General features: G+C 44.9%; 4 protein-coding genes, 1 long non-coding RNA gene and 2 pseudogenes across 19 annotated transcripts; 4 read left to right on the forward strand and 3 right to left on the reverse strand.

Moving 5' to 3' along the window:
* Positions 1 to 6,483: 6,483 nt before the first annotated feature.
* On the forward strand, positions 6,484 to 10,757 carry IER3IP1 (immediate early response 3 interacting protein 1). Its single transcript, XM_064439227.1, has 3 exons — positions 6,484 to 6,643; positions 8,267 to 8,368; positions 9,261 to 10,757. Exons 1-3 carry the CDS (start codon positions 6,553 to 6,555, stop codon positions 9,314 to 9,316), a joined length of 249 nt encoding a protein of 82 aa, XP_064295297.1. The 5' UTR covers positions 6,484 to 6,552; the 3' UTR covers positions 9,317 to 10,757.
* Positions 10,758 to 13,400: 2,643 nt separating this feature from the next.
* HDHD2 (haloacid dehalogenase like hydrolase domain containing 2) lies at positions 13,401 to 27,394 on the forward strand. 6 transcript variants are annotated; one of them, XM_064439223.1, is made up of 8 exons: positions 13,869 to 14,117; positions 15,034 to 15,120; positions 15,940 to 16,045; positions 18,677 to 18,885; positions 21,375 to 21,459; positions 24,629 to 24,845; positions 25,243 to 25,306; positions 26,167 to 27,394. In XM_064439223.1, exons 3-8 carry the CDS (start codon positions 15,945 to 15,947, stop codon positions 26,268 to 26,270), a joined length of 780 nt encoding a protein of 259 aa, XP_064295293.1. In that variant the 5' UTR covers positions 13,869 to 14,117; positions 15,034 to 15,120; positions 15,940 to 15,944; the 3' UTR covers positions 26,271 to 27,394. The 6 variants fall into 6 exon arrangements, with proteins under 6 accessions (XP_064295295.1, XP_064295294.1, XP_064295293.1 ...); XM_064439221.1 differs by having other exon boundaries at positions 15,944 to 16,045; XM_064439225.1 differs by lacking the exons at positions 13,869 to 14,117; positions 15,034 to 15,120 and adding an exon at positions 13,401 to 13,577 and having other exon boundaries at positions 15,944 to 16,045.
* A 132-nt stretch (positions 27,395 to 27,526) lies between these two features.
* Positions 27,527 to 71,804, reverse strand: KATNAL2 (katanin catalytic subunit A1 like 2). Of its 5 annotated transcripts, none has more exons than XM_064439219.1 (17): positions 71,646 to 71,803; positions 56,630 to 56,794; positions 56,312 to 56,382; positions 55,760 to 55,926; positions 52,923 to 52,965; positions 52,378 to 52,501; positions 51,228 to 51,338; positions 50,630 to 50,728; positions 49,765 to 49,842; positions 46,445 to 46,543; positions 45,849 to 45,912; positions 44,446 to 44,564; positions 42,070 to 42,161; positions 40,096 to 40,206; positions 30,462 to 30,624; positions 29,364 to 29,466; positions 27,527 to 29,024 (listed from the first exon to the last, which is right to left on the reverse strand). In XM_064439219.1, exons 3-17 carry the CDS (start codon positions 56,374 to 56,376, stop codon positions 28,885 to 28,887), a joined length of 1,578 nt encoding a protein of 525 aa, XP_064295289.1. In that variant the 5' UTR covers positions 56,377 to 56,382; positions 56,630 to 56,794; positions 71,646 to 71,803; the 3' UTR covers positions 27,527 to 28,884. The 5 variants fall into 5 exon arrangements, with proteins under 5 accessions (XP_064295289.1, XP_064295288.1, XP_064295285.1 ...); XM_064439218.1 differs by lacking the exon at positions 71,646 to 71,803 and adding an exon at positions 59,816 to 61,129 and having other exon boundaries at positions 56,630 to 59,559; XM_064439215.1 differs by lacking the exon at positions 56,630 to 56,794 and having other exon boundaries at positions 52,923 to 52,962; positions 71,646 to 71,804.
* On the forward strand, positions 64,514 to 71,717 carry LOC135310641 (uncharacterized). The gene is made up of 3 exons (XR_010370721.1): positions 64,514 to 65,165; positions 66,353 to 66,624; positions 67,342 to 71,717. It is a non-coding gene; the product is annotated as an uncharacterized LOC135310641 (long non-coding RNA).
* A 7,355-nt stretch (positions 71,805 to 79,159) lies between the features above and the next one.
* Positions 79,160 to 116,904, forward strand: PIAS2 (protein inhibitor of activated STAT 2). 6 transcript variants are annotated; one of them, XR_010370740.1, is made up of 15 exons: positions 79,160 to 79,299; positions 88,335 to 88,806; positions 95,028 to 95,112; positions 95,747 to 95,797; positions 95,919 to 96,009; positions 102,685 to 102,819; positions 105,742 to 105,847; positions 106,472 to 106,545; positions 107,447 to 107,607; positions 108,229 to 108,362; positions 108,801 to 108,972; positions 111,198 to 111,337; positions 111,821 to 111,879; positions 113,146 to 113,183; positions 114,879 to 114,976. XR_010370740.1 is itself a non-coding variant. In XM_064439374.1 (14 exons), exons 1-14 carry the CDS (start codon positions 79,276 to 79,278, stop codon positions 115,027 to 115,029), a joined length of 1,863 nt encoding a protein of 620 aa, XP_064295444.1. In that variant the 5' UTR covers positions 79,160 to 79,275; the 3' UTR covers positions 115,030 to 116,904. The 6 variants fall into 6 exon arrangements, 3 of the variants coding, with proteins under 3 accessions (XP_064295444.1, XP_064295445.1, XP_064295447.1); XR_010370739.1 differs by having other exon boundaries at positions 114,850 to 114,949; XR_010370738.1 differs by having other exon boundaries at positions 114,853 to 114,946.
* Positions 116,905 to 125,189: 8,285 nt separating this feature from the next.
* On the reverse strand, positions 125,190 to 130,571 carry LOC104052624 (elongation factor 2-like; annotated as a pseudogene).
* Positions 130,572 to 132,681: 2,110 nt separating this feature from the next.
* LOC104046757 (elongation factor 2-like) overlaps positions 132,682 to 141,956 on the reverse strand; it is a 9,759-nt pseudogene continuing 484 nt past the window's right edge.

Consider the following 141,956-nt stretch of genomic DNA (forward strand, 5'->3'; position numbering starts at 1 on the left):
GACAGTTAGAGAGGACAGGTTAGTCTGAGACCTGGCACGGAGAGGGATGGGTGTGCTCCCTGGGTCTGGCCAGCCTAGTCCAACTTCATGCCCTTTGCTCACTGCTGCTAGGAACCCAGCAAGAGCTGTGGGGTATATAATTTTCCATTACCAACTTTCTTGGGCTACCTCTTGCATGTTTCCCATACAAGTAGATGGAAAGCTGAAGAAAGCAGGAGAAAAGCCCTTTGACCAATGGTTGTTCCTCCAGAAGGGGTCTGGCATGATCCATTCCTCCTTTGTTCTCACATGTCACAGAGCACTGAAAGTTATCTGCAGGATCATTCGGGCACTTCAGAGTTGCCAACAGGTTGGAAGGGCAGTCGACATCAATGACTGTGCCTTAGCCAGCCTTAGGACAAGAGGAAACGGCCTCAAGCTGCATCAGGGGAGGTTTAGGTTGGGTGTGAGGGGAAACGTCTTCCCTGCCAGAGGGGTCAGGCCCTGGCACAGGCTGCCCAGAGAGGTGGGGGAGTCACCGTCCCTGGGGGGGTTCAAAGGACACGTAGACGTGGCCCTGGGGCCATGGTTTAGGAGGCCTGGGGGTGTTGGGTTGGGGGTTGGACTTGATGATCCCAGAGGGCTTTTCCAACCTTAATGAGTCTATTATTATATAGTGGAAGTGATGCTCTCAGGGCTCATATTTTCGACCAGGAGACCTAAGGGCCACCAAATGTATGAACAGGGAGGCTACAGCCTGTGAATTTCCTCCTTTTCCAGGCTTGGATGAGGCCAGCTGTTCCCTGGGGAAGCTGTTTATGGACAGTCTGGCTCCAGCAGGACATGCTGTGACACCAACATGCTCATGTAAGCTCCCGTATGTGACGCTTATCAAAACTGGCTTAGGGCAGGCACAGAAAGATGAGGCTCTCCCGCACAGATCCATGCAGGCGTTAGGCATTTGAGAGACTTGAGTGAAAATCCATGTGCTGTGCTACAAAGGCAGTCAGACTTCGGTTATCATTACAGCACCTCTGTCCCAAAAGGGGAGTCTGAGTAACTTTTCTATTAGCAGAGATGGAAACCAGACCTGATTCTGAAGCTGCGGGGAGACACTGGCCATCCCTGGCGGAGGCTTGTCTGCAGCAGGGTGCTTTCTCCTCTGACATTAGCCATATTCCCATTCAAAACATTGCTACTGATGCCATTTTCCATGGTCCAATGGAAACACATGCTTGCGTGTCCGTGGTGGCAAACACCAACCCCTTGCCCGTAACAGCTTGTTCCGTGTCAGTCTCCCTCTTTCCGTACCTCTACTCAGTGAGCTGCTCCTGCCTGTCCACAGCCCGTAATACCCGCCTCAGGCTCTCCTTCTCCTTGCTCTCTGTAATACCCCTGCTCTTTTCTTCATGCTGCTCACCGCACAGAGACAAAATCCACCCCCCCTTGTCAAAATTCATGGCGCTGTTTCCTCATCCCCCTGTAAATCCGTCCTTAAGACCCGCTGCTGCCTCAACGCCTGCAAATCCTGCCTGCCTGTCAGCGGTAAGGCAGGGCTAAGCACAGACTTCCAGTTCTCCGACAAAGTCTATTTGTTTTCTTGCTGCCCTGTTCCCTGTGTTGGCCTGCTTTTGATATCTGCTGTTTTCCAGCTGAGGCATGGACTAGAAAATCCCTCCACCTTCATCTCTGAAAAATACTGATATGGTACTGAGCGTAACGGGCTTTGGTTCTGGACTGGTGTATTCCAGCACAAACGCAACGCAAACGGTGACTGGGTGAAGATGCCGACAATCACGGTACAATATAATGTAACATAACATAATACTGTACTGTTGATAATGATGAGATGAACAGCAGCGCACATGTGCATGCACGCAGTGAACAAATTATATTTAAAGGCTGTTACAGCTACGGAGCCAAGCACGATAAACTTAGGAAACGGCATCAATAAATTTTGGTGTAAATTCAGAATTCTGTTACTTGTTTTTCCTTTGTTCTTCAGTCGCCTTTTGTGTATGGAGCCATATTAATGTCCTCTCAAGGTACAATTCTTAGGAAAGCTGGCAGGCGATGTTCTTGAAGGGGATGGCTATGCACTTTCCAAATAACCAAGGGCAGAGATGATACTGCACTGCACGTTTGGAGTCATGGATAAGACAAAGATCTTTTCTGTATGTAGCTGCTGAAGGGTAAGAACTAGATACTAATTCTCTCAAAAGTACAAAACCGTATTGCATTCCCAGCTTTGGTGTTAAAACAAACTGGAAATTAAATCAGTTAAATATTTGATTTGTGCTTACCAGGGATGTGTTACACCTGTAGGATGCGTCGTTAACCTTTGCAGCAGTTTGACAGTGCAATAGGTGTGATGGCTAAAGGATGACAAAGGCTTTAGTTTAACTGTGGAATGTAGCTATGGGATTTATTTGCAGCACATAACTGAGCCACAGAACGTAGATTTTTCACATACGCAGAATTTTCCAGTTACTGGGGTTACTCATGGCAGAGGCGGGCATGTGGTAGGCAGGTGTAAGGACTCAGCTCCTTGATTCAATACCCCATTCCGCATAGCGCGACAGTTTGCGTCCGTTCAGAGCCCCATTAAGGTAAAACCATGATGTAGCAAGCTTCCTTCTGGACTCTGACGGGGTCTATTTAAAGTTTGCTCATCTTCAGCTCACAAGGTATTACCAGGGCCACGGGGAAATATCTAAAGGAGGAAATTGTCAAAGCTATGCCAGGAAATAAACTCAGAGGATGGTGGCAAGTGAGGCAAAGGATGTAGGGACTGAAGTCGTGAGAAGCCTTCCTTTGACCTGGTATTTGCTCACCAGGAATAAACTACTGTAATTCTGCAAACTTGGCACAACAAGCTGCAGTCTTGTTAACCACAGAGGATAGTTAGACCCAAGGAGCAATGCTCTGTCTGACATTGACCAATAAACCGAGAGAATAAAAAATACCAAGGTCTTCACAATACTTCACCAGCCTGAAGTTTAATCCTTCGACATCTGTAAGGTGGTTTAAAACTCTCCTTTATGGTGATTGACTGCGCTCTCAGATGACACCACAGGAATTTACTGCACTGAAACATAACACCTTAATGAAGACAAGAAAAAATGCTTTCCTTCTAATGCAAGCAACTTTGCCTGGTTTTCCCTTCAACCACGTAACACGATGATTCAGAGACAAGACTCATGTGGTTGTTAAGTTGCCATGATGGATTTTACGAAGGGGAAAATAACGTCAAGTTTATGTATGCGTGGTAGCAGCTGCTCTTTGGAAATACATCTTAATTATGGGTAAAAATACTAAGCCATAACTTGTATACTTATTTTAAAAACCTCACTTTTTTTTTCAGTGCCATAATTCTTAACATTAGCACTGAACTGAGGTTAGTATTTATTTATAGGCTGGATACCGTAAGGAGGTAGCCCAGGAAATGCTACCTGATGATGGTGGTTATTAGACATGCCTATTTGTGACCCCTCATATTTATCTGTATTTAATTATAGAACGATGGCCATAATGCCCTAAGTTATGTCTGAGAACAAAAGTCAATTCCATTTGTGAGACCATTATATGCCAGCACTCGCAACTTCTTAAAAAATAGTAATGACCTTTGGGATTAAATCTTTTCGGCCCCATATTGACTTTCTCTGTGTGTGTGTAGTTTAGTAAAAATCATGATCAGCCTTTTTTATTATTTATAGACATGCAGAACAAGATGGTTTGAATGATTTAAAAAAGCTTTTTTATAAACATTGGGGGTCCCTGGGTAACTAGAAATGGCTCCATTTTAAAATGTTAAACTGCTAGTTTTTAGGAGGCTTGTAGTTATAGCGAATTAAAAAATCTAGATGAGAAATAAAGAAGTTATGTTGGAATTCCTGAGCTTGCAAGTGTTTGTTGGCATGTGCCAGTACCCTCGAGTACTACCACTAACTGCTGACATACAGGAAGTTAATCGTACACGTTTGCAGAATCAGAGCCGACATTTGGAAATACTTTGAGCTTTCAGAAATAATATATACTATTAATTAATCAAATTAATTAATAATGAAAAATGATATAATAAAACACTTCAGTATATTCTTAAATAATACTGATCTCACTGGAATTCCAATAGAAGGTTCACTCACTTCCCAGAATTGAGACTGTATTTCTTTTTGAGACTGGAATGAAAAATACTTTTGATCAGATGACAAAACTGTGATAAATGTGTTTGATTTTTGTTCTCTGTTCTACCTCCTTTATGTAAGATTTGTAATTTTGGGGATTGGTTAGTAACAAAATATGCTATGGCTGTAATGATGGAGTGCTTTCCCATACTTCCAGCTGTTAAAACGTAATTTAATTTAGATGCATAATACCATGTCATCGACTGTACTGAAGCAAGTGTTTGGGAAAGGAAAGCCAAAGACGAGAAGGAGCTGAGGTGTGGGTTTCTTCGTGGCTAATTAGTGTGGTGCCTGAGCGTCTGCCCATCAGCCAGTCCCGATGCTCGATTCGCTGCTGAAGTACCAGATCATCTCAGGCTTGCTGGTGAGTGGATCTTAACCCTGAGCTGAAATGTGGAGATCTAATATCAATAAACTGTGAATAATTTGCCCAGATCGTATCAGAAGTCCATGGCAGGGCAAGGAATCGGGGTGGGGTCTTGCCAGCCCACTGCATTAAGCACAGAGTTATCATTTCTATCACAGCGAATGTGTCTAATAACACTCAAAGCACAGTGATTATGCAAATCGTTGTACCCTCATTGAGTAATAAAAGCTATCGACCATACAGAGTTAAGGGGGTTGCGTATTGTACGACTGCTGAAAAATAAAATCAGAGCGATTATGCAAATCACTCCCTTCAGCCAATCGGACCGCAAGTGAAGGGGAAAAAAATATATATTTATGCATCGATAACTGTGTAGTATCCCTGAGCTCCAGTTATTATTATTTTTGTTATTTGAGTGAAGAAGTACCCATAAGCCCCGATCAATCCAATATAATTGTTTTCTTTTAGACTCTGCTAAGAATCTTGACTTGTGCAGTCATTATGTTTTGGATAAACAACAATTGGGCTCTGAGCTCATTTCCTGCTAGAAAGAAAACATAAATCAACATGTACTGAAAAAATACAGGGGGCAAGGGGAAAAACCCAGATATTGTCCATAAAATTAAACATAAAAGATTGTATATTTGCATAGATTTGAATCATAGACTCATAGAATCATTAAGGTTGGAAAAGACGTCTAGGACCATCAAGACTAACCCCCAACCCAACACCCCCAGGCCCCCTAAACCATGGCCCCAAGGGTCACGGCTGCACGTCCTTTGAACCCCCCCAGGGACGGGGACTCCCCCACCTCTCTGGGCAGCCTGTGCCAGGGCCTGACCACTCTGGCAGGGAAGGCATTTCCCCTCAGCTCCAACCTAAACCTCCCCTGACGCAGCCTGAGGCCGTTTCCTCTCATCCTGTCCCTGGTGACTTGGGAGCAGAGACCAGCCCCCCCCTCACTCCAGCCCCTCTCAGGCAGCTGCAGAGAGCGAGAAGGGCTCCCCTCAGCCCCCTCTTCTCCAGGCTAAACCCCCCCAGCCCCCTCAGCCGCCCCCCAGCACACTTGTGCTCCAGACCCTGCCCCAGCCCCGCTGCCCTTCTCTGGACACGCTCCAGCCCCTCCAGGCCCTTCTTGTCCCGAGGGGCCCAAACCTGAGCCCAGCACTCGAGGTGGGGCCTCCCCAGGGCCCAGCACAGGGGCCCCATCCCTGCCCAGCTCCTGCTGGCCACCCCAGTGCTGACACAAGCCCGGGGGCTGGTGGCCTCCTTGGCCACCCGGGCACTGCTGGCTCATGCCCAGCCGGCTGTCAGCCAGCACCCCCAGGGCCTTCTCCGCCGGGCACTTCCCAGCCCCTCTGCCCCAGGCCTGGGGCGTTGCCTGGGGTTGGTGTGACCCAAGGGCAGGACCTGGCACTTGGCCTTGCTAAACCTCATAGAGTTGGCCTCGGCCCATCGATCCAGCCTGTCCAGGTCCCTCTGCAGAGCCTTCCTGCCCTCGAGCAGATCACAGTACTGCCCAACTTGGTGTCTCCTACAAACTCCCTGAGGGCGCACTCGATCCCCTCATCCAGATCATTGATAAAGATATTAAACAGGACTGGTCCCAACACTGAGCCCTGGGGAGCCCCACTTGTGACCAGCCTCCGACTGGATTTGGCTCCGTTCACCACAACTCTCGGGGCTCGGCCATCCAGCCAGACTTTACCCAGCAAAGAGTCCACCTGTCTAAGCCATGAGCCGCCAGCTGCTCTGGGAGGGGGCTGTGGGAGACAGTGTCACAGGCTTTGCTATCGTCCCGGTAGATGCCAAGCGGCGCGCAAGGCTGCCCACGGGCGAGGGCGGGCTCTGCGCATGCCTGGGGTTGCGCGCCCTCAGCGGGGACCCGGCGACCGTGGCGGTAAAAGAAGAGGCAGAGGCCTCGCCCCCGTCCCGCCCTCCCCCCGCCCAGACCACGCCTCCGGTCCCGCCCCGCCACGTCCCTCTCCGGCGGCGGGTCCCGCCCCAGCGGCGTACCGCGCCATGGCCTTCAGTCTCTACTCGCTGCTGCAGGCCGTCCTCCTCATCGTCAACGCCGTGGCTGTGCTGCATGAGGAGCGCTTCCTCCGCCACGGTGAGCCAACACCGAGAGACGGGGAGTGGGGGGGAGCGGGCCCGCCGGCCCGGCCCGGCCCGGCCGAGGGAGGAGGAAGAGGAGGAGGAATGGAGGCCTGGCAAAGGGAGGAAGTTCCCTCCTGACCCGCCGGGCCTCCGGGGGCCCGGCGCTGCAGCCCTCCCGCCGCCTCGCCCCGAACATCCCCTGCCGGGAGCCGCCTCGGGGTTCTGGGGCCTGAGGTGCGGCTGATGTCCCTCCTGCCATTGCTTTGTCCCTTTTTTTTTCCATAATTCCCTCTTTTTGTCCCTTTCCACTGGTTCATCCCCGTTTGCGCCGCCTGTCAGGGTGTGGCGATGGCGTGAGGTGGTGTCTTTCATCTTGTGCCTTTTTTCGACGAGAGAGCGCTTCCTTCCCAGCCTTTGCAGGCTTCGGCGGTGCTGAAGGAAGGTCCCCGAGGTTGGGCGTCCTCCTCCTTTAAAAGAAAGCAAAACACAGAAAAGCCACCACAAAAACCAAAATCCACCGACGCAAAGATCTACAAAGCCCCAGAAAAATAATCGACATCCAAGGTTTCCCAATTTCCTGATCCAGAAAGTCCCACCTTCTCCAAGCCAGACTGAGCCTGGAATTTTGGCAGGGGTGTGGATAGTTATCCCTTCCTCCTGGTCTCTGGGAGGATTCACTGCGAGGGACCTGCTTGGTTTGGGTTTGGGGTTTTCTTTTGCTTTCCTGACGAGCAGCAGCTCGAGGAAAAGGGAGGTCTGAGGGCTAACAGGGTGGGTCAAGCCACTTGTTGGCCCCAGGAGGCTTGGGAGTAACTCCAGGCTCACCGGACTGGGAGAGGAGTCACCAACCTCCCCCAGCCCGGTGCCAGCAGAGCGAGGGTGACAAAAAAGAGGCAAAAAATCCCTCGGAAGTTGTTCCTGGAGAAAAGGAACTCGCAGGTTGCACAGTGCGGCTTCCCGTACTTCCAGCTGCTCCCTTCTCCACTCTGCTTGTCCCCCAGGGGGTCAGGACTCGAAAATTCCTGCTCCTGTCGCTGGGACCATGCTCTTTGCCGCCCCGCAGTGGGCAGGGAAGGGGTTTTCTCCCTTGAAGGGCTCTGTAAACCCGCAGTACTTCTGTGGCCCTCCAAAGTTTCCAAATCCCTTTTTTTTTTCAGTAGTGGTTAAAAAAAAATCATCCGGATTTGGAATCTGCACTGAGAGCTTCCTATCCTGCAGCTGGTTTCTCAGTGCTGAAGCATCGCTTCATACCCAACACTTACTTGCTTTTTTATCTCCTGGTAAAGGGCAGTGAACAGATCTAGTTTGTTTGGTTTTATTCCTGCGGGTGGTGCTTTTTTTTGAAGTCCACATAAACTGATTTGTTCCCCTGGCACGCAGGGGATAGTAGCATGTTATAAAGGTCCAGGTTTCCTTTGCAGAAACGTTGATCTGTCATTATGGATGCATTCATTAAAAGTTGAATAGTTTCTTTATCCTGTTTTAAAATCTGATCTTGAAATAAAGCGGATTGGTCTGTAGTTTGTAGGTGGTGATGAACGTAAAGATATTCGAGGCTGGTCGCTCGGTAATATCGCTGATAGCGTTTGTCGCGTGGTTGTGGGTGTCTTTCCTGACATGTTTTTATATGACGCAGTTGGCTGGGGAAGTGATCAAGGGATTGGAGGATTTGGAGAGGAACCAGGAATTAAGGCACAGCTAACGAACCTTATCCGATCTGTACGGACCGTTATGAGAGGTAAGGTGATGATCTTTTGTTTAAACGTTCTTGTCCGTAAAGTTTTGCTTCTCTGCTTTAAGAAAATAATCGCGGCGCTTTGACTTTTTTACCAGAGAGCTGCTATTTCTGCTCGTCATTTCCAACCCGCCCTTCCCTCACGTGCGGACTCTGCATAGGAGGGTTTGATAAAGCGTGAAACATTCCCTGACTCTGGCTTGTGGCACCGCTGCTGCTGCATCTTGTCTTTCCTTGGAGTTTGGGAGCTGGGGGGAAGCTCGGTGATCAATCAGAGCGTGCAGTTAGCTTCACCTTGGCTAAATTCAATTTTATGTGAAGTACCTGGTGAGGGAAATGTAATTCCTGTGATTCTTAAAGGCAAGCCAGGTTTACGCACCACAAAGGATGGGAGAAAAAAAAAAAAGTCTTTTTTTTAAGTTAGTAGTAATTTTTCGCTATAAAGCACACCAAAAGTCCCTTTCATAGGTGATGATAAAGAGGAGGTAACAAATCTTACCTGTCTTGCCCACGCCAGAGTAAAAACTGATACAGTTTCTTCTAAATCGTGGCAAAGCTGAGTGTGAAAACTGACTTTGAGGTGGTTTTGTTTCATTTGGAGAAAGGATTGTTTGAGTCAAAGTTATAATGGGCCATATAAAAATATTTATGCTGTTGCTTCCTGATTTTTAGTGTCCTAGGCTTTGATCCTGTCTCCTTCTACTAATCCTGATCTTCGCATAAGAAAACTCAATGTGGTTTTAAAAATTTTTTAGTTTTTAAAAATGTTTTAAAAAAGATTTTGATAGATTTTCCTCCTTAAAAAGTAGCCTCCCAAGATAACAGGAAGTTCTGTCACTCTGTGGTGTGCAGAAGAAAATTTTCAAAGTTGCTCTTCTGTTTTTCTCTCCTACAGTGCCATTAATAGCAGTGAACTCCGTTACAATCATTCTCCTCCTGTTGTTCGGTTGAAGATACCCGTTGCGAAATCTTTTGGACATCCAAAGAAGCAGGTTGCTAACCACCTCTGCTCTGAGTTTTCTGGGATCCAGCACGGTTTAGCTGTCAATTTGACATTCAGCTTAAAATAATAAAGACACTATTTCTATTTATGCTATTTCCTAACATTCACTTGCAGTTTAATTAAACAAGATATTGGGATCAATGCAACAATGCTGCAAATCTATGGGACTGTGACAAGTTCTGTTGCTGCCTGTTAGTAGCGTTGACTGTTAGAGTACGCGTCGCGACATATTGCAATGATTGTCGGTAGGATGCAGTTTTTAAATGTCTCGTTACTCAGGGATGAATTTCCTCCAGTATGCTTCCCAATTTATTTTTAAGTTAAGAAAGGCAACAGTTCTTTTTTTGCAGTTGCTACCACAGTCCTGTTGAAGAGAACACAAGTTAGGCTCTGCAAAAGTGTTACAAATTATTGAAGTACAGTTGTGTTATTGAGGGAGACAAAACTAGCTGGGTAAAGCCCTGACCCAGTTCATGCTGGAAGTCAAATGTTCCCGGTTTGATTGAGAACAGGATTTTTCTCTTGGTAGTCTTTTAAAATCAATAACATTCTGTGCTGATGGGGATTAAGTTGAAAATAGGTGCAATTGCTATGGAAAAATCTAAAAAGCTGTACCTAAAGCTGGGCAACTCTGTATTAATTTAGACTAGCGGATGATGTTAGTGATTAGTATTTGTTACTGTTCTGTCAAGGATTATTATACTCCTTAAAATGCACGTTAAACTTTGCGTGGTGATTGGTGTGTTGAAAATGGGGAACCGCTTGTGCTCCGAGCTTCTTGGGAAACGTGGGAGGGGAATACTACGCTCTTTTCAAATGCAATTCTTTGTTTAAAAAATAATGAATTTGCAGCCTCTTCTATTACCTCTGCTTTTTTCCCCGCCCACTGTCTTCCTTTGTTAATTTAGCAGCTTACTGAGGTTGGAGCTGTGGGTGTGATCTCGCAGCTCTGTCGCAGAGAATATTGCAAATTGCTCTGATCTTGTCTCAGTTAAGGCTGCTGGGTTGGTCCAGTGTCACACAGCAAGTCTGAATTGCAGAGGGCTGGTTCTCATGTACTTTTAGGAAAGTTAGAAGCCTCGCATCTGTTCCTTTACTAAAGTGCTTTAGTTTTTCTTTTTTTCTTTTTTTTTTTTTAAAGTGGGGAAGGCCAAAGGAAGGCTGGCACTTTCATTGTTTAAAACAGCTTAGTTTATCCTCTCTCTGTCTCGATGACTAAAGCATATGCTGTTGTATACAAAGATAAAGCTGTAATATGTGTAAATGAATTTAACAATCTTCAGTTGCAGTGTTTTGCAGAGTAGAGTATATCCAGGAGAGTTTTATGTTGTTTCCTTTTTTTTTTTTGTAAGTGAAAACTTGTAAATAAATTCTGAATCTCTAAATTAAGCCCTCTCTTTCATAACTTGCTTTTTGTCTGCGTTCAGTGGCAGTATCTCAAACCTCAGTTTCACCCTGTTCCAGATAACAGAATTACATGAAATACCTTTTTCTCCTTCCCGTGGCACTTGGGAGTATCATCTCTCTGCTGTGAAGCTGTAGTTGGTTTAGTAGCAAACCTAATGAGCCGTGGTAACGCTGGCCTGAGGCAGAGCAGGGTCATGCTAGTCCTTAAAGCAGGTAGATCTATTTATAAAGTATTCCTTATGATAATCTTTGTGTAATTCAGAGGTGACATGGGTACGGTCTGGATCAGTTATTTTCCTATCTCTGTTTTTCATGGAAACTGGACAGTATGTACGTGGAACAGATGAAACCGGGAAGGTATGCAGGCCTTTCTGTATTTCTGTAAAATTTTTGTTAAAAACCCATGGTAGGTGTTTCCATTGCTGAGACATTGGATTGCAGTACAGAATGAGCACAGCTTGAGTATAATTTCCTTTTTTGTATCTGTTGGCTGTTAAAACACTAGTTCTTCCTAAAATAAAAGCCAGGACTAGAGATTACAAGCAGCAGCTTCAAAAATGGGTAAAAAGTGATTTACCCTATCTTCCTGTCCTTTCAAAAAGGCTGAAGTTTCAACGCATGGCTTACAGCATGCGGGCAGATGATTTAAAAATCAATTAGGAGTATGCAGTAAAAGTGAGCAGCAGTTCTGTGCAGCAGGAATCTTGCATTTGAGGCAAAACTGGGACATGTTTTACCTGGCAAGATGCAAAATAACAAAGCAAAGCGGGGCAGCTGCTGAAGATCAGGTCTCCCGGGTAATGAGCAGGGATGAGGGCAAAAGGGTGGACAGCAAACAGGCAGAGAATGAAGGAGTGTACAGAGAAACAGCCAGGGAGGAATTACGCTGCTGCCATCTCCTCCTGCGGGTCTGAGCGCTTCTGGAATGTGCCTGCTGTGACTAGGTTCACACGAGGTGAAGCACCTTCAGGCTCAGGTGCTTCAGGAGCAGGCAAAAAAGCTTCCACCTGGCAAAGAGCTCGATATACAAAGCAGCCTGCAATCCAGCAGTCACTTCACCACAAAGAGCGTTATCACTCCTACCTGGCACAGAAATTACAATAGCCAGAACATGTTACAGATCAGGGTGATGGCTAAGGCTTTCCAGTGTAGATTAATTGCTCATTTCTAGTAAGGATTTGTGAACCGGAGGTGCTTTCACAGCAATAGATTGTGGGGCTGACTCTGTGGTGAAAATAAAGCCTGTGGGACACTTCACATAGTCTTCAGTGCAAATACGGACAGGAAAAAGGTATCAGTTCTGTATACCTGTACTGTTAGAGGTTTTGTTTTGAACAGCGTAGGAACAGGCAAAGGGAAGAGGAGGAAGGTAAGGGGTTTGTACACAAATACAGAAATCTCAAACTCACTTTACTTATCCTTGACATGTCACATTAGGTTGCAAGGTTATGAATTTTGAATTGTATTACCTCATATACCTTTGATTTTCTAATATACTATCACAATACAAAACTGAGTGTATAGAATAATTAATTGATTAATTAATATTAATATTAATATATTAATGATTAAATGATTAATTAATTTCTTATGAAGTCCTAGAATCACAGAAATCATAGAATCATTAAGGTTGGAAAAGACGTCTAGGACCATCAAGACTAACCCCCAACCAAACACCCCCAGGCCCCCTAAACCATGGCCCCAGGGCCACATCTGCACGTCCTTTGAACCCCCCCAGGGACGGTGACTCCCCCACCTCTCTGGGCAGCCTGTGCCAGGGCCTGACCCCTCTGGCAGGGAAGACATTTCCCCTCATCTCCAACCTAAACCTCCCCTGACGCAGCTGGAGGCCGTTTCCTCTCATCTTGTCCCTGGTGACTTGGGAGCAGAGACCAGCCCCCCCCTCACCCCAGCCCCTCTCAGGCAGCTGCGGAGAGCGAGAAGGGCTCCCCTCAGCCCCCTCTTCTCCAGGCTAAACCCCCCCAGCCCCCTCAGCCGCCCCCCAGCACACTTGTGCTCCAGACCCTGCCCCAGCCCCGCTGCCCTTCTCTGGACACGCTCCAGCCCCTCAAGGCCCTTCTTGTCCCGAGGGGCCCAAACCTGAGCCCAGCATTCGAGGTGGGGCCTCCCCAGGGCCCAGCACAGGGGCCCCATCCCTGCCCGGCTCCTGCTGGCCACACCAGGGCTGACACAAGCCCGGGGGCTGGTGGCCTCCTTGGCCACCCGGGCACTGCTGGCTCATGCCCAGCCGGCTGTCAGCCAGCACCCCCAGGGCCTTCTCCGCCGGGCACTTCCCAGCCCCTCTGCCCCAGGCCTGGGGCGTTGCCTGGGGTTGGTGCGACCCAAGGGCAGGACCCAGCCCTTGGCCTTGTTAAACCTCATAGAGTTGGCCTCGGCCCATCGATCCAGCCTGTCCCGGTTCCCCTGCAGAGCCTTCCTGCCCTCGAGCAGATCAACCCCCCCGCCCCAGTCGGTGCCTGCTGCACCCCCACTGCAATGGCAGCTGACGGCCGTTCCCGCCTCCCCGCTGAGGCGGAGCCGCGCTCTCTTTGTCCCTCAGGCCCGCCGCGGGCTGCCCGCCGCACTGCCCGCCGACGACTGCCGGGCCCCGCCAGGGACACCGGTCCTTGCGGGTGCCCCTGAGCATTGCCGCGGTTCCGCGCCTGGCCGCGGCTCCGGCTGCTGTGCCTGTACCGGGCGGGCACCGGCGCTAGGCCGGGCAGCCCCGGCTCGGCGAGGGCCCCGCCTGGCGGGGGGTTGGCGGGTGGCTCGCGGGGGAGGCGGCGGGGCGGCTGAAGCCAGGTTAGTCCCGGGGAGGCGAACTGCCGCCAGGGCTGCTCTCCCCTCTACTCCGAGTGGTACCGCCCGCCGCCTTCGAGCGCGAACGGGCGGGCGGAACCATCCGCGTCACGGGAAAGGGGAGTCCGCCGAGCTCGGATACTTCCCCCTCCAGCGAATGGACCAGCCCACCTGCCCAGTGTAAACCGGCGGAAAGCGGCGGTACCATCTCCTTGGGGGGGTGTGTGTTTGTGTGTGTGTGTGTGTGGTGTTGGGGGCTGGTTGTTCTCTCACGCCCTTTTCGGGATGGTGGGGGAAGGGGAGGGCGTCCGTCCCCGACGGCGCTGTGGGGCGGGGGAGCGGCCCTGGCCCCAGCGCCCTTCTGCCATTACGAGCCGCTTCCACGTCGGTTACGGGCACCTTGTCGCGTCCCTGTCGGGGACACGGGCGCTTGGGCTGCCAGAGGCCGCGTGGGAGCAGAACTGGACGGTCCCTCATGTCCTGACCAGCCCCAGTTACCGTGCGGCTGCATCCCCTTGCTGAGGCTCTAATGCCGGCGCGAAGGTGAGGTTCCCCCGATGTGTTGGGCTGCGATTAAGAAAACCGAGGCGCTGATGTTGTTTCAGGACTTCCTTGCTAGGCCGCGAGCTCTACACTTAAAATGAGCTGTGCTGAAGGCTGGCTCTGCAGATAACTTCGGTACCACCTGAATACGCTGTGAGTAGGAGAACCAGCGGAGATCTAGGGTAAAAGAGGCATAAATTAAAAAAAAAATCCCATTTCTGCTAATGCAGGATTTTCTGTCCCCGTCCTTAGCTGTGCAGTCGCTCTGCGGCCATGCATCCTCGGCTAGAGAATTCTCATAATAGCACCTTCTTCAGTCCCCTTTTTTTAATCTTTTAGCACTCAAAATTCCCTGTGCTAGAGTTGAAGTGCCTGAGGGAAGAGTGTTTTGTTTTTTCTCGTGGAGATAACGTGAAGTTATGCAAATTCCATTCTGTTCAGGCTCTTTGCACTATTTTACTCAGAGAGTATGCCTTAGAAACCTGGTGCCCTCCTTCCCCATGCAGTTGATGACACTCCCTTAGGAGTCCTGTTATCAGTTCTTTATCATAGACTTTTAACCTTGGCCTGTGTAGCAACGGACATACTATCAAATAACCATTATGCAGTTTTATCTTATTGCAGGGAACCAGCAGGAGTAATGAAAGAGGAATCTCAAAGCTTCCTGCCTGAGTGTCTTGTACCTGAGACATCAAGTTTATGTGATCTTGGTCACTGATAAAACTGTCTGCAAAGATAAAACTGTCCTAATAGAAAATTAAATTTATGGCAGATTCTAATCACGGTGTTGACCACCCTGCATGTTTTTTAAAACTACATACATGTTACATATTCTGTCCGTAACCAGAAGGGCTCAGCGTAGAACCGCGATGACTTGCTGGTGATGACGGATCTGGTAGTCGTTACTCTCTCACAGCAGGAGAAAAGGTTCCATATTGGACATTCGTTAAGAAATAGCTCAGCAAACTGGCTTGTGGAGCAAAATACAGCACTTGCAGCACATGTAAGGAGAATTACTGCTTTCTGAAGACAGCTTTTTAAGCCAGATGACTCGCACATGACCTCACCATTTTCCTCCCCGGTGCCTTCACCCTTTGAATGGTGACTTCTGTTTTGGGCAGTCTCCTTTTGTGTGACACAGAACCTTGCTATAGAAAAAACGCTTGACCACTTTGCAAGAGGACAGAAGTAACCCTTCGGGCTGCTGAATATCCTTGACCCCCGAGAGCTTCCAGGCTAAATCCATGCTGGCACACAGGCAGCTGACCCCAAATAACCTAAGAGTTAGGCCACCTGAACTGTGTGGGCTGGATCACTGTAGATCTCGCTTACAAAAATAAAATTAGCAATATCCACTTTTGCAGAGCTTTTTGAGCTTTATAGTCGGAGCACTGTATCATCACTTAGTAGTATTGTGTTTATTTTAACTTGAACGGGGCCATTGGTGTCGGTGGGACTTGCTGAAATGTGCTTGCTGAGGCCTTGAACCAGCAATACCAGACCTAATGATCCTCTTCCCACCAGTCTTAGTTGTTTAGAGAATTTTTTGACACACACAAATAAAGGCACTTAAGAAACAAATAGCACCTGATTTCCATATATAGAGTCTTTGGGAAAATACCACCCCATCAATTATGTATTTTTTTAAACACTGCCTTTTATTTCTCTGTCTAAAGGGGCCCATTTAATACTGCGAGTAATGTTCTGAGTAATACCGGGCTTGGCACAAATGAGGCGCTTAACTGAGTTCCTTATTTTTATTATCCATTGTCTGCTAACCAGTTTTTTGTTGTTTCATTTATTTGCCTTTTCCCTGGGGAAGGAAGGATGGCAGCTCGGCGTGCGCTGAAAGCTGTCTTGGTGGATCTCAGCGGCACACTTCACGTTGAAGACTCAGCTGTGCCCGGCGCGCAGGAAGCTCTTAAAAGGCAAGCTACCTTTTTTGATTTCCTCTGACAGGTTATGTCGGCGCTGTTTGCACAAAGACGCTTCTCTAAGTAAAAGGGCCAGAAGCTTCTGCCGTTTTATGCTGTCCTGGATAAGCAAATACGCGGCCAAATTCTGCTTTTGTTTAAACTTGTATTAATACCAAGAGAAACCAGCAAAGAGCCTGGATGTTGAAAAGTTGCCATGTATCACTTGAGCCCCTGCAGCTTTACTAAGTTACCCTCTGGATCTTTTCTGAGTCTTTTCTAGATAGAAAAAGACAATATTCAGAGTGTTTCTGCTAATTCATATGGGACTACAGCCTTAGGCAAAGTACAGAGTAGTTAAGCCAACCCGAATTACCCCATGTACACCAAAGTCACTTCAGCTGAGTGGTTCCTTGGTGCTTTGTTTAACTGCAGGAACCTGATTGTTTGTCATAGCCCTTAGGTCTGTGGAGAGCTAAAGTGGAATAACAGAGAGAATCACTTGGCCTAGTGCGCAACGCATCATTTGCAGAGTTCTCGTTCCTTTTGGTCTTTCAGCTGAGGCTTTGCTTTACTATTTTTAAGGTTTTTTTTCTTCTAGGTAAACAACGTCAGTTGTCTTTTAGTTTGAGAAACATAATACAACCCATGTTTTGTAGGAATTCCAACACTTTCATAAACGGGATGGTTAAATACCTCTTTCTATTCTAATTAAAAGGTGCCTAAAGAAACTGAGGCATAGTAAAATGACTTAATCTGGCTGAGTCAGCAGCAAGATAGCATACGCAACCCCAGGGATCTTTGTACTGTGTTATGAAACTGTTTTCCTGGAGAGGACATCTTGCAATGGATGAAGAAAACCATGAAGTGTTATAGGATATCATGATGAGTGAGGGAGGGCACCTTAAGATGCTGGGGCAGTAAGAATTAATCAGGAGAGAGGAATAGGGTTGAATTAAGGGTGAGACATTTTTACTGGAGTTGCATTGGCTGCTTAGATTTTTATAAAGCTGGACTGTCTCTCAGAGGAAAACTTCACAGAGGGATTAGGAAACTCTGAATTTCTTTTCATAAATAATTCTGTGGAAATAATTAACTCCTAAAGATGTAAAATTGCAAGGAAGTAAAAACTGCTAAAGCATTGGGTGCTCATTCATTACCCATTCATTCACTGGACATTGTTTGCCTGGGATTTCATGCTGCAGGGAGAACTTGCGCCAGGTGAGAGCCAGCATTCTTGAACATCCACACGTAGATATATATATATACACACACACACATAAAAGCAGTGAAATTGTCAAGAATGGCTCAGTTCCTGCCCTGTCTGGTGCTCGCCTTTGAACCTCCAGGCAGTAGACTGGACAGAAGAAATGGCCTCTGCAGAATCAGAAGACAATCTGTTCTATAAAGGCACTGATTCTCCTTTGTCCTCTGCTTGATTCCTGCTGAGCGTGCTCATGCAGGCCCCGGACTGGCTTTGGCGAGGGAGGGCGTTAGGGATGGGGTGAGGCTCAGGGGGAGTCTGGTGCTGTTTGTCAGCTTCAGCCTGCTGTCACAGCAGGTGTCATTTCACGGCCAAGAACAGACCGGTCTTTTTGCTTAGAGCTTTGAAAAAAATATATTCTCGTGCTCTTTTCTGCTAATCCATGTCATTGTCCTTCCTAAAGAGACACTGAAATGCTTGGCATGCAGCTTGCTTAGGGAACAAATGGATAGATTCTGTTTTTACTTTTCAGTATTGAGGTCCACAGGAAAAAAAACCCTAATTTTTATTTTATTAGCCACCAGGGGACTTTTTTACAAGTTAATTCTTGTGAAGGGTCAGCGTATCCAACAAACAAGAGAAAGAAGCAGCAGCAGGTGCAAGCAAGTCTCCAGCGTTGACCAACTTCACTGTGATGTTCTCCATGCAGTCGTGATGCCAGTGTTTGTTTCTATAGCAACAAGCAGAGAAAGTGATGGTGGGGGAATAATTAAAGGGAACACTGTTAAAATTGTCACTTAAAATTATTTGACTGTTTGGTAGCATGTACTGTCGGTGTAGGGCGATAGTGTGGTTTTTTGTGATATCGGTGTTCCTCAGTAAAGGGAGAAATGGCTGCAAAAGCTGGCACAAAGTCGCCGTGCAGGTAACAGAGGCTCCTGGAGCATCCTGCATCTCTGAATGAGCCACTGCTGCTGTGAAATTCACCCGGCATGTGGAGTTCAATATATTATTTTAGCAACAAGGTTCTTTTGTTTATTTATTTTGGTTCAGGATGCTGTTGATCCAGAATACAGAACTGGTTTATTTATTATCTAGTTTGAATTAAAAGGCTTTTCAAACTTGTTTTTGATGATAGATGTGTTTTCTACTACTGTGAAGATGGAGTTCAGAATCACCATTTTCCTCCAGACTTCTCCTGGTAGAAGCAAAGCAGGGGACACTTGGTCTTGTTCCGGTAGCTGTAATTCTTGCCATCTGTTTCACCTTGCCCTCCAGTCCACACAAGTTAACCTCCTGGTTCTTCCGTGGCACCAGTACAATACTGGGACATATACAGTCTTTTAATGTACAGCCTTTAGACAAATGGTCCTTTTTCAGTCCCAAAAAGACATAAACAGAAGGATGCTGTGGCCAGTTTGCATTTTCTCTTCATCCATCAGGCTGCGCAGTGCTCCAGTTACCATTCGATTTGTGACGAACACAACGAAGGAGTGCAAGAGAGACTTGCTGGAGAGGCTGACAAAACTGGGATTTGACATTGTGGAAAATGAGATCTTCACGTCTCTGACAGCAGCCAGAAATCTTCTGGAGCAAAAGCAGGTGCGGCCTCTCCTCCTGGTGGACGATAAGGCCCTGCCTGATTTCACAGGTGAGGTGGTCAGAGAACAGCATGGAAGTTACTGAATGGCTAAAGAAACACAGTGCTCTCCCTTTTGTAGAATGACAGTCGTATTTGTACCACTAGCCGTGATGAAGGCTGAAATGTGGAACTTTCCAGAATCATAAAGGTCCTTTCTTCTTTTTAAATTAACATTAAACAGCCTGAAGTCGTAGCTTGTTGAGGAAATGGCAGCCAAAGCCTTCAAATAGTCAGGAATTGGGGCAAAACTCGATACTTTTTATTAATTTCCAGTGTCAAGAAAAGGAATACTTATCACTAGATCACTGGAGATTTATTGCACCTACCAGTGTTGATTTGTTTATAGTAAGGATGTGTTGATTTGTTGGCAATCAGGTTTCCCTCAGCTGTTGTACAGCTATTTTCAGTTTGTTATGAGCAAAATCATAAAGAGCAGAAAAGCCAGCATGTAGGCACACGTGGGAGGCTGTTTCTCTCTTAATACATTATTATTAAATATAAAATCTCCAGGTAGTTATTGTTACTTACCTTGTATTGAACACTTAGATCTCACTCCATGTACTTTGATACCTTAATTGGTGACAGAAGGTTCATAGCCCTGTCTTCTCGAGATTGTAATCTCTAAAGACCTGGTTAAAACTTGTTTTACTTTCAGATGTTCCCATTTCCCTCCCTCATCACTAAGGGGAGTAGAAGATGATATATTATAAATTGGATATGTCTGGCAGGTGCCTGAAGCTAGGGCAGTTAGTCCTTGACTTAACCACATTGTTGTTTCAAGAGTAGTGAAGATACCTACAGTTTTAATGTACTCAGAATTGAAAACTGTATATAGTATATTCAGTCTTTCATCTAAAGTCAAGGCAGCAAAAACATGGACGGCTTATCACTGCTCCCTGCCCCTCGCCTTATGAACTGAAATTCTTATGCCTGTGTAATTTAAGTAGGTTCTAATCTTGCTAGGAGCTAGACTAGATTTCCTGTTTATTTCCTGTTAAATTTTAGTGCCCTAGTCTAGTCAGTAATCTTCAGAAAGATAAGTGTTCAGGAGAAAAGCCTCTGTGGGCTCTGAGAGCAATGAAACCTGATAATCTGTTCCACCTAACATCGTACCCAGAGAAATACGCCCCCAGCAATATTCTGTGTTTGCATTCTCAGGAAGGCTTTCTTGGGTCAGAAGCAGCAGAGGCAGCAGCTATTTCATCAAAGGTGGTTAAATCAGTTTAATCTCCATGTATTTGGGATCTTTCCATCAGTTTTACAGTAGCTGATGCTAATTTTGTAAAAGATGGCAAAGCTAGAGGTATCAGCAGAGTACCTTGGTGGCATTTTCTGTGTTGCTTGGATCTGGAATGGATTGTTTCTTTTTGCTACAGGTGGTTTTGCTCATATTCTCTCAGTGCTGCTCTTGAAACATTAAAGTACAATGGAGAATGTTTTAAATTCCTGTTAGTGGCTGCTATTGAACTATTCTTGGCTAATCTCTCTATAAAGTTTGTCACAGATGGATGAATGTAATCTGTTCCTGGTTAAGGGACCCAGATGCTTTTGGATGGTGCCACAAATCCACGTGGCATCTCCTAGCGTACATTTTGCCATCTGAGCTAACTGAAGGACACTCGGCAGGAGACATCAGCCAGCAAGCTGCAATGACACTCGCTGGAGACCCAGGAGCTCTAGTTATCCCAGGAAAGGTGTAGGGAATATGCTGTGTGAAGGCGGAATAAAACCCCCAGCAAGTGCAGGATGCAGCTGATATTTAACCTGTCCTAAATAAAACTCTCTGGTACTCCTGTTTCTCCTGTAGATGCCACTCTTCAATTGCCGGTTCTGTTCAGAGGTGGCGCTGCCATGTAAAAACAGCCATGCTCCTCCAGAGCAGCGCAGGGCAAAGGAGGTGCAAGCTGTTCTTGAGGGGACTAATCCCCATTAAAAACCAGACCTTCCAGAAGAGTAAAAACTAATCTAGTGTAACAACTTCTAGGTCATGCTGCAGTACCGTCTTTGCCATCAAAACCAGACTGATATGCAGAAAAACAGTCAGGCTTTTTCCCTTAAGTGAGGTTTTCTGTGACTAGAGGGAATAGTAAAACTGGATGGAATTCACTAGCCTTCCTGCTTTACTGTCTTACAAAGCAGATGAATATATGTAGAAAGAGATACTTAGATAACAAAAAGCCATTCAGTTAAAAAAGTGGTTCATGCAGTCCGCTGCATTTCAGTGAAGGCAGTGAGAGAATCACTGTTCAACAGTTGCTGTTCAGACTGTCCTGCTGCAGAGTTGTGTCCATTGTGAAGGATGGCAGAGCCTGGATAGATCAACACCTTTTCCACAGATGCTTTCCTCATTTCTAAAAGACATCAAGCTATCCTGTGTGAAGTGTTTGTGTCAGAAAATGCTCATTTTTGCTGCAAGGTGATTAATTGCACTTGTTGACTGTGTACTGTTAAGTATCAATCAAATTCTGTTCGCTCAGAGTCATGTTTTGATTTTCCAGGGATAGACACCAATGACCCCAATGCTGTGGTGGTTGGACTGGCTCCGGAGCACTTCCACTATCAGATGATGAACAGAGCATTTCAGTAAGTCAGTCCTTCCTTGTGGCTTTTTGAATGGTGGCTCTATTGTACTGGGCTCTGGACCTCTACACAGGCAAGGAAGTCCTTCTCCTATCGGAAGAAGAGGGCGTTACTTAGTGTGATTACAGTGTCTTCCTCCATGTCAGAGAGAGAGCCACTAGCCTTGGTGGATTTGGGACCTTAACCCTGAACTTCAGGCAGTCCACTAGCCCAAACCTGAGCCCAGCACTCGAGGTGGGGCCTCCCCAGGGCCCAGCACAGGGGCCCCATCCCTGCCCGGCTCCTGCTGGCCACACCAGGGCTGACACAAGCCCAGGGGCTGGTGGCCTCCTTGGCCACCCAGGCACTGCTGGCTCATGCCCAGCCGGCTGTCAGCCAGCACCCCCAGGGCCTTCTCCGCCGGGCACTTCCCAGCCCCTCTGCCCCAGCCTGGAGCGTTGCCTGGGGTTGGTGCGACCCCAGGGCAGGACCTGGCACTTGGCCTTGTTAAACCTCACACAACTGGCCTCAGCCCATCGATCCAGCCTGTCCAGGTCCCTCTGCAGAGCCTTCCTGCCCTCGAGCAGATCAACACTCCTGCCCAACTTGGTGTCTTCTACAAACTCACTGAGGGTGCACTCGATCCCCTCATCCAGATCATATGCTGGGCTGGATGAATTATGGATCTGATCCAGCCTGTCTTATTTCTAAATTTCTTCTTTCTGTGTGTTGGCGAAGGGGTAAATCAGATAGATCTTATCTGTGGTCATACAGGAGTCAAGGTGCAGTAGTTTGTGCAGAGATGCATAGCTGTGCATCCTCTCCAGTTCTAGATCAGCACAGCACTCTTGATTTTAACTTGAAAAAACACCTTTAGCTTCGAAGACTTGAATATGGGCCTGTTGCTGAGTTTACCCCTGGTGATGTGCCTTTTGTCTGTTGTGAAATACACAGAGAAAGTCCTCTGAGTGTCCCACCTCCCCTGTGCCCAACCAGAGCCTGCTGCACCTCCGTTTCATTTCACTGGGAGCTCTCTGAACCCACTGTCCCTTTGCAGTGGTTTAGGCCAAGCTGATAAGCCTGGCCTAACCTGTGCAGGTGGAAGGAACACCCACCTGCACAGCCCGTCCCAGCTGCGTGAGTGCTAACCCCACAGGCAGCCGGTAACCAGCTCTAGTGCCATCTCAGAGCTGAAGAGGACATTTTGTAACACCCCAGATAACTCCCTCCTGTGCTACGATACATGCAATGAGTCCTTCCTACTCTTTGCTCACAGGATGATTGCCACCACACAATTTTTCACCTTGGGATTTGAAAAAAACGTGATCTCAAGCACCTTAATCTGCCTTTATAACCACTAAATCCAAAGAGGGAGTATCAATTACTGCTCACCAGTATCCTAGGGAAGCTCCTTGGAGTCGGAAGGCAGTGCTGTTGTTATCTGCATGCCAGTTCTATGTCATAAGGACATGTGTTGACCCAAACTGGTTCTCAGGCAGCCTCATTAGTGCGTGTTGCCAATGGCATTGATCGTGGAGTTTTACAGCGCGCTTAGGAGTGCACTCTGATTTCACAACTGCCTGAACATAAACCCATCATGTATTCCAGTGCTTGCCTAGTTTTATTTATTGATATTTCTGTCATGAATATTCCTGTGAGCATCCTGTGTCCAGGGATGTCTGGGTGGTGAGGCCAGGATGCTCACATAACATGGACTCGATGCTACCCCCTTGAATACATGTCCCTCTTGGGAAGCGAGGCCATGCCATGCCCACTGCAGGGGTCTGAAGAAATTCCTCTGTGAATCTCCTGGATTTGCCTGGTGTTTTTCTGGTGCTGTGTTTCAGGCTGGGCAGAGGCCCTAGGATGGGCTCTGCCTCATCCTTAACACCTCACTGACTTGTTCTGGGTTATTCCCCCAGTCGTCTCTTAAGGGTAAACTTTTTGCTGGTGTCAGTTTTGTTTGGTCTAATGGAAATATTAACTACTGGCCGCGTTCCCTTCTTCTTGAGCCCTATGCCATGTCCCTTACTTTATTCCTTGTCCTTTACTGCTCAGGTAATTTCGATTTGCATTGCTTGTAGCAAAACTTTAAGGTGAATCTGATGAAATGCAGATACCTACAGTGCTGATGCCTGTATCTGAGCTGGTGACCTGGGCTCCTGAGGGAGAGGGGAGGTGCTTGTAAGGCATCTTTCATTTTTCCCTTAGTGGGGCTAAAATAGGACAGTTGAACTGTGCCCGAGAAGTGCTTTTTCCTCTCCACTGACTATGAAGAGCCCAGGCTCACTCATTACCTGATAGGCAACTACTCGGTTGATATCCAACATTTTATTAGGTAAATTTAACCCAATACAAGTCCCAAAATGAGAACGAGTAAGGCCATTCTCTAGGCACCATTTGAAATGACTAAGACTAAATTTCTCTTTTTGTGTATGTGGGATTTTGATGCCACATTTGAAAGAATTCTCTCAGGTGAGATCTTTCTTGCAAACTGCTGAATATAAGTGGTTGTGGTGCTCTGTCAAATTAAATTTTTCTGTATCCTAGAGGCATCCTCCTATTGTGAACATACCTGGCTGCTCACAGATACACGTGCCAGCTCTCTTCCTGTTGAGCTTGCTTTGGAATGCATTGATTCAGTAGAAGTGTTTTGCAATAATTAAGTGAAATGAAATATTGCCATTTATGTGCTGCTCGGAGTACCCAGGCTGCTCTGCAGGTGAGCAGACGTCCTCCACAGGGCGTACAACTCGCCTAAGCCAGCCTCTTTGAGCAGAGCTCCAGAAAGGCAGTGAAGGGGCAAAGCAAGACGTTGATTGTTTTCTTAAAGGCCTTTTTTTTTTTTTTTTTTTTTGTAAATCAGGTGGGGTTAATGGAAAGAAAAATCCTCCTTTCTCACCAAAAAGTGAGGCTGCTTAGAGTAACGGGCCTAATTGCATGAGAAATGTAGACAGGCTTTTAAAAGTTACCTGTTAAAATCCTCAAGATAATAAATTCATTATTTGGGGGATTTGTTTTATTAGCAAATTCTGGGGAAAAGAAAGAAAAGAACTTTATTTAGCTCTCCAAATGAATGCCAGCTTGCACTGTCATTTGGGTCTTTGTGAAAGCCAGTTCAGGCCTTCAGTGGTAAAAATTTTTTTTTTTTTTTAATAAAATTTTTGTATTTCCTTCTTCATTCATTCTTTAGGTTGATTTTGGATGGGGCTCCTCTTATAGCTATACATAAAGCCAGATATTTCAAGAAAAAAGATGGCTTGGCTCTGGGACCTGGACCTTTCGTAGCTGGGCTGGAATACGCGACGGACACCAAAGCGACCGTGGTGGGGAAGCCGGAGAAAACCTTCTTCCTTGAGGCTTTGCGGGGGACTGGCTGTGCCCCAGAGGAGGCCATCATGATTGGTGATGTACGTGGGGACCAAATACCTTCTCACCTGCCTGTTAACCCGGCGTGTCGTGCCTCCTAGTTGCCATGAACTGATCTTTCTAAAAGCACTGGCATTAAACAAGCGGTGAAAATTGAACCATTGAAACTTGCAGGATTTAACGTCTAGTCCATGGGATTAGTACTCTTACTTCAGTCAGTATTTAATCAGGCAAAAAGCACGTAGTAAAGCATTCCTGTGACAGTTTGTCTAACAGTTTCTAAATCTATAATAGAACAGATCCTAAATCTAAAAGATTTGACTCTGTGTAGCTGCTTTTAAGCATCTTACTAGTGATCTGCTTTGCAGATCACGTCATGAAAAACTTAACAAATAGTGTCTGTGACCACTAACCAGCTGATCTCCTGTTCTGTCCCAGGACTGCAGGGATGATGTTGGTGGTGCCCAGAACGCGGGCATGCGTGGGATTTTGGTACGAACCGGTAAGTGCTCGATGGATCGGTCACTTTGGGGTGAATGCAGCAGATGGGTTTCCTCAGCTGCAGCACGGCAGCCTGTCAAGCAGTAAATTGCGTTTTAGTCAGGCCATTATATTTAACATTTCAACAACAGGGCTAGAGCACAGACCCCAAACCAATCGCAGGATGATATAAAGTAATAAATGGGGGTGGCTGGTCTTGCAGGTGTGAAATTTTTCCAATGACTAAAATCCCAAGCACTAGTCAAAAAACAGAGAGAACTGTTACTATGACATCTCTAGATTGCCAAAATTGGTCAGAGTAATGCTGCCTCTCATCATTCAGGAACTCTGGTGATGTTCCCTAGTAATTACACTGGTAATTATAAAAGTAATTTTGCTCCAGACAGAAGCAGAACCTTAAGGGACTGACAGGTATTACCAGTGTTATTGATGGTACTGTGGACTGGGCAAGGTCTTTCTGAGGCAGCAGCTGCTCATGCCACACAGTCCATTGTGCTGAAAATGAAAGCAAGTAATCCTACTCTTCCTCATAAAACCCAGAAGGGAAGGTGATAACATTTCAGGAACCCGCAACACGAATATCTGAATAGCCAGAGAAAGAACAGCACCAGTAGAGTGGAGTGAAACCAGTGCATAAGTAATGCTGATTTTTGAGCCAGAGCCGCCCCTGGAGGAATCTTCAGCAAGGCTCAGTATTTGTTTAGGGAAGACTTGTGGGATGTTTGTTGCAGGAGGACCCCAGACGGGCATTCCTCCTACTGTGTCTAGTTGTTACTGATCCAGAGAGGCTGTAATTTTCAGGGGGAAAAAAGGATACTCAGAGGACCTCGGTAAATGCCTCATTTTGTCCATCTGTTACAGGTAAATATCGACCAGCAGATGAAAACAAAATTAATCCGGCGCCTTACTTAACCTGTGAGAATTTCCCAGAGGCAGTGGAATATATCCTGGAGCATCTGGTATAAGAAAGGGAATAGTTAGTTTGAAGAGACATCTGTTTCACATCATTTCCTTTACTCTTGCTTGAAAAATTAAGGTCACAGGATCAATGCATGCATTACATCAGAAACGCGGCCGTGAGCTCCTTCCAGTTGAGCTGTGAAAGGGCAGAGGATAGGTGTGGGCCCTGCCCGGGCACAGCAGAGCCCCTTTGCTGTAGTAGTTCCATGAGGATGTAGTGAGGGACTGCGGATACCCAGCAGGTGAGGCAGAAAGGCTACAACTGACACAGCTGCTTTCCTGAATGACATAGGGAGCGCAGCAGAGAGTTCAGTGTAGTGTCAGTTTTTGAGAAATAACTGATGAAAAGCCCTGCCTGGAAAAGTATCACATTCTTGTGCTGAATAAGCTAAACTGAATAAAACCCACACTGGAAATACTCAAGTAAATAAACCTCAAATACTAAAAGAGCCTTAGTCAGCCTGTGGTGATGTCAGTGAGTATGCCTGTGCTCTGCTCTGATTCAAAGGTAGAGATTAGGCATGTTTAGAAGTGACTTCTGAATTAAAATATCACCATTGTTTAATAATAACTACCGTTGAAATCTTTCCTCTCTTTAGAACAGAGCCTGGGTTTTGTTTTTCAAATTTTCCATAAAATTAAAACTGTCAGCATTTTACAGATGTTTTAATTAGATGCTGTTATTAAAAAGAATGGTATGGAAACAAAAATCTGGTATGAAATGCCTTAGAGACTGAATTTTTGAAATTAGACTTCAACGGGGTCCTATTAATGCTACAGTTGCAAAATTTCACTATTGTTGGGCGCTTTTTTTGTTTCTTTTTAATGTTACGGGAAAAATCCTTCGCAAGCCATGGGGACAGATTCCAGTTCTTACCCAGTTGGTTAGTAGAGCTGTAAAATGAAATTTAATTCTGTAGCAGGCAGTGCTTTTCCTATGCACTAAATCCACTGATATGAACCAACTTTGTAATGACAGCAAATAGTTTTTCTGGTCCATTTGCGAACTGTAGTCATCAAAGTCCTTTACAGTTGTTTTACAGTGCTCCGGAGTGTTAAATTATTAGATTGTAATTATACATTACTGGAGTATTAACCTTATTGAAAATATAGTTTCGTGTTAACGAGCCATGCTTGTTCTTGTTAAGAAAAAAATCATCGTGATGAATGAATGGGAAGCTCTTCTCACATGAAAGACCTGTCTGTCTGCAGTCTCACTTGGTGGGTGGTTACTTGTGTTGAGATTTCATCTCTGCCTGACACAGAATGTATGGGTGGAGGAGACTCGGCCGTGGACATACAGGAAGCAATAACTGCCCCCCGCCGGGAACAAAGGCCATCTTTAGATACTGTTTGCACGCCCTCAGAAGTTGTAACCTATGCTTTTGAATAAATCCACACACCTCTTTTCCACACCAACAATTCTGAACCTGTGTTGGTTCCTGCTTGGAGTATGTCAGGGAGCTCTTTGGCCCACAGTCAGTCAGGTTCAGGAGGCGAGAGATCTATAAGCAAAAAACCTGTGAAGACATTCCCCATAAAGACTTCTGACAACGTGAGTGATGCTAGAACAGTAAAGAGACTGTCGGTGCTTTAGAGGTCCCGGAGCGTACTGGAAAGCATGCAAGCCTGTGGTATGTCTTACAAGAGCAGCTGTACAGAAGCTGATGCAAGAACACTGGGAGAACGGCAGAGAGGGTAACTCTCTTGCCAGGCAAGAGGGTGGCAGCCATGAGACCCGAGAGCCTGAAAACATGACTGATTAGAATTCCTAATGAAAAGGTGAAGGGAGGTGTGGCAGTCCTGACTGGTTACCTGGCTGCGTTTATAAGCAGAAAAGCCTCCAACTTGGCTAGTATTTACTGCTGCGCTGCAAAGTCTCGCTCTTAGCGTTTTATGGCTGGCTGGGAACCAGTGGGTAATCACCAATCCAGTTTCTAGTTAGATAAGCCTAAATGTGCTGATTTTCTACAGTGTCTCCAAGTTCCTCTAATTCATTGCCTTTCCCACCTTGGAAATACCCAGAACCAACAGGCAAGTTAATACAGGTGGCACATCAAGATGTTGATGTCAGCCAAAAACAATGTCTTGGTCTATGAAGCACAGCAAAGCTTCTGAATGTCATTCAAAGCAGTCACTTATGTTTCATTAAAAAGGGTGCGGGTCTCTGATGGTAAAGCTATGCTGATTGTGATGCTTTAGTGAGTCTCAGAAAGGGGGAATTACACTGATCTGTTTTTTAACAAGCTTTCTGCTTCAGATCTTCCACCCCAAACCTGTAAATAATGGTCATGAAAAAGGACTGAGAAGCAAGCAGTCTTTTAAGTCTCTATACATAAAATTAAGGCTGGAGTCTTCATTACATAGTATCTGCGATTACATTATTTCCATAAAGTATGTTTTTTGAGTGGTCATTGAAAATGGCTAATAAAAATAACCAAAAAACACACACACACACACACACCCCCGCCACACACCCATTACATTTTGAAAGTGAAGATCTCCCCTGGAAACAACAGCGCTTCCTTCCCCATCACCACTCAATTCTTTGGAAGCAAGGTGATGCCATTCTGGAAAGCAAAAATCTTGGAAGTTTTCAGTCTTTCAGGGTTTTCGATTTCAAACTGACTCAAATTCTCTCTGCCAAGCTGTGTACTTCTGGCTTAGGTTCTTTGCTGATGGCTTGGTGTGGGCAATCACATCCAGGAAATCTGCTGTGGTGATCGTGTCCAAGCGGATCACGGGTAAGTTACTGTTACCTAAGGAGAAGATAATTGATTAAATGCTGTTATTATTACTGAAAGACATTATTTTATGTCCCTGCCTAATGCAACGCTGAATATATGAAAACAACAGAATAAACATAGTGAGATGAAGAAAAAAATGTATTTGTGCACAGAGCACAGACACCGACAGCTTTAAAAAAAGGCCTGATTTTCAGAAATGTTTACCTTAGGTAGTTGTTTTAGAAAGGTACTATTTAAAACTTCTAAGCAGATAACAGAGCTCCACCTGCTGGGGTTGACATTAGAATTTCTGGAGTTACAGCAGTAGATCAGCATTTCCCAGATCACATTCCCTACTCAGAGCTGTGGTACCTGGCTGATGATTTTCAAGAGCATCGAAAATTTTCCTCACTGGTCTCATGGCTGCTTCCTTGCACACGAGTTTTATGTCTGAGCCGGAGTACCCGTCTGTTTCCTGTGATGGGATCAGAATGATAGATCACAGCTTACAGGCTTACAAAGCGCGCAGGAATGGCATTTACAAGGATGTAGAGTTTATATATATATGTAAAATATTTGTAAAGTCCATTCCTGTCTGAAATATATGTGTATATCTACACACACACACACGTATATTTCTATGTGTCCCCTCCCCTCAACATTATGCTGCTTGTTCTTAGTTTGAATGTCCAGGGTATCTTGTAGGAGCAAGGAAAATACTGGGCATTTTCTTTCGAAGGGGCAATTTTCTGTAGGTCAAATAAGACTCATCTTTCTGTATCTGTTCCTAGCTTTCCTGTTAATAAAATAACTATATTTCCCCATTGACATTTATGAAACAGAAACTGAGCAGTATTGCCTCTGTGAACAGATGTAAAAAGGGCCAACAGGGTAAGCTGTAAGATACTTTCAAAGAATTTAGGATGTGACAAAGGGCTAAGTGAAGAAAGCCTGGGTATCTAGTGAATCTCTTCACTGTCAACATGCTCTTTTCTCCTGCAGCAGTGGAGCTGTGACAAACCTTCCCTACACAATTAACTGTTCATTACCCCGATGAATTGCAAGTGCTCCCAGCCTGGTGAGACGAGTGATAAAATATACTGTTGCTGCAAGTCTCCCTGTATTTAAGGCTGAAAAGCTGGCCCAACAGAGAAGATCAGAATATACCCTTTGCAAGCAGAGCAAAGAGTGATTTCCACAGCTGGGTACGTGCCTGTGAAACGCTCAGCCCCCATGTCTCGCTGGTTTCCCTTTGTCTGGAGCCTCAAACTGAGCGGAGGTCCTTCCCCCAGCTCTGGATGTCGCAGTTGCTGTAGACAGAGGTGCTGTCCCAAGCCCCTGCTGCGGAGCTCTTCCACCACATCATAACGCCACCGCTGCGGGTGATGGATGTCTCCAGTGCTTGTGGTTCCCACCCAGAAAGACCTCAAGCACTGAGTGGGCACTGTCCCTGCTGCACTGCTGTCTCACCTGGCCCAGCAAGCTGTAGTCCAGATCCGTTCTCAGCTCTACTCCTCCGCTGTTGCTCAGAGAGGGCAGCCAGTGCTGGATCATCACCTGCCGTGCCTCTTTACTTGGGAGGTCAACCAAAATCCTCTTCTCCAGCCGCCGCAGCATGGCAGAATCCAACTCCCTGCAAGGAAGGGAGGAGAGGAATTGTCTCGGCACGTCTCGTTGTGGAGACACGGCTTTGACAGCAATCTCCTCGCTGCAGGACTGACATTTTTCAACCCCACCTGTAACTAATTTTGGGGGGTAGAAAAAGAAAGGATTAATTATCCAGTGTATTCCTGTTCAGTATGTTAGTGATAAGCTGGCTTGTGACAATGAGGCTTGACAATAAGAGTCAGAGTTGTAGTTATCTTCCCTGGCTCTGATACTCATCTGCAGCATGTCTCATCAGCAATAACCTCTCCCTTTGCTATTAAGAACACACTACAAATTGTCTAGGGCACTGTCAGGACTAATTAATTGCTACTTTGTAAGGGATGCTTTGTAGGTATAAACTACAGACTGAAGGTCTTGGATGCAAGGCCCGTGTTTATGGCAGAACAAGATGCCGATCTGGGACTGCTCCTGCAATACAGATTATAAATAACACAGCCACAAAGGATCATGTGAAGGGTGGACAGGCTGGATAAACATGTCCGTGAGCCAAAAACCACGATGCTGCCAACATCAACACTGATAAAGGTGTTCTGCCTAAAAAAAAAAGGTAAAGCACAAAAGATTGGGATTACTCTTCATTATTTACTTGCTTGTGATGCACAAAGGAATCTTAAAAGAAGAATGAATGTTTCTTTCTGTTCCTTTCTTCACCATCTAGAAATAGTCCTTCTTGCCAGCGCCACCGATGCTGTCAAGTGCCAGGAGTCCTGCTACACCCAGCACATCAGCTCCTCTCAGACATGCATCCAAACACTTCATTTTAATCTCATTTTTCCCCCAAGTGTTTTTCAGTCTTCCACATCTAGTGGTGACACAACCAAACTACTGAATACAAATTCCTACTCCAGTTCATCCCTTGTCACTTGTGTAATGGGAACGGTCTACAAGTACCCCAGTCATCCATACAGTTTTCAAGAAGAAATAGCTGCAACAAAATATTTACTCACTCCTAAGTCTCTGTACCTTTCCAGAAGCTGCTCTGAGCTATTATCCTTCCAAGTACTGTACCAATCTTTCTCTGCGGACCCCATTCAGTCACAGACTTGTTATTTCAGTTTAAAATATAATTCAGTTCTCATACCTGCTGAGAAACTCTCATCAAGGGGAAACTCACTTCAATGTGTCTTGTGCAGACTGAAAAACAGGAGCTATAAGCACCATTTCCACCCTTGTCAGCTGAGAAGAGGAGCCAGCTGTTGGGAGGACTGGGATCACAGAGACACTTCAAAAGTGATCTGGACAATGGCATCAAGTGTAGCCTGATGAAGTTTGCAGATGACACCAAGTTGGGTGGGGAAGTAGACACTCCAGAAGGGAGAGCTGCTCTGCAGGGAGACCTGGAGAGGCTGGAGGAGTGGGCCAGCAAGAACCTGATGAAGTTCAACAAGGACAAGTGTAAGATCATGCACCTGGGAAAACATAATCCAGGAGTGCAGCACAGACTGGGATCCCCCTGGCTGGAGAGCAGCTCTGTGGAAAGGGACCTGGGGGTCCTGGTGGACAGAAAGCTCAACATGAGCGAACAGTGGCTGCTGCGGCCAAGGAGGCCAACAGGATGCTGGGTTGCATCAAAAAGGGCATCGCCAGCAGAGAGAAAGAAGTCATCATCCCACTCTACTCAGCGCTGGTCAGGCCACACCTGGAGCGCTGTGTCCAGTTCTGGTCCCCGCTGTACAAAAGGGATGTGGCCAGGCTGGAAGGGGTCCAGAGAAGGGCCACCAAGATGATCAGAGGACTGGGAAGCTGCCATACGAGGACAGGCTGGGAGAGCTGGGTTTGTTCAGCCTTGAGAAAAGGAGGCTCAGAGGGGATCTCATTGCCGTGTATCAGTACTTAAGGGGTAGCTACAAAGAAGATGGAGACTCCCTTTTTACACGGAGTCCCATGGAGAGGACAAGGGGGAATGAACACAAGTTGCTCTTGGGGAGATTCTGATTGGACACCAGAGGGAAATTTTTCACAGTGAGGACAGTCACCATTGGAATAATCTCCCCAGGGAAGGGGTTGACTCGGCCACGTTGGACACCTTCAAGAGTTGTCTGGACAGGGCTCTGGGACATCTTGTTTAGACTGTGCTCTTCCTAGAAAGGTTGGACTAGATGATCCCTGAGGTCCCTTCCCACCTGGGATTCTGTGTGACTTAAATAATCCTGCCTCTACCTTTCCTGATTGCCTCAGTTAAATCCTTTTGCCAGCAAAGTCAACATTCAAGTAATGCTTCTTCTGTGAAACCCCTCTTTAATTTACAGGAGGCTCAAACTGCCAGCTAAGGATAGACCTGTAGCACACCAACAGAGCTTAATTTCTGTCACCTTTGGTGACTTGTCCTTTAACAGAAAATGTTTTCTACTGGCATAGTACATGATCAAGAAAACAAAAAATGGGCTCCCAAATCCCCATCTAGGTCCCTGTTGGGGTTCTCCACAGACCTCAGCATGCCTGGCTCAGCGGGAGCAGAAGCACCTCTCTCCCCAGAAAGGACCTCTCAGTTTGAGGGAGCTTGTTCCACGTGCACTGAGCCAAGGGCAATGAAAGCAAAGATTAGAAGACCAGATCAACAGGAACTCGGAGGACAACAGGAATTCACCCAGATCCATCCCAGTACTTCTAATCAAGGCCTCAGAAGTAAATACCAGTCTGCTAAGCAATGGCTGTTGGTATATTGATATTATTACTGGTATTTTTAGGCTTAGGCTGTTGAAGATGCCGTCCAACATCTAGTGCAAGGCCCCTTGCACAGGGTCCCACCCAGACCAGACAAAGAACCATGTTAGTCCCTGCTTTCCTTCCAAATTTATTTTTCAGCTCAACTTCTCCTCAAAATCGTTTTGCTTGACTGGAAATAATTACTCTCTGGCTGACCGACTGCTTGCCTGTTATTTACCCATATTGCCATCCTCCGCATAAACAGGAAAAGTTCTCAGGGCTTTAGAGGCACCCATGCAGGTGCTTTAAACTGCCCTTGCAGGCAAAGGACAACTGCAGCCAGAATTGCTGCAAATACCTAGAAGTCCTCTAAATTAAGACATTTTCTATCACTCCTCCTGCTTCAGAGCACTCCAGGATCACAGTTCCATGAGCTCCATAGCCATGTGCTGTAAATAAGTCCCCTGACACACAGAAGTTGCTCTATTTATCCAGGATGGTCACTGTGACCCTGCCTGTTGGCTAAAGAGGAAAACAAAGACATAATATTTTTGTTATCTTAAGTGTTTCAGCTGTTTGCTGAATTGTTTTGTTAGTGATCAAATGTATGGTTAAGTGACATTAACCAGAATAGAATAGTAAGCACTGAGCCAACCAAAATATTCACTGAAATAATAGCCAATAAAAGTATCAAGAAATGCTTATGAAAAGATATGCAAAGCTGTACAGGACCCATAAGAAAGGGTGACTTTTCAGAGCCACTCCAGGTTGACATCACAAGGCATCAAGCCATGTTATCACTTCCAAATTTAATGAAAATAAACAAGACACCTGTTTTCATTTCCAGAAGGAAGAAGGATAACAAATGTGTTTTAGGCAGAAACTAAGAGACATCAACAACTCCAGAGGTGAGCCCAGGAACAGCAACAAGGGCTTACTGGTCCATAATTAATCCCTACCTAATCCCGGGCGATCATCACCACAGTGCTCTGGAGAAAATGGCACTAAGAATGAGTGAGCTTCTCATCCTTCTCACCTCCCATCCTTCTGTGCAGATGGACTGGGGAGACCCCAGAAGGTGAGGGCTTGTTCTTGCTCCACATCTTCTCATGCTTCTCTCAGGGCTTCCTCACATCGTGCTCCTCTGTTCTGCTTGACCACACACACCATGCACTGCTGCAAGTGAAGGAAGGGCTTACTACGGGGTAGTCCCAGATTGGATCTGCATTTCGCAACCCATCTCTTCTTCAACTCATCTTGACCACACACTCACAGCTCTGAGAGGACTCAGCTTGGACAGAAGGGCAGAGTCTATCAGCCTGCATCTAAAGAAGAGCAATGGAGCTGGGGCAGGGTCTGGAGCACAAGTGTGCTGGGGGGCGGCTGAGGGGGCTGGGGGGGTTTAGCCTGGAGAAGAGGGGGCTGAGGGGAGCCCTTCTCGCTCTCTGCAGCTGCCTGAGAGGGGCTGGAGTGAGGGGGGGGCTGGTCTCTGCTCCCAAGTCACCAGGGACAGGACGAGAGGGAACGGCCTCAGGCTGCGTCAGGGGAGGGTTAGGTTGGAGCTGAGGGGAAATGTCTTCCCTGCCAGAGCGGTCAGGCCCTGGCACAGGCTGCCCAGGGAAGGAAGTGGTTGAGTCAACACCTCTGGAGGTATTTAAAAGACATGTAGGTGTGGTGCTTGGAGATATGGTTTACTGGTAGGCTTGGCAGTGTGAGGTTAACAGTTGGACTCTATGATCTTAAAGATCTCTTCCAACCTCTATGATTCTTTGATTCTATGATTCACCCAACCCAAGGGTGGAGAGGGAGAAGAAAGCAGCACTGCAATGGAAGTCCAATTATAGGCAGTAATACATTAGGAAACATTCACTATGTGTTTAAGGATCACTTTATTTCTTCACTAATGAGGCCTTTATTTTATTTAATTACGTTGAATCATTTCAACAAGTAATTTGTCAATAGAAAGTGCCTTGCTGATGCGTAGCAGGAAGCGAGCCTGGGCAGCAAGCGCTGGCTGAAGAGAAAGATCAATAGCTGCAGTGCAGCTTACGACAGCGTAAAGAGCTTTGTTTAGGCTTCTTTTCATTCAATCTAAAAGCAGCTTGGTACTATTTTTTTCATGATCAACAAATATCCAAGTTCAACAAATCTCTTGAAATCCAGCTTAATACCAAATGTTTGCAAGAACAAAGGGCTGTGATGTGAAGGCACAACCTCGTACTGCTAGGTATTTTGAAACTTTTTTATAAAATATCCCTGTGCAGCTGAAGTCTAGGGTCTTAGAGTAGGACTGAATGTTGCCTAATACACATAAAAATAATCTGTAAACATATAGTTGAGATCTTAAAGGGGGCTCAAACCCTACCAATCTCTCTGGAAGCAGATGCTCCCAAATTCCTCAAGGCTGTAAGCCTCAATGATGATGTTAAATGCTCATGGCTTTCACTAGCTTTCCGCCCCACTAATACACCTTTCTAAGCTTATATTCAGCCACAGCTTAAAGCATATTCTCTGCGGTAGGCACATTTCTGCCAGACAACCTAGTCATTACACTCATAGGTTGAATTTGCTTAAGAGGGGACAAAATCCAACCTGTCCAAAAGGAAATTCTAAGCCTTCAGGTATAAAACTTTCAAATGCGAGAGCTGGCTTCTCACAGCGTCTCAGCTGCCACCCTCGTACCAACACAGATTGCCAGCTTTCTGTGGGAGCAGTTCTCCCAACATAGAAATCTTGTCATTTTGAAATTTCATTTTGAAAAAAAAGCTGTGTCATTTCTGATGTTTCAAAGAAGCAATTTTGCAGAAATTAGCACTTCAAAATTGCAAAATTATCCAAAATTAGATGTGTAAAACACTCAAAAATGTAGTCTGTAATTTTTGCATGGCTTTCCAGAAAGTTTTTCAGTTGCATAAGGCAGACGTATGGTAACAAGACACATGCAGGAATCTGTTTCTGCAGAAGCAGAGAGAGGTCAGCCTCACACTTGTATTAACACATCTCCAAGACCCCTAGATCCATCACAAGCCACATGGTGACCTTCAGACCAGTCACTACCTTTGAATCGAGTTTCAAATACCCAATTTTTCCTTTCAAACCAGTGTGCAAGTGTAGAAAGACATGGATCCTCTAAAGACATCTTGATCCCTTTTAATACTGCCATGCTGCAGCATTACATGTGCAGCTTAGCTACTCACTGGATAATTTAAGAGATGTCGGAAAGGTGTAATGCATTGCTCAGAGTTTCTCCTAAAAGGGTAACGATGCTACAATACATAAACGTTCGTAGTGTATTACTAATAAAGAGAAGAACGGGTTATTAATGTATTAATTATCTTTCAAACGTTCACACACAGAGTAGCTATTTATTTTCAGCATTTTCTTACACAACTGGAACATAATTACATCAAATTCTGTTCAGTTCCTTTCCTGTAGATACTGTAACACAAAATGGGGTGGATTTTGTACTGATTTAAATTCATGAGTTTGTCCAAGGCATAAATCCCCCAAACCAACACACAGACTCCATTATTATAGCTATAAAAGCCAGCGTTGGCTTTGTACAAGCCAAACTTTTACATCTACAAACTTTTACACAAATTTTAGGTGCCCACACAGCCATTCTCCTAGTTCAAGAGCCTGAAAGCCCTGGGCAGGCCATGGAGAGAAGCAGATGAAAGCCTCTGAATATGTTGCCACTTTGGCATTTGTATTTCAGCAGATAAGGTGTGTCTGCCTGGTGGTTCTCAGAAGCACCCTTCCTTGATTGTATGGGAAACATAAAGCTTTGCATTAGGAAAGAAAATGCACAGGGAAAGACAGGCTTGTAGGAGGAGGTGGACTGGATCTCCTCCCATGGTGGGCAGAAACTCCAGCCTTTACATCAGAGAACAACAACTGAGTAATTCTCAAGTGACTTCTGATTTATTTTAATTTATCTAATTTTGATGATGGATACTGAAGGGTAACACACTGCCTGTTTTTATGCAGCAACTATGCCTCTATGCCTAACTTAGAAGGCCACTCCCCTTAGGCTTTCTTACATTCAGAAATATTTTGAATTATGCTCATGGTACCTAGATTAGGCCCCTTCTCTGATTTACAGCATCACAGACGGTTGAGGTTGGAAGCGTCTCTTGGAGATCATTTAGTCCAACCCCCTGCTCAAATCAGGGTCAGCCAGAGCAGGTTCCTCAGGGCTGCGTCCAGTCAGGTTTTGAGCATCTGCAAGGAAGGAGACTCCACAACCTCCCCGAGCAACCTATGCCAGTGTTTGATCACCCACGCTTGAGCTTTCATGGGATTCCTGCGGGCTCACTCCTCCAGCCTGTCGAGGTCCCTCTGAATGGCAGCACAACCCTCTGTTCTATCAGTTACTCCTCCCAGCTTTGTATTGTCTGCAGACTTGCTGAGGTGCACTCTGTCCCATCGTCTGAGTCACTGATGAAGATGTTAAACAGCACTGACCCCTGTGGGTCTCTCAATTGCTCTGAATTGCTGCATCTCTTTTTTGCTGTTGACTGTCAGAGCAGGGGAACCTTGCCTTCTACCTTAGGTGCCAGAATTAGGTGAACACTGCCCACAAAGTTCATGAAAGATGATGGACTGTGGTACAACACGCCTTTGTTCATCATGCAGGAAATACTGTATGGCAGAGCCATCCACAGCTGGGGAGACTTGGGGACCCACATCCTTCTGTGCTTCTGAAGGACTCAGGCTTCTCAGCACCAACATTTTGATAATGGCCCAGGCTTACACATGACTGACTGAAAATATTACCTTTGAGCCTCAGTTCTGAGGCACCAACATCACTTCTGTTATTCAATTCTCCTCCCCTGTTCCCTTCGCCTTTCAGACAGGCCTGCCAAAAAGGGGATCAGCTGAAGAAAGGATTACCACAAACTTTGTGAGAGAACATGAGGTGGTGTGTCATGACTGAGAAGTGCATTCGTACGTTATGCAAAATAAAATATGCACTGGGAGTTGATGCTTTTTTCCTAAGCACTCAAAAGCAAGCAGCTGTGGATACACACACAGTGTCACTCAGACTCGGACACTCCCAACGGCCAGCAACAGCCTGCTGATCACAGCCCAGAGCCCTCCATCACACAGAGAGGCTTTTCCAACACATCTCCCTGTGGCAAACTCATGAGAATCAGCCAAAAATCACTCACCATGAAAAACAATCCAGGAATGAAGCCTGTGGTTTTGTGGGTGCAGAGCCCTCACTGGTTCCCAGCCAGCTTTGGCTACCTTGCTCTGCAGCTGTCACTGCAGAGCTGGGTGAGCGTCACGTCAACAAACACCGTGCCTTTCAGTCAAATTTCAAATATTGCCACTTGAAATGCTGCTGAGCCACTGCTCACACAAGGTCATTCCTGGGAACACCTGCCATTGGGCTCCACCAAACGTTTCCCAGACCATGGTTTGAAGTTCCCTGGAAACAGGACTGCTGTCTCCTCCTTTTCAGACTCCTAGCTTGACCACCTCTACATGTGAGAGGTGAAGAGGCCCACTTAGGTCTGCATGCCTTTAGGGACACAGATATCAAGAAAGACCTCAGTGCTAGCATGATTGGCAAACTGCAAAACATTAGTCATTCAGGCTGCCCCCAGCAGACACCTTGTATTTCTCTGCTTCATGCACACTTCAGGGAGAGAAGGAAGCATGGAAAATGCCTAACTCATTGTTTTTGTAGACATCTGCCTCCAAGACCGTCCCTCACCAAACAGATAATTTCCACAGTTTACTTTGCTGAGGTTCCCCTTTCTGCTTCCAATGCCCAGACTTCTCTGCCAGAAAAGATGTTCTTCCACTGAAGATTTCATGGATTGGTAGCCCAGGGGCAGGGGCAATCTCAGGGCAGGCAGAAATCCACAGACTAGTTCCAACCTACAAAAACTAACTGCAAAAACAAGCCCATCATCAATGTGCTTCAATTCCCTGTACTGGTGTTGGCTCCTACTCTCGGAAATGATTAGTGAGCTACAAATTGAACTGTTAAAAATAGCTGCATTCAACCAACTGCCGTTGTTTTCCCCACGTACTGTTTGCAACCATTTGATAATGTGTTGTATGATAGAAGAAGATATGCTACCCTAGTTCAGATGAATGATCAAGCCAGATCAACACGCTGGCTCTGACAGCGGCCATGGGAGACTCTGTTCAAGGAGAGCACATGAGCTGGCCATTTTCTACTGTCTGTTGGACTCCCCTGAGCATCCACAGTTGTTACACTACAAATGTTACCTCCCTACCTCATCCTCTCCTGTCTGTCGTCTTCTCAATACACATCCTGCCCATTTTGGGAATCAACATGATGAAGTGCCCTAGTTCCAGTCGTAAACTGTTTATTCTTCTATTCTGAATTATGTTAAAGGAACTGAAGAATTTTGTCCCTCAACTTTAAAAAGTCACATTTGATACCAATAAAATCCAACGTTCCTATATATGGAGGATCCTTCTAAGCACTAGATGTTTTAAGCACCTTACAGTTCCAGGATGAAACCCTTCTTAGCTTAAACATAGTAAATAACTTTCCTATGAAGTCAAACACTCCATTTTAAATACCAGCAGCTGGCAGCACCAGCATATGGTGACTTTATTATGGATTATTGTCATGTGGCACAAATAGCAAGAATTGTAGAGTTTAAAAGTAAAAGCTCCAAATTAATCTTTAAATGCTTTAACCAAATATCAGGGCTTTTTCTGCAAAAGTCTAAATAAAATCTTTATCTGTGCTTAGAAGCTCATGCAAATGTATTCAAAATGTACTCTCTGGATCTCTTACCATGGCAGATTGGAAGCTGCTAAAACAAATACAAGATCATCAGATCGGGCCAAGCCATCCATCTGCACCAGTAATTCTGTTTTCATCCGCCGACTTCCTTCATGTTCACCACTACCAAGATTCAGAGAAATATTATTTGCTCAGTGCATTAAAGTAATCATCTTTATTTATACAGTGTCATTCACAGCAACTGAGCCCTTGTCAGTTTTGCCCCAGTTCAAAGCATGATTAAGCTCCATTAGCTAACATCTAAGCATTAAAATCAAGCTTTGTAATGATTACTTAAATGGACTCTTTTCAGTGCATTAATGTGAGGAGAATTCACTGTTACTGAATCCAAAGAAAATTTTTTTTTTTTCTTCATATTAACCTCCACGCAATGCTGATGTTTACTGGAAAACAGCTAAGGCTTTGACTGATTGATCTATACAGGAGAATATTTATAATGTGATAGTTGCCATCAAATAACTAACACACCTACCTACTGAGGGCAACAACTGGCATTTTTCTGTGAGTGAATGTTAAGTGGCCACAAGGAGATACACCTACTCCTGAATTTAATATTTTGCAAAATGTTCTATCACGAGCAAACAGAAAAAAATGTCATATTGAAATTAATTTAAAAATGGGGCAAAGACCACACAGAAAGGATCCTTCCTCAAAAAGAGAAGGGGAGCTTAAGCAAAGTGTTAAGAATTCTGGCCCTGATCCAGGTAGCCAATTTTGCAGGAAACCAATCTGAATTCTTGGTCCCAAATGTGGAGTTCTTGGAAACTCCTGGATCAAACCCAGGGAAAATATCAGGGCCTTAGAGCTACAATTCAGGTTTAATGGCTTATTTCTGCAAAGGCATCCACACATCAGTGCAAAGTCAATATTTAATAAGGATATGTAAAAATAATTATATAATCTTAGATGAAAAAAACCTTATTAATCCAGTGATGTTAATAAGAGCTTTTAAAAGTATATATGAAGGCAAAATTTGGCCTGTAATATATAGCTGTTAACTGACAATTATTACAAGTTGTAGCTTTAAAATATGGCATATTCTGTTTATAAATCTTTGTGAGCATGTAATTTACAGTACATAAAATCCACTGTAATGGGCTCCTAATGGTTCTAATAATATTTTATATTTCTCCTGCCTCTTTCCCATCCATAAGCTTTTCAATCTGTTTTTAACTATAAGCTGTCTACACCATGGATGACAATAGTAACAACCCCCATTCCTGCATCTGGAAGTCCTGCCAATGCCACCAAAATTTGTCCCGTTAATGAAAACACCATTCCACAATGTACACTCCATCTTACCCTGCTATGCCTAAACCTGTCCAAAGCGTCACAAAATCAGCTGCTTCTTCCTCACCTCTAACAAGTCATCTGTTGTTTCCCTCCCACAGCCTTTATTTCCGCTTCAAATCCCTTATTTTAGAGTACAGCGCTACTAGTTATACACTCATGCACCTCCCTCCTCCTCACAGTCTTGCTGGACCCATAGTCCCTTGCTAGTCTTCACAGAACCTGTCTCTCACACTTGCTTCTCTACTGATCTCATCTACTGTGAATGAAACAACCACTACATCTCGCTCTTCAAATCCCCACAGCGTATGCAACGCTTCCATGAACGGTGCTTTTGGAGCCGGCAGGTATTCTGACAATAACACACTGCGAGGCTCCTGAAGTTGATAACAGAACAAAAGAAAAATTGCTTAATAAAAAGTCAAGAAAATTACCATTATCACTCGAAGTAATTATAATGTCCATAAAAACTAAAGGACAGGTCTTTCAGGGGCCCAACCATGCTCCTGTTTATAGCGTAGCCTCAGGCTTTAGTTTAGCTAAGATTTGTTTCTCACAGGTATGCTCTATGATTAAACATTGGTCAGCAGCTGGACACACACACACACTATTGAAAAGATGGAGTAAAAGTGGGACAAATGTCCTAAAGCCATAGGAAGTGCTCTCATCAGTTACCCAGAAGCGGTGCCTCTTTGACTCATAACTGACTCCAGCTCATCCAAGAAAATTGTGGAAGGAGCATGGTACCGGGCCAGCTCAAACAACACCTGTTTAGAGAGAAGAGTAAATGTGAAAGAAAAGATAAACTAACACAAAAAGGCACTAAGGGCTGCTGGCACAGAAGATAAATAACAGTAGCCACATTCCAAACTTCTAGGACAAAAAGGGATATCTGCTGGGAAAAAGCTCTGGGTAGGCTGAGGGTCCCTGAATCCTCTCAAATTCTGAAAGGTTTGTAAAGGCAATATAAAGAACACAGGCTTGTAATCCTGTCTTTATTTGTAAATCTTTCTGGCTAAATCCTATCAGAGTACCCTGCGAATAATGGGATAGAAGAAAACGATCCATCAGAGGATTCTGGGAACTCCTAAACTGTTATCAGAGATTAAACGTCTGTCTTTCATTGTTGCTCCATTTGTAGTTTTTTAAATAAGGATTTGAGCGAAAAAAAAACCAACTCAGCTGAACCATCATGAAAGAAAATGGACGGATTATAAGAATCAAGAAGTTCTTTTGTTTCTCCTGGTGAAAACAAACATAAACTTCTTGAAAAATCAAGATTTAGAAAGGGAATGTTAAGCTGACTCACAAAATCTGGGTCTGCCCTTTTGAGAAAGAAGTTTCATCTATTTTTCTGTAAGCTTGAAGAGGCTTATATTAGCAGTGAAAACATACTGTCAGTTCTTCTTCAGTGAAGCGTTCTTCGAATTCTTAAATAAATACCACTAACAACATATATTAATGCAGCACTTTGTAATTGGAACACTTAAGAAAACAAATTTTAAAAGATACATATATTTTATTTGGATATGAAACACAGGGTTTAAATTACTTGCCCATTACTTGCCATGACTGGTATTGTAATTAGTACTGTTTAAGGAAGCAAAAGTTTGCAATTAAGTAAAATATTGGGTTATACAATACTCTTGCCATACAAGTGGCTTCTCCAAGACGGTTGAAACAAAAACTGGACGCTAGGATATCAGTTCTGTTTATACACCCGCTATCACTGTTCTCATGCAAAACATGCTGACAGTTTGCAGTCTACAGTTTTACTAATCTAAAATATAAAATCACACCAACACAGCTGAGAACTGGATGAGCAGACATCCCTCCAAATGAGCACAAAACCCAAATATACTCCACACAACTTCAGAAAACTCCTGCACCAGCCTCACGTGATTTTGTGATATGAATTCACAAAATACTTTTTTTTAGATCTGTCCCAATCCACAATCTTATTTCATTTCTGGATTCTGCCAAAAACTCAACTAAGGGTGAAATGCCACAAATTCAATGTCATTGCAAATGCTGCGGCATGTTCACAAAAACCCTTCTGGACAGTGGTGTCAAAAAACAGACTGTCCCATCCGTACTCCTGCCAGAAGGGAAACTTCTAGGAAGCTACTAAGACAGATTTCAAGCGAATCAAAAACATAGGAGGTGAGTGTTGGAAGAAAAACGTGCCATTTTAAAGGACAAAGGAGACATGAAAAAAAATTATGTTGCAGACATTGCTTAAATTTCGAGAGATTAACAACGCTTTCAATGCCATTTGCTGAGTGCAGCCTGACACAATTCTTCACTTTCAAGAGCTCTCTATCTGTCTGAAGTGTAGCCTAAGAGATGAGCATAAAGGAAGGCTAAGAGCTTCTGGGTTTCTTACACCGAAATGGTGGACATTGTGGAGAGATTAGGATGGGCATCTTAGGGCAAGGATGCTACACCTGAACCCCTGAAGTTTTTTGTACCACAGTTGAGCCATGCATGCTACTTCCTAGTCTATAGGCAAAAATACATTTACCCATTTACCATTGAAGTACCTTCCTTAAAATGACATTACATCTGTGTTTGGCTGCAACATCTTTGTGACAAGGGAATTCTTTGCCAATTCTGGGCCCTGAGGACTAAAAATAGTAGCAAATTTGGGAATCTAAATAACATTTTGTAGGGAGCCTAGGTACCAAACCTGCAGAAAGGATGTGAAGCACTTAGAAGGGGCCACTAATCAAACACAATTTTAGTTAGGAACTCTGCTTGCCTGTCTCTTAGTCAGTGAGTCAAAAATCTCTGCTGCCTTCAGGACATCTGCTTCATCTTGCATTACAGAACTAAAATTCCACAGCAACAATCCATTGTGAGGCTACTGCAGAAGTCATGTTACTCCCATTTTAAGAACTAGATACAAACAGAATCATATGTTTTGTCCAAGACAGGAAAGAGTATGAGCATCAGAGGAATACTCACTTTCCAGTTCTGTGTTGAACTCCAGTTCTTTAAGTGAGAACCTGATGTTTGTTGAATTATAATGAATAAGAGAATAATTCTTACCCGGACAAGTTTTTCTGAATCACCCCTCCATTTGCTGACAATGGTGGATGCTGATATGTTGAAAAAGGTTGTATTGCATTCTGTGGCAACAGCCTTAGCAAGCAACGTTTTTCCAGTACCTACAAACAACAGTGTTCAAGAAATTCACTCTCTAATGAAATACAATGGAAATGTTTGAATAATTCCCCTCATCTTACTATGACTCAGGTAAAAACAGTAAAATATCAAGTCATAGAATCACATAGAATGGTTTGGGTGGGAAGGCACCTTTAGAGTTCATCTAGTCCAATCCACCTGCCATGAGCAGGGACATCTTCAACTCGATCAGGTTGCTCAGAGCCCCGTCCAGCCTGGCCTTGAGTGTGTCCAGGGATGGGGCATCGACCACCTCTCGGGGCAACCTGGGCCAGGGTTTCACCGCCCTCACCGTAAACCATTTCTTCTGTATATCTAGACTGAATCAACCCTCTATTAGTTTAAAACCAACCTACCTTGCCCTATCAGAACAGGCCCTGCTCAAAAGTCTGTCCCCACCTTTCTTCTAAGCCCCCTTTAAGAACTGAAAGGCCACAATAAGGTCTCCCCACAGCCTTCTCTTCTCCGGGCTGAACAACCCCTGCTCTCTCAGCCTGTCCTTGTAGGACAGGTGCTCCATCCTTCTGATCATTTTCTAGCCATTCCAGGATTGTCTGGAGAAACTCAGGTAATACAGCACTGCAAATGCATTTCCCAAATTCTGAAGTACTACATGCTGAAATGGTCAGATGCCTTCTGTGGCAAGTACATCTAAACATTCATGGGAACAAATGGAGTTTACTCCAGCGACAGCCTTTGCCACCTGGCACGGGCAGTACTTGTGTGCTTTGTCCCCTCCCAGCCACACTCATGGTGGTAATGCTTGTGTCAAGGTGGAGCAGAGGGAGCAGTGAAGCTGCGCTGACATGGAAAACACCCAGCTAGCACAGCAGAGGGCAAAGCTTCCACCCCGTTTCCAAAACAACCCCCAAACACAGAAGAAAGAAAGGACGTTTTCCTTAAGAAGGTGAGTCCATGGCAGATTATTTCACATTTTGTAAGATCAGGTCAAGCCAAACTTGATTAATATGGCACAAGCTCAGTAAAAATAGAGATACAACATGAGTTCTCACTCCTCTGAATGGTTAGTATAAGTACTGTTTTTTGGAAGATTCAAGTGTAGAATTAGTCCAGGGTTGTTAGAAAGGCACATGGACAGGTCTGAGGGTGAGAGACAAACGTAATTATCCACCATTGTCTCCTTTTATTTCACATTAGAAAGCAAGCTCTTTATCAACACATTTGATCTAATTAGCATCAATGATTTATCTGTGGGACAAAAACAGATGTAGTGATAAACAATGGATGTGGTATAAAGCTTTTCCTACCTGGTGGTCCATACAGCAACAATCCTTTCCAAGGAGACAGAATGCCTGTAAACAGCTGGGGGTACTGAGGAAATGGAAAAGTAATTCAGAGATTAAAAATGTATCATCTACAACAAAATGCAAGAGATTCTAACCCCTACCCCCACTGATCTTAACGCATTCAGGAAACCTAAGAAATCTGAAGAGAGGGGGATAAAAACCCTCCAAAACTATATAATCTGTATTATCTGAGTACTGAGAAAAATACAGTATTTACCATCTGAGTTCTGGTTTAAGTGAATTCTTCAAACACATTTGGTTTGATATTCTCTTCTGTCAGTCATTTTCCACTGAATTAATATAGGCCAAATCCAGCACCTCTTACACTGCCGAAGGTGCCAAAGAATGGGACCCTGCACTTATAATTTTAATATTGAAAGGCCATTTTCTTGCAGGAGAATGTGTATGCCATTATCAGAAACAGAAACAGGAACAGTTCTAACATGAACTGCCTACAAAAGCACAGAAATAGCGAGAAATCTAAAACATCACTGTAATTACAAGGAAAATGCTAATGAGTCCAACACTGGTTTTATAAAAACTGTTTAGCGCCTTACCCTTATGGGATAAACAACTGCTTCCTTGACTAGCCTTTTAGCTGCATCCAGTCCAATAATGTCATCCCACTTCACGTTTGGATTATGGAGATAAATGTCCTGCAACATACATCGCATCCTGTTAGTAAAACTTCTTCTTCAGTAGGACAGCCACCTCTCACAAAGTAAAAGAATTGACTCAGTCATAAAGGAAGAGTGCTATTAAGTGATACAAACTGTATTATTTAACCCTACGTACCAGGGACCTCACAAGAGGAAAGCGTACACAGCAATCATTTCTACAGATCTGCTACATGATGCCTTGCTCTTTCCTTCAAGCCCCTAGTTACCCTAACAGCATATACACTGCCAAATGTATACTGAGCAAATCTGCTTCTCAGATCTGTCTTCTGTTGGTTTTAGTAACCAACCAACACAGAAAGAGTTATCATGGTACAAAGGTTCACCAAGCCTAATGTTTTGTCTCTGAGGCTGGCAAGTGTTGGGTGTAAAAAAAAGCACAAGCAATAGGACTGACATGTTGGTTCATATTTACATCCACCAAAATCTGCAACTGAAGGACCTCGGTAATTAAAATTACATCTTAAGCCTTTGAGTTCAAACACCCTTTGACATTCATTCTTCAGTGAATTTCTCTTACCTCTGTTTGAACACACTTATTCTGTAGTAATGAGCTCCACAGTTTAATCATGCGCAATGTGAAAATACTTAGGTTTGTTTTAAACTTGCTGCTTAGTAACTTTATGGCTGCACCTATTACTTATGTTATGACTTATGTTATTACTTATTTTATAAGGAACAGTGAAAAATTGCTATTTACTCCATAGTATGCAAGATTTTCTATGGTGCAAGAAAAGGTATGAGAAGCTCTGTAACAGGAATAAAATTTTCCCCCAAGCATCAATGGAAAGATAGTCGGTAATTAGTCTATGCCCTGAAGCACTCACTAAATTAATTTCATTTAATTCATCAAACTTTCCAAATCTTCCGTGAATCTTTCCATTTGCCTTAGTAATATTTTGTGGCTTTGTGTTCCAGAGACTAATTGTTCTGCAGAAAATATCACATGCTCAGTACAAATACTTCAGATAAATTCTACTCTCCAATAAAAACAGGCAGTCCCCAGAGACTAAAGAAAAATTATGTGCTTATATCCGAGGGGAAAATTTGATTTAATACAATTAGAAAAACTATTTATATCGAGTAGATTACACTTTCCCTTTCTATTAACAGCAAATTAAGATGAATCAGATTTATGATACTAAGTAGAGACTTCCATAACTGTTTCCAAATTAAATTAGATTGTGTTGTGAAACAGATACCACATGCTATTTATTTTTATTGATTTACATGGTGTTGATTACCATAGCAACTAGGAACATACCAGCACAATTCAAAAACATACCGTAATGAAGGCTAAAGCAACCCTATCGCTTTTTGCTAAAGTAGCAGCAGAACAACGCTATTTTAAATGTTTACCATAAACTAAAAACTAGAAAGGAATTGAAATGAATGAGAATTTTCTTACTTTAAGGCCTCAGTTCTACGAAACTGCAAATGCAAAACTTGCAGACCAAGAATTTGGGCCATACACAGCTATAAAAATCAGTCAGCAGAAGTCTTCCAGGCTTTTTAAACAGCTGATTTTAAGTATGTGGGAGCAACAGCTGATACCATTTCTGATGCTCATATCCAGAAAGAGTCACAACACTATCAAATACTGTGATACTATGAAGCCTTTTGGACAAGTGCCTAGCGGGCACTGAGAGGTGATGTGTGCAAAGCACTCATCTGCTTCGTAGCCATGGATCCCCAGTAGCCCAGGGCGTGTTTGCTAGACTGTAAATCAACCCATGAGTGAAATGAAATGGTGCTGATGATGCCGGGATTCCCTCCAGGTGTCAAACTGCCCATCCTGGAAGAATTCCCAGTCTGTCCTGGGATACAGTGTATTACTGATGCTGCCCATGCAGTTCCTGTGCTGGGATGAGGGAAGGGCACTGCTTGCAGAGCCTATGGTAATAGCATCTCTCTACTGCACCAAGCGAGAAAAGACAAGGAGTCCAGCTCATGCAGGCAGTGCGATGCAAGGCACAGGACAAGTATTAAAAAGAATGTGGGATTATCAGTGTCTGATTATTTTTGTGCATGGTACCTACTTGATAAACTCAGAATCAGGATATAGCTGTGATACCAGAACACCATCCACACCGAATACAACCCAATGCCTTGAACAGAAACTGCATCCACAGAGTTGAATCACAATTTTTCCCACCATTTGATCACAGTTCACAGAATCACAGAATCCCAGAATCCCAGGTGGGAAGGGACCTCAGGGATCATCTAGTCCAACCTTTCTAGGAAGAGCACAGTCTAAACAAGATGTCCCAGCGCCCTGTCCAGACAACTCTTGAAGGTGTCCAACATGGCTGAGTCACAACCCCTTCCCTGGGGATATTATTCCAATGGTGACTGTCCTCACTGTGAAAAATTTCCCTCTGGTGTCCAGTCGGAATCTCCCCAAGAGCAACTTGTGTTCATTCCCCCATGTCCTCTCCATGGGACTCATGTAAAAAGGGAGTCTCCATCTTCTTTGTAGCTACCCCTTAAGTACTGGTACATGGTGATGAGATCCCCTCTGAGCCTCCTTTTCTCAAGGCTGAACAAACCCAGCTCTCCCAGCCTATCCTCGTATGGCAGCTTCCCAGTCCTTTGATCATCCTGGTGGCCCTTCTCTGGACCCCTTCCAGCCTGGCCACATCCCTTTTGTACAGCGGGGACCAGAACTGCACACAGCACTCCAGGTGTGGCCTGACAAGCGCTGAGTAGAGTGGGACAATGACTTCTTTCTCTCTGCTGGCGATGCCCTTTTTGATGCAACCCAGCATCCTGTTGGCCTTCTTGGCCGCAGCAGCCACTGTTCGCTCATGTTGAGCTTCCTGCCCACCAGGACCCCCAGATACTAGGTAACAGTTGGTATTAGCTGATGTATTTAAATCTCTCTTTTCAGTGAAGTATTGTACATTTTCTGTAGCAATAAGAACAAAGGGAAAAGCTATGACAGTCTCATGGGTACCGCATGATTAGATTACATGTTCCCCATTAGAAAGGAATGCTCTTAATCACTTCCTCCCACTGTGTATCAGAAAGAAACCTCGTTACATGAAAGAAGTGACTTGTTGGGAGTCGTATAATAAGAAAAATAGCTTGCACATTCAAGAATAAGCACTACTGGTGACAGTAAAAAGAAACAAACGGCATTCTCAGCTGACAAATATAACCAAGATCTCCGTACGACCGAAATGGAGACCTGATCTTACTTTGCTTACAACTGTTGCAAGTTCTCTCATCTCACCGGTCATGCCAATAAAAGCACTAAGGGGTTTCAATAATCGTTCCTAAAAAAGACAAACATAGGTTCTTGTCAGACTTCAATTACTTTTAAACAGACAAGCTATGAAATAGCTTCAAAAAAGCTGATACATCATAATAATAACAACTTTTAAAGCTGTAAAAATATGGATAAAGGTTTTTAAGTAAGCCATATTTGCAGTAACACATCTTTTCGTCTGACAAAATCTCATCCTGAATTAACATTAAAACGAGCAGCTCTCTTATTGCACATGCAGTCCTAAACACGCCCTACATACATTAAGAGGAGTGAAAAATGTAACTGTGGGTCACCGCATTGTCACACTCTCTGTTTTGAAAGTCTCTTCAAGTGTAGCAGTTGTCAGGCAGACTGTCACCATGTAAGCTGGATGCACTCTCTGAGAAGCTATGGCTTGTGTCATGGAGTGATTACTGAAAATTTCTCTCAACCAACTAAACTCTGTTCTTGTCTCAGCTGAGGCGAACACTAAATAACATACTGAATACAAAGGAATGAGAATTTCACCCTCAGAAGTTCTGTGGGTTTCTGCATTTTTTTGGGGGGGGGAATCATAAGGTATCATTTGTATTTGTTGCCTACTTCCATGTTCAAAGAGTAAACAACTGTCAACAAATTAGACCAGGATCAAGTGTAACTGCCCATCCAAGAAGGAAATACACCACTCAGAAATCTAAATCCTTTTTTAGCACTTTGGAACAAAGACAACATCACTGTGGTGTTTCATTTTGTTCCTGGTTAGGTAAAACTGACATTCATATTCATTGGATGGAAATATGAACAGAAACACTTACTGACGGATCTGGATCACAACTAAGGCCGTTCAAGGCTATTCCATTTGATGATACTTTGATGGCATCCTGAATTGTCCCATGGAAGTCAGTTACTTGGCCCTAAAGAAGAAAATGATGTTGTGATAGGCTTTAGCATGATGGTAGCTCCACTGTTAAAACTGCACTGGGCCAAATTTTGATTCCCATTACAGCAATGAGTTTCCTTACTGCACGTACAGTCCTAAATATGGCAAAACCTGACCACTGAATCTGTGGTAGCAATGGGAGAAGAACGCACATCTCAGTCCATGCAACAATTTAACTGCAGAGCCTCTTAGAATCTCATCCAGGAATCTGAAATTTATCTTCAATTTTAGCTATTACTAATGGGTTTTTTAAACAGAAATGTTTTTCCTTCCCAACAATGTCTGAAATACTATTTAACACAAGCAGAGCCTCCTATGCAAGGAATTTCTGCCCAAATCATTAAATTGACCCTTTGGCTAATTATACAGGAACATTTTATATAAAAGTAGTCACAAAAAAACTCGCATTTGATATTTGTGAAAAACTTTCATGTGCTTTTTCTACATACATATTTCTATCGCAAATTACATACTAGGTTTCCACCAACCCTTCTTGGGTGAATGCTGTCTCCTCCAGTTTTGTTGATTGCTGAGATGCTTAAGCCAAAGTCAGATTGCTCCAGGGTAACTGCACTGTCATTATGCTAAAGGAAAATAAATTTTTAAACAGATGTGCTGCAAAGCAGATGAGTTGCAGATATCATTCCATTATAGGTATCATCCCACCTCTTCACACATGCCCAGATGAGCTGCATCATTACACAGAAGTTGTACCAGTCATCCTGTATTTGTCAGACAAACACCATTGTGCATTCAGACTTCATCTGACTAGAGACAACAGCAGTGAAAGCCATGGCTCTAGAGCTCAGCATTCGAGTTGTTTCATGCACAGAGCTTCCATTTTAAGTTGCATTTTACATAGCTATGAGAAGAAACGCTTATGAACAATGGAAACAACAGGCAAGTATAAGGCACAGCATGCCAACTCAGAAATGAGGAGCCATTCTAGGATTGTAAGTTACTTTGACATTCACTTCACAGCAGTTACTGCTGTAAAAACCAAAAGCTAATGGTTTTTAAAGGGTGAGAACTGGTCAGAGATCAGCTCCTCCCTATGCAGGAATACAGACAAGGAGTTAAAAAAAAAAAAAAGAGGTTCTCCTTCACCCAGTTCCCCAAAAGCTATAACAGACACAGTGCTTGCCCACCAACCTGCTGTTCCTGCTCCATCCTCTGTAATAAAATAGTTTTCACAGCAATCTTACCAAAATAACACTCACAAAACTGAAAATCAGAGCCAAATTACTCCCCCAATCTCAGACACCTCATGCACTGTGAGGATGCCTACAACTGACACCAGACTTTGTACTTGGTTTGTTTGTCTGGCTTTCTGGCACTAAAGGATGAATCTGCTGGTGTTAACAGGAAAACTCTGGTTGCCTTCAGTATAGGTTGGATTATACGACTCCTTTTCCTCTCGTTTTTGCCTGTGACTTGCTCCCCAACTCACAGCCAGAAAGCATATTCTCCTGAAATCTTGCATCTATAATCCTTATATAGTTAGTAAACCCCATTAATTACACAATTATTGTGTAACTTACACCCTCTTGCTGCCTATAGCCACTCAAAATGAAATCACATTAATTTCAACTGTAAAGCTGCCAAGATGAAACACGTTTAAACCTGTTTGGGGCTCTCCGTGGTGGATGATTTAAATTCTGTTGTGCTCCCAGGTGAAGTTTTTGACAGTGGTTGTTGCACTGTCTGATGTTTGAGCCTTGGGAGATTCTGAGAAGAGCTTGCTGCCCTAGAATTAAAAAATAATATCTTGAAAGGCTTTCACAACTTTTTTGCTTCAAAATACCAAAAGATTAAAAGGCAGAGTTTCCAAATAAAGCAGTTTTGGGCTAACTTTGCTCCCACTGAAGTCAAGACATCAAATTAAAATCACAGCGAAGTTCAATGCTTACTGCTTTCAAACATGCCACCCTACCTTAACCACACTGCAGAAACTTTGTAAATTGTCTGCATCTCCATTTGGGAAATAAGTCTTTATTTCCCTCTAAAAGATACAGAAAAAGGCACCACACCGTCAGCAGCGTGACTCTAAGCGTAAGTACTCTTACGGTATCACAACATGATTTTAACCACGTTGTGTATTGCTTTTATAGGAAAATTTTCTACCCAGAAACACCCCCCACCCCCCCACCCTCCCCCTTTTCTCTTACCTTCTTGGTCTTCTTCCAGATCTCAGCTGTTGTTTATTTTCTGCTGTGGCAAAATTAATATTAAAATAGAAATTATTTAAGGATACAAAAAAGGGCAACTTGATTTTTTCCCCCTTCAAACGTGACCTTGGAAATAACAATGCATACACAGGAACAGCATGATTATAAAGCAATATAAGCCTGCAAAAATGTTTTGAAACGAAACTGATATTGGAGAGAGCAGTTTGGCTTCAGGGTTGTTAAATTTCAGGCTCATTCAGTCTTTGGTTTCTTTGCTTACATTTTAAAACTAGTATAATTTATACAGTAAAATGGACACTACCCGAAATTAGATCAAGCACAATAAACTAATTGAATATATCACAGAGAATGCTTATTTAATGCTAATAATTTCTTCACTGAGGAGCTGGGAAATAAGAATTTACTTCACTTTTAATAGTAATTTTATCATGTTCAACATAACAAGACAGCATAAATGTCACATCACAATGGTGGTTATCAACCTATGTTACTTTTTGCACCTATATCATTTGAAACAACTTCTGTTCAAAGAAAAGCTTTTTTCACAAAAAAGTTTGTGTCAAACTCACAAAGCCCAGATGTGAACTCATAAAGCTGAGGGTTTGTATCATACTAGCATGCACCTAGTTGTTCCAAAATACATCTCCTATCAGTGTTCTCTGTACAATGCTCTTGCACCCAGATTCTCATACACCTGCATAAAATAATCCTTCCCAAACAACCGCTTCACTGAAAGGGCTGGGGAACAGGGTGTACTTGGAGGCAGCAGAGCCCATGCGTGAAACTTGTAATGCTGTGGGCCCGTCTACAACACTGCAAACTGCGATTCAGCATGGAAATGAGTCTGTTCTGTATGACATTGACATTAGGACCCTGAGGGGCTGGAGCGTGTCCAGAGAAGGGCAGCGGGGCTGGGGCAGGGTCTGGAGCACAAGTGTGCTGGGGGGCGGCTGAGGGGGCTGGGGGGGTTTAGCCTGGAGAAGAGGGGGCTGAGGGGAGCCCTTCTCGCTCTCTGCAGCTGCCTGAGAGGGGCTGGAGTGAGGGGGGGGCTGGTCTCTGCTCCCAAGTCACCAGGGACAGGGCGAGAGGGAACGGCCTCAAGCTGCGTCAGGGGAGGTTTAGGTTGGAGATGAGGGGAAATGTCTTCCCTGCCAGAGCGGTCAGGCCCTGGCACAGGCTGCCCCGAGAGGTGGGGGAGTCACCGTCCCTGGGGGGGTTCAAAGGATGTGCAGACGTGGCCCTTGGGACCATGGTTTAGGAGGCCTGGGGGTGTTGGGTTGGGGGTTGGCCTTGATGGTCCCAGAGCTCTTTTCCAACCTTAATGATTCTGTCAGTCTTTGATTCTATGAGTTGCTGAGAGTATTACAAGGAATTTAGTCGAAAGAACCACACACTTATCATTTTGTTTGGCCTGCATGAACCGTGATCTGACCATGGACACAATTTAAGGCAGGTCACAAACTACCTGGCAGCAGCTTCTCAAGAGAGACACATGTTGGAGGGAGGCTGTTCAGGCTTCAGGGAAAAGGGTGATACGTCCCTGCTGGCATGGTTGTAGTTCTGAGCTTGGGTAATGGCAGAGCACCCTATGTCTGAGTAGCTTTACTGACCAAAAGATGGGTGCTTCGAGCCTTTAAGTGTCTAAGAGATTTACTGGCTTTTGGGGAATTGTTCACATGGATCTACGTTCATGGATCCAGCTTGGCTGCTGCTCAGTTTGACCAAGAATAAGTATGATGTGGTAAATGCTTTGTAATACATTTCCTTTCTTGATTCATAACAAATCCCTTTGGTTTTGTCCTGCAAGGCTGCTCCTCTTTGTATTAACACCAATCAATAGGTTCTAGCTGTAAATTTTTTTTCATGCAGATAATGCCTGCTTCCAGCTAGTCCTGATTGTCTACATCACCGTGAATGTAATGCTGAGTAATAGCTTTAGTACTTTCAAAATAATTTCACCCATACAGGTAATTTTATTGTATTTATATAATGTTTCATTCATCTGTGAATTCGAAGTTGCTGGCAGCCACACAAAACAATGACAACCGCTCAGAGATGCTCCCTGGCCAATCATCCCCTTCTCTGATGATTATATTTTTTGTACAAGACAAATAGGTAGAGATGTCGGTGTTTTCTGTACCCTCCAAGCTCTTCAGAACTGATTCTTATACAGTTGTTCTTGTGGCGTCTGTAAGTTACATTTTATGCTCAAGTCCAAAACCATTCAGACTCATAACAGAATGCTCATGTTCTGATGCCCCTTATTCTGTATCATTCATTTATACCTCAAACCTTAAGTCCTCTGGAGCAAATAAAACTATTACTTGTTTGGCACGTTACCTTTAGTTTATGAAAATATGCAAAATAAATGGTTAATGAGACTAACGGTGATAAGCTTATAACTTAGCTCATGCAAGCTACAGATTAAAATGTTTCGTTTAAGTGGTTTATTTTAATTTAAAAATTAAATCCAAAGTAGAGCAGACTTACTATTCTCTCCCCATGAGAAGAAAGTGAATATCTATGCCATAATACTTTGCACTCACATGGCACTTCCCAATATCAAAGCAGTTTTTAAAAGACAGAAAAATATCACTTTCTTGTTCTTCTACATAAAGAGAGAAGGAAGAGCAGAAGGGCTCAAAGCCCCATCTCTCAATTCTTATGTCTTTTGTGCTAGAACCACGGCTCTGCAAATGTAAGAGAGTTCAAATATTAAACACTGACATACACGAGAAGGGGAGTGAGCATATCAGGCGAATGCACATTTTAGGCTTTGGAAACAAAAGCTTTCTTTAAGGAACACAGCCACATACCAGTGTCCAGGACCTTTTTGGTAATTTTAGGATACTTTTGAAATTTTACAAAGTAATAGCTTTCATATTCCATCAAAATCGTCTCAAGATCAATATTGTCACAAACTTCAAAGCCACGTAAACTTAATTTTGTCTCTTGTTCCAAAGCGTTTGCAGCATCGACATACCTGGTAATTTCAAAAAAAAAGAAAGATCAAAAAACTGAGTGTCATTACCTTATTCTGACTTTCGGGAGAAAAAGTAAACAACAGCATTAGTAAGTATATGGTATTTTTAACCTGTCCACATCTCTATTTATTATAAAAGCATAAACTCTATTTAAAAACCCTTTGCTGCTTTGAAGAATTTTAAAATTATATAGGACATTTTTGTTCCAGGAACTGAAACAATTCAGCAAACTGCCAAGAGATGTAATAGCAGTTTACCTCTTTCTCACATCATACCAAAGGGCCGTGCTGTCCATCCACCCAACAGAGAAGGGCACATTACGGGAAGTCAGACACACAGACCCACAAATGCAGAGCACTATTATGTAAAAAATAACAAACATACCCTTCCTCCATTAAATAATGCAAAATTAGAATGAGGAGATTTTTTCGACGAGCTTCTGTTCGCATCTCATCCTGTGAATTAAGACAGAACTCTAGATCAAATGTAATATTCTCTTTATTGCTGTAAACAGCATCTAAATGTAGCCTGTGGAAACAAACAAATTAAGCATGTAAGAACTGTAGAACAACACACTGTTAATAAACAGAAGGAAAGTGGTTTTCAATGTAATTTTTCTTACATGTTATCAGGGCTACTGGATGGGTAGAAACCTTTTCCTAGAGAAGAAAAAATTACTTTGAGGTTGAAAACATAACTTACTTCCCTTACTATGGCAATGGACCTCCAACATGTTCAGGCTGCTGCGACTTCCAGGGTAGGACTCTTGCAGACCTCATGCAGAGTGTCTCCAAGGACTGTGCAAGCAAATCTTGTGCTCCAACGTGGCTGTGTGGCTCTAGAAACTTGAAACCCCTTTTCTCAGTGCTTGGAGAGGGGGGCTGGAGAAAAGGCCTAAGGTCTGGGATCTGCATAACTACACTACAAACACCAGCTGTAGCACCTCCCAGTGCACAGACCTTGATATATAAACACAAGTGAAATACAGAGTACTTGGAGAATTAGTACTTTGGGATAACACCAAACTTGCCCAATTTTAACACAGGAGTGACCAAAGTCAGTTGCTGACAAGCAGAAATTTCAATACAGAGTCAGCCCCACGGTTTTCTTCACAGAGAGTGGAGAACCCAAAGTCATTCACAAATGGTTCAGCGATAAAAACAAGGCAGTGTAAAAGACCTCTGCCATCATTCAGTGAAGCTACATCTGGGGGAGCATAAAGTGCGATATGAAGTATAGGGACACTGAAAACAGAAATCTCGTCGATACTGGAACAGTCTTTGATGAAACATGCCATACATGCTGAGTGCCTGCAGAGAAACTCCAAGATTTCAGGGTCATAACAGAAGTTGCTACAGGGAAAGCTCTAGAAATGAGTGTATCGACTTTGGTCTGCCTCATTGGGATTTGAAGCTGGGACCACAGGAAAAGCAGGAATGGCCAAAACCACATTTAGGCAAATAAATTATTTCCTTTCTCTTTTAGGATGCTGATGTTCAGCATTGTGTATGAGGACCCAGTGTGAGCATGAAAGGCCAGTACTTGTTCAGTGGATGGGGAAAGAGCAGTTTATGTTGCCTGCATAGCACACATATATTCCTGAGCATGTTGCGCAGTAATGCATAAACAGACTCCCACTTCCACCCCCAGTTTCCCTCCCTTCTATGCCAATCAAACAAAGCCTGCATCTGCCCCTGAGAAAATGCCTAGCCCAAGCATTAGGGACCTGCAGGAGACAAACTGACAAATCTTTGGCCCCTTCACACTGGAAACAGAGCCCCAGTGCCTGCAGCAATGACTTCTGCTGCTCTCTGCCAGTGCCTGGCACACAGACAAGCTAAAGAATTACTACGGACCGAGGCTTAAGTTTTTAAATCCCCCAAGATGTGTAAAAGGAATATCCGTACGGAAAGACAACTACCCTATCCTTCCCGGTCTCTTGGAAGGATGTACCATTATAGCAAACTGCATATACTGGAGAATCATTTATTTCTACAAGCAAAGGTGCTTTGTCGTGGTGCAATGTACTGCAAAACCATCTTAGCTCTTCAGCATGCCCTTCCTTCGTCAGATTGGACCCATCTGCTCCGTACACAGCAGCGTGTATCATACAGCATTCTGCTGTTAATTTAAACACTCGAGATAGCACATTCAGCTATTGTTTTATTTTAAAACTAATACCTCTCCGTGTGTTTGCCACCCTGTAAAAAGTACTGGGCAGAGCAGGAAAAAGGTCTCCCAGTAAAGCAGATATTTTCTGGGATGTTTGCTTCAGACGTGGGGCCATCTAGTGACACAACTAGGAAAGGGATGGGGTTTGCTTTTAACGTTTCCTGCGGGGTAAAAGTATATTTGTATTTCACGTATTACGAAAAAGTTTGGTAGAATCTCCATTGCGGTTTTCTAGAGAAAATAATCAAACTGGCTGGGGAAACGGGAAGAATCCATACAGCACTTTTAGCCTTTACTACTTTTTATTGCCTTGATAAAGTTACGCAGCCCCTCTGAGTCCATAAGGAAGCTACAACACTGTTTGCCTCTCAGTGGCGGTACAAAGATGACTTTTCTAAACCATTTTAGGAAGGAAGAGTCAATGCTTGGTAGATCAGTAACTCTTGAATGAAGATCAGTTCCTGAGAGGTGCTGCAACAAGCAATGAACCCATTCTGAGAACTGCTATGAGCAAAGAGAAAACACTGACACTCTGGGATGAAAGGATTATTTCCTTCTTACTGTTCTGAGGTGCTGGTGTTCGGAAAATAGATTTTGAATTGTGGACCTTTTACCACTTCTCATGGATTATCTGAATCTTCTGAAACAGGGTTGGAGGTGCAAGAAGGAAGCTGGAGTCATCACTTTCCCAGAGTCCCACCTGCACGTTCGTCTAAATGCAACCGCTCCTGCTGTTTTATGACGGGAAAAATTAGCTGCTGCATTTGCCCACACATCAAAAGGCAAGATCACAGCTATCTCTGAATATTTAAACACAGTATGAAAACACAGTGGTTGCCACAGAAGACAAACACATCAAGTGATTCATGCTTGAGTATTTACAGTAATACAAGCGAGGACTTGCATCTGCCTGATAACCTGATGGGGCCCACAATCCATGCTTGGAACCTTCCTTGAAAAGAATTTGTACTTTGGTGTCTTCTGGTGCTGTTAATCCCATCCCAATGTTACTTCTGCTATTCCTAGAGGCATTTTAAGTTCTAGTATAGACAGCAACACAGTGATGGGCAGCATCTCAAATACTCTTCCAGGTAGAGCCTTGCTCTGGGTAGTGGAGGGTGACATCATGTCTATATACGAGCAACCCACTTCAACCTTAACATGGTAATGTTCTTGTTGTGTCAACCAAGCAGAAGCAAAAGTGAACATTTACATTAAAAAAGAGCTCCATTTAAAATCAGAATATAGTTTAGGCTGTGAGGTTCATTCTGTTTTTACCTCGTATTAATAACAATGCAAACAGCAATGGTTAATTTTGAGAAGTCAGACATCTGCCCAAACAAAGTTGATCAACTGATAAAGACTTGTATTAGATTGGATCTGAAAACCAGAACAGAGGTATCAATATCTCTGGTCTCAGTTCTGTGAACTTTCTATAAAACAAAAAATGAATTAGGGACCTGTAGCTGTACGCTTCTACGGGAGAACTTATCTTGGGCCGCATACCTCCGGGACACAGGGCTCTACCCACCCTGGGGACAGTGATGCACAGACATCAATATGATGGATACAAAATGTCCGTCTATTTAGCTGCGTCACACGCTTATATAGCTCTTGCGGTTCCTGTTCCTGCCACTCCTATGGGGAAGAGTCTATCTTTCCGTCACAGCCCGTAATCTTCCGGTCGCCGATCCCTGTCTATTCCCCTACAGGGACCTTTCAACATGTAACTGTTACCAAATCATAAATCTTGTGAGTCAGTAGAGCACAGACCATTACTTTCTTAACCAACCCCACAAAGCCATGTCCCCCCTGCCTTCCACTGGTCTTGGCCTCCCACGTACACTTTCGCAGATGTACACAAGCCTCTGAGCATCAACGCCAGAGGTGTCCACTTAAACAGCTCTCTGCCCACACTGGCCTCCTTTCCCGAACTCCAGCCTATTCTCCAGGGACTGACCCCCACTGCAAATAAGTCCACAGAACAACGTGCCAGCCTCAGTACAGACTGATACTAACACTGCCCAGGACTTCTGCTGTGTTTAGAGAAGAAATGGTAAATCTTATACAGCATGGAAAAAAGAAATAGGAGTACTTACAAGTGTGAAGTTACTTAAAATTCAGTTTAGCTTTACGGTGATTTAGCCTTCCTGTTTAATTAGTATTTAGAATTGCATGTTGTTTATAGCCACTGGTATTTCAATAGATGTTTAAGTGTTCAAAGTTTAATAAGCTTCCATTATTAAAAGAACAAAAAATTTATGTAATTAAATTTTCAATTACTATAGGGGATGTTGGGGTCCATGCAATTAATAAAAGCTTAAGGCACTTAAGAGTGATCTTGTTTTAAAAACTGAATAGTTGAGCATTTAACTAATTAGCTCCAACACTTATAGTGTATTTCTAGTTTAACGAAAGTGGTACGTATTCATTTCTTTGCAGCTGTTTAAAATTAAACTCTATGAGAGTCATGCATCTTTAAATGCAATTGTTCGTTTAGTCACTTCCATACCTTTTTCTAAAATGCATTTACATTATAAATCAACCTAGTCTCTTGTGTAATTCCATCAAATTAGTGGACCTACTAAAAGATTAATTTAATCCCATAATGTTTCATTATCATTTGGCCCTATATTTCTGCACTAATATATTCGATAGCATGAAGAAAGAAGTTACAGAGTAAGTCAGGGTCTGAGAAGCTTGTAAATAATAACCATACTGCTGTAACATTGTGCCCTCATACATCCATCTGAGGCAGTCAATGAGGTGAGTTCAGGAGGATCTGTGATCAGGAATTCAGGCAAGAGGCAAGTAGTTAGCTCTGTAATCATGCAGGAAAAGATCTTATCGTAATACACATGCAGTGTCCCTTCCCTCTTTCTCCTGTGGGATCCCAGGATGGCTGCCAAGTATGGGATTCCTCAAGCTCAAGCTGGTGCCATGTACCAGGATATAGAGGGTAGCTGAGGCATGATGGAGACACCCAGTTTTCCTCCTCCCTCCACCACTCTGTATCCCCACAGCCTTTCTGCTCCCCCAGCCCTTTGCACGTTATACCTGCAGCCTTGCCAGGCTTTTTAGAAGGCTGACGTTCAATTATTGCTTGGCTTGCTGAGTATTTTTTGAGAAATACAAGCAGAGAAGGGAAACGTGAGTTTTAAACAATGTAGAACTTGGCTGTCATTGAATAGAATTTCCCAACACAAAGAAAAGGCGCTTCTTGAATCTCTTCTCTCTTCCAAATTATACAAGCCCACTGCAAACAATAGAGTTGGCAAAGTTTCTCAAGGATTACAAAGAGCTTTCATAATTAAAGCCATACAGCAAGTTCATCACAGAAGTTACAGCTGTCCTAGTAGTAACACCAGGATGCATTTGAAAGGTGTTGTGTTTAAAATCTGAAGACATTTACAGTTTGAGTTTGGTGCGCTGAAAAAAGGAATGTTCTGATTTACTTACATGCTGTCTTTCATTAACTCATGCTCTGATGCTAAAAGCCACTCACAGACCACGATAATCTCCCCCTTTTAACAGGAATGTTGCTGAAGCCAGGTTCTACACTGCCAAGACTTCATTAATTTAAAGGAATATGTGCTATGAGTACACAAAAATGACTGGGCACAAAGTATGGTGAAATATTAAAAAATACAAATTAAGGGTGCTGACTTTACAAAGTTATTTAATAAGGACTAATTCTCCCACTCATTTGTATGAATTTGCAAAGTTCTGCTGCAGAATACAATATTGCTTTTCATGAGCGATTTACAGAACAAACATGGGAAATATTTAACAATTAAAAGCAGCGGAATGCCTCACAACACAAATTTCTTTGATTGTAAGACTACAATGGGTAGCTGTGAACAACCATAGAATTGTAAAGCATACAGGAATTTATATTTGTATAGGAATTTAGTTTTCAAAGCTCTTTTCCCCAAACTGGTAGAAAATAATAATCTCCATTCTAGAGAATGGTTTAATGGAAAAATGCAGTGCAGATAAGGACAGAGCAGGGGAACCAGGAATTCCAATAATTATTTAGTGCTACAGATTAAAGACATAGTGGCCTAACTTTTAGGTACTGAATTGGAATACTAGAATTCAGAAACCCAAAAGTAAGTATCTAGGCTCCCTCCACAGAACTCAAGAACCTTAGAGCAAGAATCAAAAAATCCTCTTGGCAGCTCCAGTCTGTTCATTAATCACTGACTGGCTTAAGCAAGGTAGGCTCCAAACTTCTGTCCCTCTGCAGAATACGAACACCTCTCTATACTCTGCACCCAAAATATAAAATCCGATCTTCACAGCCACCCACCAAAAGGCTATGGAGAAGTCAGCTCACAAAGCAAGCCAACCAAAACCCTGCGGTACAGCTTGGGGGGGAAGAGTTCTTGAGCTCCAGTTCCTGCTCCCACAAATGTTCCTTGGGACTTAGGCCACCCAAATCCCCACTGGCGAGGTTACAAATCAGACCTCTTTTTCTCCTGTCTTCCTTCTGCACGTTAACACCATTTCAATACCACACCTTAGGGCACCATTCTCAGTGGCTAGGATCTCAATTCACTTCATGGCTCGGAACATGACTGCGTTAGAGGCTCCCATTCCCAGGTAAATATACAGTCCAGTAATCTAAGATGTTGAAAGGGGGAAAACAAAAGTTAACTGTTCTATTGCTGAATGCTTATCCAGCTGGAAGTTAATTGTTGTGGAACGCTTATCGAGCCACTGTGTAAAATAATTAGCAAGGAGGCCTGGAATCCACCTGCGAAGGACAAATTCCTGATAAGGATAGAAAATTATCTCAAGAACCAGCTAAAACTGACTTTGCAGTTTGGACAAGTGTCAAGAGATAACTGAGTCTGCGCCAAACCAAAAGGTTACTAGCGGTAACGAAGAGCAGCCAGCAGCCTTCATCTTTACGACCCGCAACAACCACCACAAGCAGGCACTGCGCAAGCTTAGTTGGGAAAGATTTATGGAAATAACCTTTTTTTGGCCGATTTTAATACGAAGCGCGGAAAGGTCACGCATATGTATAGGCGTATGGGGAAATCTTATGTATATGTAATGCTTTACTGTATAAATCCAAGACAAACCATCACGCAGGCGTGCACGACTTCGGTGGGACTGCCCCCCTCCCTGTGCTGCCCAGCGCTGAACAAACATGCCTACTTTACAGTCTTACACATTGTGGAGTCCGCTTTCCGCACGTCAGTTCAGCGAGCCAGCCAGGAGTCTCTGCTCAGCTGTGGGATCGGCTGCAGAGCGGACGCCCCTAGCCGCGCCCCGAAAACTTTTCTCGGAGGAGCCTCTGCTGCCGGCTGCTCACCGCGGGAGCAGACAGCAAACTTCTGAAGCCACGGAAGAAAGAGGTATGTTTTATAGGAAGGGCCTGTGAGTCGTACGCGTGGCCGGGGCAGCTGGTAAATCGCGCAGAGACATCTGGCGTGCAGCAGAGTCCCCGTAGGGGAGGGTACCCTGTTAGGTAACGGGGGGATTCGCTGACCGATAGAGCGGCCGCTAGCGATCTTGGGGGTAGATCGAGTGAATCCGAGGCCACCGCTGCATCCCGGTGTCGGGAGCCAGGGCGGACCTGCTAATGACTGGTATATAAGAAGCAGAAGAAGGGTAAGCAGACCTCCTCGCAATTTTGCTTGGGTTATTTCATATTTGCAGCTGCTAGAGGGATACTAGCTGGAACGATACTGTTTTGTTTGCAAACTTGTGTGTATGTGTGTTTGTGTATGTGTGTCTGAAGCTGGAGTGATAATTATGTATCTTAACTGTTTTGTTTGCCTGAGTATTGTATGTTGAAAACTTGTGTGTATGTGTGTCTGAGACACAGCATTGCTGTGAAGTGAGAGTCCCGATTTGCGGTTCCGTAACTCCGCGAGGAGCACGGCCAGAGACCACAGCGCCTGGAATGTTTATAAATTTGTACATCTTTGTTATGTAAATTGAGCTGCTGTGGTGCTAGGCCATTCTCCTAAGTATCAGGAGACTGGCTAATCATCAGAGTGGCAGAACAAAAGAGATCCCCGGTAGCTTGGGTTTGAACTTTAGAAACATTCAAACGAGGGAAAGGGTTGGATGAGAAGGGGAATGAAGGCTTTTACTGAAATAAGACATAATTAACTCTCGCAGAGCACAAGTGACCTCAGATCCCCACACTGGTGGGCAGAACCAAAAAGTTTTACTTGATCCCAGGAGTTTGGGATCTGTGGGAGGCAAGCTGGGAGAAAGCTATAGAGAACTACAGAAAGTGTGGAAATTGAAACAAAGAATTAGGGTAAGCAGGAAGCAGTATAAAGACAAAAAGAGTAAGTTGGAAGAATGGGTAACACCCAGAGCGGCATTTGAAAGAAGAGCCCCCTGGGGTTGTGTATTGGCTTATGGGAAAGACATCAGTCGGGACTGGGGGAACAGAAAGTAAAAAGACCCTTATCAAATATTGTAATCAATGGTGGCCGTTGTATAAACTAGAAGGTGAAGTTAAGTAGTCGTTAAATGGATCTATAGATTGTAACACTCTTTTACAGCTAATGTTGTTTTTAAGGAGAGAAGGGAAGTGGGATGAAGTGTCATATGCAGACATGTTTTTCACCCTCCGAAATCATCTAGAGTGGCAAAGGGACTGTGGGATGGTGCTGCCACAGGACCCTATGGTACTCGCACTTGCACGAGAAAATAACAAGGGACTTAAAGGTAAATTAAGGCGGTGTTGTTCAGCATGTAGCATTGGACAAAGGTGCACTAAAGTAGATAAAATTCAGCAGGCACCAGAACAAGATCTAACTGATTTATTTAAGCCTCCCCCTCGACCACAGGAAAGGGATGCGGACTCGGACGGAAACCCCACTCCCCCGGACAGTCCCATATCTTCCCGCACAAGGAAGAAAACTGCTTCTGGTACTGCCTCTACAGCATTACAAGCCCTTCTTTGTGAGGCAGTAGGGCCAGATGGGGGAACAATGCAGTTAAACAGGGTCCTTCCGAATCCCCGTCTGAATTCCTGGATCGCTTGAGGGATGTAATGTGCTGCAGCACACCGCTGGATCCTGGGTCAGAGGTAGGAGTACAACAACTAGTCTCCCTGTTCTTGGGTCAGTCCACAGGGATATCAGGCGCAACCTCCAGAAGCCGCGCACTACAGAAAGTAGAAATCTGGAAGTGTTACTGGATTAAACATGGAGAGTATTTAGTAATAGAGAGGAAATGTATAGACAAGGGCATGGGAGAGTGGTGGCAGTTATTAGAGAAGGGGAGGAAAGGCCTAGATGAGAACGGTCCCGATTGGGGAAGGATCAATGTGCTTTACGTGTATTTATTTATGCTAATTATGTGTAAATTATGTGTAAAATTATGTGTAAAAGATTTGGTCATTGGAAAAGGAATGTCCAAGAAATAAAGAAAAGGGATGAAGCCAGCAGACAGGAAGAATGGTAGCTCATGTGAAAGGAGATTGACAGGGACCTGGGGAATCTACCCTAGAGAATCCACTGGTTATAATGAAGCTAGGGCAAAAGCAACAAGAAGTAGAATTTTTAGTTGATACAGGGGCAACATATTCAGTCTTAAATCAAGCCTTGATGCCCCTAGAGGATGAATATATCTTGGTAAAAGGGGCAACTGGCCAAAGTGAAAAGGGATATTTTTGTAAGCCACTGGAGTATAAATTAGGTAAACAATGGGGCATCCACCAATTTTTGTATATGCCCAATTCCCCAAAAGCACTTTTGGGAAGAGATTTGTTAGAACAATTGGGTGCAAAAATTTCATTTGAAAAAGGAGAAATTACTCTGGAAGTAAAAGACCAACAGTACATCCAAATCCTGAGTCTATCCTTAATTAGTTCTCTCACAGAAGAAAAAATTAGTGAAGAGATTCTAAACCAGGTATATCCTACGGTATGGGCCACTGATATACCTGGGAGGGCAAAGAATGCACCACCTGTTGAAGTCAGACTCAAAGAAGGTCAGCAACCGGTAAGAATTAAGTAATAACCCCTAAAGAAAGCAGATAGAGGGGGAATTCGGCCAGTGTTTGAAAAATTTTTGCAATGAGGATTATTGAAAGAGTGTGGGTGTGACTTTAACACTCCTATCTTACCTGTTTGTAAGCCTGACAGGTCATACCGTGTGGTCCAGGATCTACAGGCTGTAAATAAGATAACCGAAGACTTGTACCCTGTAGTAGTGAATCTATACACCCTGTTGACCGTATTAACACATGAACTAACTTGGTTCACTGTTTTAGACTTGAAGGATGCTCTCTTTTGCCTCCCTCTCCATGAAGCCAGCCAAAAATTATTTGCATTCGAATGGGAGAACCCCAAAAGTGGTCATAAGACTCAGCTCACTTGGACAGTGTTGCCACAAGGATTTAAGAACAGCCCTACCATCTTTGGCAATCAGCTCGCAAAAGACTTGGAATCTTGGGAAATCCCCTCTGAGGAAGGGAAACTGTTACAGTATGTAGATGATATCCTGATTGCCACCAGAACAGAAGATGATTGTATGACCTGGACGGTGAGCCTATTAAATTTCTTGGGGCTGCAAGGGTATTGGGTACCTAAGAAAAAAGCCCAAGTATTGCAGTGCAAAGTGACTTATTTAGGATATGAAATTAGTGCTGGACAAGGACTTTGGGACAGGCCCACAAAGAGGCAATACGCCAAACTCAGAGACTGCAAATAGTGAAAGAACTACCGACCTTTCTGGAGATGATGGGGCGGTGCGAACTGTGGATTTATAATTATGGACTGCTTGTTAAACCACTATACGCCTTAACAGCCACTGAACAGGAACACCTCAAATGGAATAGAGAAACCATACAGGCCTTTGAACTGTTAAAAAAAGGCCTTAATGTTGGCCCCAGCCTTAGGACTCCCAGATGTAAGTAAACCGTTTTTCCTTTTCTCCCACGAGAAGCAAGGGATTGCCCTGGGGATATTGGCACAGGATCTGGGTCCATATCGACGAGCAGTTGCCTACTTCTCCACACAACTAGACGCAACTGCTGGCCTGGATGCCTGCAAGCGGTTGCAGCTGAAATATTGAACATACAAGAAGCCCGAAAATTTACCCTGGGTCAGAAAATGACTGTTCGGGTGTCCCATACAGTATCCGCAGAGTTGGAAGCAAAGGGTGGACACTGGCTTTCGCCACAAAGATTCCTGAGATATCAGGCTATACTGGTAGAACAGGATGATGTAGAGATCGTAGTTACTAACATTATCAACCCAGCTTCTTTCCTCAGTGGAAACACAGGAGAACCCGTATATCATAACTGCTTGGAGACCATTGAAGCAACATATGCAAGCCATCCAGATTTGAGAGACGGCCCTATGGAAAACGGGGAAAACTGGTTCACAGATGGAAGCAGCTATGTCCTGAGTGGTAAGAGACACGCGGGGTATGCCATTACCACCAGCCAAGAAGTAACAGAGTCAGGGCCTTTGCCGATGAATACCTCTGCGCAGAAGGCAGAAGTAATCGCTCTTGGAATAATCGTGCCTTGGAATTGGCCCAAGGCAAAGTTGTGAACATATATACGGACTCGAAATATGCCTTCAGGGTTGTGCATGCACACGGAGCAATTTGGAAGGAAAGGGGACTATTAAACTCTCAAGGGAAAAATATCAAGCATGCAGAAGAAATCTCGAGGCTGTTGGAGGCAGTCTAACTTCCTGAGAAAGTGGCAATCATGCACATTAAGGCACACCAGAAAGTGAGCTCAGAATTGGAAAAAGGAAATGAGCTAGCGGATAGAGAGGCAAAACAAATAGCCAAAACAGAGGTAACAATGGAAGGAGCTCTGGTTCCTGATGGGCAAATTTCTCTAGAAGGTAAGCCCAAATATACCAAGGAGGATCAGAAGCTTATCACAGATTTGGAAGGGTCGTATAACAAAGAAGGGTAGGTCCACACCCTGCAGGGAAAATTAATCATTCGCTCTTGTTTAATATGGCATTTAATAAGAGAGTAACATAGAAAAAGGCATTGGGGGACAGAAGCTCTATATAAATATTCAGAGAAATTGTGGCCAGAAATTTATACAGTACAGTAAGACAGGTGACTCAGCAGTGTGATCTTTGTCTCCAGACTAATCCTAAGAATAACCCCAGGCCAGAAATGGGCCAGATTGGGAAAGGCAATGGGCCTGGACAACAATGGCAGATTGATTTTACAGAACTCCCAAGAAAAGGGGGGTATCGGTATTTACTGGTATTAACTGATACCTTTTCAGGTTGGCCAGAAGCATTTCCAACCAGAACAGCCAAGGCTTGGGAGGTAACTAAAATATTAGTACAAGAGATAATACCATGCTTTGGGGTTCTAGCTACCATATCTTCTGACAGAGGACCACATTTTACATCAAAAGTGGTACAACAAATCAGCCACCATTTGGGTATAGATTGGCAGCTTCATACCCCATATCACCCTCAATCGAGTGGCCAAGTGGAAAAATTAACCACTTAAACAGCAAACTGGGACAAGAGGCAAATTTGACCTGGCCTCAGTCTCTCCCTTTAGCCCTTTTGTGCATACGAACAAGACCAAGGGCAAAAGGACTGAGCCCCTTTGAAATCTTGTATGGAGGACCCTATGGGATACAGGGAGGAATATCAATACAAGCTGGGGATGAAATCATAACTTCCTATATGGTGGCACTGGGCAAACAGCTCAATAAAATCAGAAAGCATGTAGTTGGGGCTCAAGGTAGGGGTTTAGATGGACCTGTACATAATATCCAGCCTGGAGATTATGTGTACATAAAGTCTCTTGCAGAAAAAACTTGGGAGCCACAGTGGGAAGGACCATTCCAGGTGCTCCTCACCTCCTTTACAGCAATCAAGATCAAAAAGCAGAGTGCCTGTATACATCACACTCGGGTGAAGAAAGCACCATGAAAGGTTTGGACTTCTGAAGTCCAGGGACCCTTGAAGCTCAAACTGCGGAGGTAGAATGTGGATTAAGATTTGCGTAATCCTGATAGATCTACAGGCAATTAGCATAGCTACCTGGCAAGAAATTTCGTATGTACAATTGACACAGAATATTACTCAAATTATAAACATGACCAATCGTTGGGTTTATACTCAAATGTGAAGGCACTCTCGTCATGGAATGCCCTTATAGGTGTCCCATTGCCACTAATTATCTCTTGGACAGATTACACTTTCTGGCAAAATACTACTCTCAGGAAAGATCCCCACACCAAGTGGGGCCAGGGGTTGGGAATGAAAACAGTAACAGCCAATACCTCAGGAGACCACTGCCTGGTAAGCTCAAGAAATGGCATGTTTGTTGGAGAATATTCAAATTGCAATGAATCCAGCTCATTGAACATGACAAATATTGACCCAGCATTCCAGTCACTTAATTATACTGGCCTCCCAGTTCCTCTAGGGACAGGGTGGTATTGGTTGTGTGGTACAGCAGCTTGGAAGACTTTGCCTCTGGGGTGGCGGGGAGCAGGTACTTTAGGCGCCCTGATCCCAACATCACTATTATTGATAAAACAACACAGAATCCCTTGAGAAGAGGATGGAGAGCCACTTTAATCAGAAACTGAAGAATGAATAACCCCTTAATAGAAACGCCGACAGGCTACCATAGCTTTGTGCGGTGTCTAATTCCATCCCTGGGGGTTAGCGAGTTGGAGAAGGCCATAGTAAACATCTCGGCTGTAATAAAGATAATTGAGAATAAAACTGCAGATGCCATCAGGGCACTCCAAGAAGAAACTACTGATTTATCAAAAATAGTATCACAAAATCATATGGCCCTAGACTTATTATTAGCCTCACAGGGAGGGATATGCACAGTAGTCAATGCCAGCTCTTGCACATATGTAGACCAAAGTGGGCAAATCGCTGCTGACATACAGGGGATCACAGAACAATCAAAATTCCTACATAGAGTAACTCAAGCCAACACATCCTGGGAGTTTTTTGAGCTATGGGAAAAACTAACTTGTTGGTTCCCAAATTTAACATGGCTAAAACAGTTATTTGTTACTATAATAATCATTATAGTCTTATCCATAGTCCTTTGCATAGCAGTACGAGGTGCCTTATGGTTTTCCGGCGTACAGGAGATTCCTACAGTGAATGGAAAAAGAACCAGCTGTGACGAAGACTGGAATCTGGCAAATACTTTCAGAATGTTAGATAAAAACCCATTGTATTAGAATATCAGGATAAGAGTATTAGATAAACGAAACAGTGTATTAGATTGTGGTGTAGTAAAACAATTTACTAACTCTGTAGAAAAGGAGGGACTGAAAGGGGGAAAATAAAAGTTAACTGTTCTATTGCTGAATGCTTATCCAGCTGGAAGTTAATTGTTGTGGAACGCTTATCGAGCCACTGTGTAAAATAATTAGCAAGGAGGCCTGGAATCCACCTGCGAAGGACAAATTCCTGATAAGGATAGAAAATTATCTCAAGAACCAGCTAAAACCGACTTTGCAGTTTGGACAAGTGTCAAGGGATAACTGAGTCTGCGCCAAACCAAAAGGTTACTAGCGGTAACGAAGAGCAACCAGCAGCCTTCATCTTTACGACCCGCAACAACCACCACAAGCAGGCACTGCGCAAGCTCAGTTGGGAAAGATTTATGGAAATAACTTTTTTTTGGCCGATTTTAATACGAAGCGCGGAAAGGTCATTCATATGTATAGGCGTATGGGGAAATCTTATGTATATGTAATGCTTTACTGTATAAATCCAAGACAAACCATCACGCAGGCGTGCACGACTTCGGTGGGACTGCCCCTCCCCGTGCTGCCCAGCGCTGAACAAACATGCTTACTTTACAGTCTTACACATTGTGGAGTCCGCTTTCCGCACGTCAACGTGACATAACCTCAGACTCAGAACCCCTCCCAAAACTATCTTTTTGTGAGCAGTCCTGCCCTACACACACAGTCGGGGGTTGTGTGCACAGACAGAGCACCCAACGTCTTTCTGCGAAGGATTTTTAGCAGTTCTGCAGTGTAGCCCTACAGTCTATCTTCCTCCAGTTGAATTTGGCCAGCAGATGGAAGCAAAAGAACAAGTTAAGAAATTTAGCAAAACCCTTCTCGTTCTGCGCTTCCTGGAACTCGACTCATCCTTGGGACGGAAACTCGGTGAGACTGTACAGCCGTGACCTATGGAAACGGGAGCTGACGGAGGAAGGAATACCGTCTTGTGCCCTTTTGCTCTACCTGGCAGGAGGGACGGGGGCTGAGGAAAGCCGGGTGTCCTGCCCTGCCCTGAGGAGCTGGCAGGACAAGGAACACGTCCTTCCTGCAAAGGGAAGGGAAGCGGGAGCCGTGGGAAACCCCAACCCTTAAGGAGAGCCAGGACCACCATCACGCCGGTGACCCTGCAGGCCTCCAGACATAGCCCTCCCCACGCACGGTCACTCCCTCCGCGCCCGCCATATCACCGCCGGCTCCCCCAGGCGCCTGCGCGCCAGGGCGCCGCGCATGCGCAGAAGCGCACTCCAAATTTCCATGGCAACGGTAACGCGCGGCCACCCGTCCTGCCCGTTCTTACCGCCTCCCTCGCCTGGTAGGTGGTTCTCAGCATTTGGCAGCACAGCTCCATCAGGGCGGGCAGCGGGCCGGGACACTGGCGGGTACACCTCACAGCGACGTCCCGGCAGCGCCCGGTCCCGCACCCCGCAGAAGCCGGCCGGCGCTGAGAGGGAGAGGCCCGCCCTACCTCTCTCACTCAGCCAATCGAGACGCCGAAGGATGAAAGTGCCTGAAAAGATATCCAATCACGAGTACAGTAGGTGGCCGTTTAGAGGATGGACCAATCAAGATGGGGAGGAGAGGCGGGACTGTAGTAGCGCCGGCCAATCGCCTCGAGCCTCACCTGAGCGGGCAGGCGGAGTAGTTAGCTGGGCGGTGAGGGTTTGGACCGCAGCGGATCAAACGAAACCCTGCCCAGCATAGCCTAGCCCGCTGTTACACACGTCCAGCTCGCTCAGACAGCCGGGGTGCCCAGAGAAAAAGCAAAGCGTGGTCTGCCCCTCGCATTAAGGATGGTGGTGGGCCTTAAAATGGAGGCTGCCAGCATGCTGGCACTGAGGGAACTGTGGGGCTGTGAAGGGCCCTCTTCAGAGCACTGAAAGCTATTGTTGAAGTTGGTTGCCTGATCTCTGCAGCCGCCTAGGTTCACGATGTGAAGTATTGGTAGGATGAATAGTGCCTGTTGGATATTGTTTGGCTTCAGTCCAGCTGGAGGAGAATATTAGAAAAAATCCCTGAAAATCCATGAAAATGAAGTTAGAGCATGCAAAGGGCTTGCTTGGTGGTAGCCACAACAGGGCATGAAGTGGGACAGCAATGGTCAAAACAAGGAAGAACTCTTATGTTCTGGAAATGCCCTGTCCTCTGGTACGTGAGCTCTTCCCAGCCAGGCAGCTGCAGGTGCAAGCTCTCCCACGTCCTGCCTGTTGGGGACCAACAGCTACTCAGTTCAACCAGCTGCTCCTGGACAGGGTAATTACCAGGTTTTTCACATCCATGCTATGCTACCCTTGCTTAGCATCCTCAAAACTGTGTTCTGCAGACTGCCAGACTTTACTCCAAACACTGCCTTCTAACTATAATGGTCAATACAACTCATGAATGTTTCTCCAGGCCTTTTCTTAAACCTTCACAAACTAGTATACGCCAACACAAGCTTTCTGTTCCCTCAAGCTCCCCTTTGCGAAGTATCTCTAACCACACATACCTTTTACAACCCTTCTCTCTCCTTCTGATATATCTGAATCTGAAGGATGTCCTAAGCAAAACCAGGACTTCAGTGTATGTTAACTGCTCAGTTACTCACACTGTAAATGTAATGTACTTCCATCCTGTTAAGTATGTAATTTAATACACATCTTTTTAATTAAATTTGTCCCATAAAACATGAAGTTTTCAGAGTGGATCAGATTAATATTCCATGGTCAGATCATGGTTCATGCAGGCCAAACAAAATGATAAGTGTGTGGTTCTTTCAAGTAAATTCCTTGTAATACTCTCAGCAACTCATAGAATCAAAGATTCATAGAATCATTAAGGTTGGAAAAGATCTCTGGGATCATCAAGTCCAACCCCCAACCCAACACCCTCAGGCCTCCTAAACCATGTCCCCAAGGGCCACGTCTGCACATCCTTTGAAGCCCCCCAGGGACGGTGACGCCCCCACCTCTCTGGGCAGCCTGTGCCAGGGCCTGACCCCTCTGGCAGGGAAGACATTTCCCCTCATCTCCAACCTAAACCTCCCCTGACGCAGCCTGAGGCCGTTCCCTCTCGCCCTGTCCCTGGTGACTTGGGAGCAGAGACCAGCCCCCCCCTCACTCCAGCCCCTCTCAGGCAGCTGCAGAGAGCGAGAAGGGCTCCCCTCAGCCCCCTCTTCTCCAGGCTAAACCCCCCCAGCCCCCTCAGCCGCCCCCCAGCACACTTGTGCTCCAGACCCTGCCCCAGCCCCGCTGCCCTTCTCTGGACACGCTCCAGCCCCTCAAGGCCCTTCTTGTCCCGAGGGGCCCAAACCTGAGCCCAGCACTCGAGGTGGGGCCTCCCCAGGGCCGAGCACAGGGGCCCCATCCCTGCCCGGCTCCTGCTGGCCACACCAGTGCTGACACAAGCCTGGGGGCTGGTGGCCTCCTTGGCCACCCGGGCACTGCTGGCTCATGCCCAGCTGGCTGTTAGCCAGCACCCCTAGGGATAGGCATGCGAAACTAATTAACATGTATTTCATCATCAGAACTGATTGGCATGCAAAAATGAAGAACAAATCTGATTTCTAATCTACATTTTGTCTTTATATAATATATATATATCTACTGAGTCTGACATCACATTAGTTAATATAACTTCACTGTATGTCTTGATGTAACAGAAGGTTATTTCCCATCTAAGCTCTCTCTTGTTAATTAGCTGCAGAGAAAATGCAGATACAAAGCACCAAGTACAATTCCTTTCCAATAAACAGAGTAAGTGTCCAACTTGGAACATCTTGTCTGTAAGCAGAGCCCGTATTTTTGTGGGCAGCAGAGCAATTAAGGATGCCTGTGAGCCTTCATGCTCTGGCAGCTCCAGACCTAACCCAAGAGGGGTGCAGGCATTGAGCAGCACCCCATTACATTTTTGCCATCCACCTTCTTTAGCGTTACATTACAAAATAAATGGCTTTGGGATAGGAAAGACAATGGAGAAGCCTCAGGCCAGACTCATAATGTTCTTTCCTTTAAACACAGCACATAAAAAACCTTACCTTCAACCCTGTCATTTATTGCTGCTTGGAATTTAGTTTTCTATTAGCAGCTGGCTAAGCAGCACAGGAGGAGTTTGTTGAGGTATAATGCTGATAAGTGTAATTGGGGGAATGCTGGGAGCAGCTGTAGGGCGGAGGGGTTTTTTTTGTTGTTTTGTTTTTAGCTGTCTGCAGTGTTTATGTGGGAAGCAAGGACAGTTTATTGAGATGATTAGATATTGCTATTTCAGTAGGTAACACAGCTGCGGGAAGAGTCACGGCTTGCATGGACATACTGTGCACAGTCCTAGAAAGACTGGTTGAAGCTCAGGTGTTTTTTCCTAACAAGTTCCACTCAATCTAGGGGCCAGAATGCTTAGCACCTATAGGCTCCCTTCTTACCCTAATTAGAGCCTCTTATGAAAACAAACTAATTTGCATGGTAATATCCTACTGGATGGGAGCTTGAAGTGGCTGCCTTGATGAAGAGTAGGTTGTCTGCTTCTCTGATGGCTGGTGCTGTACTGAGTTTTAAAGCTTGCCTGGAAAAATCAGAAGGAACTCATGGGGAGAGGGTGGGAAATGCTTTAAGAGCTACAGCAGAGGATTGTGAGAGGAGGAAGAAGAATGATAGAAAACACAGGCCCAAGAACCTGGAAGAATGTCTGCCCCTTGAGGTAGGTTTTTTGAAAGCTTGGTAGAAAGTAAAATGGTGGCAAGGATGAAACTTTGGTACACGGCTAAGATGGCCTGGTATCTGGGGAGAGTAAGTTTGGAGTTGGTGCCTGTGTGAGGAGTTTCAGAAAGCCAGCAGGACTCTGAGGAACCGGAGCAAAAAGGGAGACTGCTTCCAGTTGCTGAAAAAACTAGAAGAGGGGGATTTGAGAGAAATCTTGGTGTGGAGATAAGGGAGTGGGAGAGGATAGGCCTGTGCCCTGTGCTTCTGTGGAGTAGGAACCAAGGAAAAAAGTGTGAGGAGGACCAGAAGTATGGAGTATATGGTTTTTTTTTTTTCAAGGGTGTAGCCCCAGTGATGAGTAGGAGAGAAGTTGTGAGGGAAAGCTGGGGCTGGGGGCAAATATAATTAAGAACTCTTCAAGCAAAAAATTAAGGTAAGCTAATATGTAAATTCTGATTATCTTACACATGTGAGGTGTTAAAACATGAGCTATAATCTTTTTGCTCTTATCCCAGTAGATATTGTGGATGAAACGAATGGGAACTTTGAAAGCTGGGCTTGTGAAGTGAGAGGTGAGTGTATAAGAGAAACAAAATGTCCAGCTCTTGATGTGAGCTTGAATGTTGATGTCTTTCTCAGTGTATTTGAAGGAAGAAACATGTGAGGATGTGCTGAAAGAAGAGAGAAAGGTTTGGTCTGGCCTGTGCTGGTGTGTGCTTTTCATGATCCTAACCTGCAGCTTGCCCCTTTAGCCTGGTATTGAATTGCAGGGAAAAAGAAATGTTTGATGGACTGAGAGTCAAACTTGCACAGCGGTGTGGCAGATGGCACGCTTTACTCGGCCATGAATTACTGGTTTTGACTAACAAAAGAAGTTTGAAATTAATAGAGTCCTTGTTTTAATCTTCAAGGAAATTACTAAGACCAAGCACAGACCAGTTTATGCAGAGAAGGACTATCTAGCTGTGGTTATGGTTAAAAAATTTAGCCGATCTAAGGGTTTATCTTGAATTAGCTGATGGTAAATTGAAAGGAAAGCGTGCCTCAAAAGTAGACTGAAGAATTACTGCTAATGATGTGAATTACTGAGTTCCAGTGTATCCAGATGTTGTAGTGGTGTTCAGTGACCATAGCCAGTGTGTATGGCAGGCATTGGTACCCTGTCTAAAAGCTCAGCTATTTGTTCCCAAAACTGTCTGCCAGAATGCCTCCTCAGAGCCTGCTGCCGACATGGCCCAGCTGTTGGCCCATTAAGGTGCTTGGTTCTGGTGTAGCGCGCTCGTCTTTATTCCAAGATATCTTATGGCTGTAATTACCGCTCTGACACTCTCAATTGTGCAAAAACTGCTGCCATTTGGTTAATATGAGCAAATATCACAGAATCACTCAGAATCCCAGGTTGGAAGGGACCTCAGGGATCATCTAGTCCAACCTTTCTAGGAAGAGCAGAGTCTAGACAAGATGTCCCAGCGCCCTGTCCAGACAACTCTTGAAGGTGTCCAACATGGCTGAGTCAACCACTTCCCTGGGGAGATTATTCCAATGGTGACTGTCCTCACTGTGAAAAATTTCCCTCTGGTGTCCAATCAGAATCTCCCCAAGAGCAACTTGTGTTCATTCCCCCATGTCCTCTCCATGGGACTCCATGTAAAAAGGGAGCCTCCATCTTCTTTGTAGCTACCCCTTAAGTACTGGTACACGGCGATGAGATCCCCTCTGAGCCTCTTTTTCTCAAGGCTGAACAAACCCAGCTCTCCCAGCCTATCCTCGTATGGCAGCTTCCCAGTCCTTTGATCATCCTGGTGGCCCTTCTCTGGACCCCTTCCAGCCTGGCCACATCCTTTTTGTACATCAGGGACCAGAACTGCACACAGCACTCCAGGTGTGGCCTGACCAGCGCGGAGTAGAGCGGGATAATGACTTCTTTCTCTCTGCTGGCGATGCCCTTTTTGATGCAACCCAGCATCCTGTTGGCCTTCTTGGCCGCAGCAGCCGCTGTTCGCTCATGTTGAGCTTTCTGTCCACCAGGACCCCCAGGTCCCTTTCCACAGAGCTGCTCTCCAGCCAGGGGGATCCCAGTCTGTGCTGCACTCCTGGATTATGTTTTCCCAGGTGCATGATCTTACACTTGTCCTTGTTGAACTTCATCAGGTTCTTGCTGGCCCACTCCTCCAGCCTCTCCAGGTCTCCCTGCAGAGCAGCTCTCCCTTCTGGAGTGTCTACTTCCCCATCCAACTTGGTGTCATCTGCAAACTTCATCAGGCTACACTTGATGCCGTTGTCCAGATCACTTATAAAGATGTTGAATAACACTGGGCCCAATCTTGATCCCTGGGGGACTGCACTAGTGACAGGTTGCCACTTGGAGAAGGAGCTATTTACCATCACCCTTTGGGTGCGGCCTGTCAGCCAGTTCCCCACCCACTGCACAGACCACTTGTCTAGGCCATAACGCATCAATTTCTCCAGGAGGAGACTATGGGGGACCGTATCAAAGGCCTTGGAGAAGTCCAGGAAAACAATGTCCACTGCCCATCCCATGTCAACCAGGCAAGTCACTTTGTCATAGAAGGCCACCAGGTTTGTCAAGCACAATCTGCCTTCAGTGAAGCCATGTTGGCTTTTCCCAATCACGTGCTTCAATTGACTTGTGATGGCCCCCAGGGGGATTCGTTCCATAGCCTTACTTCAGTCGCTGGGAAAGTTGATGGGCCTATAGTTACCTGGATCCTCCCTCGAGCCCTTCTTGTAGATAGGGGTAACATTTGCCTTCCTCCAGTCCTCTGGGACATCCCCCTGTTCTCCATGACTTGTCAAAGATTATGGAAAGTGGCCTTGCGATGATGTCAGCCAGCTCTCTCAACACCCTCGGGTGGATGGCCATCAGGGTGCATTGATTTGTGGGGGTCAAGCTCCTGTAGTAGTTCATATACTAACTCTTCCTTCACCCATGGTGGGTCGGTGTTTGGTTCAATCGGCAATTTTGTTCCCAAAGCCTGGGACCCTACAGTGCTGGTAAAGACAGAGGTGTAGACGGTGTTGAGGACCTCTGCCTTTTCTGCATCATTCGTGATTGATTCTCCTTTTCTGTTTAACAGTGGGCCTATGTTTTCCTTCTTTTACTGCTTGTAGTTGACATGTCTGAAGAACCCTTTCTTGTTATTTTTTTATGTCTACTGCCAGTTTCAATTCAAATTGGGCTTTTTGCTTTTCTGACTGAGTCTGTGCACTCTCTGGCAGTGCCCTTGTAGTTCTCGGCGGATAATCCTCCACTTCTCCATTTCTGGTGTGCTTCCCTTTTGGATTCGAGTAGACCCAGGAGGTCTACTCAATAAAATATATTCTGTTTCAGACTTTTTTTTTTTCTGAATGTCTCTCTTCAGCTTCTTGTTTGAGTCGGTTTGGCCGCTTGCCTGTTTGTTGGCTCAATCTTTGCCTTTTTTTCTCGCAATAAATCAGTTGTTTGGTTTAATGGCCTAGTTGCCAATGAAACTGAATATTGTGACTAGGTAATTATTGTGACTAGATAATGATCTCTGGCTGCTTTTGCAAATAATATTCTCAGCTGCACCTCAACGTTTGTTTTTCTGTAAATGTCTCAACATTTCCCTTTCAGCAGGAAACCCATTATCCAGTTCTGAAGCTTACTGCCAGTGACACTTTTGCTTAGTTTTTATATTAATAAAATGTGTCACATCATCATTATCAAACAAACTATGAGAAAGTTTTTAATGAGACGGATAAAATGGAGAAAACTATCGAGTCACAGCTCAAGTCTGACCTTTCAATTTAACAGGGTTGAAGACTCACTCTTTTGCTGTTCTGCCTTTATTTTGTGAATAATTCTGTTTAACCGCTGAGCGAGCACATCCTCGGCGGTGTTAATTATAGGGAGCGGGAAAACGGGGTTCCCGGCGGGAATGGCCCCTTCTCATCACACCGTCCCCCTCAGCCCTGGGCTTCCCCGCCCGCCCTGAGGGGGCCGCCTCTCCCCTGCTGCCCCGCGGGCTGGAGGGGCCGGGATCGGCGGGGGCGCTGCGGGACAGTACCTTTGGCGGGGTGCGGGGGTGTATGAGCTCAAAAAATCCTGTTTTTCCCTCAGGATTGCCGGCGGGCGGAGAGGCGTGGAGAGGCCGCCCCTCCCTCTTCCCGCGTCGCGCCGCCCTCCCGCGTCACGTGCCGGGAGCGCTCGGAGTGTGCAGGATGGTGGTGGCGGCTGCGACCGGCGACGGCGGCGGCAGCAGCAGCGGGTAGAAAATGGCGGATTTCGAGGAGCTGCGGGTAAGGAGGGGGAGACGTGGGATAAGATCTCGCCCGGCCCTTCCCGCGGAGTGGGGACACGAGGCCCCTCACCCCCCGACCCTCGGACTTCCCTCCTGGGGAGCCCCCGCCGCGCCCCTCGGTGCTTGCCGGGGGACCGGGGGGCAGGGGTACGGTGAGCAGTCGGCGCCTCCCACTGAGGCGGCGGATCGTAACGGCGGCCCGGAAACCACCGGGGCCCCGCGGTTGCCTGCACCTTCCCTGGGGAGGAAGCGCGGCAGCCCCGAAAGGCTGGCGGGGGGCGTCGGGAGCCGGCGGCGCTACCCGAGAACAACCCTGTCACTGCCCCGGCGCGGGGGGAGGCCCCTTTCCACCTCCGCCGTGTGGGTTGCGATGGCGGTGGGGTGTCCTTCCACCCCACCCCGACATTTTAAAAGCCGTTCTGGGTGTTGCGTGAGGGCCAACCGGGCCCCGGGCCGGTACTGGAGGCTCGCATGGCGCCCTGGGGAGGGCGGGGCGCCGTGGTGCCCGTACTGCCCACTGAGGGGGGGATGCCGAATAGTTACAGGATTTTTGCAAATATTAATCATTACTGATTCTTTCTTTTTTTAGATTCGTTAAGTGCTTTCTCACCGGCAAAACCGTGCCTGTGAAGCATGAGATCCAGTATTTCTTTTCAGACCTGTTTTGTCTTCAATTGAATGTCTTTTATATTGCACTTGTGGACTTTCTGTAACAGATTTTTCAGTGGAGGGGGTGGCCTTTCATATTTTAACGTGTGTACACAAAGAGCTGACTACATAGTTCCTGGTTTTCCTTATGTTTCTTGAACAATCTGTGAGTATCTTTGTTCAGAAGGAGAATGTTGTCCTTCTGCAGCATCCACACCTGCAGAAGTGCCACCGAGGGAATACTACATGCATGCTGAACCCCCACCCCTCCCCGCCCACGACCTAGACTTTCCTACAGCAGGAATAAAAGCCAGTTAAATAGGAATCACTGTGAGTTAGGCTTTAGTGTAGAGAAAGGTCTGATGGCTGAACTGACTGTAGTCTGACCAACAGTGGGAAATATGCTGTAGTTGCTGAGAATTTCCTATACTAAGGCTTCTTCCAGCACTGACACCACTTGGGTTGAAGTGGCGACTGTAGCGGAGCTGAGGAGCTCAGGGTGTAAAAATCTCATGGAAAGAACTGAGTTTGTTTATTTGAGGACAACAGTGCTTTATGTCAGCCTTAGGTTTGAGAAGGGTTGCTTTACTTTTTTCCTCAGTTACATGTTGGTTTTTTTAACTTGTTTGTGTTTACATGTTTGCTTGTTTAGTGACCTCACTCATTTTCAGTGCTCTTTCCAAGGTCTCTCAAGGAGTGTAGCTATATAGGTGGATAAACCCCCAGTGTTAACTTTGTAGCAGAGCTAACTCTTTCTAGTGTAGCTCCTCTTCTCCAGGCTTGAGCTGGAGCTGTGATCTGTTTTCCAAAGCCCTGTAATTGTTTATCTAGATATGCATAAGTATTAATAGACTCTGCCTAGGAATTGGGTACCTAAATACCTTTGAAATGATATATATGCACCTGAGTTGCTTGCCAGAAGTAACACAGGAAGTATGGAGGAAAAGGGAACTAGGTTTCAGGCCAAATACAGCAGTGCCCTTTTGTCACTCAGAAGAATACATATCAGTAGTTAAAAAAAAAAATATTAGTTTGAAGAAATGTCTTTTGATGTCCCTTTTCATCGAATTTGTAAACTGGAGTGCCTGTGAAATGAATCTGTTAGTCTGGAGCTTCTCTGAATGATCAACATCTGGCTGATAATAATTTGTGGTCCGTTTTGGGAAAGCTCTAGATATTTTCTTGGAAGGTAATAAAGTAGACTGCCTTGTGTCTTCAAGGCCTTTACTGACTTTTTTTAAGAGTGTGCATTTGAATATATCTACTTGAATACCAGAAACTTGGTTTGAAGGTTTAAGTTTGGGGTTTTTTTCTTAGACAACCAATTCTCCCTGCTTTTGGCCAAAGAAGAGAGACACGCGTCCTGCCTGCGCCCCCTCCCCTCAGTAGATTTCATTAATTGACCTTTAGAAGTGATCTTAAATTGCTGCTTTATGGATTAACATATGGGGCATTTTTATGGCGGTATTATTTGCTGCTCTCTTGTTGATTGCAATTTCCTGTAGAATGTGATCCTTACCTGCCTTATAAAAGGCCACTAGGGTAATTTGGAGAGTTGGATTTATTTTAGTAAATCATTAGGAACTGATTAAAGGCAGGAGGTCAGGGTTTTCTCTTAAATCCTGTTTTTGAGGGAAACATGCAGGGTGAGATTTTTCTCTTCTCAGGGTGAAGGATCATTTTAATATTTGTTAGTACTGTCCCTGCCATCCTCTCAATCTTCTGAGTAAAAATTCTGGGGAGCTATGACCGAAGGGTTATAACTCGGAGGCTATAGTGAAAGACAACAAAGAGACTCAGAGGAACCTGCTGTTACATCGTGCCTTTTGGAAACCTTTAGTTTTGTTAAAGGATTCAGAAGTAGCCGTAACCACAGTCACTGCTCTTAAAGATATTGGTCAAAATGTTCAGGAAAAGGCTTATCCTTCCAGACCTTCGGACTAACCCTTAATGAATTAGTGGTGTTTATTGAAATCTGTAGGTCACCAGTTTCTGGAATATCAGGGAGTTGCTGAGAAGATGTGGTGAGCACAACTGTATCTTTCTTGTATTTTTCAGAGACACTTTCCAGACCTGCTCTTCATAGGTATGTTTTTTTTAAATGTGGCTCATACTTTTATCCATAATCCTCATTCATGAGCAGTCCAATGAATGCCTGTGTAATCCCTTTGACATAGATGGACGTGGAACAGAAGTCAGCAATCTGGTGTGGAGGCCAGAGATGGCATGTAAACATGTTTTTGAACAGAATTGGCCTGGGAGTGGGGAACTGTGGCTCCTTCTGAGAGCCATCTGTGAGGAAAAACAATTCCAGCTCCCAACAAATTCCGAACTCAGAGATTTGGCTTGAAGCTGTGGTTCGCATACAGCAAAATACTGCAGATAAGTAATAATAAATAACCTATTCTCAGGGAGAGAAAGAAGACATCTCTTGGGTCCCATACATTTCTGCTGGCATCCTGACTCTAATTTGGAAATAAGTGATAGCTTATTTGGAAATAGGAGTGCACGCTGTCCTTGAAACATTGCAGATCCCTAGTTTAGAAGATTACAAACTATGAGGCTGAAGCTGTTTTTAACTGTGTTTTGAAGTAATGTGTTCCATCTGAGGCGGGGATCTTTAGTTTTGGCGCAGGCATATTCATTTGCCTATAATTTGTGTGACACTACAGGTGAGTTTCATGGCTGTTGCAGAGGGAGAAAAACCTCATTTTAGAGAGAAGAGATGGAAGTGGGCTCATATGTCCTATGTGGAAGGGGAGATTACACAAAATTTCCTGGAAAATCGGGGTTTATAAATGCTGAAAGCAAGTCCCACTTTCAATTTTTGCTCTTGCACAGCCAGTACTGAAGTTGTGTGATTCAGATGTCACTGTCTCCCATGACACCCTCATAGGCAAGCTTAGGAAGTGTGGGTTAGATGAGTGGACAGTGAGGTGGGCAGAACTCACAGGATCACAATCAACAGGGCAGACTCTGGTTGGAGGCCTGTCACTAGTGGTGTTACCCAGGGGTCTGTGCTGGGCCCAGTCCTGTTCAATATATTCATCAATGAACTGGATGATGGGACAGAGTGTAACCTCAGCAAGTTCGCTGATGATACCAAGCTGGGAGGAGTGGCTGATGCACCAGAAGGCTGTGCTGCCATCCAGCGAGACCTGGACAGGATGGAGATCTGGGCCGAAGGGAAACTCATGGAATTCAACAAGAGCAAGTGCAAGGTCCTGCTCCTGGGGAGGAACAACCCCCCACCCAGCACAGGCTGGGGGTGACCCACTGGAAAGTGGCTCTGCTGAGAAGGCCCTGGGGGTGCTGGGGGGCAGCGAGGTGACCCTGAGCCAGCACTGTGCCCTTGGGGGCGAAGAAGGCCAACGGTGTCCTGGGGTGCATGGAAAGGAGTGTGGCCAGCAGGGTGAAGGAGGTTCTCCTCCCCCTCTACTTCGCCCTAGTGAGGCCAGTTCTGGGCCTACGAGTTCAAGAAAGACAGTGAGCTACTGGAAAAAGTCCATCCGAGAGCTACCAAGATGCTCAGGGGCCTGGAGCATCTCCCTTGTGAGGAAAGGCTGAGAGACCTGGACTACTTCAGCCTGGAGAAGAGGAGGCTGAGGGGGGGATCTCATCAATGCCTGTAAATATCTGAAGGGTGGGTGTCAGGACGATGGGGCCGGACTCTTTTCAGTGGTGCCCAACGCCAGGCCAAGGGGCAACAGGCACAAGCTGGAACACGGGAAGTTCCACCTGAACGTGAGGAGAAACCCCTTCCCTGTGCGGGTGCCAGAGCAGGGGCACAGGCTGCCCAGAGAGGCTGTGGGGTCCCTTCCCTGGAGACATTCACACCCCGCCTGGACGCGGTCCTGTTTGATATAGGAAGTAAATTTTGCATGTTGATCTGGGGTAAACTTAAAATGATGGACATAATAGATATTGAGAAGTTTGGTGATGTAGTGATCTTCTGGTTGCAGTTAACATTGAGTATGTTAAATAAGATAACATCTGATAATATACTGTTGTCTTGTATCTGTACATTATTTCCCTGTTCTTCCTGGATGTATACTCTGTTTTTCAGACCAGTGAGGCTTATTGTGGTACCTTAGAAGTTTGTTCTAGGTTGAATAATTAACAGTTAATGACCATGCTGAGATACAGTGATTGAGTGAGGAAGGAGCTAATGTAGTTTAGGGTACTTAAAAAATGAGGTAGCAGTGAAATGGGTCAAGCTTTGTTTTGAGTGTCTTGTGGGAAATGAACACAAGTATTTGATTTTGGATTTTCAGTTATATTAAGTGCATGCAACTTTGACTAATGCCTACTTTAGGAGCCAGGCTAGAGTTAGTCCAACGAAAAATCCCCGTAATACTGAGGACCTGATGGTCATGCTGTGTGCGCCAGCTGCTGTGTTCCTCAGAGCTGCTCTTTCTTTGCTGTACAACTTACACAGATTTAACTGGTGACATCTTCGTTCTTCCCCAGGATTTGCAGTTCTTTATCTGTCGTTCCATTAGTTTCTAGAATATGTTTATTTTTGTCTTTAGGGTCAGCATACAGGTCCTCAGCCATCCCAAGGCACAAGTTGCTCTTTCTTACCAGTATTACACATTTCTAGCCTACTGTAAATCAGCATGTATGCGATTTATTGCAAAAGATGTCACACGTGCTTCTCTGCTATAAGTGTCTAGAAAAGGGCTTAAAGTCAGGAGCGAGGGTTTGTGGGGTTGGTCCTTGCTGTGTCCCTTCCCGATATAGCCTTCAGACATGCCAGAAAACATCTGGAAGCCAGTGGGGCTGAAGCAGAGCTCTGTGGTGGAGACTGACTAGAACTTGGGAGTCAACTTGAATTGCTTCTGCAGGTTCAAGTGCAGGGTTCACTACTTGAGCACTTGCGGTTGCCCTAGAAGCTACAGTTGTCAGTGCTTATTGTAGACATGTCAGGAATTAATAGGCATTCTTGGTTACCTTTAATTCATGTATGTATAGTACAATGATTGTTAAAATTGCAGGTGGCTTTGTCGGGGGGTGTGTGTAGATAATCACGTACCTCTTGTGTGAGATATGTTTGATGCCTTACTTTGCTCTGAAATAGGCCTGCCCTTAATTTGAGTGGTGTGTCAGCATATCCTGGTCTCCTTAACATCATCATCCCCGTGAAATGAATGCCATTCCAGATACACCTATGGCTTAATGCTTTAGAACAATATTTCTGCTTATGAATCATAGTTGCTATAGTTTAACAATAAGAAACAAAAAAACCTGTGAAGCTTCTTATGACTTTCAAGTACAAATTTCAGCAGAAAAAATGTTTCTGGAATATAAAAGTACTTCAGTTACCCAGTCTGATTTCCTTCCTTCAAGTTCTGTCAAACTACTCTTTGTGTTCATGGAGAAACATTAAAAATAAAATGGCTTTGGTCTTCTGAGTTAAAAAAGCTTTTTTATTGGGCTGTGCAGCTGTAAAGAACTTCTCAAGAGGAAATTGATGGCATTTACATGACACAACTTGAATGTCTAATCTTAATTCAGTGATGTGAAAAGCATGTTAATAGCTAGGCTGCAGCTTTCTGCAGTATTGCTTGAACCCCAAAAGAAAATAACTTGGTAGGGTTTGTTGGAATTAATATCGTGTCTTGCACTGTGAGTATAAATGCTTGTAATCATACGTCATGCCTCCATAAAACCTTGCTGATTATAACAAACGTCCACTTTGATATATCTGTAAATGGAGTAATAAGCTAAAACATGTAGATCAGACTAGCTGTATTTTCATGCATATGTTGGTTGTTGCATTAAAGGGAATGTGGAATCAGCTTTAGGGAGAAAATATTAAAATGCCATTGTTTAATTACCTCCAGTAGAACTCAGTTTTTGCAAGACTTCTTTCAAAAGCATATGCAAGATTTTTGCATTGATGGACAAAACTGTTGTTTTTTATACTTCCAAGCATTTTTAATGGAGGTGTCAATTTAAAATCTTGCTGACTATGGTACTGAAGCCAGCCTCTGTCTTCTAATAAAATAAAATCCATCTTGTAAAAAAATGCTAGTTTGTGGAATTTCCACTAAAACATTAGCTGTTTCAAGGCATGACTGACTGCACATTTCACCTTGATTAACTTGCAGGAATGCACAGAAGGCAGCAGGCAGGGTAATAGACAGTATTTTGCAAAACACGCCGTTTCCTTAATCTTCATGTAAAGGATTATTTTATTCATTTGCATTCTGATGATGGAATCCAGAATAATGCTTACTGCCTGCATCTGAAGTAAAGGAGCTGACATTGCTGTCAAGCTTGTGCAACTATCCATGGAAGCATATAACATGAAGTTCTTGATAAATTCTTGAATATCGGTATAATCTTCTGACGTAATTTCTTTTATCTAGTGTGACTATAGAACTGTTATAGTACTTCAAGCCATTTTTTAATGAGTACTGAAAACACTTTATTTTTGTCACCCTGTTTGACTGTGAGACTAAGGAAAAGTAGCAGGAGAATGTCAGGTGGAAACTAATCTTCTCCAGCAGCTGGCAAAGTAGATGGAGTTCTGTCTCAATCTCCACTTTTCTTGAGTCCTTTTGCTGTTGAGGGAAGTTGCTGGGATGGAATTAAGGTGGCATCTACTGTGGTTTCTTCTTCAGAGGTTAGGGCAAGCCACTCAATGCCTCGTGTGACACTGCTTTCACTGGCAATTATCCGTGGTGCGTTTATAGGTAGGGTGTTGGGGGAATACCAGTTTGAAGGCTGCTTCCTGATAGCTACTTGATAGAAGCATCGCTATACCCAAACTGGCTGTCTGGAAGTGTTGAAATTCAGTGTCTGAAATAGGATAACCTCTTCTCCTCAACAGTGAGGAAGGGGTGTGTCACCTGAGAGTACTACCACAGTATTTTAGATGGTTGTTTTGATATGCACGAATAATGTGGTCCTTGAAAAGGCAGGTCCTGGTTGCTTGCTCCTGCTGTCTTGTAACAGCACAAGTTCAGTTGTCATCTGGCTCAATTCCCTCGTCTGTCTTACTGTAGAAATGATTTTCTCAACATAAAGGAGAGAAGAGGGAGCAAGCAGCTGGGGGCACAGGGGGAGTTCAGACTTCTTATTTTGTGGCTGACTGCATGGTTGTAGCATAATGTTAAAACATCAGCTAAGGTCAGATCTGTGTTAGGATATGTGGATGTAAATGCTGTGACTATAGTAAGGATTAGGGAAGGTGAAACCAAAACATTTCATTTTGAGTTGTATCCCCTCTGAAATCAATGCCCAAAGCTTTAAATGTTGGATATTGGACTACTAATTTAAAAGTCAACAATGTACTTTTGAACTGGTTTTAAAAATTTCTTTTATGATCCCAGATGTCTACTACTTCATACTTCCTGTTAGGGCCTTCGTCTGCCAGTCCTTGGGCCTGGAATTGGTATGGTACAGCAGTACAGATTGAAGTCAGATGTTCTTTCATCTTTAAAACATAATCTCCTTGTTACAGTGGAAGAGTCCCACAGAAATGGGAAGGAAGTTGGTTAAAAGAATTCTGGATGATTTTATACCTCTCTCAAAAGAGAGCTTGCTCACAAAAATGGACACGATGTGCCTATGCTAAGTTACCTGTTTGTAGTAATGGTTGGAGAAGATTGCTACTTCTTGTTTGGTTTGGTTTTTTTTGAGAATCTTTCTGCTTATGAACTTCATAGTTGTGGAAGACAGGATCGAACTAACTCTGATAACCAAGTAAATAGTATTGTTTCCTTTGAAGAGATCTTTGTACCAGAATGTGATATGAAAAGGACAGGAAGTTTTCTGTGATGTTCTAGAAGAATCAATTATGTTGGTTAAACAGTTTGTTAGTATGATATGATGTAGCTTTTTAAAAAGTGTCCCGTTGCTGTGCTGTCCTATCAAGAGTGAAACCTGATGTGTCTGTCTGTCCATGCATGTTTTTAACATGCTGCCCAAAATAATGTTTCATAATAAATGCTGCAGAACTTACAGTTGCTTATTTTATTTTATTAAAATGTGTTGGAAGACAGGTGATAATACTGATTCATCTGATTTTGTTTCATGAAGTGAGACAGATATTTTATGTTAGAGCTCACACTTCTGACTGTGAATTTAAGATAGCACTGCATGGGTTGCATTAAGATGTTGTTGTTGCTGTTGCTTAAGCATGGAAACAATTAGAAGTCTTTGAAATCAGTAACACAACCAAACTGAACCTTGATCCTGGACACTTTGTTTCCTGGATTTAACTGTAGCCTTGTGTCGAGTAAGGGTATGGGTAGTTCTTAATATGGCAAGCATGAAACTGGACTGATGGAAGTTCAGATGCTTCACCATGCCCCTCAAAAAGGCCTAAACAGGGTACTGTTCATTCACCTGTGCTTATCTCTTTTGTCTTTCTAGAATATGGTATCAAGTTTTCGTGTTTCTGAACTACAAGTGTTGTTGGGGTTTGCTGGACGTAATAAAAGCGGGCGGAAACATGACCTCCTGATGAGGGCACTGCACTTACTGAAGAGCGGCTGCAGCCCAGCAGTTCAGATAAAAATCCGAGAACTCTATAGGCGTCGGTACCCAAGGACGATTGAAGGACTTTCAGACTTACCAGCTATAAAACCTGCAGTTTTCAATTTGGACAACAGCTCATCTGTCGAGCCTGATTTGGCTGTTGCTGGCATTCACCCACTCCCTTCTACTTCGGTCACACCTCAGTCTCCTTCCTCACCTGTCAGTTCTGTGCTCCTCCAAGACACTAAGCCCCACTTTGAAATGCAGCAGCCGTCCCCTCCGATTCCACCCGTTCATCCCGATGTTCAACTGAAAAGCCTACCTTTCTATGATGTGCTCGATGTGCTCATAAAACCTACAAGTCTAGGTGAGTGTTTAATAGCTCTGCAGGTGGCTTAATTAATGAAATAGCTGTTGCTTATGACAGACTAAGTCCGGACTCAAACAGCTTACTGTGGTTGGGGAAAAGTGGAAACTCCCTTCCCTTTCCTACCCATGTCCTCTTCACCACTTGTCCCCAAAAGTGCCAAGCCATGCTTCAGAAAAGTGTTCTCTTCTGTAAATGTTATATGATTAAAGATCTTTGTTTTTTTATTATTAAATAATAGAGAGAATAATTCAGTTGGAAGGTACCTGCAATGATCACATAGCTGCCTGACTACTTCAGGGCTGACCAAAAGTTAAAGCATGATGTACAAGGGCATTGTCCAAATGCCGCTTAAACACTGACAGGCTTGGGGCATTGACCACCTCTAGGAAGCTTGCTCCAGGGTTTGACCTCCCCCTTGGTAAACAAATATTTCTTAATATCTAGTCTGAAGCTCCACTTTTGGCTGAAATATTTGGAGCTGAATTCTCTGCCTGGTACAAGTGAGGAACACATCTGTCGAGGCCAACAGGAAAAGAATTTTAGGGCCAGTAATTAATAAGTTGCAACAACATAAGGAGAAAAAGTTCACTGGTTTGTTAGCTTGTGTTTATCTCACTGCAACAATTCTGCAGGTTGTCCCCCTGACACTTTAGTTTCTTAACTGATAATAGAACCTTTTAGGCTGTGACTTTACCTTAGTGAGGTGTGTGCAGATGATTGGTCATCCTCCAGTACCTAAAGCAGCAAACATTACTAAAAAACGTCATTTACAGTGCCTGTTGTCACGTCTGTTTATGTTGTGCCACCCTGTTTGAGAAGAGTTTAATATTGAAGAGCTGCTGTCGTGTTGGACAGCTCTGTGGCTCATGCTGCCATTACCTTTACAAAGATAATCTGTCAGTGCCACGATGTCCTGCCTAGCTCCTCCTTATGTTTACTGTGTGCAGAGGCTGAGTATCTTGACTAGCTTCCTGTGTTATGCTGTATTATGGGACAACTTTTGACTCATAGTTAGCCGAATCGGTTGCCAGCCACGTAAGTCACTCTGTCCCATATAATGCAGCGTGTGCTCTGCATTATATTTCTGCTGTAGAGTTAACTTCTGTTTTCTGGTCAATGATAACTAGAGGTGGCAGTGATATGCTAGGCATTTCCCAAACAGCTGTTTTCCTCAACTTTGGAAATTATCCTTTTTTTAACCTGAAAGAAGAATGCTTCCTTAGGGGTGTCACTGTTATTAGAGCTGCACGTAAATTCCTCTTTCCTCTGAAGACTAGGCTCTTTGGTGCGTGCTGCTGTGCTGGTTTTGGCTGAGAAGGCATTAATTCTCCTCACTGTGGGGGTCCACTACCTTGCCGACATGCTGGGGCCTGGCCCATGCATACTGAGCCCTGCTCTACAGTATTCAGTGCCCCAAAGGGGAAGATAATGTCTCTGGATTGAAATGCAAAGTGACTGGCACTGTAGTCACTCCAGCCCTGACAACAGGCACTGCAGCCACTCAAACCCCCACAACAAGTACTGGAACTGGTTCAGAAAATAAACCCGTGCCATTATCAGTTGCCCCCATACACAAGAAAAAATATTGGAAGCGGACGTCAACTCGTTTAGAACGGGATGATGAAAAAGCAGGGCCGTCACAAGGAGAGGAGGAAGAAGTCATAAATGAAATAGAGACCACCCAATCCCTGTCCTTGAGCGAGTTGTGAGATATGGAAAAGATTATAGCCATCGTTCAGGTGAGCACATTGTCACATGGCTGCTCCGATGCTGGGATAATGGGGCCAGTAGCCTGGAACTAGAGGGAAAAGAAGCCAAACAACTGGGATCCCTTTCTGGGGAAGGGGGCGTTGACAAAGCAACTGGAAAAGGGACACAAGCCCTCAGCCTCTGGAGGCGACTCCTGTCTGGAGTGAAGGAAAGGTATCCCTTTCAAGAAGATGTTACATATCGCCCAGGAAAATGGACAACTATGGAGAAAGGCATCCAGTATCTAAGGGAATTAGCTGTGTTTGAGGTGATCTGTGGTGACCTGGACGATCAACGGTCATCCAAAGATCCAGATGAAGCTGAGTGCACACGACCCATGTGGCGGAAGTTTGTACGGAGCACACCATCTTCATGTGCAAACTCATTGGCAGTGACATCCTGGAGAGGGGACGAGACACCAACGGTGGCAGAGGTGATTGATAGACTCCGGGATTACGAAACAAATGTCTTTTCCTCGCTCGTCTCTGCTGTGGAGAAACTGTCCCAAGAGGTCCAGCAACTCAAAGATCATCTGTCCTGCTCCCCACCTCGACAGAGTGGTGTCTCAGCTGTTAGGAATAAGTGTCCTTTGGCTCAAAGGAGGGGATACACACCATGGGCCACCCTATTGTTCTACCTGCGTGACCATGGAGAGGACATGATGAGGTGGGATGGCAAGCCTACCTCGACCCTAGAGGCACGGGTACGTGAGCTGCAAGGAAGAACAGTCACTCAGAAAGGTTCCTCCAGGAAAGCCGCTGCTCCAATTTCCAGTGAGCATGTCCCCAGACAGAGGAGTAGAAGCGCTGATTTTATTTCTGAGCTTAATAGAGGGACTCCTGATTCACATTTACAGGCAGTGAGTTGTGACTGCCATGATCAGGACTAGAGGGGCCCTGCCTCCAGCCGGGTGGAGGAAAGGGATAACCGGGCTTACGGGACTGTGTGGATCCGATGGCCTGGCACGTCCGACCCACAGGAGTATAAAGCTTTAGTGGACACCGGCGCACAGTGCACCTTAATGCCATCAAACTATAACAGGGCAGAACCCATCAGCATTGCTGGAGTGACAGGGGGATCCCAAGAGCTAACTGTACTGGAGGCCAAAGTGAGCCTAACCGGGAATGAGTGGCAAAAGCATCCCATTGTGACTGGCCCCGAGGCTCCGTGCATCCTTGGCATAGACTATCTCAGGAGAGGGTATTTCAAGGACACAAAAGGGTACGTGTGGGCTTTTGGTGTAGCTGCCTTGGAGTTGGAGGAAACTAAACAGCTGTCTACCTTCCCTGGCCTCTTGAAGGACCCTTCTGTTGTGGGGTTGCTGAAGGTTGAAGAACAACAGGTGCCAGTCGCCACCACAACAGTGCACCGGCGGCAGTATCGTACCAACAGAGACTCTGATCCCCATCCATGAGCTCATTCACCAGCTGAGGAGCCAAGGAGTCATCAGTAAGACCCACTCACCCTTTAACAGTCCCATATGGCCAGTGCGGAAGTCTAATGGAGAGTGGAGGCTAACAGTAGACTACTGTGGCCTGAATGAAGTCACTCCACCGTTGAGTGCTGCTGTGCCAGACGTGCTAGAACTTCAATATGAACTGGAGTCCAAGGCAGCCAAGTGGTGTGCCACAGTTGATATTGGTAATGCATTCTTCTCAATCCCTCTGGCAGCAGAGTGGAGGCCACAGTTTGCTTTCACATGGAGGGGCGTCCGGTACACCTGGAATCGACTGGCCCAGGGGTGGAAACAGTCCTACCATTTGCCATGGACTGATTCAGACTGTACTGGAACAGGGAGAAGCTCCAGAACACCTTCAGTACATCGATGACATCATTGTGTGGGGCAACACAGTGGAAGAAGTTTTTGAGAAAGGAGAGAAAATAGTCCAAATCCTTCTGAAAGCTGGTTTTGCCATAAAACAAAGTAAGGTCAAGGGACCCGCACAAGAGATCCAGTTCTTAGGAATCAAATGGCAAGATGGACGTCGTCAGATCCCCATGGATGTGATCAACAAAATAGCAGCCATGTCTCCACCAACTAGCAAAAAGGAAACACAAGCTTTCTTGGGCGTTGTGGGTTTTTGGAGAAGGCATATTCCAAATTAGAGTATGATCGTAATCTCTCTCTATCAAGTGACCTGGAAGAAGAATGATTTCAAATGGGGCCCTGAGCAACGACAAGCCTTTGAACAGATTAAACGAGAAATAGTTCATGCAGTAGCTCTTGGGCCAGTCCAGGCAGGACAAAATGTAAAAAATGTGCTCTACACCGCAGCTGGGGAGAATGGCCCTACCTGGAGCCTCTGGCAGGAAGCACCAGGGGAGACCCGAGGCCGACCCCTAGGGTTTTGGAGTCGGGGACACAGAGGGTCCGAAGCCCGCTATACTCCAACTGAAAAAGAGATATTGGCAGCATATGAAGGGGTTCGAGCTGCTTCAGAAGTGGTTGGTACTGAGACACAGCTGCTCCTGGCACCCCGACTGTTGGTGCTGGGCTGGATGTTCAAAGGAAACATCCCCTCTACACACCATGCAACTGATGCTACGTGGAGTAAATGGGTTGCACTGATCACCCAGTGGGCTCGAGTAGGAAACCCCAGTCGCCCAGGAATCTTGGAAGTGATTATGGACTGGCCAGAAGGCAAAGATTTTGGATTATCACCAGAGGAGGAGGTGACATGTGCTGAAGAAGCCCCACTCTATAACAAACTGCCAGAAGATGAAAAGCAGTATGCCCTGTTCACTGATGGGTCCTGTCGCCTTGTGGGAAAGCACCGGAGATGCAAGGCTGCTGTATGGAGTCCTACAGGACAAGTAGCAGAAACTGCTGAAGGAGAAGGAGAAGGTGAATCGAGCCAGTTTGCAGCGGTAAAGGCCATCCAGCTGGCCTTAGACATCGCTGAACGGGAAAAGTGGCCAGTGCTCTATCTCTATACTGACTCCTGGATGGTGGCAAATGCCCTGTGGGGCTGGTTACAGCAGTGGAAGCAAAGCAACTGGCAGCGCAGAGGCAAACCCATCTGGGCTGTCACATTGTGGCAAGATATTGCTGCCCGGGTAGAGAACCTGGTTGTAAAGGTACGGCATGTGGATGCTCACGTCCCCAAGAGTCGGGCCACTGAAGAACATCTGAACAACCAGCAGGTGGATCAGGCTGCCAAGATTGAAGTGGCTGAGGTGGATCTGGACTGGCAGCAAAAGGGTGAACTATTTCTAGCTCGATGGGCCTATGACACCTCAGGCCATCAAGGGAGAGATGCAACATACAGGTGGGCTCGTGATCGAGGGGTGGACTTGGCCATGGATATTATTGCACAGGTTATCCACGAATGTGACACATGCGCTGCAATCAAGCAAGCGAAGAGGGTAAACCCTGAGAAGGGGTTAATTCTCCTCACTGTGGGGTTCAGCTACCTTTCCAGCTTCCCGCGCTCTGCCGCGTGGCAGGGGGGCTGGGAGGGGCAGGGCCATGGTGGGGGCGGCTGACCCCGACTGGCCAATGGCATGTTCATTCCATACCACGTGACACCATGACCAGTATATTAAGGGGGGCAGTTTGCGGCTCAGGGAGGTGTGGTGTTGGGTCAGTGGGTGGTGAGCGGCTGCATCGCATGTGGTTTGTTTCGGCGGTTCGTTCCGTTCCCCCCTCCCCCCCTCCCCCGGGGCTTTGCGCCTCTTGTTGTTCTCCTTTACATTGCATTTCTGTTGATGTTTCTTTTAATTTTAATTATTAAACTGTTCTTATCCCAACCCATGAGCGTTACCCTTCTGATTCTCTCCCCCATCTACTGGTGGGGTGGGGGAGTGAGCGAGCGACTCTGTGGGGCTGAGCTGCTGGCTAAACCACGACAGTGTGTACTATGAACCCTTAATACTATAATGCTGCTTCCCATCACTGACAGACAAGTAGGATTCTGACATGAAAGTTGTAGTTATTTTTTTGCTAAATGCCACTGAGGGGTAATTCTCAGACGCGAAATCTAGCTGGCTTTTCTGGGGTATTAGGCATTGTGCTCCTTCCCTTCCTCCCCAAAGGCTTGGTTACCTTTAGCTGTTTCTGAATTGAGTAATTTTCCAGCTGTCCATTAATAACTTCTGGTGCATGTTCTCTTCTTGTTTACAACAGTTTTAATGTACTACATCTCTGTGGTACTTTTTGTCAGGTACGTGGTGTTGTATTTTGTTGTGTGACTGTTTGAACCTTTCTCCCTTGGGAGAAAGGATTATAATGTGTCTGCCAAGCTTCTTTAGTACTGAAGTGTAACGTGGTATTAAGCCATCTGACTATAGTTGAATGAATGATTTGTTCTGTTGCTTTCCTGTTGACAGTTACATGCAGTTAAACCACAACTTGATTATATTAAATGACTTGCACCTTATTCCAGGAAAAACTCAATTGCAGATCCTGTTTTAACCAATAACTTTAATCACCACTGTTAAGCCTCATCTGTGTCTTTTTTTTTTTGTAGTACAAAGTGGTATTCAGAGGTTCCAAGAGAAGTTTTTTATCTTTGCTTTAACACCTCAGCAGGTCAGAGAAATCTGTATTTCCAGGTAAGGAGTAAGAGTGTGGCATAGTGTGGATAAACTTTTGCAAAATTTCAGGAGGAAGTGTGGGGTTCTGGTTTACTTTATGCGTCATGTAGTCTTGCAGATGCAGAGTCAGAATCCTCACTGAAGTTATGCTGAGTGTCTCTGTTCTGTTTTCTTCAAGAACTACTGGGCACAGAATTTATGTGCAGTTGGGATAAATCCTACACCACTAAAGAGTTAACATTACTTGTTTCCAAATAATTGTGACTATTTAGAGAGGTGGTAAGCTTTTCTTCCCTGCACGTTTCCTGGCTGCAGGAATGGAAGGCTGCTTTTATCTCTTGTCCCAGGGTTCATGTTATTGTAAGACCTGTAGTGTAAGCCAAGAGAATTCATAGGGGTTTTTCCTCTCTGGGAACATCATACTTCGTTGTTGCTATAAACTCTTGACAGAGGATGCTGATCCTTAACTTCTGCTTAACTTGCAGTAGCTAAACATAGGTGTCACTTCTAAGACTCTGTTCATAGCTCAGTGAAAGAAAAATAAGAGCAAAGTTTAGTGATGTTGGGGCAGGCGTGCTGGTTCTTTCTGCATCTGACTGAATATGAGATCTGCTGTCTAAATGGGTACTTTTTTTTTTCCCCTCTGTCACAGGGACTTTTTGCCAGGGGGCAGGAGAGATTACACAGTCCAAGTTCAGCTAAGGTACCTTTTTTCATGGTGTTCTCTCATGACTTCTTGGCTAATGTAACAAGTCTAGATGTTTGTGAGGACATAAGAATTTGGCAACACTTGAAAATGACTCTTTCTCTTTTTGGGAATATAGGTTATGCCTAGCAGAGACAAGCTGCCCTCAAGAAGATAATTACCCTAATAGTTTGTGTATTAAAGTAAATGGGAAGCTGTTTCCATTACCGGTAAGCCTATTTGTTTGTGGCTTCTTTGTGACTTGGGGTGTTTGATTATTTTTTTACTGTAATGTTAGCTTGCTAAAGCAATCAAGCTTTTTATTGTTATTGCTCAAATTTCTCTAGCTACTAATGTTAGGCAAGTGACTTGTACATTTGCTGTGTGGGGTAGCTGTTACTACTATTGATCATGTTACAGCCACTGCATGGATTGTGTTTTAGCACAGTTAACACAAAATATGTGAAAAATGAATGAGTGTCTGCATGTAGAATCCTCCTCGTACGTCTTCAACCTGAATTTATTTGATTTGATTGGTAGTAGCCCTCACTGCTTGGGCTATCTATATTTGTGATTAGCTTGAGTTCCTTCTTGTTACAAGGGAATGGTATCACCTTCTGGTGTATGAGTTTGAATGCTGCTCTGCGTCTGTCTGCTTAGAGCAGAACTCATTGCAGGGATGAACAACAGACACGTTTTAGTGTTCCTAGCATTCTAGCATTTGCTGACACCTTAACAGAACAGCGTTGGCAGTCATACACTTTACTGGTGTCTGATGTTGCAAAAGGCAGTACATAGACAAGGCCACCTCAAGGCTTGAATATATACAAAAAAGGAAAAGCAGTCTTACTCTTGAAAAATATCTGGAAAAATGCAGAAAAATCTTTTACACAACCCATTTTGAAATAGTTTTGGAAGCTATAGAAGATCGAAAAAGTAGTAGTAGAGAGGTGTGTTTTCTGCAGTAGGTTTGGAAAAATCCTGTGTGGAGAGAGGAGAGGAGGTGTGAAACCTCTTTTTCAGAATGTTTGTCATGTTCTTGGTGTATCAAATGTGTTGTCCTATACCCTCCCTCTCTTGCCACATGCAACCGTAACTGCTTTTTTTTTTGCCTCTACTCATTTGCTTCATCTCACTAAATGAGATGCTCTAGTCTCTCTTCCCCCTACTTCTTCAACCATTGCATCACTGTTCTTCTTTCTGTCTTTAGTGTGTAAGAGCATTTGTCTCTTATGTTTTCTGGTCAGTATTTCCTGCAAATGCCAGTTATGTTTTCTGTGATAAACTTGAGGGTTTTCTTCTTTCTTCTGCAGATTGTCTGTTTTTCTTTAAGCAACCCACCAAAAAGAATTGGGTGTGATATTATCCTGTGGTCATCAATGTCTGCTGGTTCTCAGTCTTGCTAATGTAGTTTACACCCTGCTATGCCTTGTTATCCTATCCATTTTGTGCATAACGTATGTCACAGTCATAGCAAAAACTGTTTGTAATCTTGGATTGTTGCTTTGCTTTAGATCCAAGTCCTGTAGGTTATTCCTGCACATCAGATTCTTTAATCTGTTCAGCAGAAACTTTAGGTGAGAAAGTGAACAAATGACTATTGTCTTGGCAACTTCCTTTCCTCTCCTTCAGTATGAGCTGGATGATGGATGTAGTCTCAGTCCGAGTGCTCCTGCAAACATTTTTTTGTTGATGTGGTCACTGCCTGCATCCCTCTCGTGGTTCCTTTCTCTTGCAGGAAATGCAAGATAACTTCTTTGCCTCAACGACTGCTATTGTCCAACTTAGTAGTGTTGGTGTTAGGTCATTAATCAGTGATGCCAGCCTCTATTGCCAGCTTGTACAGTTCTTAAGTGAGTACTGTTATGTCTTTCCCTGGTATAGCAGGTCATGCCTTTGCAGATGGCTGTAAATTATTCTTGGCCATCTCCTTGGCTGCAGTCCTTACCAGAAGCTTCAGAGAAACGCTGCCAGTGTGCCAGTACTGCTTCAGGTCATGCCAACTCATGCTGACATGGTGTTTTCTTGTATTCCTACAACTATCTGTGTCCCTCTTTTATAGTGTTGCTTCTGACCTACAAGGAGTAAATGTAGAGCCTTGCATGCTGGTGCCTTGGAAGTAACCAGCATTTTGTATGTCATGAACTAGAGCAGGTGGTTCTCCTGGTGACTTCTCTTGTAGGCAAAACAAAACACAGAAGTCCAAAAGGTAACTTGCTTTTCTCTCAGGGTACCTCCATAGACCACCACAGGCCTCTTCCAAAGGAGAAAATTAAATTTCTCAGGTTTGTTCCTGGAATATATAGAGGACTGCTTCCTGATACAAATCTTAGATGTGCCAACCAGGAAGGAGGTGCTGCTGGACTTGCTGTTCACAGACCAAGAAAGCCTGCTTTGTAATATCTCGGTTAGTGATAGCCTTGGCTGCAGTGACCACAATATTGTGGAGTTCAGGATCCTGCTGAGTGTGCTGAAGGTCAGGTCTAAGACATGGATTCTTGATTTTAGAAGAGCAAACTTCAGTGCACTCAGGGCTCAGCTGGGAGGGATTCCATGGGAAGCTTCCATGGAAGACAAAGGAGTTAGTGAGAGCTGGGAATTCTTTAAGAACTCTCTATTGGAAGCACAAAGCCAATTTATCCCCTACAATAAAAAAGGGAAGTAAGCAGAGCAAGAGGCCCCCATGGCTCAACCATGACCTCCTGGGTCTACTCAAATCCAAAAGGGAAGCACACCAGAAATGGAGAAGTGGAGGATTATTTGCTGAGAACTACAAGGGCACTGCCAGAGAGTGCACAGACGCAGCCAGAAAAGCAAAAGCCCAATTTGAATTGAAACTGGCAGTAGACATAAAAAAATAACAAGAAAGGGTTCTTCAGACATGTCAACTACAAGCAGTAAAAGAAGGAAAACATAGGCCCACTGTTAAACAGAAAAGGAGAATCAATCACGAATGATGCAGAAAAGGCAGAGGTCCTCAACACCGTCTACACCTCTGTCTTTACCAGCACTGTAGGGTCCCAGGCTTTAGGAACAAAATTGCTGATTGAACCAAACACCGACCCACCATGGGTGAAGGAAGAGTTAGTATATGAACTACTACAGGAGCTTGACCCCCTCAAATCAATGCGCCCTGATGGCCATCCACCCGAGGGTGTTGAGAGAGCTGGCTGACATCATCGCAAGGCCACTTTCCATAATCTTTGACAAGTCATGGAGAACAGGGGGATGTCCCAGAGGACTGGAGGAAGGCAAATGTTACCCCTATCTACAAGAAGGGCTCGAGGGAGGATCCAGGTAACTATAGGCCCATCAACCTTACTTCAATCCCTGGGAAAGTTATGGAACGAATCCCCCTGGGGGCATCACAAGTCAACTGAAGCACGTGATTGGGAAAAGCCAACATGGCTTCACTGAAGGCAGATTGTGCTTGACAAACCTGGTGGCCTTCTATGACAAAGTGACTTGCCTGGTTGACATGGGACGGGCAGTGGACATTGTCTACCTGGACTTCTCCAAGGCCTTTGATACGGTCCCCCATAGTCTCCTCCTGGAGAAATTGATGCGTTATGGCCTAGACAAGTGGTCTGTGCAGTGGGTGGGGAACTGGCTGACAGGCCGCACCCAAAGGGTGATGGTAAATAGCTCCTTCTCCAAGTGGCAACCTGTCACTAGTGCAGTCCCCCAGGGATCAAGATTGGGCCCAGTGTTATTCAACATCTTTATAAGTGATCTGGACAATGGCATCAAGTGTAGCCTGATGAATTTTGCAGATGACACCAAGTTGGATGGGGAAGTAGACACTCCAGAAGGGAGAGCTGCTCTGCAGGGAGACCTGGATAGGCTGGAGGAGTGGGCCAGCAAGAACCTGATGAAGTTCAACAAGGACAAGTGTAAGATCATGCACCTGGGAAAACATAATCCAGGAGTGCAGCACAGACTGGGATCCCCCTGGCTGGAGAGCAGCTCTGTGGAAAGGGACCTGGGGGTCCTGGTGGACAGAAAGCTCAACATGAGCGAACAGCGGCTGCTGCGGCCAAGAAGGCCAACAGGATGCTGGGTTGCATCAAAAAGGGCATCGCCAGCAGAGAGAAAGAAGTCATTATCCCACTCTACTCAGCGCTGGTCAGGCCACACCTGGAGTGCTGTGTGCAGTTCTGGTCCCCGCTGTACAAAAGGGGTGTGGCCAGGCTGGAAGGGGTCCAGAGAAGGGCCACCAAGATGACCAAAGGACTGGGAAGCTGCCATACGAGGACAGGCTGGGAGAGCTGGGTTTGTTCAGCCTTGAGAAAAGGAGGCTCAGAGGGGATCTCATCACCATGTACCAGTACTTAAGGGGTAGCTACAAAGAAGATGGAGGCTCTCTTTTTACATGGAGTCCCATGGAGAGGACATGGGGGAATGAACACAAGTTGCTCTTGGGGAGATTCTGATTGGACACCAGAGGGAAATTTTTCACAGTGAGGACAGTCACGATTGGAATAATCTTCCCAGGGAAGGGGTTGACTCAGCCACGTTGGACACCTTCAAGAGTCGGCTGGACAGGGCGCTGGGACATCTTGTTTAGACTCTGCTCTTCCTAGAAAGGTTGGACTAGATGATTCCTGAGGACCCTTCCAACCTGGGATACTGTGAAAATAACCAGATAGGAGAGCAGTCACTTTTTCTGTTTGTAGATTTTTCTGGCTATAGCAGATTCTACCTGCTTTGACTAATATGGTTTTTGCAAGAAGCATGGAAGACTTGAAGACCCAAATAATGCAGGCACTTGATAACCACTAGAATTGGCAGCCCAGCTGAACAGTGCTAGACCGTGCTGGCTGTGGAGGCAAGCGGAATGCACTTTACTGAAGTCCTGGAAGGGTAGGAGGGGAAAGTTTTTGAAGTATTCTATGATTAGAAGATTAAATCTGATCTCAGCATCATTGTTCTGTGGAAGAAAACATCAAAAGCTTGACTGGAATGAATCATGTGTGCTGCGGAGCCTGTCTCTTTAAAAAAAAAAAAAAAAGAAATAATTGGGAAATGTAAGAGAACTTGCATCCTTGCTCTCTTGAAAGTAAGGCAGCTTCATTTTAGGTTGGAGACCAACAGGATTATTGTGGCTGGTTCAGTATGTGTGGAAATATTCTCCTAAACATTGCAGGGGTGTGACTTTTTAATGAGGTTATGCATAGTAGAGAAAGGCCTACTACAGCAAAGCAGTTGGGATATATATTCTCTAAATGGCTGCAGCTGTTATGTCTCATTAAAGAAATGGCAAATCATTCATTCTTTTAAATGTGAAATTGTCAGCAGTCCCCATACATCTGCTGCCTTTGCCCACACATTAAGGTTCCTGATAGCTACTGGGTCACTCATCTGGGGTGAGAACCATTTGAGAGAGTTCTTCCACAATTTCTCTCTGCCACTCTGGCCTGGCAGACCTGCCTGTAGAAGCTCCGAGTCCCTGTTCTGTCACTGCAGGCAAGACTCCTGTGTGAAACTAATAAAGGGCAGTGGTGAGGCACAGCCAGGGCTTGGTTGTCAGGTGAAACGTATGGGCTAGTAATAGAGCTGCTTCGGAAACCTTGGAAATGATGTGACAACTATCGAGTCCCCCTTGGATTAAAGGCAGTGATTATCCTATGGTATACTTGACTAGTGGGTGGAAGAGGCTGTTTATTTCTGGCTTTTCATTTCCAGACTTGGCGTCTTTCAGAGTTACTCTTTTTCCAAGCACTAGTCTGTGAATGTGTGTGTTTCTCTGAGTAAAAAAAAAAAAAGTGTGTGTGTTTTCCAGCGTAGCCTTTCTGGGAGAGTTTATTGCGTAGAATAACACTTTCTTGAGCTAAATGAAATCTGGCAGTCAATTCTGTGCAAGACATAGGGCTGCAGTCTTTTACTGGCATCCTTCTGGTACAGGTTGAGTTTCTGAGATGAGTGGACTGCAGGCTGTCTGTGTGAGCTCAGAACAGAGATTCTCAGAGTTCCTGTTACAGACTGGCTTGCTTTCATAGTGACAGACACAGGGGGAGATAAACAAGCCGCAGTTAGTCCATGTGCTCCTTCACAAAGCACAAGTATTTGTGAGGAATCCTCACGCTATGCTGGAGGGCATGTGCTGGCCTATAAGCAGAAGGGAACCAAGCGGCTCCTGATTCAATTAGCAAATGTCATATAGGAGATACAACTACAGAGAAAAGCGTTCTTAGTTATGAAATTCTTCAAAGCTGAGCAACCAAAAATAAATGTGGTAATTTATTCTACCAAAATAAACCTAGGTTAGTGTGTTTCTGCAGACAACAGCAAAGCCTGTTAGCTCTTAAATACAGCTGATGTTCCACGTAGAGCTCCTCTTCAGGGGCCTTGGCAGAATAAAGATAACTTGTTGCCAGTGGGGCTAGGTGTAGTTGATATGAGGCAAAGCAGACACCAAGGAGACATGGAGCTGTTGGAACAAGACTTTATTTTTTCTTAAACAGAATCAGTGAAGTGTTCTCTGGCTCTGAAACACTGAGTTTAATTTGTCATGATTTGCTGTGTTTGTTACTAAGGCTGTATCCTTGCAATGTTCTGCTCTCTTTCAGTGGGGTGGGGGAAGAAAAGGACAAAGTATCAACATTGCTTTTTTTCCTCTTTCAGTAAACTTACCTGAACCAAAACTGCATCCTCTTCCACCTCTTCAGCACTTCTGTAAAACCAGTTTAAAACAAAAAATGTTTTAAAATTGTGGCTGACTTATGGTATTAGACTGCCAAAGACTGATGTTTCTCAGAATAAGTGTGGAACTTAGTCTCCAGCCTAGAGAGCCTCTAGGTTTACCTGCTTCCCATAGACCTGTTTAAAACTAACAAGTCTATTGCAACGGGATTCAGAGTGCAGCAGGGAGATGGTAATGCTTTCATTGTCCTTGCTTCCCACAGGGCTATGCTCCACCGCCAAAAAATGGAATTGAACAGAAGCGACCTGGGCGTCCCTTGAATGTAACATCTCTAGTTAGGTTGTCATCAGCAGTGCCAAACCAGATTTCCATTTCCTGGGCTTCTGAAATTGGAAAGGTAAACTGTATGTTCTGTAGGATGTGGAAGTTACCTAAATAACCTCATCTAATGTTCCTTCTCCCCTACTGCCTGATGTTGGTGGCAAGGCATACACTAGTAAGTGTTTAGTATTAGGTGGCTGAACTTATTCTTAGTGCCAGGAAATAAAGTTTGCTCAAGAAGTGAACATATAGTAACATAAGACTTGCAGAGAGATGGCAAAGACTTCCTTATAAAATACACGTTTGAAGCCTGCCGTTAGGTGTTGCCTGAAACGTTTGTCAAAAATACCAAAACCTTTTTGTGGTGTACCACAAAAATAGTGCCAAACAGTTCAGATGTAACAAAATAACAAAAGGAAAACCTACTTTCTTCCTTCTAGCCTGATGGTGTGAAAAATTAAGTTATGTAGCAATGTATTCTAAGTTGTGTTTCTCAGTATCTAACTGTCCCTTGGAAAAGGCTGCTTAAAGTGACCAGATGTGCCAACGATGTGGGGGTGGAGACATGCATTTGCTTTTGAGATTTTTGTATTTTTGAACAAAGTAATACTAAGTAGTTTTACAAAAGCAATTTCTGTTTCATAGGAAGAACTGGTTGATGGATATTTCCATCCCTTTTTTTCTGAGATTCCTTTTTTACATGAAAATGGCCTGTCTAAGTTGATTTAAAGTTGTACTTGCAAATAAACCAAGCCAGGGGTGGAATTTCCAGCTCCAAAAGATCTTAGATAGCGGGTAGCTGGGAAGAATTTAATGGGGAGGTGTCAGGCTGCTGGTGTCAGCTGCTTCCAGGCTTGATGGATCTCAACTGTGCTTGGCTGGACCATACTGATGTGGTGTCTGTGTTTGTAATGCAGGATATCTGAGCAATGTGGGTTTTCTTACAAATGAAGCATGTTCTGGAAGTTTCAGTGACTTGAGGGAGAAGTGACTTAGTGTGGGGAGGGATGGAGAGCTGGGAAAAAAAAATGAAAACTGAAACCTCTATACAATTCTGAGCTTCATGGAAGCTGCACTGGGGGAAAAGCATGCTAGGCTTCAGGTGGCAACAGGTACAGGGGCTGGTGACTGAGATGTGATACCTGTTGCTTTCTAGTGCCTACAGTTGTTAATCTTAGTTGAAAAGGAATTAGTCTTTTAAAATGGCTGTGTGGCTGTTTAGAAATCCCCCTATGGATTTACTAAGGAAAGAAAGGGAGTGTGTGAGGCATTTCTGAATTCTTCCTAGGTTTAAATAGCTATTGCAGCAGCCCTTTCAGATCTTGGTAAGTCAAGAGTTACTTATTCCTCTATCTGTGACTAGAGTGTAAATCCTTCTGGATTCAATTATCAAAGTAGCTCACCTCTTACTTTTTCCTTCAAAGTCAAAATCTGTGGACCAGAGACACCACATGTTTCAAAGTGACACTCCAGTATAAACTTTTATACGCTAATTAAAACTTAAAAAGAAATTGGAGAGAAAGCTAATGTTCAGAAAAATAAATGAAGGGCAGTGCTGACAGCAAGTTTATTTTCTGAAACAGAGGTGGAGGGAGAGATCTAAGCCATTGCTTCCCAATCATAAAGCACAAGACTTGAAATCACTGCAGTGTTGTGTGTGGTCTTGGCCTCTCCTGCTGACCCCTGCTTTCTTCCTCCCCTGTATCTGCAAAAACATACTCTCATGGAAGCAGATCAATTGGAGGTTGTCCCAGCATTCGCCCCTTGTCCTGAGAGGTAAAGTGAGTTCTCTGGTTTAATGTTGGTGCTCTGCTCCAAGTATCGGAACTCCCAAGGCAGCTGTCACTATTCCTCCTCTAAATAAGGCCCTTGGGGATGGTGTGGAGTGTCAGTGGGCTCTTGTGAGAAGGGCTTCTTGGCACATACTTGACTGAGAGTGGAGGGCTTCTGAGCAAGGGAGGCATTAATCCCATTGAGGTGGTCAGACTTCAGCCCATAGAATTCTCTGTAGGCAATAACAGAGTGAAATGTATGGTCATTCTTTAAGGAGGGAACACACACACATACACACCCCCACCCCAATATTTCTTAATGTTTTCCCATGCATTTTGATAACTTTACCTGCTCATCTAGGTAAGGGCTCATTTTCCCACAGGTGGTAAAAGAGGAGCAGGGCAGTAGGTGTTCCTGTTTAAAATTCTTGTTCCACACCTAGACAGGATAGGAGCCATAAGAAGGTGGTTGGCAGGGGGTGGAAATAAGAGATGGCAGGCAGTGTTTGTTATACAGATGAAACCATTATTATTCCACAGTAGTTGGAACTTGCAGAATTTTCTCTTTATTAGTGACCTTGGACAGAGAGTGAACAGTGAACAAAAGAAGCTGGCAAGTGGTGTGAATTCGGGAAGAGTAGGAAATGCTAGGGAATGTGGCCAGTCTCGGGGGAGTGGATATGTGTAGTGAGGCTTGGCTTAAAAGTGCAGACAGAGCAAGATAAAGAAAAGGGACAATGGAATTGGTGCAGCTGTGTGCCAGTTGATGGTGGAGTGTTTTGCACTTGAAAAAGCATTAATCTTTTCTTTAGTCACCTGACTGTCGTTGAGCTCCCCACTAACAGATTGACACTGAAAAAAGGGAAGGATTTAGGAGACAAACTGGAAGTTCTTAAAGATTGCATATATGAGAAGGTGTGTCCCCAGCTGAAATCATCTTTCCAAGAAAAGAGCCCAGATTGTCTCTTGGTTGTGGAGTTACTCTTCCTAGTTAAGTCATAACTGGAGTAGGACAGTTGTCCTTGATTGGCAGGAGAATTCTGGGAGATGATAGGGCTCTTTCACAGTAATGAAGTTGTCTGTCAATGCTTTTCATAATATTAAGCAAAAAATCAGCATGTTTTCAGTTTTTGCTGTATGTTACAACTAGTGTAAATAGTAATCTGTTGTCACTGTGGAAGTACTGTATGAAATCAATATTTAATCTTTAATCACTCTTTTTGTAGAATTACTCCATGTCTGTGTATCTCGTTCGTCAGCTCACTTCCGCTATGCTTTTGCAGAGGTTAAAAATGAAAGGTATCAGAAACCCTGATCATTCCAGAGCACTAAGTAAGTCTAATTTGCCTGTCTGTACTTTCTGAGGGTGGCTGGTGGCTTTTTAAAACTAGAACTGGTAATACTTGGGGAACTTGAGGCATTTTGAAAAGAAAAGTCCATGCCCAGAGTATCAAAGGTTCCCTTTGCTGTTGCTGAGGCATGATGTCCTTTTCAGTGGGGGTCCCTGAGCGGGTAGTGACACGTAGATATCCCATCCAAAATGTTCTTCTGGTAATGCCATGAGCACCACTTACCGCAGTGGGCTGTGAGGTGCAGGTAGATGCCCTAAATATGGGTCCTCTTCACTCACATTTGGTGCTGATTGTCTTTGTACCTCACTTGCACCTCACTTGCTGATGATTATTTCATTTATCTATCCGCATGCTGGGTTGAGTTTGCTCTTCTAACCATTGTGGCTGTTAGTGCATCTGCTGCACATCAAACATCAAACAATCTTGTGATGTACAGTGTTTGCCAGTTGCTTATAAACAGTGAAACTATTGTTTGATATTGCTATAAACTAGTTTCCTAGATGCTTAGTTTTTTTAGATAGCTGAAAATAAAGTACATGTACTGGCAAATCATGATTAGCATTTAAAATAATGGTGTCTGTGTATAACTTAATTTTTTTAATAGTTAAAGAAAAACTAACTGCAGATCCTGATAGCGAAATTGCCACAACCAGTCTGCGGGTATCTCTGATGTGTCCTGTAAGTATGGCTGGGAATGACCATGTACAGATTTGTGTATTTGTTTTAAGTGCAGACTTGGACTGCTTTGAAAAAAGCCCTGCTTTAGGAGCTTAACAGGCTTTTGGCTTATACTGAGTCATTAATATGAAATAGTAGGGAGAAGGGTGCATCTACAAGCACCCAATCGTAGCAGCATTTGCCCAGCTATGGTTTAGAACTGCAAATGCCTCAGTTGTAATGCAGTGAGAATCAAGTTGCTACTCACAGGTGTGTAGTGAGGTCTTGAGAAGGAGTAATCTCATACATGGAGGCATTGAGACTAATTGGGCAGGGCAACAGAATAATTAAAGGATGCAGTGATAAATAAAAACTTCGGATCTCCTCATCTTGGTGCTGTTGCTTATACTGCCAGCTATTACATCAAACAGAGAAACTGAGCACTGTGTAACAAGGTGACACTGCCTTGGGGTTTCTCTTCCCAGGTGGAAGCTGGCCTTCTGTTAGTGACTGGTCTGTTAAGTCGAGTTTTAACATAGGTATAATGCTGTTCTGAGTCTAACATAACGGGAGCTCACAAAAACCCTTGAAATATATGGCTAGAAGAAAATGATAAAGCAGTTGCTTCCATAGGTCTTGTAATAAAAATAAAATCCTAGAAATAACATTGATGCAGAACCATTAGAAATGTTTCTGACTGTTTTCAACTCAGTGAAGACTTTGAGGATGGCTTCATTGTACCTTTAAGTGCACTGTATATGCTTTGCTGGGGTGGATTTGCCTGCAGCAACCTTAGCACTGGGCACCTCTGTAGTAGAGAAGAGACAAGTTACTTCACCAACTGCCTCTGATTTCATTGTTAGCCATCCAGGCCTACTTGACTGTCTTCTGTTCTGACACTCTTTAAATGCATCTCCTGCAGCTGGGAAAAATGAGACTGACAATCCCATGCCGGGCTGTTACTTGCACACACCTGCAATGTTTCGATGCTGCTCTTTATCTTCAAATGAATGAGAAGAAGCCTACCTGGATCTGCCCTGTCTGTGACAAAAAGGCAGCTTACGAAAGCCTTATATTAGATGGGTAAGAGACTGGATTTGCAAATTATGCAGTTACTTAAAATTTTTCAATATGTACTTGATGGCTACTTTTGTGACTTGAGGTTTAGCCGTTTCTTGCTATTTTCTTTGTCAAAATGCTTTGGGCTGGGAGGAACCATTAGACTCTGTTTAGTTTCTATCCCCATATAACGAACTACCTAAGATTATCTCTGAACTGCATTGTCAGACTCTTGAGCCTCACTATATTTCCACTGGAGAAATCCAAGTGTGATACCTAAGGATAGGTCTCCCCTTTTACATGACCATATCTTTGAAGCTATTAATTTGGAATTTTAAACTTCAAGTCAAAAACAAGTGTCAGGCGTGATTCAGAGGATGACAATGTCTGTTTCTGTATGGAAATCTATGAATTGCAGTCATGTTGGAGTGGAGCATGGGCAGGTTGGGATACTCTTCTAGGTTTCGATGTCTGGATGTCTGTGAAGGCTGTAACTACAGGCTCTCAGGTCAGATGAACTAGGGAAAGAGTACATGCAATCGGTTGAAGGGGATCGTAATTAGCTTTGCAACTGTGTCTCCTTTTCACTTAGAATAAAAACTTCACTTGCAATCAAAAATGAAACCACTCAACTTTATTTTTCAGGCTTTTTATGGAAATACTTAATGAGTGTTCAGATGTGGATGAGATCAAATTCCAAGAAGATGGCTCCTGGTGCCCCATGAGGCCAAAGAAAGAAACTGTGAAAGTCTCAAGTCCACAGTGCACCAAAATTGAAAGTACGTACATCTGGGTACAGGTCACAAACCAATAAAATTCTTGGAGGCCTAGTTGTAGCTCGGATAACGTGTATGGGTGTTGATGTTTGCTTTTGTGGAGGGCTTAACACTTTTAACCTTCTTGTTACTTAAAAGAAATGGTTGTATCCCTAAAAGTGTGCATTTTCAGGCTCTGTTTTTGCTCTTTATAGTAGCAGTTAAGAAAACAAAAGGTTGCTCTTGTTTTAAGTCCTTAAACTGATAAGTGAAGATTAAAGCTTGTGCTTTATTATCGACATGATACAGAATACTAATAAAACAGTTCCTGGGCCATAACATTCTCTGTAGTGGCCAGGAAGATGAGCTAAAACAGGATTTGAGTTCCTGGTTCTGTTGCAACTAGAAACCACTGGTGTTCAACAGCCTTTAAAAAAAGTGATATTTTACTTTCTTGTTTAGGTTCCAGTGTTGTTAGCAAACCGTGTTCTGTGATGGTGGCTAATGAGGTCAACAAGAAGAAAGTTGATGTTATTGACTTGACAATGGAAAGCTCCTCTGATGAAGAGGAAGATCCTCCTGCCAAAAGGAAGTGCATATTTATGTCTGAAACACAAGGAAGCCCAAACAAAGGGTTTGTCAATTTTAAAGTTGTTATTCTGTAATGTCTCGGATAAACTGATGTGTAGACAAATGGACTTGTAATCTCTCCTTGGGATCCAGCTCCACACTTCCAGAGAATTTCTAGGCCTGTCCTTGCAGAAGGTTGTATTGAGACACTACCTTTGTACAGGCAAAACACTATTAAATAGCTTTACATCTCACAAAAGACTTGCGCTGACTGTTGCTGTGTTTGCAGAGATATCTCTCCATAGAAAATGAAGCTGGTTAAGCTAATGGACAGGATTCTTCTGAGAAAGCAGATTATGCCAAGCAGAGGAGCTTTGTGCGTTCTTGTTAAGTTAGTGTAATCTTAAAGGCTTTTCTCTTGCTGTCTGTACTTATTCAATCTACTCAGGTACCCAGGAAACTAGGCCGCGTTGCGTGTTTCATCCATCCCATCAGTCTTGGAAGGGAGGTGCTTTGCTGTTTTGGGTCAAGACCAGCTTTTCCTCCATCTCTCTGTTAAACTCTGGAATGTCTTGGACACTTGTTGGCCGTGGTTATCAGTCAGTCCTGCACCTCAGTTAGCACAACCAATGACTTCCCAAGTCCTCTGTCAACTGCTCTGGTTTTGTAGTCATGCCTGACTTCAGCAGCAGGCGTAACCAGCTGCTTTACTGTTGTGCTGCCTTCTGTCTGTCCCAATCTGTGCAACTCAGCTGAAGTTTCTGTTTGTGGTTTCCATGAAGTTCTTGCTCCTGGCCTGTAGGGCACAGGAGACCTGCAGGGGGAGAGGGGCGCTGGTTAGGCTCACACCAGTCACCTCTCCAAGGCGATTCCAAGCGTCAGCTTTTAGTAATGGCTTGTTAGCTAGTGTTGCTGCATGCATGAGGTGTGTGCCTGTCTCTCAGTGTACTGGCTTATGTCTTGTACTAAAGTAATAGTAATAAAAACAAACCCCTTCTGTTTTGCCAGCCCTTGAAGTAATGAGCAGGTGTACTATGTCTCTAGTCCACGCAAATGTGTGGTCTTTGGTGAGCAGATAGTTGGTGATCGTCAACAACTTTCAGCAGTGATACTGAAATGCTGTTGCTTTTTGTGAGGATTGTGGAGGAATCCTTCTGCAAGAGACTCTTATTTTTCTGAGGGAAAAATAGCTGCAAATACATCTCAAGTTTCAGAAGGCACCAAGACTTACTTCCATGCTCCTGTGTTTGTCTGAGATGGCTACCTGCAACCGTAATTGTAGAAGACTGGGTTTTCTTGTCTGTCTGACCAATGTATTTTCCCTACTGTTTGGGTATGGAAATGACATGTTTTCATTCTTCAAATGCAAGTCAAAGTCTGCTATTTTGGGGAGTAGCTTATCTCCTGTAAACAATGTTGCCCAAATGCTAGTTTTGGCAAAACTGTGGATGTCTTCCTATAGGTAGAAGCAACGTTGGCTGAAGTATATGGTGCTTGGAAGGGAGGGTCTGACATCAGAAGTGGCATAAATGCACCAATGCAACAGTCTGGGGAGGAAGGCGTGAGCAGATAACGCTCATGGCTGGTGGGCTGGAGGGAGCAATGCAGAGCAGCTGGGAGCTGGACTCTGTTTCCACCTGACTTGGAGTTTATGAAATATTTTATGAAATATTTTATGCATGCGGCTGGTACCTGAATGTCTGAGGCGTTGTCTTTAACAGTGCTACAAAGTTAATCGGGCAGAAGGTGGGGACGCAGAAGGGTTTTAACTGGTTGCATGCTCCTGGAGAGCCAGACTTCACTTGGGCTCAGGCTGTGAGTGAAGATGGGTTTGACATTTAACTCCCACATGTGTAATCTGTACTCCAGGGGCTGAATAATGGTCAGCCGTGCCCTTGGCGTGACAGGTTAGCACCGAGGAACAGTTATGTGGAGAAACTGAAGTGAGTGTTCTCGTCCTGGCTCTGGCGTACCTGCACGTCCCTCCCAGGGTGCTCCACAGACACTGACTCTGAATGGTAGACTGTTATAAATGACTCCAGCACTGTACTTTGTTTTAATGCCAGCTTGCTCTTATGTCACAGCTGCTGTTGAGAGCCAAGATACGGTCATGTTATTATGAAGACTGTTATGAAAGAGAATTAGAATGGAATACTGTGTAGTGAGTAGCCACGCTATAGTTGTGTTGTAACATAGTGACCTTGTGAATGAGAGCACACAGTGGTGCATAATTTCTCGTCCGTAACTAACGGCCAGGCTGTCTGTAACTTCACATGCTGTTTAAAACAGGGTTCTCATGTATCAGCCATCTACTGTCAGAGTGCCCAGCGTGACAACGGTCGATGGTGCTGCTATTCCTCCTTCGTTAACAGACTACCCAGTACCATTCCATCATCCACCAATGCCCAGTATTTCATCAGACTTGCCAGGTAGGTGGTTGCAATTTTTAATGTGTATTCTGATAGCCTTATTAATTTGTGGGGTGGGTAAAAACTGGAGTATTGATCAACTTCTTTTTAATGGAACAAGTTTATATGCAGTATTGCACTGATGTGATGTCTAGAGAAGTCCAGTACAGGCTGTGCTTCCGGTTTCAGATTGTACTTTGCAACAAGTGACGTGAAAAACGTTTCTTCTGGGGTACAAATTGGCACTTTGGAATGGCAGCCAGAAACACTTCTCGCTATATTCAGTTAGAATTTGTGTAAACGTCTGGTTGTTGTGTGTTGTAGATTCAAGGGAGAGTAGCTGCTTACTTAAGTTATAGATGTGTGCTGGCGCTGACTCGTCCCAACCCCAGATGTAGAAATGTTCTGCTAGCTGATTCTAGTGGTGCTCTGTCTAGACTGTATGAAAAAGGTTAAGGTGAGCTACAATATGTAAGCTGACCTCTATTGACTTTCTTTACCTAGACATACCCTAAATGCCTATGATGTATTCTTCAACACTGCTGCTAAATATCACAAAAAAGGTGGGGATACTGATTGTTTTCTATCCTGGCTCCTTGAAAAGAACACTGTATATAGGGCCTCTGGGGGTTCTCTTTGCCGGCTGTAACGAACCCAGAGCCCAGGAAATGGTGACTTGTGGTGACAGGTGTCACGTTGGCCTCCTATACTTCCCTCTCCCCCCTCCATTGCCTGTCTCCATTTCTCCCCTGCAACATCTCTGGGTTTTTTCCTCTTCTTTCAGCACCAGTTTGGCAATGGGATGGATATCATTCCCCTTGTTTCTTTGTCCATTTTGGTTCCCTTACTGCTCCCTCCCTCCACTTCTCCCTTGTTAAGAAATCTGCTGTGATCCCAAATTTGATAGGAGAGTAAGGTAAGAGAATGGAAGCCTAGAACTGTTGTCCATCTCTGCCAACTGAAGTTCTAGAACACGCAAGACCAAAAGAAGCTGTCAATTCCATAAAAGCAGTTGAGCTTAGATCTCCTTCAATTATTTTTCTCTAATGGAGAAGAGGAGGAGAGATGCCACTGGCCAGAACAGACTTGGAGGTGAGGGAAGAGGGAGGGAGTAAGTTTCCCATTTCTTTCTGTTGACATAGCAAACACAAGGCCAATATTTAGAAACAAACAAAAAAAAACCCCTGTAATTCCTCATTGGTTTCACAATTTTAAACATCTTGCCCTAAATGCTTACACACTGATGGTGTATGAGACGGACGCTAGTTGTCACTGCTCTTAGAGGATATACGTTGAACTACTTGTAGTTTCCTCTTCTTCGTTCCTTTTATTTGTCTAGACACAAAACGGGGATGATATTAGAAATGTTTCCTTATTGGCTGCCCATGGGTGGAGGAAGAGACCTGCTGCTTGTTTTTGGACTTGTGCATGTTGTGACTTTACTTCATTCCAGCATCTTTAATGTGATGACACTCTTCATGTCCCAGTTTGGCCAAGTCAGGTACAATATGCAGTGAAACTTGCATTATGAACCAACAGCTCCAAATGGCAACCTCCATCTAAGCAACCACATTGAACCACCCTGCAATAGCCAGTGAATAATACATCATTATGTCATTCTCATTCTTAAAGAGCCACTTGTACTAGATAACTCGTTTTGCTGCTGCCTGAAGTAGTCGTTGAGAGTGGTGTCACAGTGGTATGTTCCATTTAGAAACTGTGTAACAATCGCAAAATCTGTTCTACAACCACAAAAAAAAGTTCCTTAAATTTGTTGTGTATGACTAAAAGAAACACTCATTGATTTATTATACTTCTCTTCTTTCTAGGTCTGGATTTTCTTTCACTAATCCCAGTTGATTCACAGGTATGTTTCTGCACTGCTATGGCGTTAACTTTCAAGTCTGGTTTTTGTGACATACCGCTTGAGTATCTGTCAGGGTGCTGTCATCATCCATACCACGTTTGCAGTCTGCTTGCTTAGGCCTAACCACAGACTGGGAAAATCTATTTCCCAACAAGAGATGGTGATGAAGATGCATTAAGGGAGGATTCAGTTTAGCTTCACTGTGGTAAATCCAGGTGTGGAAACTCTCTCTTTATCAATGGTTTGCCTTTCTGAAGTGGATACTTGCACAGCAGTGACTTGCATACACCCATCATGTCCTTCACGCTCTTACTTCGTACCATGTATCTGTAGGCCAGATTAAGCTCTGCAAATATACTTCACTGATAGCTGTTTCTGTTGGTTTTGATATTACTGAGAGATTAAGTTTTTAAAAAAATGCTTGGGCGCATGACTGAACACTCTTACAATAAATCCCTCCATGTAACACGTAAACCCCAATGGCTTTGGCCTATGTGGGAATTTTGTAGGTCAAAAGTAACTGGGCGGTGCTTTTCCTTCCCTAGAAACTTAAACTTTATGCAGTGCGGGAGAACGATCCGTACTGTAACTAGATTCTTAAACAAACAGGCTACAGCCTTGAAATGTGGGGGAATAGTGGCTCCCTAACAAAGACAAGAGGATCTGAAGCAGGCCCTCTGTTTCTGTCACTAGAAGACAACAATAAAAGGATTCTAGTGCAGAGTTGACTTTCTGGTGCCTTAAAAACAAAGGATGAACGTGCTCCTTTTCTTTCCACTTACTGCATCTTGCAATACTCTCTGCCTGACCTTGAGATCTGAACTGCCAAAAGTGGGAATAACAGAAGTTTGTTCACGTGAGAGACTGGAAGCAGGTATGCTGTTATGAAGTGTCCACTTTGGACACTTCAAACAGTTCAGGCTCAGTTCCAAACATATGCCCAAGATTGGAACCCACAGGGTAAGAGGAAGTAAGACGTGTTGAACAACGTGTGTGCATGTGCGCGTGTGGGGGTGTCTTATATTATCCTCTTTGACACCTGGCAATCTTGTTCTGTTCCTAAATGCTTAAAATGTTTAGCTCTGCTTTGAGAGGGCTTGTCTTCCACTTCAGGAAATTGAAATCAACTTAGTAATTTTTCTTAATCAGATTTGATCAGGGTTCATTTGTCACTGCTAAAATGTTGAGACCTGCATGTATCATTGCAGGTATGTGCTATGAAAATGTTGATTATCACAGCTGCTGCCATTTGAGGGGATGAAATTATTCTAACCTCCACTGAAGTAGCAAAAAGCATTCTGCGGTCTTGGGTGATGAAAGGAGCCTGAAATACGCAGTTGTGCCCAGTAGCTGTGGGCAGTGAACATTCTCCAAACGCTAAGGGGTTGTTTTGTGATCATCGTGTGGTCGTGGTAGTGTTTAATGTGCTAGTAAATGCTTAAGCTAACCAGTTAGTCAGGGGGGGAAAAAATGGGGAGGCTGAGGGAGAAGGGCTCATGGCTCCCATCTCTGCTTGCTGGTTTGCAGAACTCCGGTTCTTGCTATGCATGTGTTAACGAGGTTCTGCCAGCGACGTGTTTTGCGCTTGTTGTAGGGAAGATGTATCTTCAGAGCATACATTTCCCTTGTGCAGTTAGTCTCTTCATTCTTCGTTGTTTGTTTCAAGCAGTACTGTCCTCCTATGTTTTTGGATAGTCTCACCTCAACAAGCAGCACACCTGGCAGCATCATCACATCAACCAGTCACCACGAGAGCAGCATGCACGTTAGCTCCTCCAGCAGGAGCGAGACAGGAGTGATAACCAGCAGTGGAGGTACTGCTCCTGACATCATCTCACTGGACTGAAACAAGGGGCAGCACAGGACTCTGGGAGAAATTGCACAGAGCTGCTGCTTGTATCTCTGGAACTTCAGCATCTCGAAGTTATTCTGATATTTATTGAAAGGATTTGCCTTCTGGCAAACAGATTAAATTCATCTACACTAGGAACAGAAGTGATAGACACTTTTTGTTCTGTGTTTTTTTTTCTCGTTCATGAAATAGCTGGTTATAGCTTTTATGCTTTCTGCTTGTTCTGGGGAAACTGACTTTCTGTTGCTGGGTGGATTCCATGAATGGTTTTTAATGTTGTAAACACAAGCAATAATGTAAAAACAAATTAAAACTTTTTTTATAAAAAAAAAAAAGGCACTTAACCACTCTAGAACACTGACAACCTGGACAAAGATGCAGAACTGTATGCATTGGTGAACTTAGTTTTTTCACTGGGGCCTGTAATAGACTTCATTTAAGACAATGAAGCTTTGAAATAGCCATGACTTGTGTTCCATGTTTCTTGTTCCCCATTTCCCCCCTTCCTGGGGATGTAGGGGAAGCCTGTATAAAGGGGATTTTTTTTTTTCCTTCTCCACCCACCCCACGCCCCCTCCCCAGATTTCATGTTTTTCACAAACTTAGCAAAGTCCTAAGCTGTGACTTTTTCCTCTTTAGTGTTCTTTGGGCTGGGGAGAGGACAAACTATCTATGCAAACGCTGCATCACGCAATCTCTGGGCTGTCATGTCTGAATTTGAAGACCTCCCCACCACCACAACCTCCAGACTATGCCTGGCTGAGCTGTAGTTGAATTTTTGGTTTTATAACTTTTAAGGAGTGAGAGGAAGAAAAGCATTCAACCTCAAATTTAGGTTATAAAGGCCTTGGCAGCCCTCTTTTTGAAATGGCTGCCCCTCACCTGATGAAGAAGTGAAATGCGTGCTTTCTGTGGCACCTGTAAGGAGACAAAGGGGGAATTACTTTTTCCAGTGGAGGACTGTTTTCTAGGATCTTTTGCTCATGGCTTCTGCCAGTTCAGTAACTGCTGTATTCTGCTTGGGAATACTGGGCAGACTCATCTTTTTTGGAAGAGAAGAGCTGTAGCTGCACAGGGTTCTCACCTAACTGGAACGATGTGTTTAGGGCTTCGTGACGCTTTGTCCCATGTTATTCAGCCTCCTAATCGTGGCTTTTCTAACGCAACGGGAATAGCTCCCTCCCGTTTCACTCCTCCGACGGATCTGCCACGTCTCCCCACGCACCTCTAAGGATAACATCAACAGGACTGTATGTGGAAGAGGTTACAGACCGGGAAAATCTAGTCATTTCCTTAGAGCTGGAATAATGGTATTGTCTCTATATGTTGACATAGCAGCTTTTCCAAGTGTTGTATTTCCGTTGAGTAACTGTATTTGAGAGGATTCCTTCCCTAATTGCCAGCTTTTACTTTATTCCTGATTTTGTGTTCCTTTTTTCGTAGAAGTCTGGTACTTTTTGCTTTCCACTGCTGTTACAGTATTTGAACTAAGTACATGGGTAAGAAATAGTGAAACAGGATGTATTTTAACTCGTCTGCTCTGTATTCACACCTTTAAGTGTGCATTACTATTCCTTATTGCCTTTTTTGCATTATCTCTTCCAGCAGTCATCAGTCCACATGTGTGTTATTACTATCGCGTCCGCTCTTTCTTCTCTTTTCCTTGTTTGAGTTTTTTGTACCTGATAAGGATTAGGTTTTGGTGTGATTCATTTCCAGTAAAGCCATGCTACTCATTAAGATTTTTTTCCTAATGGCCTGCACCAGCTTAGTGCTTTCTGCATCACGATTGCACAGTGACTTGAACTATATCAAATAGAGTGTGGAGAGAGGTTCCAGAGTCATTCTGAATAAAGTGTTTAAAACTGGTATTTGTTGTTTGTTTTTTACTCTTAATGCCAAACTGGGCAATTGCTGAAGGGATGCAAATATCTCATGTGTATGTCAAAGTTCGTAGAGTCATAGAATGGCTGGAGTTGGAAGGGACCCACAAGGACTGTTGAGTCCAACTCCTGGATTTTGGGGTGAGGCCGAGGATACCCAATCCTGATTATTATTATCCTGATACCCAAATATCAGGATAATAAATTTCAGCAGAATGCAGTTAATCCAGGGCTTTCCTGCTGATGTTAGAAAATCCACAGTGTGATTTCCAAGGCTTGATCTGTCCTAGCATTAAGGCAGTGTCAGCTGTGTCCTCATAACTGGCACATCTGTCCTCCTGCTTCATCTTCCTGGAAGGAAGAGAGTACTGTGGAACAGCTCTCTTTTTCTGGCTGGTAACTTCTTACCATCCCTGAAACCAAAGAAAGTTCATCTGGTGCACAGGAATTTACTTCAGGAACACCTTTTCTGTTTCTCTGAAGGCCTGGCCTAATGGAAAACTGAATTTTTCAGGGAGAATTTGCTGGCTGCTAGTTTACTTGTGCACAGTAAGTTAGAATCCAGCTCAACCCTTCAGTGTGTGTGTGTTTGTTTTATGGGTGTGCAAGTGTTCATTTCAGGTTTCCATAAAATATTAGGGTCCTGTTTTAAATAAGCTTTATGAGTTAAGAGAGAACATTTATAATGCTAGCTAGAAATGCCACTTTCTGAAATCAGCTGGAGATTCCCCATCCAGGGACCAGCAAAGTATAAGTGCTGGAGCAAGGCCAGCGCAGAGCTGCCAGGGGGATCAGGGGCTGGAGCATCTCCCTGGTGAGGAAAGGCCGAGAGACCTGGGCTTGTTCAGCCTGGAGAAGAGAAGCCTGAGGGGGGATCTCATCGGTGCCTATAAATATCTGAAGGGCGGGTGTCAGGGCGATGGGGCCGGGCTCTTTTCAGTGGTGCCCAGCGCCAAGCCAAGGGGCCACGGGCACAAGCTGGAACACGGGAAGTTCCACCCGAACATGAGGAGAAACCCCTTTGCTGTGGGGTGCCAGAGCAGGGGCACAGGCTGCCCAGAGAGGCTGTGGGGTCCCTTCCCTGGAGACATTCACCCCCCGCCTGGACGCGGCCCTGTGCCCCTGCTCTGGGGGTGCCTGCTCCAGCAGGGGGTGGGATGGGATGGGCTCCAGGGGTGCCTTTCAACCCCCACCGGTCTGGGGTTCTGTGGCTCTGTATCCAAGTGATTTTGTGTTTGAGAGGTCCCCCATCTCTGGGAACTGGGTTCCTGATGGCTTACTGGCCTCAGGTACCCTATGTTGGTTGGGACACTAATAGTCCTTATTTCACTCAAAAGAGAAGCAGTGCTAGGGATTCATGGGGTAATTACAAGTTATTTGTGTGAAATGAAGCTAAGAAAAGCAAAATTACCTTCAATACCACTTTATAGAATGACGCTAAAGTATTTTGCTCTTGTATTTGAAACCAGGTTAAGGGTCCACATGCCTCCGCTCTTCCACCCGCCCAAAGAAAACTTGAAAATAGCTTTCATAATGTAGTAAAATTAACAGTTGTACGTGAATGCTTGTAGCAGGAAGAGGCAAGTTTTAATGAACCAAGTTCCTTCAACACATGATAAATAATGTGTTTAATTAAAAAAGGAAGTTAAGTAAGGGTGAGTGCTGGTTTTAGGAGATGGGCTCTAAACCATTCACAGTATTACAAGATATGGCTGGAATTTTAAGTGAATTCTTGTGCTCTGTTAGTAACTACTAACTTATCAGGGCTGAGGTATGGTTGTGTTCTCCAGCTGTTACAGGCAGTTTTGCAGTTTCAGTTAGCTTTAAGCCTTCTAGACCCGTGACAGCAATATCAAATGCAGACTTGAGGCATTTGAGCCTTGCCCGTTCAGGAGAGAGCTAGATTGTCGCAGGCTGTGGTGAGAGGTGAGCGTTCAGGTGAGCGATGTTCTCCTGCAATGCGGCGATGTACGCAGCGTGGGTAACTACTTGCCCAAAGCCCGAAGTTCACGCAAGTTTGTGGCTGATGTGTATCAAGGGGTTGTACGGCAGCGCAGTCATGTCACCCACTCGATACGCCTTCTTCCACAAGACGAGGAAGAATTTACTCCAGCGGTGGTGGGCGGGGAGGGGACAGGGGGTTTCAGTACCACTCTTGCCCTGCTCTAAGCAAACCTGTCTGCTGTAGCTAGATGAGGTTTTGGCTTATTTTTCCTTCAGTAAGTTCTAAAATGCATCAGAACATCTGTCCAAGAACTTTGAACACAAGAAGAACCTTGAAGAAGAGGTTAGATGACTTTTCACCTCTCTGTCTCTGCTATGGAAGTTATCTGGTTACTGGTTTGAGTGGACTATATCAAAGATACCTTTAACTGCAGAAGGAAAGTAAAGCTTATGAGATGAATAGAAGCCCCTCTACTGCACAGATAACCAGCCTGCACTGAAGGCTGTGTCGCAAGAGCAATCCCTATTTTCTTTCTTCCCTGCCCATCCATTTGCTACTACATCTTCTTCTGCATTTTCTGGGAAAGACTATGTCTATATCCCTGGAGACTAGCCTGAGCTGGCTTCTGATTTTCATAATCCCAGGTCCAATAAAGCTCTCTGAAACAAGCGTGAGCAGCCGTGCAGGACTTTGCTGCCCAGCGACACAGCACCAGCCCCAGGAGGTTCTGCGCCTGGCTGGCAGCAAGAATTGAGGCATTTCCAAACTTAATGGGGATTTTCTGTGTCTGACACTAAATCTAGGGGCTGGATGCTAAAAAGCTTGCCTGTATCTATAAGCCTTTCGCTATCAGTCTTCAAGAGCACAGAAGATTCAAGTTTGGAAATGAAAGAATGCATCTTCTGGCTGAGAGGACAAAAATCCTATAGTTCAAAAAAAATTTCTGCAAGAGCAACAATGAAGGGAGCTGCTTCCTAGGTTAAAAGACAATAGTGGGTTAGGCAAACTGTGAAGAACGCCATTAGTCCTACGCAACTGGTTTCTGAGGATTTTTTTAATGCGTAGTTTTGACACGTGCATCAGTGACCACACACACGATACAGGCAACACCAGTCCCGTAAGTCAAATTAGCCCATCAGTTTTATTTATTTTTTTAGTAAGTGATGGTGCCATCACAGGTGGGAAGGCACCCAGGCGACGGGCTCCGGAGCAGAGGATCGCACCAGGGACCCTTCCGAAAGCGGCAAAACCAAGAAGGCAAAAGCGCAGGGGGAGAGAGGGTACCCCAGCTCCCCCCAGAGCGGGAAGGGGTGAGCTCCTGAGGAGCGGCGGCTCTGACTCGGCGTGGGCAGGGACATGAGTGATGGTGGCCAGACCTCCTCACGCACACGAGCAGCCCCGAGGGAGCGCGGCGAGCAGGGCATGGCGCGGCAGGGCGTGCAGGCAGGGCGCAGTCCCTTCCTGGCTGTAAAGGCTACGAAGGGTAACCACTAGTGGTCATCGCCCCACCAGGAGAGGCCCTAGCCATGGTTTCCACTCTCCAGAAAGCCATCACCAGAAGGAACGTGGTGACCCAGACGCAGCCCCCTCACAAACGCGCAGCTGCCCAGGTCTCCGGCTGAGAAACACATTCACATTTCTACGTCATGGAGAAGCCTGCTTTTTCTCTGTCTTCTGTCTTGGCCATCTAAGACCAACTGACTCACCTCTTACAGGAGCGCTTCCATTTGTATGTTTAGCTGCTGTGGTAGAGAAGTCAGTGATCTGAGACAGCCTGAGGACTTCATTCACATCACACATTGGTGAGCTCGTACCGGAGGGCAGCAGAGACAGCAGCTGCTTGTGGTGTGACCAGGGGGATGATCTGCTCGGCCTGGTGGCAGAGCTGAGGGACGAACAGGAAAGGTTAAGGAGCATCAGGGAGTGTGGGAGGGAGACAGAGTGGTGGAGCCGCACCCTGCCATCCCCAGGGCCGAGGCAGCGGGTGGAGGCTCCACAAGGAGCAGAGGGGCCCCTACCCTCTTGCTACCAAGCAGAAGGAGGGGACCTAAGAGATGGGGGGGAATGCAGGCAGGTCCCTGCTCAGGGCAGCAGGTGAATCCCCTCCCGGCCTCCCTCACCTTCCCAGCTGCTCCTACACAACATACAGGGCTCTGGAACTCAAGGGCCAGGCAAATGAGGATGTAGGCGAAGGTCCATCCAGGGGGTTGCCTAGGGAGGGTCGGTCAGCCCCACGCATTATGGCCGCCTCTGTTAAGAAGAAAAGGAGGGTAACTGTTGTAGGTAATTCCCTTCTGAGGGGGACAGAGGGCCCAATATGCTGACCAGACCCATCCCGCAGGGATGCCTGCTGCCTCCCTGGCGCCCGGGGCAGAGACATTGCTATGAAGGTCCCTGGTCTCGTACAGCCCTCTGATCACTACACGCTGTTGGTTGTGCAGGTGGGCAGGGATGAGGTTGCAGAGAGAAGCCCAAGAGCGATCAAAAGGGACTTCAGGGCACTGGGGCAACTGGTTGAAGGATCAGGAGTGCAGGTAGTGTTTTCCTCAGTCCCGCCAGTCGCAGGGAAGAAAAATACTGAAAGGAACAGGAAGACTCACCTAATTAACACATGGCTCAGAGGCTGCTGCTATCGGTGGAATTTTGGTTTTATTTATCATGGGGAGGTTTACGCAGCACCAGACCTGCTGGTGGCAGATGGAGTTCAGCTGTCTCAAAGGGGGAAAAGGATTCTTGCATGAGTTGGCTGGGCTTATCGAGAGAGCTTTAAACTAGGTTCGCAGGGGAAAGGGGAGGTAGCTAGCCCCATCAGAGAGGAGCCTAGGGGTGGCATGCCAGTGTTGGGGGTGAAACCAATAGCCCAGCTCAGGTGCATCTATGCCGATGCACACAGCATGGGCAACAAACAGGAGGAGCTGGAAGCCATTGTGCAGCGGGATAGCTGTGACTTTCCCTATCACAGAGATGTGGTGGGATGACTCTTACGACTGCAGTGCTGCAGCGGATGGTTACAAGCTCTTCAGAAGGTACAGACAAGGAAGGAGAGGCGGTGCGGTGGCCCTGTATGTTAGGGAGTGTTTTGACTGTATAGAGCTCAACAATTGTGATTATAAGGTCAAGTGCTTATGGGTAAGGATGAGAGGGAAGGCCAACAAGGCAGGTGTCTTGCTGGGGGTCTGTTATAGACCACCCAAGCAGGATGAAGAGGTTGATGAAGCATTCTACGAGCAGCTGAAGGAAGTATCAATCACTCGCCCTTGTTCTCAGGGGGACTTCAACCTACCAGACATATATCTGCTGGAAATACAACACAGCAGAGAGGAAACAGTCTAGGAGGTTCCTGGAGTGTGTGGAAAAAAACTTACTCACAAAGCTGGTAAGTGAGCCTGCCAGGGGAGGTGCCTCGCTTGACCTGCTGGTCACAAACAGAGAAGGACAGGTGGGAGATGTGGTGGTCAGAGGCCGCCTTGGGCTTAGCAACCATGATATGACAGAGTTCTTGATTCTTGGTGAAATAAGGAGGGAGTCAGCAGAACCACTACCATGGACTTCTGGAGGGCAGGCTTTGGCCTGTTCAGGGCAGTGGTTGGGAGGGTCCTTTGGGGGGCAGTCCTGAAGGGCAAAGGAGTCCAGCAAGGCTGGGCTTTCTTCAGGAAGGAAGTCTTGCAGGCGCAGGAGCAGGATGTCCCCAGATGCTACAAGACGAACCGGCAGGGAAGACGACTGGCCTGGCTGAACGGGGAGCTTCTACTGGGACTTTGGAAAAAAAGGAGAGTCTACCACTTTTGGAGGAAGTGGCAGGCAACTCAAGAGGAGTACAAGGATCTCGTTAGGTCATGCAGAGAGAAAACCAGACAGGCAAAAGCCCAGCCAGAACTCAACCTGGCCACTATTGTAAGGGATAGGAAAAAATGTTTTTACAAATACATGTCATGGTTTAGCCCCAGTCAGCAGGCAAGCACCACGCAGCCGCTCACTCCCCCCTGGTGGGACGGGGGAGAGAATCGGGAGAGTAAAAGTGAGGTAACTCATGGTTTGAGATAAAGACAGTTTAATAGGGGAAGCAAAGCAAAACAAGGAATTCATTCACCACTTCCCACGGGCAGGCGGGTACTCAGCCGTTGCCAGGAAAGCAGGGCTCCATCACACGTAACAGTTACTTGGGAAGACACCTTCTTCTTCCCCACCTTTATATACTGAGCATAACACCATATCATACAGAATACCCCGTTGGTCAGTTGGGGTCAGCTGTCCCGATGTGTCCCCTCCCAGCTTCTTGTGCCCCCGGCAGAGCACGGGGAGCTGAAAAAGTCCTTGACCAGTGTAAGCGCTACTTAGCAACAACTAAAACACCTCCACATTATCACCGCTGTTTCCAGCAAAAATCCAAAACACAGCCCCATACTACCTACTACAAAGAAATTTAACTCTATCCCAGCTGAAACCAGGACAATACATTAACAACAAAAAGACCCAAGGAAATCTCCATGCTCTGTTGGATGCAAAGGGAACATTGCCACCAAGAAAGAGGAAAAGGCTGAGATACATAATGCCTTCTTTGCCTCAGCCGTTAATAGACCAGTTATCCCTGGCGTATTCAGCTCCCTGAGCTGGAAGGCAGAGATGGGGAGTGGAACTACCGCTCGCCTCCCCCTTAACCCAGGAGGAAGCAGTTTATGACCTGCTGCTCCACCTGGACACTCAGAAGTCCATGGGGCTGATTGGATCCACCCAAGAGTACTGAGGGAGCTGGCAGAGGAACTTGCCAAGCCACTCTATCATTTATCATCAGTCCTGGCTAACAGGGGAGGTCCCAGTTGACTGGAGGCTTGCCGATGTAATGCCCATCTACAAAAAGGGCCAGAAGGAGGATCCAGGGAACTACAGGCCTGTCAGCCTGGCCTTGGTAGTGGGGAAGGTTATGGAGTGATACAACTTGAGTGAGATCACCAGGCACATGAAGGACAAATGAGATCAGGCCCAGGCAGCACGGCTTCATGAAAGGCAGATCCTCCATGACCAGCCTGAGCTCCTTCCATGACAGGGTGACCCACCTAGTGGATGAGGGAAAGGCTGTGGATGTTGTCTACCTGGACTTCAGCAAAGCCTGTGACACTGTCTCCCACAGCCCCCTCCCAGAGCAGCTGGCGGCTCATGCCTTTGATGGGTGGACTCTTTGCTGGGTAAAGTCTGGCTGGATGGCCGAGCCCAGAGAGTTGTGGTGAACGGAGCCAAATCCAGTCAGCGGCTGGTCACGAGTGACATTCCCCAGGGCTCAGTGTCGGGACCAGTCTTGTTTAATATCTTTAACAATGATCTGGATGAGGGGATCGAGTGCGCCCTCAGAGAGTTTGCAGATGACACCAAGTTGGGTGGGAGCGTCAATCTGCTCGAGGGCAGGAAGGCTCTGCAGAGGGACCTGGACAGGCTGGATCGATGGGCTGAGGCCAGTTGTGTGAGGTTTAACAAGGCCAAGTGCCAGGTCCTGCCCTTGGGTCACACCAACCCCAGGCAACGCTGCAGGCCTGGGGCAGAGGGGCTGGGAAGTGCCCGGCGGAGAAGGCCCTGGGGGTGCTGGCTGACAGCCGGCTGGGCATGAGCCAGCAGTGCCCGGGTGGCCAAGGAGGCCACCAGCCCCCGGGCTTGTGTCAGCACTGGTGTGGCCAGCAGGAGCCGGGCAGGGATGGGGCCCCTGTGCTGGGCCCTGGGGAGGCCCCACCTCGAATGCTGGGCTCAGGTTTGGGCCCCTCGGGACAAGAAGGGCCTTGAGGGGCTGGAGCGTGTCCAGAGAAGGGCAGCGGGGCTGGGGCAGGGTCTGGAGCACAAGTGTGCTGGGGGGCGGCTGAGAGGGGCTGGGGGGGTTTAGCCTGGAGAAGAGGGGGCTGAGGGGAGCCCTTCTCGCTCTCTGCAGCTGCCTGAGAGGGGCTGGAGTGAGGGGGGGGCTGGTCTCTGCTCCCAAGTCACCAGGGACAGGACGAGAGGGAACGGCCTCAGGCTGCGTCAGGGGAGGTTTAGGTTGGAGATGAGGGGAAATGTCTTCCCTGCCAGAGCGGTCAGGCCCTGGCACAGGCTGCCCAGAGAGGTGGGGGAGTCACCGTCCCTGGGGGGGTTCAAAGGACGTGCAGCCGTGGCCCTTGGGGACATGGTTTAGGAGGCCTGAGGGTGTTGGGTTGGGGGTTGGACTTGATGATCCCAGAGGTCTTTTCCAACCTTAATGATTCTGTCAGTCTATGATTATCACAACATGTTAGCACTGTGTGTGTATTTAGTGTGACACTCAAAAGTTTTTAATTTTCTTCCTGGTTTTATGAGAGAAGAGTATCAGGACAAAAACTGGGCAGTGCATCACACAACATGAAACAGAAATGTTTACAACTTACCTAGGAGTTATCCAGAGGTGGAATGCCCTCCCCTCAAGCCTTTGCCTTTACGTGTTTCAGCCACACCTTGCTAAGGACAGGAATTTGCATCGTAAGGATCTCCAGGCAAAACCTGCCAGTGATCAAAGACACACTGTGGAAAAGCCTGGCCACCAGTGTTGGATCTCAAGTCAGTGGTAAAACCTAGTGGGAAGGAAAAAATGAAAAGGGATGAGCCAGCTCCAGGAAAAAATAAAATTGGTTTATTGTGATTTTCTGCATAGACAAAACCCCAAAAACACTCTTCAGGAAGCTGGGTATGGTACTGTTGGGAAACTGCTACTTTGCAGGTAATTCTTTCAAGCAGGTGAAAGTGAGCCCAACTCCAAAGAAGTCCCAATAGGGCTTGTGTGATCATGTACATTTGCAATTAAAAGGCAATCAAAATTAAGTTTCAATAGATAGATAAGTATATGGGGAATAAGATGTTTGATATGTCTTGGCACCTGAACCGACCATTCAGTCTGAGATCTTAGGGTTATGGTAAGTAGTACAGACCTGTTAGTTTAGTGTTCAGAAGGAGTCAAAATGCGAAATCAAGTACTAGTACCTGCTAGGAAAAGAACAGAAAACAAAACATTATGTCCAGTGAAAGCCTGCACCTTTATTTTAAAGTTGTGCAGTTATGAGGGGGAGACTGAGTAACTTCATAAAGAAATCCATTGAGGGTTACTAAATTGATCTAGAAACCACTTCTGCCCCAGGAAGCCTCTGAAAGTGGCTATAAAAAAGTGACTGGGGAAGTTTTATACCAGCTTACCTCATTCTTCCTCTTCCCTAAGTGCTCACTTGTCATAAAAAAGACGCTGGACTAACTCGACATTTAGTCTGACAGTACAGGAACTTTACATTTAACTGAAAATGTATATGTGCTTCCTTTGCCATTTCCTCATCTTCATAGCAGTTCATCCCCTTCTTCCAGGTATTCAGTCCCGCGAAGAGCTGCTGCCTGTGAATGGAGACTTTGCTACTGTAGGACTACTTCTAACCACTGGTTCATAGGAACAATGATACTTCCCCATGTTTTTGGATCACTGTTTTAGCAAGAGTCGACAGCAGCTTTGGCAACGAACCAGCGAGGCAGTTTTGCAGAATACGGATGTCAACGTGCTGTGTAAGTTGGGACTGAGAGCCCAGTGTAACATACGTCCAAGCAAGTCTAAGCTTATGCTTCTTTTTGGTTTTCCATGTTTGGAAAATGGGTCTCTCTATGAAAGTGTTTTAAGCTCTATGCAAACTTGGAGAAAGGGGGGAAAAAACCCCTGAAAATACCCAAAAGCCAGCCAGACAAACACATGTAAATTGTTCTTTTAAGAAATTAAATTGCCAGTTCAGAGTTTAAAAGTTAAGCATCTCTTATTTCATCACTGATTATTTTAGCAGTTACCACACTAATGTACTTTGGCAAAGAAGCCCCCTCCAAAATAAAACATGGCATTTCTTACAGTTTTACCATGTGAGGAGTTCCAAAGGCACCCCATGAAACTGGTAAACTTTCTGTCACGATGTCCCAGGATACTCTTGAAGTACATTTTTGAAGGGGGAGGAGGGAGACTGGGGACACAAACCACAGTACCAGAGGAAGGGCTCTGTACCACACCAAGAAGTTGATGTTTCACAGGGGCAGCATAAGAAGGATCAGGTTATTATTTCAAAGGTAGTCTTAAGAATTGGCAAGAGGGTTTAATGCCATTTAAGCTACTCAGGCTGGCACTCTGTCCCTCTTTTAAAGATTCAGATTGGTACCAAATTTTCTAGGCTATTGCTGCTGAAGACCAATTCTTTCTTCCAGGCTTGCTTCAGAGGAAGAACTTGATTTGAAATGATGGAAACTGAATCTGGTGAACATTGAAATGTCTTAAGGTGCAGAAGCCGCCACATCTTTTTGGCACCCTCTGCTGGCACGAAAGCCCCGGGGGGTAGGCTGCCACAAAAAGGAGTAAACTATTTGTCTCTGAGCTGAAGATGCAAAGGGACAACAGGAGGAAGCTTGGAGCTAGTGAGATGGGAATTCTGAAGTCCCTTTCATCCCGCAGAGGTCTTTCTTTAACTGCATGTTGTGGGTAACAAAAAAGTGTTCTCTTACCAAACGAGTCAGGTAGGAATGACTTGACCACAAACACTGGAGTTCCTGCCACTTGGGATTCTTCAAAACTGTGTCCCCTTTTCCTGTTCAGCACACAATAGATCCCACCAACCACTTGTTATGGGCCCTGTAAAAGAAAAATTCTATGAAGTTATGTAAACGGAGGTCACCAGTTATTAAAACACAGCCAGGCAGCATTAGATAATCCCTCTAGACAGCTCTCTTGATGTTTTTCTCATGATGGGTCCTCAGTCAGAGAAAATTCTCTCATGTGTAAGAAGTGGCTTCACTCCCACTTCCAAGACACCTTTCAGAAGCTCTGCCTGCCTTCTCTGCCTCACATGACTGTGAAGTTTCCAATTACTGTATATACTGGCTGTACCGGATTGTAGTTCCCATCCACAAAGGGAGGCAAAAAGTGCATCTGCTCCATGAATTACCTTCAGCAAGCCTTGGGCACAAGAAAGCAGAGTCCTCTAGTACTTTGTAATAAATGCATTTACTACAGGATGCAAATCTTATACAAACAGGATCTCACCGTACCTTATCATGGAACATACAACACGGCTGACAAGTACTCTGATAAAAACTGTACTTTAAAAAACCCCTACATTTGCTTAGAAACACACCACTGAGGTTGCAAAACTCCCCTGCTTTGTCACGACAGGTCTCACAAGTCATGAAGGTGAAGAAATTCTCCATTTTGCTGTTTTGTCCTTACTTGCACTCATTTTCTTCAGCCCTCATGGCTAAGACATTTTTTAAGCAGCTGAGCTGATTTCCTGCCCACCACCCAGCACCGCAGTCTGGAATTAATTTTTAAAGCAGGTTCTAAACCTCACAATTGCTTTTAAGACAGTTAAGACAAATTGGTATGTGAATAGCTGTACTTGGTGATAAATAAATACTTTTAGCATGGAATATATTTTCCAAGCTCTTTCATGGAAGAATTTAATTTACCAAGAATATTCAGTTTTTCAAAGGACAGAAGTCAATGTTTAAACAGCTCAGAAAAAAGCTTATTAAAAAAAAATTTAGAATACTTACTGCTCTTTCTGTTGACTTAGGATACCCATTGTTTGTTCTCCTGAATGCTTACAGTGACAGAAAGAAAGGATGGGAAAAAGAAAAAACCCAAATCATAACTTCCCCCAAAGTACTGGCAATTCATAAGGAACAGCACAATTCACCTCTGCACCTACATTTTCCAGTTTCCATTTAACTTTTTTCTAACTTTGGAATGAAAAACATGTCCTCAGACCAGGTCTTTGCATGACAGAGAACAGAGCTATCATGGTTTTTCGGAAGAAAATGTGGAAACACGGTTATAGATCTGGTGCATATCTGTCATTGGCAGTGTTAGGTTTATGGTTGGACTCACAGAATCATGGAATCATAGAATGCCCTGAGTTGGAAGGCACCTACATGGATCAAGCCCAGCTCCTGTCCCTGCACAGGACACCCCAAATTCACACCGTGTCCCTGAGGGCCTTGTCCAAGCGCTTCTGGAATATCGCCAGGCTGGTGCCATGATGCCTCCCTGGGCAGCCTGTGCCAGGGCTCCACCACCCTCGGGGGGAAGGACCTTTCCCTAATGCCCAGCCTAACCCTCCCCTGGCACATCCCCCTGCCGTTCCCTCGGGGCCTGGCGTTGGTCACCAGAGAGAAGAGACCAGCCCTGCCCCTCCTCCTCCCCTCGGGAGGGAGCTGCAGAGCGCCATGAGGCTGCCCTCGGCCCCCTCTGCTCCAGCTGAACAAACCCAGGGACTCCAGCCGCTCCTCGTATGGTTTCCCCTCTAAACCCTTCCCCAACTCCGTGGCCTCCTCGGGACTCTCTCCAGTACCTTTATACCCTCAATGTCCTGCGGTGCCCAACGCTGCCCGCAGCGCTCGGGGTGAGGCCGCCCCAGCGCGGGGCAGAGCGGGACAATCCCCCCCCTCGCCCGGCTGCGATGCAGGGCTTGATGCCCCCCAGGGCACGGCTGGCCCTCTGGGCTGCCAGGGCACGCTGGTGGCTCATGTTCAGCCTGCCATCGGCCAGAGCCCCCAGGTCCCTCTGCAGAGCTGCTCCCCAGCCCCTCGCGCCCCAGGCTGTCTGTACAGCCAGGGCTGCCGTGCCCCAGGGGCAAAATCCGGCAAAATTGCCCTTGTTAAACTTTGCACAGTTGGTGATTGCCCAGCTCTCCAGATCTCACTGCAGGGCCTCTCTGCCCTCAAGAGTGTCAACAGCTCCTCCCAGACTCGATGATCTTAAGGGCCTAACTAAATGATGAATCTATGATCTCAGATATAATATCCTGTTGCATACCTGTATTTCTACCAGATAGATGGGCCCCATAAGCCTGGGTTGTGCTGTAAGCGTAGAGGCATACAGAACCCTCCTTGCAGGAGGAACGATTTGCCCACCGCCATGGTGAATAGGAACCGCATGCAGAATGACGTCATGGATATCAAAACAAACACCTCTCATGCTCTCCTCGTAGAAGACATCCTGCAGTATTAAAAGGGGAAAACCAAAGGTGTGATGCTACTATAAGATGTGACCCTTCACTTAGCAGGATTCAGGCCTGATTTAAGTCCCTCACGCTGATGCTGAACAGTTATGTCTGGACCAAGGCAGTGCACACTACACACAAAGCAAAGTCCTTCTAGGAAGGACTCAAATGCTCCTCTAGCATTTGAGATCTCACACTTGGAACAGACATTAAACTACCCACAGACAACAACGTGTCATTATGTAGGTTGAGTGACATATGTCCTTCAGTGGGAACAATTTCCAACTAGCTCACTACCCTGTTCTTATCAGTTACTGACAGTTTCTACATATTTCACAGGAACAGAGCTCAGATATATTTCAGTTACACAAGATAAAAGTACAGAACTACACTTACCTCCTTTGTAGCCCACTGGAAACCAGCAACAACGTTGTCTTTGATTTCATTTAGATACTGAACACCTTTCATGATGTCAGCTGAGATATTTAGACTGATACCATCAGGTTCAAAGCAACAAATCTTACGAGTCTCAGACACATCGTACTTGTATTTCTCTGCCAAGTAATGCGCATGCTGTTTCAGTTCTTGATGGGAACTGACTTCCCCTTTGTCTACGTCCTCTGCCAGGCCATCAGGAAAGGGTCGAGCCTTCACATACAGCCTGCTGTGTCTGTTGGGAGATTTGCGAGGAGTTAACAGTTTGTTAGAGGATTAAACACATGTGCCATCACAGATAAGCTTCTCTTCTGCTAATACTGGACTTGAAAATTATTTCAAATATGATTTACTTATTTCAACATTGGTGGATTTCTGAAGAAAGTGGCAAATCTACACAAATCCAAAAAATGCAGATCCTCTGGAAAATACTCAAATAGATGATCATATTACAGATAAATTCTTCAAAACCTAACTAATTCCTATCAACGTCAGACCAACAGCCCTGTATCAGATTCAGGTTCAGCTATTTACTCTTTACCTAGCCATGATCTCAGCCACACCTTCAGACAACTGGGGATGTGGTTCCATTTTTTTTACCAGACTTTTGTCCTCTACCTTTAAGGCTGAGAGTGAATCAGAGAATAGTAACAACCTGTTGGCTACCAGGGGACATGTTAGAAATGTTTGAAAGAAAAGTATCTTGTTATGATTCTGTGACTGAGGAGAAATCACAGGATTCACTAGGAGACCATCATCAAAGCTGCAGAAGGAATGAGGTGGTGTTGGTGGGTTTTTTTCATGTATGAAATAAAATTTTTTTCCCTTTTCTTAAATCAAAACTGGTATTTTGTATGCTGCAACACGCTTAAGTCCTGTTATCTCTCTAGCAAATTCAGTGCAATATATTACCAAGCATCTTATTTCATATCATTACATTCCTGATACACAAATTAACCACTTACCAGGTTATAAAAAGTCAACTAAGGTAAGTTTCTGTGGATTTTAGAAAGACCGAAAAGATTGTTCTCATCACAGAGTCACAGAATCCCAGACTGGCGGGGGCTGGAAGGGCCCTCTGGAGCTCACCCCGTCCCACCCCTGCCGGAGCAGGCACCCCCAGAGCAGGGGCACAGGGCCGCGTCCAGGCGGGGGGTGAATGTCTCCAGGGAAGGGACCCCACAGCCTCTCTGGGCAGCCTGTGCCCCTGCTCTGGCACCCCACAGCAAAGGGGTTTCTCCTCACGTTCAGGGGGAACTTCCCGTGTTCCAGCTTGTGCCCGTGGCCCCTTGGCCTGGCGTTGGGCACCACTGAAAAGAGCCCGGCCCCATCGCCCTGACACCCGCCCTTCAGATATTTATAGGTATTGATGAGATCCCCCCTCAGGCTTCTCTTCTCCAGGCTGAACAAGCCCAGGTCTCTCAGCCTTTCCTCACCAGGGAGATGCTCCAGCCCCTGATCCCCTTGGCAGCTCTGCGCTGGCCTTGCTCCAGCAGTTCCCTGCCCTTCTTGGACTGGGGGGCCCAGACCTGGCCGCAGCCCTGCAGCTGTGGCCTCACTGGGGCAGAGCAGAGGGGGAGGAGAACCTCCCTCGCCCTGCTGGCCACGCTCCTTTCCATGCCCCCCAGGGCACCGCTGGCCCCCTTGGCCCCAAGGGCCCGGTGCTGGCTCAGGGTCACCTCGCTGCCCCCCAGCACCCCCAGGGCCTTCTCAGCAGAGCCACCCTGCGGCAGGTCCCCCCCAGCCTGTGCTGGTGCGGGGGCTGTTCCTCCCCAGGGGCAGGACCTTGTGCTTGCTCTTGTTGAATTCCATGAGTTTCCCTTCAGCCCAGCTCTCCAGCCTGGCCAGGGCTCGCTGGGCGGCAGCACAGCTTCTGGTGCATCAGCCACTCCTCCCAGCTTGGTATCATCAGCGAACTTGCTGAGGGGTCGCTCTGTCCCATCATCCAGGTCACTGATGAATATATTGAACAGGACTGGGTCCAGCACAGACCCCTGGGGAGCACCACTAGTGACAGGCCTCCAACCAGACTCTGCCCCGTTGATCACAACCCCCTGAGCTCTGCTCTTCAGCCAGTTCTCTGTCCACCTCACTGTCCACTCATCTAACCCACACTTCCTAAGCTTAACCATGAGGGTGTTATGGAAGACAGTGTCAAAAGCCTTGCTAACTCAAGGTAAAGAACACCCACTACCCTTCCTCCATCGACCCCACCAGTCATGCCATCACAGAAGGCTATCAGCTTGGTCAAGCATCATCGTCCTTTGGTGAATCCATGTTTAATGTTTCTGATAACCTCCTTTTCCTCTACGTGCCTGGAGATGACCTCCAGGATGAACTGTTCCATCATCTTTGCGGGGATGGAGGTGAGGCTGACTGGCCTTTAGTTTCCTGGATCCTCCTTCTTGCCCTTTTTGAAAACTGGAGTGTCACTGGCTACCCTCCAGTCCTCGGGCACCTCTCCAGTCCTCCATGACCTTTCAGAGATGATGGGAAGTGGCTTAGCAACAGCATCTGCCAGCTCCCTCAGCACTCCTGGGTGCCTCCTATCAGGGCCCATGGATTTGTGAGGATCCAGTTTGCCTAAATGATCTCTAACCCAATCCTCCTCAGCCAAGGGGAAGTCTTTCTTTCTCTAGAGGAGCAAACAGCTCAAGTGTAAGAAATGTTACCATGTTGGCAATTCTAATGAAGTAGAAACGCCAAGTTACCTTAAGAAGTTTTCACTCTTTATTTTAATCTTCAGTATTATCAAATTTCTCTATCAGATTGGCTGCCTCTTCCTTCTTAAAATTCATAATGGCATCAAAGATCTGAAACAAGTTTATAGTCACCAGAGTAAGAAATATAAAAGAGCAGGTTTTGCTAATATTTTATCTTAAACATGATAAATGTCTGCAAACCCCGTAGTTTCTCTGTTCTGGGCTTTTGTTTGAGAAATTATTTGCCAGGATCATACAGTTCAAGATTCACAAATTACATCAAATGTTTGTAATTCCAAAGGAAGTTCCAAATTCCTATCAGAAGAGGTTCACACACAAGACACACGAATCTTTAATGTAACAATATGCAGAATATATTATTCAGATATGCTGCCTTCTACTTCTGTCCCACCTTCTGCACATTGTTCTTATACTGTAGAATTTCTAATCTCTACAGAAACGTACTTTATAAGAAGGATGGCTTTCCTAAGAGCTAACCTACTAAACTAAAAAAACCCTCCCCTCTCGACCTTGCAGTCAAATCCAGACAAAAATGCTGCTTTACCTTAACGATAGGATCCAGAACTAGCTGGCAAGATGTCCTTGGCAACTTCTTTCCATCTGGGCTAGTGGATCATTTGCTGAATTTTCCACTTGCTGGATCAAAATATCTAAAGATTATGTTTATTTTTACTCATTCAGTTTGAACTTCAGGAGCATCCACTTTTCCTGCAAATTTCCACTTAGTTATTTTTAAAAGAAAACTTTGTAAAGTCTCACATTTAAACAGAGATTAAAATAGCAAAAGAGTGGTGAATCCTTAGTTGAATGTAGCACTAACTGTTAGGTGTTTGGGGAGGCAAAGGATGGCTTTTTGTTCGGTTAGGTTTTTGAGGTTTTTTACTACACTTAAAACCACTGCCTTCAAGGTGCATTTTTAGACTTACAGGGAGCTAGGCACTGTAAGCAAACCTGTGGCCAAGAATTCTCTTACTTTACCCTGTTACCTATAAATGACTTTTGAAGCCTTGCTGCAAGCACTTAAATACCATACAAGATAACTCTTGGAGTACCCTATGAGCTAAATGAGTCAAGGTAGGTTAATTTTTTGTAAGGCATCAGAAGACAAGCAAATATATTGAGCTTTCACACGTGTATGAATCATTCAGTTAACAGGAAGTTGTGTACACATCTAATAGGAAATTAACTCCATCATTTATGAGATATAATTTGAGGTTCATTAAATTCACAGAAACACTCATTTGTATCAAAAGGCTGGATTTAGTCCATAATCTTGTGTTGTGTATTAATTATGCCTATGCAGTTCAGTAAAACCATTTATGTTCTCAGGTTCTAAGAGTGAATCTTCTCTCACTGCTCTTATGGAGCAGGTTATCAGAACTCACCACAGAAGGCACGTACAGCGTATCTGCATTACAAGAAACTGCCGTTCTCAGATACACAAAGAGTTTTGTTGTAAGAGCTACAAACTCATGTCTCTAACTAGCTTTCTGCGCTGCCTGTGAAAGCTTAGATTTACAGAAGCACAAACTCAGCATACGCTGGTGTGCATCACTGATATCCTTAGGGTGTCACTGTGGTATCTAAGTATGTATCTACGTTCATTCCATACGTACCACGTTACGCAGTTATCACCCCAGTTTTTTCACCATATCTTTCTTTGAACGCTCAGCGAAATGGAGTTATATAACCGGATCAATCTTTAAAAGGTCGGAAAAAAGTGAATGCATTTCACAAAACACTGATTTGAAATGCATGAATTGATTTCAGTGCCAGGTAGGATCAGTAAAAATGCCAAATATTTTCTGAAACATAGAACAAGGAAATATTTTCCCCAAAGTGGGCCTATTGAATATTACTTTGAAGCAAGAACCTTACTTTGTCCCACAGAGTGGAAATATTTATAACAAAGGGTAAAATAAAAATTTCAGACATATATTTGTAAAGTGCTAAGTACAATTTGGAGGATCATAAAGAATATTAACTGAATTTTTAGTGAACTTTCTCTGGAAGTTAAAATACAGGTGGTTCATTCCTGCCACACAGATAAAACTGGTCTGGCTTAAAAATGGCTGAAATTCATGGAATATAAGAGTCAAAATACAATCCTAGCCGGGGGTCCTTTGTCTCAGTAACTAGATTAAGCTGCAGTCAATTTTAGCCATAAAGCAAACTAGTAGAGGATGATCACATTTAAATAAAGGGAACCAGGTCTGAAAACTCTGGTGAGAACGTGTTGTCTTGGAGCTATTTGGTGGAAAAAAGTAATATCTGAGGCAGCCTGACTCCGATAATTCCTGGACCACCAGAGAAGACTTGCGCTTGACTTTAGTTTTTTATTTCACAATTCTCAGCTGCAATATAGGAAATACTATTTGTCTTTCTAGTTTCAAACCATCCTTCCAGAGATACCCAGCATATTGTGATATAATTACTGGTAGAATAACAAAGACTTATATCTTCAGATTAGACAAGAGCAAATTAAATATCTTATCAGTCAGGAATAGCAGAAAGCCCATGTTTCTTGTTGTGTAAGTGACATAAGCAATAAAGTCTGGCACAGAAACCTAATTTTCTGGCTTCTGGTCCTTTGCCTTAAATTTCAAACCATAGCTTCCCTTCAGCAGTTTGTCCCGGGCAAGCGTCTGACATTTGATGTTTGAATGACACTGAGCAACTGGCTTGAGGTTACACATTTTGTTAGTGAGAAAGTATCACTAGAGGCTGATCTGCTTTGTGAATTCTCTCCTCTCTCCTAGTTGCTTTCAGTCCCCAGTTGGTTGGTCTGAAATAATATCCCCAAAGGAAAAAGTATGAAACAGTGGGGATGGAAGGGGACTGAGGAATGGCTCCTTCAGGTCGGCCAGAGATCTGAACTGCCATAAATGTACGCAATTGTTTCGTATCAAGGCAGGTATGCTCCAAAATAGGATTTCAACCACAGCAAAGTTTTGAAGTTTTCCTTACCATAATATTACCTATTGGTCCAGTTTCACCCTCTCCGTAGGTGGAAATGATGACATTGACATTTCTCACAATACCCTGAAATGTCTGGTAAAGTTCCTCTGGCTCCAGCTGCAATTCCAGCAAAGCACGATCCATTTTGTCCATCAACAGTACTGGTTTGATACATTCTGCAATAGCCTGCTGCAGAACAGTCTCTGTCTGTACACAAACCCCTTAAAAAATATAAGCACAATTAAAACATGCATTACATAAGTGGGCAAGATCTAATCTACTTTGTATAGAGGTGACTGGGAAATTCAAACTGGGAATTTGGTGGTAGTCTCAGTGCTCCCTGAAAACACCATTACTTAGTTGCATGTATCGCTCCATTTTCTAACTGAAGGAGGAGAAGAATGTCAGGCAGCTCCACTCCCTAGGATTTTACTGAAAGATTGACTTTATTTCCTCAGTTACTCTACATTCAACCCACAAACGGAATACAAAGTGGATATAATCCTCTAAAGATACAGGAAAGGCCATAGGCTAAGACTGCAGATTTGAATTCATACCATTAGAAGTTAAACTTTCAGAGCAAGAAGCTCCTTCCATCAGTCATGATTTTTTTTTTCTTAAGAGGAAGAAAATAAAATACACTGAGGTCTTTCTAATTAGAAGAGCATGCTTACCTGAAACCCAACAAAAGCACCATTAGTGACACGGAGAGCCGCTGTAACTTCAGAGGAGAAATCAACATGCCGTGGGAGTCAATTAAGTTAATAAGAAAACCTGAACCATCCCTACACTGTTTGACAAAGGACAGGTCATTGGCTGAGAGCTCATAATACATGGGAATTGCCCTGTAAGAGAAGATAATTAATTTTACTTATGAATTTATGAAACATTTAATAATGTTTCCTAATTTGCTCATTATAAAAAGTTGCATTGGTCAGACGACTATACTTGCTCTATTACAGTGCCAATATTTCTTGACATACTTGAGAAACTACAAGGAGACTTCAATATTTTAATTGCTAAAGTTCTTAGGATCTAAAATTCTTCTCTGGGTGTAATTAATTTTTATTCTTATTCAAAATCAGTGCCTCAGGATAGTAGTCACAGCATAATATCACTGTCAGACACTTGTAAAGTCACGCTCCAAATCACTTTACAACTTGTTAACTGTGCAGTTGCAGACATCAAAGACAGAGGTAATAATAACAAGATGCAGCCCACCACAGTGGCTTTGGAGGAACAGGGTATTAGCCTGTAAGCAAACCCATAAAAATGAGGGTTACTACTAAGAATCTTTCTGAAAGTGTCTTTCTCCATAGCAGGTAAGAGCGGCCACCAGATATCACTTAGAAGCTCTGCTCCAATATTGCCCAGATTGCACTCTGAAGACTGTGAGCTTCTGTTCTGTAATGCACAGCTTGATTCACATGTCAACTTAAAAAAAACCTGACAAGATGCAAGGCTTTGAGCAGACCCTTGTTCTGTCTTCAGACTAAAATGAAAGAAAAGAAAAAACGATACAAACAAATTCTTACGTAGACTAGATTGTGATACATCTTTCTTACTCATCTTTCCATGCGTCTGTGAATCGCGTTTCTCCTGCTCTGGCTGAAGTGATGATGCCCGTTTTACACACCAAGGAGTCTGTCAGGGTTGATTTGCCATGATCGAAATGAACAATCACACACATATTCCTAGTGCTGGACTTCTTGTCCATAACCACTTGGATCTGGTCTACTGTGAAACTCACCTGGATGGGGGAGAAAAAAAAAAAAAAAAAGAGAACCAGCTATTGTTTCCTTTTAAAGTATACAAATGTTTATGTGAAATTTTAAACTTTTGCTATTTCTTATTAAATTCACAATCTAAAGAAGAAATGAAGCCGTTCATACTTTTAAGCTTAGTATTACAAACAGTTGTTCATATTTTTGGTGTGTTTTTGTAAGTACGAAGAGTGGAGGAGTACCTTGAAATATGGCTCCAATTTCGTATCAGAAAATATCAACTGCCACAAAAAACGAAGAATCCACCTGCAGAGACAAACAGCTCATCCCTGCCAAATGTGGTGGGCGGGTTAGTGCACACAACTGCAAGCTGCAGCTCTCATCAGAGCTTCTGCACACATCCTTCTCCTCTCCTCCCACCTGTATCGGGTTTGCATGGCAAGGTTGTGTGGGGGAGCTACACAGGTCGTTTCTGTGAGAAGCTGCCAGAAGCTTCCCCAAAGTCTGACAGAGCCAGTGCCAGCCGGCTCTGAGATGGCCCTGCTGCTGGCCAAGGCTGAGCTCACCAGTGATGGGGGCAGCGCCTCTGGGATAACATGTTTAGGAAGGGGGTGAAAAAAACACTGGGCAATTGCAGCTGGGAAAGGAGTGAAAATATGTGAGAGAAACAGCCCTGCAGACACCCAGGTCAGTGAAGAAGGAGGGGGAGGAGGCGCTCCAGGCACCGGAGCAGCTCCCCTGCAGCCCGTGGTGAAGGCCATGGTGAGGCAGGCTGTGCCCCCACACCCGTGGAGGTTAGCAGTGGAGCAGATGATACCCACCTGCAGACCATGGAGGACCCCACGCCGGGGCAGATGGGTGCCCGAAGGAGGCTGTGACCCCAAGGGAAGCCCATGCTGGAGCAGGCTCCTGGCAGGAGCTGTGGCTCTGTGGAGAGAGGAGCCCATGCTGGGGCACGTTTTCTGGCAGGACCTGTGACCCCACGGGGGACCCGTGCAGGAGCAGCCTGTTCCTGAAGGGCTGCACCCCATGGGAGGGACCCACGCTGGAGCAGATCCTGAAGAACTGCAGCCCATGGGAAGGACCCATGTTGGAGCAGTTCGTGGAGAGCTGCCTCCCATGGGAGGGACCCCACGCTGGGGCAGGGGAAGAGTGTGAGGGGTCCTGCCCCTGAGGAGGAAGCAGCTGCAGAGACAGTGTGTGAGGAGCTGACCACAACCCCCATTCCCTGTCCCTCCGCGTGGCTCACGGGGAGGAGGTAGGGAAATCTGGAGTGAAGTTGAGCCTGGGAAGAAGGGAGGAGGGGGGAAAAGGTGTTTTAAGATTTCATTTTTATTTCTCATTATTCTACTCTGATTTGATTGGTAATAAAGTAAACTCATTTTCCTCAAGTAGAGTCTGTTTCGACCATGAGGGTAATTGCTGAGTGACCTCCCTGTCCTCATCTGGAGGCACGAGCCTTTCGTTATATTTTCACTCCCCTGTCCAGCTGAGGAGGAAGCAATGTAGCATCCAGCCAGGGTCAACCCACCACACCACCACTGCCCCTCTTTGCCAACTCTTCCTCCCACACCTGCTCTCCATTTCCCAGGGGTTTTCAGGCGAGCTGCTCTTCCTGGTTTCAGGAAAAGGCTGGGTCTTCTTTTGTAGCCAATATCCCACCTCTAGAAACTGGCGGCCCAGCTTAGTCAAAAACCTCTTTAAAGACTTTAATTAGTCAAGTGCAGAATGTTTAGAGCCTCTCTCACAAATGATTCTCCAGAAAGAAATTTTTTTTAATTTCCATAATTCTTCTATCTCTTGCTAAGATCAATTTTCCTCCTTCAGTTTGCGGACCCCCCGCTCCCCCAAACCCCTTGACCCTCAGAAGCCATTAAACACATGACAACTTAGCAAAGTAAGATGCGATCTTACTAATCTCGGCCTGTCTCATTCTGTAATGAGAATTACCTGTAGATCACAGGAGTGTCACTAAAATGGTTATTCTTGCAAATGCTTTTAATGCATGAAGTGCTTTGTAGGGACATGGAAATAGACAGGAGAAGACAGAAAAAATGATGGGGAATATTAAACAAAGGAACAGAAAAATCACACACCACATCAGTATTTTATTCTAGTTGCCCAGCTGAAGAAAAATGTACCTTATGAAACACTTAAATAGGTTCCTCATCTGTGTTTGAGTTGCAAATGACACAGAAATAATGAAACATGCATTTCTGTTGCTACACCAGCAAAAGCTTCTAACGCAGTCTGGGTCTTAACGAGTGCACCTGAAAGGAGGGAACCTGTAATTAAAAAAAGCCCCACAGCCCAGCTCAAAATATAATTATATGTAGGAGAAAAAATAGGGTGGGTATTTTTTCACTTGAACAGACACACTTCTGATATATATCTTATTACTGCATATTCCCATACCTAGTCTGGATCTTCAGTTCAACTTTTCATTATACATTTTTTCAAGAAAACAGTTCTTCTTAAAAAAAGAAATACTTCTAGTTAAAATAGCCAAGTTCTTTTTAGACATGAGAAATATTCAAACTAAGCAGCAGCCTGGCCTCTTCCTCCCCGAAATGTGTTCTTTCCCCATTCTCCCCTACATTTCTTTCCTATCTCAAAGTCTGCAATGGAGAAAACAACCAATCCCCCCCCCTTTTTTTTTTCTGCTAAAGAAAATTTGGTACAAAAAAGAACGTTTTTAGAGTGTGCCTACAGTTTCATCAGTGATCCACCTCAGATGAAGGCACTTAATTTCTGAATTTGCTCTGTTAGGTTATTCTTTACTTTAATAAAAAGCAATGATAGTTCTTTCCCAGAACATTCTAGGGTGCCCTGGCATCCAAAGTCTCACTCACAGCAAAATTTACATACTTCTGAGACCACAAAATATTTATCTTTCAATTTAGAGAAAACAGCACCACTACTTTTCTACTTTTATAATTTTCCCTGTTTTTAATTTGTGCTGTGCTAAAAAATCAGTACTCTTAGCAAAAATTTAGTGCTAGAGCTGTGCTATATACACTTATTTTGTAATGCAAACAAATACTTAAGTCTTGAAAGGTATACCTACGTGCTCTTCGTATTTGCTAATTATACACTTTCTTAAAGGAACAAGTGACATTTACTTCTGGTAAATCTTTACCACTGAGATCACATTTTGAACTGAAACCTGTATTTTATCATTGTCTCCAAGTTTCCAATACATTTATATACACAGGCTACACTGTGGTTTTCTTCTGGAGCAAGGAGCAGAGATGGCCATAACAGTTCATTTTTTTCCCTCATATTTTAAGCATACAGGCCTCCTGTGAGTGTCCATTTATGTTAATTCTAAATGCAAACTTCAGACGCATGTTCCTGTGACAGGACTGGGTGTTCTCCTATGGGCTGTTGGAGTTATTCATATAATCTGAGAAAGGATGGCATCGGAGCTGTCAGAACCTTGATACATGCCTGAAAACAGAGCTGGGATAATTATGTCCCCACTGTTACACAGTAGAATGAAAACAGATACACGGACTGATCATTATACAAGACATCGGTGTAAAATATTAGTTTTATGGGTTTAGCTCTCAGTTGCGGAGCTGCAGCAACTAGAGTTTGAGGTGGAAAAGAATCACTAAGTCATGACGAAGGAAAGGAGAGCCAAGAAACACAATGAGAGAAGAGCAGGGTCAGACAGTACTGGGTGGGAGGTGTGGGGTAAGGCAAAGACAGGGGGAATCGACAACCAAGTTTAAGGGATTAGATGGTCTGTAGGACCCATAGCTCTACAGGGTCTACATACATGGGTCTACATAGCTCAAAAGAAGTCATCACAGCCAAGGAGGTGAAGAGGCAGACCTCCGTAAGTGACCTCAAAGCTTCCGCTGACAAGTCTCACAGCAAGCCAATGCCAACAAGAATGTATTTTTATTTCAAACTTTCCATCCTTTTGTCTTCCCAACAGTGGGATCGTTCACCCGCTGCGCAACACGCCAAAACGCACACAGAGCAGAGGTGTTTTATTCATTTCACATTTGCACACAGATGGGTGCTAATTTGTAACTCCACAGAGCTAGCACCCCGCACCAGGAAACTACGAGGTATTTATCTTGTTACGTGATTAGTAAAAGCCCACCAAAATTCATATTCATTGGTTAGTAATTATCTTCTCATCTGGTATTGGTTAGGTGTATTTTAATTGGCTTTGTTAGCTATGTAAATTAGCACGCTTGCACCTTGCCGGAGTCGGGGGGTGAGCTTTCTCCACCCTG

This window comes from Phalacrocorax carbo, chromosome Z (assembly GCF_963921805.1).
Source record: "Phalacrocorax carbo chromosome Z, bPhaCar2.1, whole genome shotgun sequence".
Taxonomy (NCBI): Eukaryota; Metazoa; Chordata; class Aves; order Suliformes; family Phalacrocoracidae; genus Phalacrocorax; species Phalacrocorax carbo.

Bases quoted from the DNA above. Each gene is read 5' to 3' on its own strand.
- IER3IP1 (XM_064439227.1), top strand. From the start codon at position 6,553: ATGGCCTTCAGTCTCTACTCGCTGCTGCAGGCCGTCCTCCTCATCGTC. The intron at 6,644-8,266 runs GTGAGCCAACAC...TATATGACGCAG, and splicing joins GGAGCGCTTCCTCCGCCACG to TTGGCTGGGGAAGTGATCAA. The intron at 8,369-9,260 runs GTAAGGTGATGA...TCTCTCCTACAG, and splicing joins TGTACGGACCGTTATGAGAG to TGCCATTAATAGCAGTGAAC.
- HDHD2 (XM_064439220.1), top strand. The intron at 16,046-18,676 runs GCAAGCTACCTT...TTCATCCATCAG, and splicing joins GCGCAGGAAGCTCTTAAAAG to GCTGCGCAGTGCTCCAGTTA. The intron at 18,886-21,374 runs GTGAGGTGGTCA...TTGATTTTCCAG, and splicing joins GGCCCTGCCTGATTTCACAG to GGATAGACACCAATGACCCC.
- KATNAL2 (XM_064439214.1), bottom strand. From the start codon at position 71,696: ATGGAGCTGTGCTGCCAAATGCTGAGAACCACCTACCAGGCGAGGGAG. The intron at 52,502-52,922 runs GTAAGAGAAAAG...TTTTAATTCTAG, and splicing joins TCTGGAAGAAGACCAAGAAG to GGCAGCAAGCTCTTCTCAGA. The intron at 42,162-44,445 runs GTAAGAATTATT...CTCTCTAAACAG, and splicing joins ATTCAGAAAAACTTGTCCGG to GTGTTGTTTGAGCTGGCCCG.
- PIAS2 (XM_064439374.1), top strand. From the start codon at position 79,276: ATGGCGGATTTCGAGGAGCTGCGG. The intron at 88,807-95,027 runs GTGAGTGTTTAA...TTTTTTTTGTAG, and splicing joins CATAAAACCTACAAGTCTAG to TACAAAGTGGTATTCAGAGG. The intron at 107,608-108,228 runs GTAAGAGACTGG...TTTATTTTTCAG, and splicing joins GAAAGCCTTATATTAGATGG to GCTTTTTATGGAAATACTTA.